Here is a 144,179-nt window from a genome sequence, read left to right on the forward strand (position 1 = left end):
GGGTGTCTCTGGAGAGGCAGGTTTGTCTGCCATCCCCGAGAAAACCTGGGGCATGGGGCCAGGCTCCTCTCCCTCTTCTCTGAAGGAGGAGTCTGATGTCTCTGGAGTGGTGGGTCTGTCTCTCTGAAACTCTTCTATCAAAAACCTCAAATGTTTTCGCAGGACCTATGTCTCGTCCAGCAGTTTTCAGACCTTGGATTCTTTTCTCAGCATACACTCTCGTAGAGCTGTGTGATGGGCACTATATCTGTTCAAGGTCTCTTCTATTCTACACAGGGCCCATTCCACTTGCCATGGGGATTCATCCACCTCTGCCATTGCTGAGGAGGTGCCCATTGGGTGAGGAGGTGGGCCACCATTTACCATATCCCGTGGCTGGCCACCCCTTAATCTTTCCCTGACTCTCAGTGGGCTCCATATCTGTGTCGAATTATTTTACTGGCCTCACCTACTGTTGTGCAACCATCCCAGGCCAGGTAGGTTCATTGTCAGTTCTTTCAGATGATAAGAAAATTTGGAGCCTTTGGTGGATTTTGCCGTCCTTAAATGCTGAGAGAGGGGACTGTACATACATACAGGCAGGCAGACAGAGCAAGAGAGACTCCAACACTGAGAGGCAGAATAGCAACTCACTAGCCCTCTTTACACTCTTAAGTGTCGGCAGCCACACAACTGATATATTAAAGGGTGGAAAACATAATTTTAAGGCATGGGCTCTCCGCTGTGTGGAAGGCAAAAAGTAGCCTGATTTACTTATTTTCCATACAACAACATCATACCAGATCAGCCTTCTATGGAAACTTTTTTTCAATGCCTGGACTTACTTTGTGCTTTAATATTATAGCATCTATCACATTGTCGTAAGACTTCTTGTCTGTCTCTTCTACCAAATGCAAATGCATTAAAAAAATAAGATAAGGGTTTTATATGTATATTACATCAGTTTGTAGATAATATAGGTACTAAGTTATAGGGACTTAATGATAGACTTGAATATAAGACCTGATGTCCTAAAACACATAGAAGAAAACATAGATGACATGGGGCCTTAGTGACATCTTTGTGGCTATGTATCCAATGGGTAGAAACAAAAGCAAAAGTAAACATATGGGACCAAATCAAATTAAAAAACTTCTTTATTCATTATCAAAGAAAGCAACATAAGGAATAGAAAGAGGTATTTGCAAATTATATATCAGACAAATGTTAATATCCAGAAGTCATGAAAAAACTCATAAAACTCAACAACAAAAAAACCAAAGAGCCTGAATTAAATAATAGAAGAGGATCTACATAGAGACTTCTCCAAAGAAGACATATAGATGACCAACAAGCACATGAAAAGGTTTTCAGCACCCCTTCTTATTATAAAAGTGCAAATCCAAGCCACATAAGAAATTAAGTCACTATTGCTAAAATGGTTATCATAAAAAAAAAAAAAAGACAAGTAACAACAACTATTGACAGGGACACAGAGAAAAGTCAATCATCATACACTATTAGTGAGACTGTAAATTGGTACAGCCATTATGGAAAACAGTATGGAGAGTCTTCAAAAACTAAGAATGTAAATACCATATGATCCTCTCCCACTTCTAGGTATTTATCAGAAGAATGAAAAAAAAACTAATTTTAAAAGTTATGTTCACTCTCCAACTGCATCACAACACCATTCACAATAGCCAAGAGTTGGAAACCACCTAGGTGCCCATTGATGGATTATTGGATAAAAATGTTACATGTACATAATGGCACAATTCTCAACTATAAAAGGAGATTAAATCTTCAGTTTGTGACAGTGTGAATAGACCTTGATGGTATTGTGCTATGTGAAATTAATCAGAGAAAAAGAAACACTATGACTTATTTATATGTGGGAGATACAGAAACAAAACAAAACAAAACAAGTTCCTAGATTACAAGAACAAAACAATGGTTACCAGAAGGAGGAGTAGATGTACAAGTTTGTACACAGATGCTGATGTACAAGTTTGTACACCGGAAACCTAAATAATGTGATACACCAATGTTGCTTCAATTAAAAAAAGTTTTGAATTAATGGATTCAAAAATAAAATAAAACACACAATAAAATTTCTTAAAAACACAAACCAGCCATCAATGAAAAAGTTTACATGGATTCATTATTCTTTCATAATTTTTTTTACAATATGAACTTTATTTACCAACCCATACCCTATTTATTAGTGTCAAGGAGTTATATACATGTAAAGTCTTGTTGATTGAACCAAATAGACTAAATAGGGAGCAAGTAAAAAGGAAATTTACCTTTCTTCAATACTACTTCTCTAAATGTTTCTGTGTGGACCCAGGTCTTCTTGCTCCTGGATAAAATGCCATTATTCCTCAAGCTTTCACCATTACTCTTAGATAGTAAGTCCTCTTTTAGATGGTAGACAAGTGCAAGACAATATGACATCAAAATGCAGTTTTCAACCCATTTGAAAATGCATTCTCCTTCCCAGGTTGGATATAACCAATTTAAAACTTCCTTCCCCTGTTGTGGTCTAATTGAGTCAGAGAACTGCAGCATGAGGAATTGTGTTGTCAGTTCCTTTTCATTTTCTCTTTACTTTCTCTCTCCTCCCTGCTGCTTGTGGCCTCTCTAGGATTGGTACCTGGAGAAGAAGGAGCAAGAAAGTTGTACTTTGCTAGTACTGCTATCATCAATGTTGGTAACTAATAGATTCCAAGTGCTGATTTCTTCTCTTCAGGGTTGTTCTTCGAAGTTTAGTATAGACTCCCACTCTCCCTTCCATCCCAACAATCTCTGAGGCTCAATCACCCACCATTCCTTAGCCTGAGTGATAGCTTTTTCAATTGTCTGCTTGTATGAGCCCCTTCCCACAGCTTCTCCATCTAATGATCCACTTCCAGACTCTTTAATGTTAACATTATCTTATCTCTGGCAAGACATTCTTTAAGGTAGAGTCTTTTTTAGAGATGACACATGGCATGGTCTTCTGCAAGTTTCACATCTGCCTGTGGGATACACTTGTACAGTCTTCTCTGTTTATCCAAGGCCTTGCAATGGTCCTCTGTGCACTGAGAGCCCAGTGCTTCCTCCCTAGTTTGGCCTTTTTCCTTGAGATATTTCCAGGCATAAGTCAAATATAAGCCTCTGATAATATGAAATTCCAGAAGAACATGCTCTTCATTTGGTTCTCTTTAGTGCCCTTACTAGGCTTTAGGTAAAGGAAAACATCTTTCTCTCATTACCCATTGGGAAGAGGGAAACAGATAACACTCTACCTTTCTCAAAAAAACAAAACAAAACAAAACAAAACAAAACAAAACAAAACAAAACACTCATTCTTAGTCTCTTCAACTAGAGAATGAATTCTTGGCCTCCTCTTATAGCCTGGAGGTGGTTGATGGGCTAATACTGGAAAAACCAGTTCCACAGTACCTTAATGTGCACATGGGATTTAGCACCTTGTTTTATTACATTTTGTTATGTTCTAACTTTGGGGTCTTTGTCTATTCTCCACATAGAAAGAATTACACTTAATATCTTGGTACATATACATGTCCCTTTGGATGCATGTTAGTATTTTTAGGACATCTACCCTTATGGATGATTATACAATCAGGTTACAAATACACATTTCAGCCTCATCCCATATAACTGATGTGGGCAGAAAGGTAAAATCAACAAGCAACTATAAACCAGAGACACACAATGGGTAGGATGGGAGAGGGAAGGGAGTAGGATCAAAACAAGGGTGGTGGGAATTGTATGGGGTATATAACCAAGGTGAAAATGCATACATTGTGCAAAAATGAAAAGTTATGTAAAAAATATATAACATTAAAAAATTTAAAAAAAGGAAAGGTAAAACAATGAGCAGATTTTAAATATTTTGCTTTTGCCTATATATCTGTTCAGCATGATTATACAAGTAAAACCATTTGGCTTAGTTATGGCTGAGAATATATGTGCATTTTCTGGTTTTTTAGGTAATGGAAATGTGTAGGGAAACAGATTCACTTTCTCAGAGGTAAAATCAGATAAAAACTCATATATAGCTATTTGATTTTGAAATAAAAGTGAAAATAACAGTACAGTAGAGATAGTAATGCTAGACACACATTAGATAGCTTTCTCTACCTTTCCCACCCTCTTTTGCAATTGGGTGGGGTTATATGACTAGTTCTGGCAAAGGGTCAGGAGGTGGTTAACTTAAGAGTGGTGGAATAAATCTGAAGAAGAAGAAATAAAAAAAACCATCCCTTTTATTATCAAAACAAAAAAAATCAAATATTTGGGAATAAATCTAACAGAAGAGGTAAAGGACCTATACAAAGAAAATTATAAAACACTGTTAAAAGAAATAGAAGAAGACACAAAGAAATGGAAAGACATCCCCTGCTCATGGATTGGAAGAATAAACATTATTAAAATGGCCATCCTACCAAAAGCAATATACCGATTCAATGCTGTTCCAATCAAAATTTCAATGTCATTCTTCAAAGAAATAGAACAATTATTGATGAAATTCATATGGAATCACCAAAAACCCCGAATAGCCAAAGCTCTTCTGAAAAAAAAAGAAGGAAATGGAGTCATCACACTCCCAGACTTCAAACTCTACTACAAAGCCATAATCATCAAAACTGCATGGTATTGGAACAAGAACAGACATACAGACCAATGGAAACGAATAGAAAATCCAGAAATAAACCCACAGATTTATGGTCAACTAATCTTTGACAAAGGAGCAAAGACTATGCATTGGAGCAAAGAAAGTTTGTTCAATAAATGGTGCTGGGAAAACTGGGTCGCTACATGCAAAAGAATGAAGCTTGACCACTACCTCACACCATACACAAAAATCAACTCAAAATGGATTAAAGAACTAGACATAAGACCTGAAACCATAAAATACATAGAAGGAAATATAGGTGAAACACTACGTGACTTGCATATCAAAGACATCTTTACAGACACATCACCCAAAGCAGTGATAGTGAAGGCAAAGATAAACAGCTGGGACTACATCAAATTAAAGAGCTTCTGCACAGCAAAAGAGACAATAACAAAAACAAAGAGAAACCCCACCAACTGGGAGAACATTTTTGCACACAACACTAATGATAAAGGACTGATCACAAAAATCTGCAAAGAGCTGATGAGACTCAACAACAACAAAGAAAATAACCCAGTCAAAAAATGGGCAGAAGAGCTAAAAAGAAACTTCTCTGAAGAGGAAATGCAAATGGCCAACAGACATATGAAAAAATGTTCAACATCACTTGTCATCAGGGAAATGCAAATCAAAACTACCATGAGATACCATCTTACACCAGTGAGAATGGCACATATTAAAAAAACTAGCAACAACAAATGTTGGCGAGGTTGTGGAGAAAAAGGAACTCTCCTGCACTGTTGGTGGGAATGCAAACTGGTCCAACCACTATGGTGAGCTGTGTGGAGATTTCTGGACCTACTAAACATAGAGCTTCCATATGATCCAGCAATTCCACTCCTAGGTATTTACCCAAAGGACACAGAAACATCAATTCCAAAGAACACCTGCACCCCTATGTTTATTGCAGCACTATTTACAATAGCTAAGCTTTGGAAACAGCCCAAATGCCCAAAAATAGATGACTAGATCAAGAAGATGTGGTACATATATACCATGGAATATTACTCAGTATTCAAAAAAGATAAACACATGCAATTTGCAGCTACATGGATGGCGCTGGAAGGGATCATGCTCAGCGAAATAAGCCAAAAAGAAAAAGAAAAATACCGGATGGTCTCACTCATAGCAGGAATCTAGAAAACTTAAATAAGGGATCAGGAAATGAATAACTATAAGAAAGTGAAAATCAAAATCAACAAAAAACTATGAACCAGAGACACTTTTTGGGGGGTGGGGGCCAGGAGGGGAGTGATTGGGGTCAGAATGGGGCATGTGCAGTTGTATGGGGGAATATAAAAATAAAATTTATTATTTAAAAAAAATAAAATAAAATAAAATAAATCTTAAAAATATATATAAAAAAAAAAGAGTGGTGGGAGTTGTTCCTGCCTCTTTCTTGTCCTCCTGCAGCTCCAAGTTGAGACAGCAATATTACATGATAGTGAAATACCCATTGTCCTTGACACCTTAATGGATTTGTGGAACAGAGTTGCCTTCCAGTAAGCACTGAATATGAGGCCTGAGCAAGAAATACATTTTTGTTGTGCTAAGTTATTGAAAGCTGAGGGTTTGTTTGTAACTGGGTATCTTATCCTATCTTGACTGATTCAAGTAGAATAAGGCTTACATTTTTCTCCCTCCTGGTTTTCTCTGCCTTAAAACTCCTGTTGTCAAGATTCATTAAAATTCTTAATAGCCATTGTTGATTCCCTAACTCTACCCATCACCCTTCCACAATCTTTACCATCTCTTTTTTGGGGAATGTAAACTGCTGTGATTCTTCCTCACTGATCCATTGCCTTATTTAGCTTGTGTACTAAACCACAAAGCTTCATTTGCTCAGAATCCTTATGCACATGAATGTAATCTGAACTCTTGAGCTGACAATCAAGGTCTTTTTTTATCAGTTTTGACCATTCTTTGTCTTTAGAACTCATGTTATTATCCTACAGGGCCTAGCTTCATCAAATCTGGATGATTCCCACTACCTCTCCTCCCCCCTGCCTACACACACATCATTAATGACAAAACTTTATGCCTTCGCCATCATATCAGATACTCTCTGGCCAGTTCATCCAAACCTTGGTCCCTCCTCAAGTCCAACTCAGGAAACTTTATCCTCCTGAGTTTGTAAGGGTACCCTTGGTAGCCCTTGGTTCTCCATCCTTCTAAACTCTCCATATGCACCATCTAAAGCACCAATTTTATGGTTCACCTGTATGTTGCTTTTTCAAATTTTAGGATTCTAAAATCCTGCCAGGGAAATTGTGATTTTTCTCTTTAATAAATTATTATAACTCTCTGCATTTAGACTGCAAGGAATAATCATTTCATCAATCTTGTACTTTAATAACAGTCTTAAGAAATAACTTAAGGTATGTAATCAGATCTAATTTTCTCACCTTACACATCAATCAATGATTTGGAGAAGGGAAGAGCTTGCACAATGATATTGAATTGTAAATGTTCATTATATTTCTATGTGTTAATTTAATTATGAGCATAGCTTTTTAAAATTGCTCTAATAGATATCTAAAATTTCAATCTTGTCAAGGGAATTGATGAATTGGCCTCTTGACTAAAGCTGAAGCCTATTAGCATTTTAAAATTCACTCATTGTTGATTTGCTAAATGAAACATGTTCTTTAAATAAACATGTGTTATGAAGTGTTATAGGTTGAATTGCATACCCCCAAAAGTATTTGTTGAAATCCTAATTTCTGGTACCTCAAAATGTAACTTAATTTGGGAATAGAGCTGTTATAGATTTATTTAAGTAAAGACAAGGCCATACTGTAGTAAGTTGGGCCCTTAATCCAATATGATTGGTCTTATAAAACAGAGGCAGATGCAGAGAGGATATCTATGTGAAGATTGGAGTCATGCATCTATAAACTAAGGAATGATGAGGATTTTGAGCAATAATCCATATCTAGGAGAGGGGCCTGGAATAGATTGTTCCTCAAAACCCTCATAAGGAATCAACCTTACCAAATCCTTGACTTTGACTTCTGGCAACCAGGACTGTGAGAGAAGAAATACATGTTTTAAGCCACCCAGTTTGTGGTGCTCTGTTAAATTAGCTGTAGAAGGACCAATACCAAGTATTCAACATAACTGTATTTAATAGTGGGCATTACATCTCAGGGGCAAATGAACAAATGAGCCAAACCCTGACAATTACCTGTTTTAATATATAAAGTATTATTGAAACATAGCATGCTCATGGTAGAATTGAGTAGTTGTGAAGAAATCATTTGGCTCACAAAGCTTAAAGTATTTTTTGCCTGGTCCTTTGCAGAAAGAGTTTATCAAATTTTGCCATATTCTACTGAGGCTTTAATTAAGAGACTGCAAATACGGGCCTACCCTGGTGGTGCAGCGGTTGAGCGCTGGGCTGCGAGGCTGCCCGCAGTCTCTGCAGCGCCAATTCATTCCCCTGCCACAGGCGAGGGTCCCACAAAAAAAAAAAAAAAAGAGACTGCAAATATGTTACAGTCTGACTATAGATTTTTATTTAGGTCTCAAGACTGAAATCCATTCTTTTCATCTATATTAGTCAGGCAAGGCTATGCTGAAGTAACAAACATCTTCAAGTCTCGATGATTTAACATGGTGAAAGTTTATTTTTCATTTCTGTAATGTCTATCATGGATGTGAGGTACTTCTGAATACTGTGACTTACAATACTGAGTTAAAGCTAAAGCTGCCACTACCTCATATGATTCTGATGACCCTGTAGATTTAGAGAGACTGGAGAATTACTTAAGGTGTGTGCCTCTGGCTAGAGATAACACAGTTCATTTCTTCTCACATCCATTATGTGACCTTGTCAAATTGGAAAAAGGAGGAGGACAAATATAATAGTTATGAGTACGACTATCTCTGCCATACGAATACTCTGATAGCATTATTGGTTTCATAAGATTAGCATTTTAGTGACTGGAACCAAATGTATATATATTCTCATAGTCAATGTTGTTGAAAAAGTCAGAGATAAGTTCTATTTATGATAAGGCAATTTGCTAGGAATCTCTCATAGTTATTCATAAATTTGTGATCTTTATTAATGACAGGATTTTGTGAAGCACCATAAATATTGTTTTTCTTTTTTTTTTTTTATTAGATGGAAGAGTTTTTTTTTTTTTTTTTTATAGAGGCATTTTTATTTATTTATTTATTTGTTTGTTTGTTTGTTTATACAAGCACTGGGTACAGTCAGAAGCGCGGGAGTGTGAGAGAATTCACCAGAGCCAGAGCGGGGAGCAGAGCAGGCAGAAGGACCGAAGTACACTGCTGAGGGGAGCAGCGGGCGGCAGGAGAAGTCTGCGCGCCATGTGGGACCCTCCTCCGGTGGCCGGGGAGCAGCCGGGGATCGAACCGGCGTCGCAGAGGCTGCGGGCAGCTTCGCAACCCAGCGCTCAACCGCTGCGCCACCTGAGAGGCCCAATATTGTTTTTCTTTAGCTGTTGCCAAAGAAATACCTTGCGTTACTTATGGTGTACTAAAATTAATAACTCCAATGAAGAAAATCTGAATATGCCCCTCACCCCCTTGCAGTAGGTGGCATGCTAGTTTAAGCACTATTATTAATCTGCCTTCATTATACATGTCAAAGGATCTTGCTTCAGAAGTCACACACTTAACTCATATAAATAGAGAGAGGGATTATATCTGCAGGCTTTTCCATATAGGTGTGTAGGTTTATTGCTGGTGGATTATCATGAAAGTTATCTTGGTAGATCAAGCAAGCAGATTAAAGAAAATTGATTACCACAAAACCAAATTTTTGTAATCCATTAGCTAGGAGAGATTCAGGGTGTTTCAATAGAATGTTGACCCATTTTCCCCCTGCCCTGAACAGAGTCATCAAGAAAAATGGTGAACAGGTGCGCTGGAGGGAAGAGCCTTGGACTGGGTTTGTAGCCCATGGTAGCCAGATACTACCACTGTTGTGTCTGTCCCTCCAAGGTGGCTGGGCCTTCTAAGATGTCAAAATGAAGTAAGTTCTTATTTCCCACCTTCCTACCATTGGTACTTTCAAGTCCGTTGTGCCCTGCTCCAGTTTTTGTCTCCACCACATTGGCAGCTGTTGCCTCGTTCTCTTTGAACACCAGTTGAGCAGTCCCTGAAAGGAAAATGTGGTTCTTCATGAGTATACTTCCCACTTTCCCTCAAGCTTTGTGATGAAGCCAAGTGAACGGATGAGCTGCCCTGTGATCTTTGCCTTCACTTAAGAGGTTTGTTTCTGTATGTCCACCGAAGCAGATCATTTCCTTCCTATCACCTTGGTGACATCTTAGCCTTGAAATTTGTCTGAAGTGTGTCAATTCCTGGTTTCTAGACATGATAACTACTTATAAAGTTAGTGAGAGTCAGGATTTTTGTTTTGTTTTAACCAAATATCTTTGACCATTTAGTCAAATCAGTTTACTTAAAAACAATTACATACTCCAATTTCCCTCATAAGACCTCATATATGTGGTGTGGTCCCTTGAACTAGTAAGCTATTTAAATATGCTTGTCCAGGCAAAGTGGAAAAAAAAAAGAACTTCATTACACATTACCTATCCTATATGAGGATTACACATAAATATGTATTAGATCTACGGATAGATTGCTGTGATTTTATGCTTCTCATAGAGGAGCCCTTAATATATAAAATCAGGTTCTGTAATAAGTATTGCAACAGGAATTTGTTCGAGTCATTGAGCTCAAAAGAAAGATTTCGAAATATTGCACACATTTATGGAGAAAAGATATTAATTGAATTCTAGCAGCAAATGACATTAATTACATTTACATGAATTTCATGAATTGAAATAATCACCCATATATCATTATAAGAAATCAACCACTGTCCAATTCACAAATTAACCAATGCCTATGCTGAAATCTATGGGACCAAAATTGCATCTTTATACTTTATAAAGTTTCTCCACAAACATAATCTCATCTATTTGTGTTGAGTCTAACAATAATCTCATGAGTTAGACATTGTGATCCTTATTTTGCAGATTTAGAAGTTGAGGCTTAATAAGATAAGTGAGCCTCTGGGATGACAAGACTGAGTGATGTTGAAGCCTAGGTCTCTGACTTCAGGAATGTGTTTAAGAGACTCAAAAAAATAGGATAAAATCATTTTCATTTCCTCATTAGCAATCAGAGCTCTTAATTCATTGAAATGTTTAAATATTTTCCGCATGAGTGTTCATAGATGGCTCTATTTAGTCAGGAATTACTCTGTGGCACTGTTTGGTGAAAAATTCTCATACATAAAAGCCATTTTTACTCTGGGGATCAGCCCACTGGAACATTCCAGGTATTTTTATCTTGTTTTTATGAATTCTTCATTGGTGGAGAATTGAAGTCTTTTGGTTTACTTTGAGCATATTTTATGTGTAATTTTTTTAATAGCAAGCAATAACAAATAATCTGACAATTCCTAAATGAAAAAATCTAAGGGAGTTTCACTTTGGAAAAGCTTAACTTTTCTCATGAAATTATTATATGTTTTCCATCTTTCTACAAATATTCAAAGTATGTAAAAAAAAAATGTAAGTTTTCTGTGGAATCAATATTATATCAAGAAAAATTTATAATTACAATTGGAAGTTTCCAGAAATGTATTAATAATAATAATAATAATAATAATAATTTATTCATAGTGAAATGTATGATTGTCTAGGACCCAATATCTCTGAATCTGTAATTTCTATTTTCTTTTTTTTCTTTTTTTTTTTAATTTTTTATTTATTTATTTATTTATTTATTTATTTATTTATTTTTATAGAGGCATGCTTTATTTGTTTATTTATTTGTTTGTTTGTTTTGTTTATACATGCACTGGGTACAGTCAGAAGCGCGGGAGGGTGAGAGAATTCACCAGAGCCAAAGCAGGGAGCAGAGCAGGCAGAAGGACCGAAGTACACTGCTGAGGGGAGCAGCGGGCGGCAGGAGAGGTCTGCGCGCCATGTGGGACCCTCCTCTGGTGGCCGGGGAGCAGCCGGGGATCGAACCGGCGCCGCAGAGGCCGCGGGCAGCTTCGCAACCCAGCGCTCAACCACTGCGCCACCAGGGAGGCCCGTGTAATTTCTATTTTCAATGTACCTTGGAAAATTTTTCTTTTACCTTGGCTATCAAGAAGCTTTGAGGCTAATTTTCAGGTTGATTTGAATTAACAATATCTTGATCTATTGATATTTCCTGTACAAGATTTTTTCTGATATTGAAGTTTATATTCATGAAGCTTTTGTTTTAATAATAATTTACCTCAATTCTATTACGGAAGTTGGTATTTGTTTAACAGCCTCATAACGTTTATTGAGGACTTATTATTACATCTGGAGTTCAAAGGTCAATAAAATATAGCTTCTGTCCTCAAGAAAATTACGAATTCACAAAATGGCAAATGAATAATTAAATAAATAAGGAAATAAACAACACGTGCATAGATATAAATATAAGGTCTAGAATCCCACAAAAATTAAATATACTCTTTAGTTGCTAAAAAAATGAACAGATTTCCCATCTCATAATAGAGTAGTACTCAATAGGTTTTAGTTGAATGGATGAATAAAGTAATACCTCGTTAGAAATATAATAAATTAGGTAAGTATAACTATATAATAAAAAATTAACAAAAATTTCTGAGAAAACAATGTTAGATGTTAAAAATGAGGAAAAAGATACAACTAATTCTAGAGTGATGTCAAGAGAGAAACTAGTTTTCAGACCCTCCTAGATGCCCTGGCCTTGACCCTCAGGACTCCCAGGTACCACAGCATCTATGGGACTGAGCACTGATGCAGTGTAGACCACCTACACTGCTCCAGACTTACAATGCTCCAGAGTTACAGTTCTTTCTCTTCAAGTTAGATGCAAGCTGGGGACCTCAGTTGACTTGAGCATGTGACATAAAATCTGGACAGAGGTCTCTAGAATAACTCAAAAGACTTCATTCTCAGGTTACTGTAAGAGAACATTGGAGAAATCCCTTCAACTTCTCTTCCATTCCATGAGGATGAGGATCTACCATATGAAAGCTCCTTTGATGTGGGGGTTAAAAAGGGACCAAATGTGACTCAGTCCAAAATGAGGGATTGATGGTTCTGACCAAGCATACCCGTATTGTATACTTGTTATAAGATGAATGATGCTTATGAGTACGTGAGGAATATCACAAATTGATTTGAAGAGGGAAAAGGACATTCGTAGGAGATGTCTCAGAATATTTTCAGAGCATGTACTCCTGAAAGCATAGGAAAATTCATTCATTAAAGATTCTGATGTAGTTGAAGTCATCTTATATCTTCCAAAAATGAGCAATAAGGTCTCCTCTTAGCAGCAAGTCAGAGAGAAAGTGTTGTATATCTCATCAGGCAGCCCATTTTCTAAAAGGCTTGTACCAGGTAATTTTTCTTTTCTTAGTGTATCTTGAGAATAGGAAGATTAAAGCATAGAATTCGGCAAGGACACTACAGATTGGGTTAAATTGAGTTCCTCTTACCTGTGCTTGTAAGCAAAGTTGCCCATTGTAGAGAAAGTACCCTTTGCCACACAGATTTCAACATGTAGATATGTTGCAAAACCTGTGTGACAGCTGCTAGAGCACTCCAATCTTGGTGTGTGCAATGAAAGTGAAAGTTGAAAGGATTCAGACAATCAAAAAATCATCCCAATAAATCAGATTTTACGCCATTTGTCATCTTTCCCAAATTCATTAGACCTTTGTTAAAAGAGTATGTTGAAATGTTAAGTCATTGATTTCATTGTCTTTGGGCCTGATGTCAGGAAAGGAGAGTGAGAGGGAGAAGGAGTGGAGTAAGGGGAGGTAGAGGGATTGGGAAGAGGAACAGGAGAAGCAGCAGGAGGAGGACCCGGAAAAACAGACAAAAGCTAGGGAAAGCAAGCAAGCTTAAGGAAGGCAGAGATAGTGAAAGGCACGCATTCAAGTGGAAAAAGACATTGTGACCATTTGTCTACAAATGGATATCCTGATAGGATCAACAGTTTACGGAATTTAGATTATAGTTAAGATGAAATTTAAATTCCTCTATTTGTCTTCTCTCATAAAATTCTTGTAGAAATTTGCGAAATTTAGTATTCTAATTGTAACAATGTTTTTCCCACTGAAAGCCAATTTTGTTTTGCTTACTAATAATATCCAGTGGAAAATGATGTTAAATAGAATATTAATAGTACCAGTTTATGTGCATACAACACTTTATAGTTTCTGAAGGATTTTCACATGCCTTCTTTTACTGGATCTCACAGTCACTCTGAGATCAGGCGAGGATGTGCTATCACCGGCTCATGCTCTCCTTTCAATGAGAAGGAAATGTTTTAGGGAAATCTATTTTAATGCTGCTCACTTAGGGGAGCAGGCTTTCTGAAAGAGATTTATGTTTTATTTTTCTTTATTCTGTGGGATTTTCTTTCCTTGGTATGTATTTGTTGTTGAAGGGGAAACATTTTCTTGAAACAAGCTAAGTGTTTGCATTAAATTCTCCATAAAGATGAAGTTTGGGTTTAAAAAGTAAGCATCATCAATACGTGAGTGACCTAAGGGCTCACAGGGCACTCAGATATCTAAGGAGCCAAGGAAAGGGGCACCAGGTCAAACTCTCTTGCAGGCAACTTGCAGTTGAGGACAAAGGAAAAGACCCAAGAAGGTTGGAATTTAGCTCCTGGCTCTATTTTAAACTATTTTGCTTTAAAGCTTCACTGACTCTGATTCATGGCACTAACAGTCAAAACAAGATTAATAAAGGTTATAAATATTTCTGTACAGGTGTTTTTATAATGTGCTCAACAATGGGTTGTGGTAAATAGCCAGGCCTAGAGCCTTCTTCCTTTACCTCCTGCTTCCTGCACCGCTATACTGGGAAAACAGCAGACACAGGGTCTCTTCACTACACATACTCTGTAGAGAAGATGGTAGCTGGCTTTAGGACTGCTTTTAGATTTTTTCCATACCCACTTAGATATTTCTTTGCATGATCTTTCTAGGCCTTATTCATGTGACCACTGATTCTTGCTTTTAAAATTCTTTCTTGCTTATGTTTTCTGAGTCTTCATCAGAGCTGGACTTTGGGGTACTATCAAGTTCTGCATTGGGTCTTGACAACACCAAGGTTTAGGACTGGCTCTGAGCAAAATTCTGAGTAAAAATGTTGAATAATTCAGCACTGTTGGACCCTCACTTTTGAAACCTTTTTAACCATGATATTTATCTGAACTCAGCTTTCTTTTCTATATTTTCTCTGTCAGTCACCATTATGAACCCAAATATTCTCCCCAAGGCCCTCTGGTCTCTGGCCCACCTGACTTGCCTAATCTTCTGTGGACACGGCTACCCTTCTCAGGCAGGCCGTCGCTAGGAGGTATGGGTGCCGCCTCATCCACAGACTTCTCTGAATGGCAGGTGTTGTCTACTTTGTATTCCCACATGGAGTAGATACACACCAGGCTGTCTGTTCTTGTCTGGGTGAACTACACCATAACCTTGGTCCTCTGGAGACAGTGCGCTTCAAGGATCTTGGGGAGAGCTTATCAAAGAGAGCAAGATATGTTCCTCTCAGCCCTGCACTGTTGGTTCTTCAGGTCTGGAATGGGCCCTGGAACCTGTAGGCCTCAGAAAGCAATCAGCTAGGAAAGCCACAATTTTTATTCAGAAACAAACAAACAAAACAGATGAAAGAGGGCAAAAGAGTACATTCATGGCGCAGCTGTGTGCATGGCAGGCGTCTCTCCCTGAACCCCTCAACTCTGTCCACCATGTGCCACTCTGTGTTCCACAGAAGAAGGAAACAGTGGGCGGGAGTGAGGTACTGTGGTTCTGTAGCTGGGTGATCTGCATGTGTGTGGAACTCCCTAACCTCCTAAACTCATTCAAATAAGATTCTGAGCATGAGTGTTGACAGCTTTATATTTAAAAAATGCCAAGACTAATCAATACAAAGTAAAAATCAAAATCAACAAGCAACTATAAACCAGAGACACACTACGGTGGGGGAGGGAGAGGTGGGAAGAGGAAGCACTAGAGTCGAAATAATGAGGGGGGTTGCAATTGTATGGGGAATATAACCATAATGAAAATTCATACATTGTGCAAAGAAGAAAAATGATGTAAGAATTATATAAAATAAAATATTAAAAAACAATGCCCCGGGTGGGCCTTCCTGGTGGCGCTGGCTGGCGGGGGAGATAACCACATGGCACAGCAGACTTCTCCTGTTCTTGCCTGCTGCTCCCCTCAGTAGTGTATTTCAGTCAGTCTGCCTGTTCTCTGGTGAATCAGTCAGTCTCCACTGTCTCTGGTGAATCCTCTCACCCTCCTGCACATCTGGCCTGTACCCCAGTTCTTGTATGCATGAATAAATAAATCTTTAAAAAAAAATTAAAAATGCCCCAGGTAATCTTATGCAGTCAGAAATCAGCTATGTACTTTGGATGGTTGCCTTGGCTTTTAGGAGAGCACAAATAGGATGAATTTTAGACAGGTGGGCAGCACTGGGCTTCTTTGGAGGCCTTTGCTTAAACTGCTAAAGTTTTGAGAAGGCCCAGGTTCCAGGACAAGCCTTCTCCAAGAATAATACAGTGTGGGATGTGAGCTACCTAAGCTCGCTCCACTTTGTTTGCCTAAAAAGATGGTGGCTACAGTAGCTGAGGCCTTCTCTGAACAAATCTGGGCATGTTGTGGATGCTAGGCCAGCTGGGGTCGCTAGGCCAGTGGGTGGGACCTCAGTGGGTGGGTCCTCAGTGGGTCCTCCAGGAGCACGTCCTGGAGTGGGTCCTCAGTGGGTCCTCCAGGTACACCACACTTTGCAAACCACTGGATAGCTTGTCTATCTCTTTACATTTTGTGTTTTGGTTCTCATATGGACAGGATGTTTTGTGCAGACATGTTGGAATGCCATATATGGATGAACGTCCCTTATAGAGTATGAACTGAAGACTAAGTACAAAAGGGTAAAAAAAAGCTGTCATTAACTTTGTGGGTAATGTAATGATTATGTGAAATTATGCATTGTGTGTGTGCATGTGTTGGGGAGATAGTGATATGGTGGTACACAGTATTGTGACATATATACTTTAATGTTGTATGCACAATGGTTCTAGAAAAAATATAGCTTTTTCTGTTAAAGTAACTTCAGTCTTAGTAATATGCCAATGGCAAGTTTACAGGCTCTGCTTTTGTTTACGGGATAACTTGTCTCTTTCCTCTATATATGTTTCAGATACAATAAAATTTTCTCTATGCAAGTGAGTGTTTTATTCTATTATCTGGCTTAATGGGGATCATGTAATTAAACATACAGCAGAAGTCTCTTGCAATCTATGGAGCCTGGGTCTTTGCACAGTGCACCACTCTCCTGGGTCACTATTGCTGACAAACATATTCCTGTTTGTGACTGTGTGTGTTTAAATATACGAGTACTAAGAGGTCACTCATTCTCCAGTTGTGTAGCTGGTTTTCTATGTAACTATTTAAAAACTAATTCACTTTCTCATAGAGAGAAACTAATTATAATGTGTATATTCTAATATATCAAATGAGAATTAAGATTTTTTTAGACTTTGAAAATCTTTAGATTTGAAATCCTTCGTGTATTTACAGTTTGTCCATTTCAATTTTAAAGTTTATGGAAAAAATCCTTTGATTTTTAAAAATTTACTTCCAGATATAAAAATCCTTTCAAATATAATTATATGTAGACTTATTATTTTACACAAGTATCACTATCAAATGTCACAACAATCTCCATAATAGTATATAAATATAAAATAATATATTATTCCATGGTAATATATAAACTAAATAATCTCAGACCTTCTTAAATAAGAACACTGACCTTGGAACTTCCCATAGGTAGAAAGAGTGGATGCAGGCAGAGAATTGTTTCTTATCCTGAATGGCTACAGCCTTCTCTGTCAACACTGCCCCTGGCACTGCTCTTCTCTTTTGGCAAACAAACAAACAAACAAACAAAAACAAACCACATCCAAATACAAAGCTCAAACATCTCTTTCCCCATGTGTCAAGTCCCCTTGGAAACCTTACGCGCCCCTTCATTTATACACTTCCTAATACTACTTCTGCTCACACACACAACAGATTCCTCCTCTGAAAGTCTTCTATTTCATTGCTAGTCTTATATCCTTTTTTTTTTTTAATTTGGATTTTTTTTAAAACTTATTTATTTATACATAGAAGCACTGGGTACAGTCAGAAGCGTGGGAGAGTGAGAGAATTCACCAGAGCCAGAGCGGGGAGCAGAGCAGGCAGGCTGACGAAGTACACTGCTGAGGGGAGCAGCGGGCGGCAGGAGAGGTCTGTGCGCCATGTGGGACCCTCGTTTGGAGGCTGGGGATTGAACCAGTGCTGCAGAGGCTGTAGGCAGCCTCGCAACCCACACTCAACCGCTGTGCCACCGGGAGGCCCCTAGTTCTTGTGTCCTTAATCTCTTGATTCTCATTTTAAATTCCCTTCAAAACTTCATGGGAAGAATGGCCATTGGATTGGGTTGCTGCCCACAGAGGGTGTGCATGTATGCCAGCGCATGTGTATTTCCTTGGGTTAGGGTGCATCATCTGGGAGTGCTGATATAATCTGCTCTTCCGTAACACACTCTCGTAGCACACTCCCATTATGTCCAAAGAGTTAGGCACTGGTGGCATTCTGTGGCCTGACTCCATATCTACCTTTCTATTTCCAAGGAGATTTCTTGGGAATAAAACAAACACTGGGACAGAGACCAAAATATACTCCACCAAAGGATTAAACCTTTTAATGTGGGACCTATAGGTTATCTCTCTCTACAATTTGCTGTTTACAGTTATGGAAAAATATATCTCCCCAAGTGTAACCCACTCATAAATGTCTGAAAAGGATTAAAGAACCAAAATCCGAGGTTCCTATAATGAAGGAATATATATCATATATTTGATGATATAGCCTTTTAGTAACATAAAGGGAGACAGTGATCTTTGTAAAGTAGAACAAACATTTTTGTTTTTTTCAATTACAACAAACATTTTTCAGAGTAAACATTGCAGACTAAGGAAGTTCCTTAAATTCCAATGTCATATATATTTGTGTAGTTGCAAATTAGAGCTAGCAGTATGTGGTGTATGGAAACCCAGCACAATATTTAGAGCCTACCCATTGAGTTAATTGCATGAAAGTCTCTGCAATTGTTTTATCAGTCCAGATATAAGAAAATGACTATTTAATTTAGAACAGTGTAGAGGGTGGACCAGAAGAAAAAGGAGAGAGAACAAAGGTAATCCCAGAAGATGATGGGGAGTCAAAGTAACAGGAAATGAGAATGAGGTTAGGATCTGGCTGGAGCCTTGGGTAGGGATTTTGTCAATGATATAGCACAATACACTTTTTAATTTGACAATTTGTACAAATAAGGGTTTTCAATTGTAACTCAGTTTAGTTTATTAAGCATCTACTACATAAGCCATATAATACATTAAACATGGGGCCAAAGATGCAGGAGTTGTCATTTTTGGCCTTCAGTGGATTCTGGTGCAGTAGAGAGAAGAGCTATGACCACTGACTACAGAGTGATAGAGCAAAAGAAGCTCAGGAGGGTCAGAAAGTAAAGGAGTCACTTGGTTCAACTTCAAAGTTAGATTGGCAGAAAAATGTTGAGGAGTCGGGGAAGGTTGCTCAGACTAAGGGACAGTCGATGCAGTGCCTGGATTTGAACCTCCTGGTGGCACTTGTACTCAAAGTAAGTTAATGCTGCTGGTGCCTGGGGTAGGAAATCATGGAAGAGAGGAGGCTGTAGGAGACAACATCAGCAGGATGATTGAGGCATGTGTTCAGGGGCAGGGTAAGGCACAGGGCTCTGGGGATTCTAATTTACATGCCTTGGTGCATACTGACCATGGACATGATGAGGTAGGGAAAAAGGAGAAAAAACAAGGGAGCGCGATCATTATTTTGTTGTATTTACTAAGATTTGGGAAAAAATAACTCTCCTGGCAATAGTCAGGTAGCTTGTTCCTTATGTAAAGTTACCTGAAAGTAGATCTAAAAATCACATCTGATAAAGTGAAACCACAAGATCCTATGTTCATGGGGAAATAGTATTCCCATAGAATAAAGGAAAAAAAGAGAGAGAGAGAGAATACCATACTACCTACCTTTGAGATTCTATGCTGGCTGATATTTTTCCAGAATGTTATTCTCTCCTTGTTGTTTTCCTTTCTTACAAGTGAATTCATTCAATTAAGATTAAATCTAGTGAATAGTCATCTTTACATCTATTGTGTTTGAGAATTAACTTACATCCTTATCAGTGACATACATTTTATCTATATTTTTAAGTGTTTAATATTTTTTCATTCATTTGCAGTAAGGAAACCACTTTACTCCCTTCAACCCCTACTACTGCCTTGCTCCATTATTCTTTTTTTTTTTTTTCTTTAAAGGGAATTATACAGACACAGGTTAACATAGCCTACATACTTACTTCCACTTGTCTCCTTTTTAATACAGGGGTAACCACAACCCTTACATTCATGTATCATCTCCTTTACACATTTTTATACTTTAATGACAAGTTTTAGTGTAAAACACTAACTTTTGTTTTTTCCTTTATAAATGCTACTGCATTGGGTCTACCTTCTATAACTTGCTTTTCTTCCTCAATATTGTATTCTGACATTGATCCATGTTAGCTCATAAAGTTTATTCATATATACTGTTGTATAATATTCCATTACACAATATACTAAAATGTCTTATACGTCTAATTTCAACATGCATTCTAATTTTTAGAATTTATTTATTTATTTATTTTTTTAAATAGAGGCATGTTTTTATTTTATTTATTTATTTGTTTGTTTGTTTGTTTTTGTTTATACATGCACTGGGTACAGTCAGAAATGCGGGAGGGTGAGAGAATTCACCAGAGCCAGAGCGGGGAACAAAGCAGGCAGAAGGACCGAAGTACACTGCTGAGGGGAACAGTGGGCGGCAGAAGAGGTCTGCGCGCCATGTGGGACCCTCCTCCCGTGGCCGGGGAGCAGCCGGGGATTGAACCGGCGCTGCAGAGGCCGCGGGCAACTTCGCAACCCAGCGCTCAACCGCTGCGCCACTGGGGAGGCCCTAATTTTTAGAATTTAAATGTAGTAAAAATAATAGCTATTTAAGCTTTACAAATTAGCTGCAATGAGCATTCTTTTATGTTCTCATGGTATTTTCTCTCTGTGCACATGGGTTAGAAATTCTCTAGGGCATATACATAGGGCTATTGTTGTTGGTTCTTAGGATATGAACATCCTCAACTTGACTTAGTATTGTTATATTATCACTACCATAATTGTTCCAGTTATGTTAGATCAGAAATGTGTGAGAAATGTATGGGAGTCATATAAGTTATCTAACACATAGAATGTTTACAGATGTTATCATCTTACCAATATGATGTTCATGAAAGCTGTCAGAGTCCTTTCCTATTCTTTCCTGTTCCTTCAAACAGCTTTCATACATTTAAATGATTTTCTTGCGTCTGAAAAAAAAAACCCACAAACTAACCAACAAAACCAGGCTTGCATGTTTTAAGACTTTCTCTTATTGCTAAATACAATGTCCATTTTAGTGTTCAAATGCTGTATAATATATTCTTTTTATGGGTGTAAATAGTTATATTCCAATTAGACATTTGCATCCTTGTAAAAGATGGAAATGTATTCTACAACCCCTGCTTTCAAATAAATATATGTATGAGCTTTTCTGTGAAGCATCATTTACTACAACTAATTTAAGCTAGGATATATTATACAGAATTGGAGAATAATAGGATATTCAATAATCCACTATGTGGAAAACTGAATAACTGTAATTAAGAAGAGTTTGAAAATCCAATGACCTACAACCACAATAAATGGCTACCAAATAATAACCAAACAAATGGAATGTCTACACTTAGAAAAAGAGCAAATACATCAGAAGCATAGCAAATAAAGGGAAAATACTCTTAAAAGAATGAGGAACCATTTTCAGTAATTTTGGGCTTCAGGATAATCTTTGTGTCTGGCTATAGGAAAAAGAAAAGACCTTTGGTGAGACAGTGTGTTTGTTATTTACTTCCTATTATCTAAAGCTGTATACATGGATAACAATTTATCAGTGTTTTCATATTCAGTTCCAAGAATAAAATCACAAGCTTTAAATATACATGTGTGGAAGATATCTGTATAATTCCCTGCACAAGAAATAAGCTGATTTAAAAGAAAAGGAAAAAAATGAAACTGTTGAAATAGTGTAAATAACTACTGGGCATTTAATTAATTATCTTTTCCAAAAGAAAGGCAGAATCAAAGATGACACAGTAATATAATTCTATTCCTTGTTAAATATTTCAGCAAAAGAAAGCCTTTGTGATTCTTAACTGTAATGATTGATTTAAGCACAATGAATATACTACTTCATTAACAGCAGATTGTGTGCTTTTCACCACCAGCCCTAACAATATCACACAATTCACACATATGCAAACACATACTTTCATATACTTCCCTCCACACACACACACACCTTCACACTCACATTCTAATGTACTGTCTCAAATATTTTAGAGGGAAAAAGCAAGCAAATGACTGTACAAATTAAAACATTACAAGACTGCTATAGCCAGAATGGTGAACTAGTTTATTCAACCATCTGTTCATCTATTAATACATGAGATAACTTATTTCCAGCAATTTTGCAAAAATTACTAATATATTTTATTTCTTGCTACCTCACCCATGTTTCACTGTTTATCTTGTTCCACATTCTTCCTACCCCATTGTTTGTATTATCCATCCTAAATTACTTTTATTTTCACTTATAACCATTTTTATTTTCATATTGGATTTTATGTCAATTTCTAGCCGTATTAGAGAGATTTAAGAATTTTCAAGGTCAAAAACAATATTTTTTATACTAACGTGAAATTTATGTAATAATATTCAAGAATATCTTCTTTCTTTCTTTTTTATATAATTTTTTTATTTTTATATTCCCCATACAATTACAACCCCCTTATTTTGATCCCAATCCCTCCCCTCCCCAGCCCCCACCCCCCCATAGAGTGTCTCTGGTTCATAGTTATTTGTTGATTTTGATTTTTACTTTCTTACAGTAATTCTTTTTCCTGGTCCCTTATTTAAGTTTTCTAGATTCCTGCTATGAGTGAGACAATCCAGTATTTTTCTTTTTCTTTCTGGCTTATTTCACTGAGCATGATCCCTTCCAGCGCCATCCATGTTGCTGCAAAGTGCATGTGTTTATCTTTTTTGAATGCTGAGTAATATTCTATGGTGTATATGTACCACATCTTCTTGATCCAATCATCTATTTTTGGGCAATTGGGTTGTTTCCAAAGCTTAGCCATTGTAAACAGTGCTGCTATAAACATAGGGGTGCAGGTGCTCTTTGGAATTGATGTTTCTGTGTCCTTTGGGTAAATACCTAGGTGGAATTGCTGGATCATATGGAAGCTCTATATTCAGTAGATCAAGAAATCTCCACACAGCTCTCCATAGTGGTTGGACCAGTTTGCACTCCCAACAACAGTGCAGAAGAGTTCCTTTTTCTCCACAACCTCGCCAACATTTGTTGTTGCTAGTTTTTTTAATACGTGCCATTCTTACTGGTATACGATGGCATCTCATGGTAGTTTTGATTTGTATTTCCCTGATTACAAGTGATGTTGAACATTTTTCACATGTCTGTTGGCCAATTGCATTTCCTCTTCAGAGAAGTTTCTTTTTAGCTCTTCTGCCCATTTTTTGACTGGATTATTTTCTTTGTTTTGGTTGAGTCTCATCAGCTCTTTGTAGATTTTTGTGATCAATCCTTTATCATTAGTATTGTGTGCAAAAATGTTCTCCCAGTCGGTGGGGTTTCTCTTTGTTTTTGTGATTGTCTCTTTTGCTGTGCAGAAGCTCTTTAATTTGATGTAGTCCTAGCTGTTTATCTTTGCCTTCACTATCACTGCTTTGGGTGATGTGTCTGTAAATATGTATTTGATGTGCATATCATGCAGTGTTTCACCTATATTTCCTTCTATGTATTTTATGGTTTCAGGTCTTATGTCTAGTTCTTTAATCCATTTTGAGTTAGTTTTTGTGTATGGTGTGAGGTAGTAGTCAAGCTTTATTCTTTTGCATGTAGTGACTCAGTTTTCCCAGCACCATTTATTGAACAAACTTTCTTTGCTTCAGTGCATATTCTTTGCTCCTTTGTCAAAGATTAGTTGACCATAAATCTGTGGGTTTATTTCTGGATTTTCTATTTGATTCCATTGGTCTGTGTGTCTGTTCTTGTTCCAATACCATGCAGTCTTGATGGTTATGGCTTTGTAGTATAGTTTGAAGTCCCCCATCCCTTATTTTTTTTTTTCAGGAGAGCTTTGGCTATTTGAGGTTTTTGGTGATTCCATATGAATTTCATCAATAATTGTTCTATTTCTTTGAAGAATGACATTGAAATTTTTATTGGAATAGCATTGAATCTGTATATTGCTTTTGGTAGGGTGGCCATTTTAATTATGTTTATTCTTCCAATCCATGAGCAGAGAATGTCTTTTCATTTCTTTGTGTCTTCTTCTATTTCTTTTAACAGTGTTTTATAATTTTCTTTGTATAGGTCCTTTACCTCTTTTGTTAGATTTTTTCCCAAGTATTTCATTTTTTTGTTTCGATATTAAAAGGGATGGTTTTTTTGATTTCTTCTTCTTCAGATTTATTGTTTGTGTATAGGAAGGCTACTGACATGTTGATTTTGTATCCTGCCACTTTACTGAACTGATTGATGAGTTGAATTAGTTTTTCTGTGTAGTTTTTGGGGTTCTCTATGTATATTATCATATCATCTGCAAATAGTGATAGTTTGACTTCTTCTTTTCCTATTTGGATTCCTTGTATGTCTTTCTCTTGTCTTATTGCTCTGGCTAGGACTTCCAGTATTATATTGAAAAGCAGTGGTAAGAGTGGATATCCTTGTCTTTTCCAGATCTTAATGGAAATGCTTTCAGCTTTTCACCATTGAGAATGATACTGGCTGTTGGCTTGTCATAGATGGCCTTTATGATGTGGAGGTATGTTCCTTGTATCCCAAGAATTTCAAGGGCTTTTATCATGAATGGGTGTTGCACTTATTCAAAAGCTTTCTCAGCATCTATTGATATTATCATATGGTTTTTATATTTCTTTTTGTTGATGTGTTGGATAACGTTGATTGATTTTCAGATGTTGAACCATCCTTGTGTCCCTGGAATGAATCCTACTTGGTCCTGATGAATTATCTTATGGATACATTGTTGGATTCTGATAGCTAAAATTTTATTGAGGATTTTTGCATCAGTGTTCATTAGGGATATTGGCCTGTAGTTTTCTTTTTTTGTGTTGTCCTTGTTCGGTTTTGGTATTAGTGTAATGTTGGCTTCATAGAACGTGTTTGGTATTGTCCCTTCCTTCCCATTTTTTTGGAAGAGTTTGTGAAGGATAGGCACTAATTCGTCTCTGAATGTTTGGTAGAATTCATTTGTAAATCCATCAGGTCCTGGGCTTTTGTTTTTGGGGAGGTTTTTGATTACCATTTCAATTTCGCTGCTTGTAATTGGTCTGTTTAGGTGTTCTATTTCTTCTTTATCTAGCTTTGGGTGATTGTAGAGTTGTAGGAATTTGTCCATCTCCTCTAGATTCTTGAACTTGTTTCCATATAACTGTTCATAGTAGTTACTGATTATTCTTTTGATTTCTGCTCTATCCGTTGTGATTTCTCCTCTTTCATTGATAATCCTGTTTATTTGTGCTTTCTCCCTTTTTTCCTGTGTGAGCCTGGCTAGGGGTTTGTCTATTTTATTGATTTTTTCAAAGAACCAGCTCTTGGTTTCATTGATCTTTTGGATTGTTCTTTTAGTTTCAATTTCATTTATTTCTGCTTTGGTTTTTATTATTTCTTCTACTGGTTTTGGGGATTTTTTGCTGTTCTTTTTCTAGATCTTTGAGCTTTGAGATTAGGTTGTTTCTTTGAGTTCTTTCTTGTTTCTTGATGTGAGCCTCTATTGCTATATATTTTCCTCTTATTAATGCTTTTGCTACATTCCATACATTTAAGAAATTGGTGTCCTCCTTGTCATTCAATTCAAAGAATTCTTTAATTTCTTCTTTGATCTCCTCATTAGTCCAGTGGCCTTCCAGAAGTGTGGTTTTCAATCTCCATGAGGTAGGAAAATTCCTTGCCTTCTTTTTATGGTTTACTTCTATTTTGATGCCTTCATGGTCAGAAAAGATGGTTGGTATGATTTCAATCTTGGTGTATCTGCTGATGTTTGTCTTGTGTCCCAGTATGTGATCGATCCTGGAGAATGATCCATGTGCACTTGAGAAAAATGTGTACTCCGTTTTTTGGGGGTTTAGTGTTCTATAAATGTCTGTTAAGCCCAAGCGCTCTAGATCCTTATTTAGAGCTTTAGTGTCTTTACTTATTTTTTGTCCTGTTGATCTATCCATTGTTGATAGTGGTGTGTTGAAGTCTCCCACTACGTATGTGTTTTCTCTGATGTCTGTTTTCAGAGATGACAATAGTTGTCTGATATATTTTGGTGCTCCTTCGTTTGGTGAATATTTGTTAATGAGTATTATTTCTTCTTGAAGTATTGTCCCCTTGATCATAATGTAGTGATCGTTGGGATCTCTTTTTATCTTTTTGAGTTTGAAATCTGTTTTATCTGATATAGGTATAGCTGTTCCTGCTTTCTTTTTTGGTCCATTTGCTTGTAGGATTGTTTTCCATCCCTTAACTTTGAGTCTATTTTTATCTTTTGTAGCTAGATGTGTTTCCTGGAGACAGCAAAAGGTTGGATTTTGTTTCTTAATCCAGCCTGCGACTCTGTGTCTTTTTATTGAAGAGTTTAGTCCATTTACATTTACAGTTAATATTGATATGTTAACATCTGTATTTGCCATTGTGTTTGTCTTTCCTTTGATTTTATTTATTTATTCTTTTAATAACTTTTTTTTTTGGCCTTCTTTTGTTGTTATTCGTCCCTCTGAAGTTCTGGCTTTAGGACTCCTTGTAGTATTTTTTGGAGTGGGGGTTTAGTTGTAATGAAATTCCAGAGTTTCTGTTTGTCTGGGAAGGTTCTTAATTTTTCTTCATAGAGGAAGGAGAGCTTTGCGGGATAGAGTATTCTTGGTTGGCATCTGTTTTCTTGGAGTCTGTTGACTATGTCCCTCCACTCTCTCCTTGTCCGCAGTGTTTCTTCAGAGAAGTCTGATGTCAGTCTGATTGGTTTTTCTTTGAATGTTATCTGTTTGTTCCCTCTTGCCAGCTTCATTATTTTTTCCTTGTCCTGGATTCTTGGGAGCTTTACTATTATGTGTCTTGCTGTATTTTTCCATTCGTCATGGAAGTTTGGTGTTCTTCTTGCTTCTTGTATATCAATTTTCAGCTCCTTCTTCACATTTGGGAAGTTCTCTTCAATTATCTCCTTGAATATTTTCTCTGTTCCTACATCTCTCTCCTCTCCTTCTGGTATTCCTATAACTCTTATATTTCCTTTCCTCATGGAGTCAGATAGTTCCCGAAGTCTTTCTTTGGTCTTTTTCCTTCTTACTTCTCTTTCCTTTTCTGTTTTTGTTCTTTTTATTTCTGTGTCGTCAAGAGTACTTATTCGTTCTTCCATTTCATCTATTCTGCTTTCATTGCTTTTTACAGAGTTCTTTAGTGCCTCCGTTAATTCTTTGATCTCCTGCATTTCTTTTACTTCCCTCTTTAGGGACTCAGTTTCATTCTTCTGATCATTGATTATTTTTCCCTTATCATTGTTTTCCTTTATGACTTCTGTCAGTTTTTTAATCACGGCAATTTTAAATTCTCTTTCTGGAAGGCTCAGAAGTTCTTCCAAGTTACTGTCGTTTCAATCTGTAGGGGTGGGTTTCTTTTTGTGATGAGCTTTTTTCCTGAGGAGTTGCTGGGTTGCAGTGTGGTTTTTCTACTCCCTACTGTCTGTTTTCTAATTTGCCGTATGCATTGGGACACGTGTTGCTGGTACTGGCCGACGGCATATTGGGCGAACTTCCCAGCTCACTTCTGGCTCTTCCAGGAGCCATCTGCCGGTTTCAAGCAGTCTTTACTGAAGAAATGTCCCTGCTCTAAAATGGCGATGCGGGACGCACTCCCTGCACGACCAGTCTGCCCCTGTGGTGGGTTCCCACTCCCCCTCTGGGCTCGGACTGCAGGTCAGAAGGGGCCTGGCATGGGTGAACTTCCCAGCTCACCTCTGGCTCCTCTGGGAGCCTTCTGCAGGTTTCAAGCAGTCTTTACTGAAGAAAGGTCCCTGTTCTAAAGTGGCGATGCAGGGATGCACTCTCTGCATGCCCGGTCAGCCCCCCTCCATATTAAGAATATCTTCTTTAAGAAGACACAAAGAAATGGAAAGACATCCCCTGCTCATGGAATGGAAGAATAAACATTATTAAAATGGCCATCCTACCAAAAGCAATCTACAGATTCAATGCTATTCCAATCAAAATTTCAATGTCATTCTTCAAAGAAATAGAACAATTAATGATGAAATTCATATGGAATCACAAAAAACCCTGAATAGCCAAAGCTCTCCTGAAAAAAAAAAGAAGGGAATGGAGGCATCATACTCCCAGACTTCAAACTCTACTACAAAGCCATAATCATCAAAACTGCATGGTATTGGAACAAGAACAGACACACAGACCAATGGAATCGAATAGAAAATCCAGAAATAAACCCACAGATTTATGGTCAACTAATCTTTGACAAAGGAGCAAAGACTATGCATTGGAGCAAAGAAAGTTTGTTCAATAAATGGTGCTGGGAAAACTGAGTCGCTACATGCAAAAGAATGAAGCTTGACCACTACCTCACAACATACACAAAAATCAACTCAAAATGGATTAAAGAACTAGACATAAGACCTGAAACCATAAAATACATAGAAGGAAATATAGGCGAAACACTACGTGATTTGCACATCAAAGACATCTTTACAGACACATCACCCAAAGCAGTGATAGTGAAGGCAAAGATAAACAGCTAGGACTACATCAAATTAAAGAGCTTCTGTACAGCAAAAGAGACAATAACAAAAACAAAGAGAAACCCCACCAACTGGGAGAACATTTTTGCACCCAACACTAATGATAAAGGACTGATCACAAAAATCTGCAAAGAGCTGATGAGACTCAACAACAACAAAGAAAATAATTCCGTCAAAAAATGGGCAGAAGAGCTAAAAAGAAACTTCTCTGAAGAGGAAATGCAAATGGCCAACATGCATATGAAAAATGTTCAACATCACTTGTAATCAGGGAAATGCAAATCAAAACTACCATGAGATACCATCTTACACCAGTGAGAATGGCACATATTAAAAAAATCTAGCAACAACAAGTGTTGGCGAGGTTGTGGAGAAAAAGGAACTCTTCTGCACTGTTGGTGGGAGTGCAAACTGGTCCAACCACTATGGAGAGCTGTGTGGAGATTTCTAGACCTACTAAACATAGAGCTTCCATATGATCCAGCAATTCCACTCCTAGGTATTTACCCAAAGGACACAGAAACATCAATTCCAAAGAGCACCTGCACCCCTATGTTTATAGCAGCACTATTTACAATGGCTAAGCTTTGGAAACAGCCCAAATGCCCAAAAATAGATGACTGGATCAAGAAGATGTGGTACATATATACCATGGAATATTACTCAGCATTCAAAAAAGATAAACACATGCAATTTGCAGCAACATGGATGGCGCTGGAAGGGATCATGCTCAGCGAAATAAGCCAAAAAGAAAAAGAAAACTACCGGATGGTCTCACTCATAGCAGGAATCTAGAAAACTTAAATAAGGGACCAGAAAAATGAATAACTATAAGAAAGCAAAAATCAAAATCAACAAAAAACTATGAACCAGAGACACTTTTTGGGGGGTGAGGGGCGGGAGGGGAGGGATTGGGGTCAGAATGGGGGGGTTGCAATTGTATAGGGAATATAAAAATAAAATTTATTATTTAAAAAAAAAAGAATATCTTCTTTCAATAAAAAATTGAACTTACTAGTTTACTTTCAAATAAAAAAGAATGTTATATATGGAAATTTTGTGTATCTTAAATAAACATACATTTTAGCCACAAAAATGTTATATCTGATTATTACAGGGTAATTCACTTAATTTAACTGATTTTTCTACTGGTCAATCAATTTGGCATAATTAGTGTGCTTCTAGGATAGTTCTGTGTAGTGTTCAGAAATACATTAAATATGTACATACATATTTATATTTATGTATGCATATATTTTTATAAATCCCAATGCTACCTCTAAAGCTAAATGCTTCTATGATTTCCCTATGTGAAGTAAAAATACATCATTCCTTGTTTTTCCTTTCAGACATCATGAAATGTAGAAAATAAAAAGTTGTTACCCATATAATTAAAATAATAATATGATGTTTCTAAAATAGATCTAATCTGAAGTGGTTATATTTTTAATTAATATTATTTTAAGATACATTTTTACATGGAGTTGAAGGGCTAAAGTATCTACTCCCCGGAAAAGAGACAAAAATAAAGATTGAAGAGACAGAATAATAAAAATTTCCAATTATATAACTTGAGAGCCTGCCATGAAAACCAAGTGAAACTAAGGAAATAAACAGAGAGGGCTTTAGAAAAGATGTAAACATTGAGCAAATTTAAAATGACTGTGTTACTAATAAAGCTTAGCTCTGAAAGCGTCTTATTTGTGGGGGTCCCTGTGAGTTTTAGCTGTGGGGTGTCCCAGTTGCCTAAATGGGTCTCTGAAGAAAATGATTCAAATCTTCAAGTCTCCAGTTATTTGTTGTGGTTTCTTTCCTCATTCTAATAAATCTTCACATTTGTTCTCAATATTCTGTATTCACAATTTTGTGTTCTTAGGAGTGCTCTCCAAATTTGGTTGCCAGACACATTAACTGGCTAAGCATGCCATAACAAATACCACAGACCGGATGGTTTAAACAGCAGAAATTTATTTTCTTATAGTTCTGGAGGCTGAAAGTCTGAGATCAAGGTGTTGACAGGGCCTTTCTACTTGACCTGTACATGGCCACCTTCTGCCTGTGTCCTCACATGGTCTGCCTTCTGTGTGCGCCTCAGCTCAGATGTCCTCTTCTTTTAAGGGCACCAGTCAGTCTACTGGATTAGGGCCCATCCCAATGACTTCATTTTAACTTAATTGTCTCTTTCTTTAAAGACCCTTTCTCCAAATATGGTCATGCTCTGAGGCACTGGGGGGGTTAGAATATCAACATATGAATTTTTGTTAAGCCAAGTTTAGTCCACTACATCAGATTTAGCAAATACAATTACAGGGACTCCAAGTTAAATGCAAATTTCATGTGAAGAGCAAATAATTTTATTATATATACGCATTTCCCATATAGTCAGTATATATGCACCTATATATCTATATCATCTATATCTATATATTTCATTTTTTAAATGAAATTTATATCTAACTAGAAGCCTTATATTTTGCTTGGCAACCCTAGCCCCAAATTATATAAACTTGAGAGAGGGAGAAGTATTCAATGAGAGAAAAATCCTCTATGAGGAAATCATAAAGAATCCAAAGAAATTTTAAGGAACCTTAAGTTTAGTGCCCTCACCTAGTGGCCTGTAGCCCCAGGGTTACACAGGCTTCAATCTTGTCCAGGCCAAATCCTTCCTTCCAGTGTTGAGGAAGTAACCAGAACCTTTGTCTGTTCGCTCTCTCTAGCACAGTTTCTAGAGGCAAAATGTGAGGCAGTGGGATTTAGGTTGACTATTACACTGTCTGCCCCTGCATGATACACCAGAGAACCCCATGTCCTTAGAGTTATTTGTGTCCACACTATCCCCAGCTAAATTGGCAGATACCCAAGATCTCTACAGGCCCCCAGATTATCCACAACACGTTAAGAAACTTTGAAGTGTTGGTTCTATTTGGGAAGCTGTCCCCTTTAATTATTCTTTAATTATAGAGCCTTTTAGGATCTATTAAAAAACTACGGATCATCTAGCTCTCAAAGCTTACAAATGCATCAAGACAATTTGTATCTAATTTCAGGTGACTCACAGAGCTCCTGACACACCAATTGTGGACCTGCAGGTTAAGCACCTCTGGGTTATACCATGCTCATCCAACTTCCCTATATAAACAGGGAATCCTGTTCCCTGTATAAACAGGGACTCCTTATCAGAATCATGACTACACTGGTAACCTGATAATCAAGTGTATGTTTCCCGAGGGCATTCAGCCTCGGGCAGGGTGTGCCTTGGAACACAACTATTCATGGGGTTGAAAATTTATTCCAAGATACTTCTGGAGCAGTTAATTTGCATTTTTCTTTATCATTGAAGACATCTTTAATTGATGTACCATTTGTTTACAATACTAGATAAGTTTCAATAGTACTTCTTCATACCTCAATAAATATATACTCTGTACAACACTCACCACCAAAGTCTTAGAATAGCTAGTGGGGGCCAATTGGCTAGTGGTGAATGGTTTATATGTTGCTTTTTAAATAAAGGACAATTTTTAAGAAACCAGTAGCATTCTCTACTAAGGGATTTCAGACATCAAATAGGAAAATCTTTGCATGTGGAGAATTTCTTGGTACTTTTGAAAGCACATCATGTTAGGAATCCCCCACACTGCCAGTGTAGGCTGCTAATAATAATGATAATGACACCATGCAACACTACCTCTGCAAGGCAGTTACTATTGTTATCCTCTATTCAGGTAAGAACATGGAGGCTGAGAGAGTTGAAATAACATGCTCAAAGTCAAGCAGGTTTGTCCCCAGAAAGGAGAAATTCAACTCACCAAGTGCTGACTGCCATTAGCCAAGTGCCTTTGTTCTGAGGTTCATTTAGAGTAGTCTGGGTTTAGAGATACCAGGCTGCTAATCAACTCTGCCTACTCGGCACCCTCCCGTTTTTTCTCATAGGCAAACATTTGGCAAGGGCGAAAAGCTGAGTAAATGCTTTAGGGCAGGATTGGGGGGCCACCCCAAGGCCTATTCAAAACAGAAATATTTGGGACCACTTTTTAAAAGGCATGTGGAATTTCATCCATTATTATAGTTTCTTTCTCTCCCTAGCTTTCTTAAAACAACAACAAAAATAGCTCTATGATGGGGTTACTGCCTCAGAGATAGAAGTGAATGAGCAAACCATTTAAGAGTATTTTAAACAAAATCACATACATCCCACCTGTTGGTTCAATGACTCAAACCATCTGTTTAGAAAATACTAAACTAACAGTGACTTGGCTTGGACATGACAAAGACGTGACCCAGAAGTGAGGACTTTCCAATCCAACCTCATTGAGTTAACCGTCTTTCATCGTTCCCTTTCCTCCCAGCATCTGGCCTCACAAATGAGGTTCTCTGCAAGAATTCCTCCCTTCTTGCCTTGTGCAAGTGCTAGAAAATCCAAGCTCTACTGAGTTTTCTCATCATTTTAAAAAACCAGGTCTTGAAATTTTCCTCTGCCCTTTGGGTAACTCTCTGGTTAAAGCTGTCCACTACGATCAGTCCAGTGTACACTTTGTGACTTTAACCCTATTGTGAATTTAATGTTGTCTAATGAGCTTTGCTAGGAAAAAACTGTTCTAGGTCACAGAACCACATTCATTGCTGTCACCAGCCAGCTTTTAATTACATGCTTTTGATAACCAGGGCAACAAGGGAAGAGACTGGCCCTCTGCATGACCTCATCATCCCCAAGGGAAAAAAAAAAAAAAAAAACACCAAGGAAAATAGCAGGCATTCCATCTTAGAATGGGCATTACTTTTATCTAATAAAACAGCACATATGTAGAATGACTTTATCTTGATAATGTTGCTGGATGGTTAACTATCCGCATTGGCTCTTGCCTCCTTTCAGGCTTAAAACTACTTGAGAAAAGAGATTATATTCCTTTCTTTGGAATTCTTTGCCAATAAACACACGTACAAACTCACTTGTGCACAATTCCACATAACTTAATATGCTACTTTATCTAAGTTAGGATTTATTCTTCACTAAATCAATAGGCAAGAAATATTAAATGCTTTGGGAAAGAAATGGGCAGCTTACAAGCTTCAAGGCCTGCGGAGTAAGGGGAGTACAGATTTTATTCTTTAGGAAGCAGGAATTTGTCTTGGAACACTGAGACTTCAGTTAGCCAAGTGGAAGGATAAGTTTTGACAACAGAAGTGGATTTGGAGGAAAGGTAAAAGTCAGCTTCTCAGCTGGTCTGTGATGCCTGGTAAGCAATGGTGCCCAGGTATGGAGAACTGCCTTTGCCCACTCACGTTCCTGTGCCATCACAACACACACTAGTCCGACATCCACAGGCCAGAGAAATGGCATTTCTTTTTCTTTTTTTAAATTTTAAAAATTTTATTAGTTTTTTACATCATTGTTCATTTTTAAACAACATTTGCTTCCCCCCGCCCCCGCCCAGGTGTAGTCCCCATAGAATTTCCTTCACCAGTACACCTGTGCACCATCATCACAGTCCCCTGTGCTCCTCCCTCCCTCCCTCTGATCCCTCTCCCTCCTCCTCCTCTGCAGAATGTCTCTGATTTATAATTGTCTGTTTTTGTTTTGTTGTGTTTTGTATTGTTATTATTTTTTCACAGCTGATGTCTTATCTGGTTCCCTTATATTCCTGCTATAAGTGAAACCATCCGATATTTTTCTTTTTCCTTCTGACGTATTTCACTGAGCATAATTCTTTCTAGCTCCATCCACGTTGCTGCAAATGGCATGAGTTTATCTCTTTTGATTGCTGAGTAGTATTCCATTGTGTATGTATACCACATCTTCTTGATCCAGTCATCTATTTTTGGGTATTTGGGTTGACATTTCTTTTTCTGATGAATTTTCTAAGCAATGGAGCTTGCCTGCCTACCTATGACACAGGCCAGAAGTGCCAAGAAACTGATTTCCTTGTGGGAGCAACTTTAACCCAATATGGACCAGAGCTGGTGTAGGCTGTAAGATATCCATGCTTCCTAAAAGAGCGCCAGAAAAACAATGAAAAACCATGAAAACAAAGAAAAAATGCAAAACAATGAAAAAATTAGTTAATGATCTCATGATTACATGCACACCTTGTCTTATTGTACTTTGCTTTTTTTGTGCTTCACAGATTTTGAATTTGGGACCAATTAAAGTATTTGGCAAATGATAGTGGTAACCCTGAATCAATCAAGTCTGCTGGCATCATTTCTCCAAATGTGCTCACTTTACATCCCTGTGTCACAGTTTTGTGATTCTCACAATATTTAAGATGTTTTCATTATGATTATATCTGTTATGGTGTTCTGTGATTGGTAATTACTATAATTTGACAATATTGACATTGCTACTATTTTTTATTTGAGGTGCATGAGCTATACCTATGTGAGACCGTGAACTTAATTGAATACGGTTGTGTGTGCTCTGACAACTCCATTGACCAGCTACCTCTCCATACTTCTTCCTTTCCTTAGGTCTCCCTGTTTCCTGAGATACAACATTGAAATTAAGTCAATGAATAACCCTACAATGGCCTGTAAGTGTTTGAGTGAAAGGGTCACATATCTCTCACTTTAAATCAAAAGCTAGAAATAATTAAACTTACTGAGGAAAGCATGTCAAAAAGCTGAGATAAGTTTAGATAAAGAGCTTTTGCACCAGTTAGTTAAACTGTGAATGCAAAGGAAAGGTTCCCATAGAAAATGAAAAGTGTTACTCCAGGGAACATATGCATGATAAAACAAAAAAGCAAAACAACCTTATTACTGATATGGAGAAAGTTTTAGTGATCTGGATAGGAGACCAAGCCAGCCATGACATTCCCTGAGTCTAATCCAGCATAACTCCCTTCAATTCTGTGAAGGCTGAGAGAGGTGAGGGAACTATAACAGAAAAGTTTGAAGGTAGCAGAGGTTGGTTCATATGGTTTAAGGGAAAATGAAGGGTGATACAGCAAATGCTGATACAGGAGTGGCAGCAGATTTTCCAGAAGATTAGTTAAGAAAATCAATGAGGGTGTCTTCATCAGTGGCAGATTTTTTTTCTTTTTTATGTAGGTGAAGTAACCCATCTACTGGAAGAAGATGCCACATTTTTCACAGCTGGAGAGACATCAAAGCCTGGCTTCAGAGCTTCAAAGGACTGACAGTCTCTTGTTAGGCGTTTAGGCAGCTAGTGACTTTAAGTTGAAACCCATATCTTTTTACCATTCTGAAAATTCTGAAGAATTGTGCTCAATCTACTCTGCCTGTGCTTTATGAACAGAATACAAAGTCCAAATGACAGCATATTTACTTACAACATGGGTTACTGAATATTTTAAGCCTACTGTTGAAAGATATTGCTCAGAACAAGCATCCTTTAGAAATGCTACTGCTTGTTGACAATGTACCTGGTCCCCCAAGAACTCTAGTGGAAATGTGTAAGGAAACTGATGTTTCCTTTTTCTTTCTTTATTTTTATTGAGGTTAACATTGGTTCACGAGATTAATGTTTTCATGCCTGCTAACCCAGTATCCATTCTGCAGTCCGTAGATCAATGGGTCATTTTCACTTCCAAGTCTTATTATTTAAAAACATATTTTGTAAGGCTATAACTGCCATAATGATCCCTCTGATGGATCTGAGCAAACTAAGTTTAAAACCTTCTGGAAAGGATATACTCTTTGAGATACCATTAATAATATTTATGATTCATGCTTCATGGGAGGAGGTCAAAATATCAACATTCACCGGAGTTTGGAATAAGTTAAATCTAACTCTAATGGATGACTTCAAGGGCTTGAGAATTCAGCAGAGGAAGTAGCTGTGGATGTGGAAATAGCAGGAGAACTAGAATGAGAGGAGCAGCCTGAAGATGTGACTGAATTGCTACAAACTCATGATAAAATATTAATGGATCAGGAGTTGCTTCTTACAGGTAGGCAAAGAAAAATGTTTCATAAGATGGGATCTACTCCTGGTGAAGATGCTGTGAACAGTGTTAAAACAACAACAGTGAGTACAGATTGTTACATAACCTTGGTTGATAAAAACAGTGGCAGGGTTTGAGAGGATTGACCCCACCTTTGAAATAAGTTCTATCTTTATTGTGGGTGTAGGGTAAGGAAAAATGTCAGGCTTTTCTGCTCTCCCTCCATCAGGATAGATGATGGATCCTTGCGGTCCTGAATGCATGCCTGATGGCGGGCACCTGGAGTAGGGTGTGGGCATAGGTAGATGGGATTCACCTGGGCTGAGACTGTGCTTTTAAGGGCGGCGTCACGGGGATGACAAGAGAAGCTGAGAGAGAAGAAAGAGAAGCAGAAGCCGAGAGAAGGCCGGGGAGCTCAGAGTGAAGACCTGCTGGGGGCTGGGAGGCCTGCCAGCCTACGGGCCCCCCAGCACCCCTGCCAGCCGTGTACCTGGTAATCCCAATAAAAACTTGCAGAACCACTGAGGATTCTGACTCCTCCTTTACCCAGCCTGCTAGATCAGAAAAACTGCTCAGTGTCCATTACTGCCTTTACAGTGGGTAAATGCTATAAAACAACACTGCACACTCAGAGATATCTTTCATGAAAGGAAGAGTCAATCAGTAGAGCAAACTGCACTGTTTTATTTTAAAAGTTGTCACAGTCACCCCAACCTTCAGCAACTATCACCCTGATCAGCAACCATCAACATGGAGACAAGCTCCTCCACCAGCAAAGAGACCATGACTCATTGAAAACTCAAGCCGCGGGCCTCCCCGGTGGCGCAGCGGTTGAGCGCTGGGTTGCGAAGCTGCCCGCGGCCTCTGAAGCGCCGGTTCGATCCCCGGCTGCTCCCCGGCCACCGGAGGAGGGTCCCACATGGCGCGCAGACCTCTCCTGCCGCCCGCTGCTCCCCTCAGCAGTGTCCTTCGGTCCTTCTGCCTGCTCTGCTCCCCGCTCTGGCTCTGGTGACTTCTCCCACCCTCCCGTGCTTCTGACTGTACCCAGTGCATGTATAAACAAAACAAACAAATAAATAAATAAAAGCATGCCTCTATTAAAAAAAAAATTGAAAAAAAAGAAAACTCAAGCTGCTATTATTTTTTAGCACTAAAGCATTTATAATTAAGGTATGCTCATTTTTTTCTTTAGACATTGAGACTGTTTCCACTTACTAGAATATAGCATACTACAGATATGATTTTTATGTGCACTATGATACCAAAGAATCCATGTGATGGGTTTTATTGCCACATTTGCATTTTGGCAGTAGTTTGGAACCAAGCCCACACTATCTCCAAGGTGTGCATATATGTAGGTCAGACATTTAGGTAGGGCTTACCTGGGCACTCTTCAATTCCATATGCCTGGGTTACTCACTCAATTGCCTTCAGCTGGCAGCCAGAGGGCTACAAGGGCCAAGAAGTCTCCCTTCACATTTCTATCACTTGGGTATGCCTCTCAGTGGTTTCTTTCTCTCCAGTGTGTCTCAGTAGATGAATCATATTTTTTATAGGATAATAGCTCCTGCCCCAGAGAGTGTAAACATTGCTACTTCTGGGTAACTTACTGGTGCTGCCTGGCCTCACTTCTCTTGGTCAAAGCAAGTCTTAAGTCATTTCCAGGTGGGAGGAGGAGAAATAGACCTCACCTCTGGCTATGAGGAAGGGTGAACCTGTGCCTACAGGCTGGGAGGCATCTTTCATCTTCCACAGACTATAAATATCCAGTCCCCTCACCTGTTGAGTGGGATAGTTCGGAGGTGACTCAGCAGCATGAATAAGATGAAAACTCACTGACTGCTCACTTGCCCTGTTTCCTGACATCCCCTTCCAAGTAACCCATTTGAATTCAGTGCCTTTTCTCAGGGTCTGCTGCTGGGAGAACTCAGACCTAGCCACCAAGGAGGGATATATTTAAGGTATAAAAGCAAAATACTACTTCGAGTCCCATTTTACAGTTGAAAATTGTACAGTTGAAAACTGGGGAGATGAGAGAAATTTAGAAGTAATTGTTCTTTACCAAGATAAACTGTGGCTGGGGTGAGGAATTTAAAATAAGGGGTGTTACCTGTGTCTCCTTTTCTTCCTTTGACAGCATCTAGGAGCTAGAAGTAGACAGCATCCTCTCTACAATTTGCTTTGGAGATAGGGCATCACGAGTCACTCTCTACAAGAGGCTGTGTAGATTTGGTGCAATTCCTGCTCTCCTTTGTCTTTGGGTTAAATAAGGTGTATCCAATTAAGAGTACCATAACCAATAACATGTGTCATGCTAATGACAGGGGATTGTTTTATTGCATTTGGGAAATGTAAATAAAAGCCAATTAAGCTCAGCATAAAAACCATCATTTTTCATATTTCAATAATCTTTTATATAAGAAATTGGTCACAATCCTTAGAAAACTAGCTTTGAGTGGATTGGGATATCCTCTCACAGGGGTTTTGTTTAGTTCCCAGAACCAAGAGTGGGGTCCCAGTACTTTGTAGTAACTAAAAAAACATTTGTCAAAAAATTGAATCTGTGTATTTTTGGATTTATACATGAATAATGACAAAGTTAATACTTCTGTAGTCCTTTTAATCACTTCCTGCTCCCATCTCCATGTCATTTTGTAGATAATATAGCAAAGACTAAAGATACTAAATAGGAATAGTTACTTTCTGTCATTGATTGAGTACTCAGAGTGTGGAAAAAGTTGATGTCCATATTGTTGGTATATATAGAAAGTAAACAGTTAATATATAATTAAATTATATATATAATGTAATAAAATAATATATAACGTAATAAAATTTGGAGGCAAAATTAGAAAAGAAAGGAAGAGCCTTGTTTTAAAAAAATATGTAGAGCTAATACAATTCTAAAAGGAAAGCTGAGCACCACCATTGTTGAGTAGACACAGATTTTCTTTGACTTTGACCTTTTAGGATTTTACTGTGTAAATTTAATTCTCTTAGCTTTTTGCATTTTTGTATGAGAAGGGTAATTGTCCTCTCAAAGTTGCATAGCAGGAAAAACTAGAAGTAATAAAGAGAAAATGACCATGGTCTTTAAAAGACCCAGATGGCATATAGTTCTATCAAGTAATTCAAGCTCAAGGTGAAACTATAAGTAGGTTATTCCATTCTAGGGCCCCTTTCCACCAAATTCCTTTCCTCAACTCTTTATTTTTTAAAAAAAGATTTATTTATTTATGTAAGAACTGGGGTGCAGGCCAGATGTGCGGGAGGGTGAGAGGATTCACCAGAGACAGAGTGGGGAACAGAACTGGAGACTGACTGAAATACACTGCTGAGGGGAGCAGCGGCCGAGGAGAGGTCTGCCATGCCATGTGGGTAGCTCCCCACCCGGGGCTCGAACCTGCTCTGCAGAGGCTGCGGACAGCTTAACAGTGCTGTGCTCAACCACCTGCACCACCAGGGAGGCCCTCTTAATTCTACTTGACTGTTTGGTTTTTGCATAGGACATTCATTCTACTGTGACTCCTTGAATATTATTGAACATTTACTATGTGCCAGGCATTGGGTCAAGTGCTATTGGGAGTGATTGTGTGAGTAGAATAGAAGTGACCCAGCCCTCATGGAACTTATTAAACTAGAAGGGAAGCAGAGAATAAATTGTCATAACTTTACTAAAAGATAGGAGTTACAAAAGAAAGAGTTACAATCTGTGAAAGTGCTGTGCCTGATTATGAGTGACTAAGGTAATTTGTCTATTTTCAACATTTAAACAAACTTGCATTATATATGTACTAAATTATAATTTGCTTTATATAGGGAACATGTATAGTTAAAAAAAAAAAACTATATGTGTTTAGTCCTATTTACCCTCAAACCTAACCAGGTAGCACCCAATCCCTTCAAAATATCTTTATGTCCCAATCTCCCATCCATGTGTATTCTATTTTCTAATCAAGGATCCTGTGATAAGTCATCACTGGCTGATAAAGAGCTATTTTGGTCACCCCTGTTCAGAGATGCAATAACATCAACAAAAAGAAACGAATATTGAAAGGCATTTAGGATTCTAGCTGAGAACTGGCCAGGGATTATTTTGGGGAGAACCATCTGACACCCTTGAAATAATGTCAGTCAAATCAATATGGACTTAGCCTACCTGTTCGATTATTACACAGAATGCAAAACATACCTTTAATGCTTCTTCATTTTGTAATATCTTTGCAGTCTGAAAAGAGGTAGTATGGGCTTCCCAAGAGATTTGCTTATGTGAATTTTTGAGGGAAATCTCTCTCCATGTAGTTTCTACACAGTGAACCTGCCAAAGTATCTCAAGGGAAGTATGACTGTCTGACAGAGCTCGACTGCAGACTTTGGCAGCAGCCACTGAAGAGAGACACATTTCACATTTATTCTTTGGAAGTCCTGAGGCAAAAATATTCTTCCTTCCTTTGGGTTCTATGAAATATTCTATTTGACTTTCTCTCCAACAAGCTGTCTACTTCATGCTTTTAAATTCACCTCTCATTCATTTCCTCTGGAAAACTGTTTCTAGGCCAAGGAACGCCAGAATTGTGTTGAACCATGCTCACTGCTCTGACTAGTAACTCTCAGGTATGGTGGATTGTCTCCCTCACAAAAATCTGCTGAATGTGATCTGCTTACAAGTGTTTTTCTGCTCTTTACTTAATTTCAGTTTCAAGTTCACTTATTACTATTGTTTCTGACAGTGCTGAGTGTGTATTGCTATTCCCAATAAATTGTAAATTAATGTTTTTGTTATTTTATATGATTATTATGCAATTCACCCATCATCATCATTATCATCATCTCTGAATGGAGGTTTAATCATAAGAACCTTTTCAAATTCTTCAGCCTCATTTGTACTCACATATAGTTTCTTACGTTCTTTTCTTTTTAAACAACTTTATTGTTTTTGCAAAATTGCTGAATGTTGTTATAAAAATCCATGCAATATGGAAGAGCAAAATGAATAAAACAAACATCACACTAGATTTTCCATTCAGAGAAAACTATTATTAAAACGTCAATGAATATTTTTCCAGACATTTCTGTTTACACACAAGCACACACACCTTACATAAATGTATTCTAATTATTTATACTGTTCCATAAGCTTTATTTGCAGTCATTATTGAATACATTTTCATGTCAATACATTCATAAATATTCAACGTCATTTCTAATCCTTTTGTATTATGATTATATACATCCTATACACAACCTTTTGCTATAAGCATTTAAGTTATTGTGTTAACATTTACTATCTAAACAATACTATAATGAAGATTCTTGTGAATGTACTTTTTGCATTTGTGGCATTATCCCCTTGAGTAAATTCCTAGAAGTGAAAATGACCCAGTAAAAGGGTATACAGAACACTACATCCCTTCTGCACACTGACAATTGGTTGTAATCAATTCACACCAAAATGATATGTGTGTTTTTAATATTCTCTTTTCTCACAACATCGTGACTGTGACAGAGAATATTTTGGGGGAGTGGAATGCTAATTATGGAGCTGAATGAACAATACATTAGTTGCAGTTTTTAGACACTGTTTCTCTTGTCAGCAATGTGGAGGTTATCACCTTCACTCTCTTGTCACTATTCTGCTCCTTTGTTTTCATCAGCTGAATGAGATGATTTCACTGAATTATCTCACACAAGGGTTTTATGACAGTCAATTTATATGAGCACCTGAACCCATTATACAGCATAATTCATACTTGATATAAAGTGACAGTTGCTAGCAGATTGTATTGGCATTCCCTTAGAGAAGACAATTGCTTAACAGGAATCATTCTGAATCAATTAATCAAGTCACAACTCAGCTATAATACTGTGAAATTCTGACACCAGGAAAAAAAAAAAAGAACTATTGTGCATTCTGTTCCATATCTTTGCCTACATAGTTTTACATTGATGAGCTCATTAAGGCCATTAGGTCCTTGACAGGAATCTTATCTAACCCCCTTGGCCTCCCTCAGTGGATTGGAAAAAAGGCAGCTCTATTCCTCTGATTTTTGTCTGCTAAAGTGGGTGTAGTGAATTTAAAACTATATATATTTCTGTGACATGAATATAATTGGATGAAGGTATAGTAATTCATGAAAAATATGAAATCTATTTCTGGTGTGATTATGACCCTGAGAAATTAGGGTACATTAATTAGCTATGAAATCTGCTTTACGAGTTGCAGAAAAATGTAATTTGAAAAGGTACATAGGAGTAAAGAGATATTTTAGACCTGATGGGAGAGATTACCATAAGATAGACCGGGTTCTCTAGTTTAATGTACTTTTTCTTTTTATGTTACTTTTGGATCTGATGTCTTCTTTATAATAAGCTTTTATGCTGCAATCTTAAAAATAATTTTTTCTATGGTGTTTGTCTAGCCAATTCATACCCACAGACCATCCGGAGTCCCCATACTAATGTCTGGATCCTATCCTCAGATTCTGAATTCACTATTCTGGGATATGGCCTAAGCAGTATCATTTTTAAAACTTGACTTAAAGCCAGGAGTAAGAACAATTGGGTAAGGTAAAGAAAATCAATGATTAAGAACAAAGTATTTTTTGGAATTCCTTCATTTTTCTTTATGTCTTATTCACATATGACCACTTAAAAACCTCTCATTGCTAAGGAGTAAATCTGGGGGAAGTGTGGATGACATGGTCCATGAGCTTAAGAATACAAGACAGGACTTAAGAGCAGATTTACATTGGAAGTGAGAAAAGGGTGAGCTCAGAGAGAAGAAAATGCATTGGCAAGCATGTGGCAGGATGGCATCTCTCCTACCAGCAGATAACATCAACAGAGCAGAGACTAGGGTGCAAGCAGAAGTCAAAAGAGTGGGAAACCTGTATATAGTCCTTTTAAGGCAACCTGTTGGCTCTATTCAACCCCTAGTTTCCAGCAGTCCCCATGCAGGCAATTAGAGGATGGAGTCCAGAAAGCTCCACTGTCCACTATCTGGTTGGCTATAAGTACCACCCATTGGCTCAGAGGTTGCTCCTCACTGTTGCTCTTACAATTTTCCCAATTTCAATTTTTGTCACTATTTATATGGTGATTAAAGTCAGATGTCTGGATGCTGGGTTATGGCCTCAGAAAACAGTTTCTTCCAGGACTGCAGTGTATTCAAAGAAAAGAGCAAAGGAAATAGCATTGGCCATGCTTAGTCAGGCAAAGTCTTTCATTTCTAGAAAATAGTCAGTTAGTCCAGGCCAAAAAATAAAAACAGAAACTAGAGACATTAGTCAAACAAATAGCAGATATCAGAAAAACTCACAGTAAAAAAAAAAAAAAAAAGACAAGAAAAAAACTCTCAAAAATGGTTGAGGCTAACAAAATAATTTTCTCTCCATCTTTACTCCAATTTTATTAAATTATATAATACAATGCATCCATAAACTACATTTAATTCCAAACCATTTAATCTATTTTTGATTAAACTCAGCACAACCAAGAAGAATCTCATTGATTTTGTTGTAACCTTCTATAAGGGAATTCAGATTGAGCCTCAGGAGCCAATACAGACTCACCAGACTCCACCTGCAACATTTGTTTCTTAGGGTAGACTTTCTCTTCTCAAGGTTCTCAAGTCTCTTCTCTCTGGGGTCTCTAAAACTGCCAATAGAGATTAAGTATCCCTGTTCTCCTGGAATGTCTCCAGAACACAACATGCAAAGGTGACAGACTCTTCTTGACTCTGTGTTCAATCTCAACTCCCAGAAGCAATGTTGTCTCAACCATGACAATCTAATCAACCACATGATACTTTAATGGAGTCTCTAACTCTCTAAGGAGGAAAAAAATCCTTATTGAAATTCTGCAAAAAAAAAAGAAAAAAAAAAGACACATTGTTATGAGTAGAAAGAATACTATTATCATTTTCCATATTAGGATGGTATCAGGGATAAAGAAAATGCAAACACAATTTAGTTCTCACAAAAATGCAATTTAACGTTACTGCATTAAAAGAAACATTGATGAGTAAAAAGGAAAAAATTTTGTTGAATTGAAAAAATTAGTGTCACTTCAAACAAAAATTTATTACAAGTATGTTCATTTTTAATAGTCCATTCAGTCCTGTGAGACAACTCTCAATCTTGAGTTCTATCAATCAGCACAGGTTTTTTTTTTTTTTAAGATTTTTTTTTTTTTTTATACAAGAGCTGGGGAATAGGCCAGAGGCGTGGGAGGGTGAGAGGATTCACCAGAGGAAAAGCAGGGAGCAGAACAGGCAGACGACAGAAATACACTGCTGAGGGGAGCAGCGGGCATGACACCATGTGGGATTCTCACCTGCAGGCCAGGATTGAACCCGAGCTGCAGAGGCTGTGGACAGCTTCACAGCACGTCGCTCAACACTCTGCGCCACAGTGGAGGCCCAGCACGGTTTTTTAAATGTTGTTGAGTTCTAGCAGAAACAATTTCTGCAAATGTTAAAACTTTGCAATACCAAAAATTAAATATCTGATAATACCATAACTGAAAAATTTGTTCAGCACTATCACTTAGAGCATTCCAGAATGACAACAATCGAATTGACAAGCAGTATTATAGAAGAACATAATTTTTAGAATACCAATATTAACATTCATATGTATGCTAAGGTTAGAGATTTCTCTCAAGTGACAATGCTTCTCATTAAGTCACAACTTACCAGATAAATACCCAATAGGTTGAATTCATCTAACGCCTTTCCCAAAAGGAAAGGGAGCAATTTATAGGATCTCTCAGGAGCTCTAGTGAAGTTCTGTAAAATTTCCTCTAATCAATGAAGCAAATGATTTTCAATTTTTCTTAATTTATATTTCTGGGAAGTTTCATTATAACTATAGAGGAAATACCATTTAATTACCAAACAGGGACAATTCAAGGTATAAAAGCTCTAACTAGACTCCTCCAGCAAAATACTACACCTCAACCCTTCCCATCTTCATATTATCTCATTCCAAAAGTAACCATTATCCCTCCACCAAATCTTAACTTATTATTCAAACTCCACAACTGAATTCTTAACCTTCAAAAAGCCTTAATTTTTTACATTTCATTTTGCCCAGCATTGAAAGACATAATCAAATTCACCTTAGGCTGCCACTTCTGTGCAGCATGTATACAACACAAATGGCACAGGTAGAAAAGAACAAAAATAATTACATACAATACCACACCTTTAAAAACATACATATCTCAAACCAAACCATTAAATTCCAATTTTTTTTCTCATTAACCAAAGTTCTTTCAAGACTACTCTTCCTAGAAGCACCTGATCCAGTTCCCATTATTTTTTCTGAACTCAAATTTTCTATAGTAGCTACCTACTGATACTTCAACTTTCATCCTCTGGAGGCCAGAATATAATTAGACACAAAGATGAAGACTTTAAATGTCTTTATAGACATATAACATATGGACACAGAAAATTCCCTAAGTTTTCATTTAACCCATGTTGAATATCTAATGAGATTGCAGTTTTATTCATATTTGCAAAGTCACAGAGCCTGTCTTTGCTTCCTTATGAGGACACACCCTAATTCTCTGAGGCTAAGTTCTTTGCACCATTGTTTGATGGAGGGTCAGTTTTACTCCCAATGAAGTAGCCAGCCAGCCTGTTGTTAATCTGAGCCATAAACGTACCTACAAAAACATTCTACAAAAATATGAAAGTGAAAAATATAACATAGGCTGATATATTGCCAAAAAAACTCACAAAACTCAAAACTGGAAAATCAAAAATTAAAACATCTTTCCATGTAGTTAAAATCAAATTTGCAAAGCCAGGGAGAGATGACAGCAGAGGTCATGTGGTTTCACATGCCATCCTGCATACTTCAGACTTTGGAAGGAGAAAGAGTTTAGCTAGAGAAATTACCAAGGAAGACTCATATCCTCATTCATCATCGCATGATGTCCAGTATCCATTAGGAATCAATCGTGGAGTATCCTGCCAAAGAAAATGGTAGAGAAAAAGAGAACATTTAAGTTTTTGCTTTATGCTTAAAGAAATTTCTCAGATCTTCAACAGGTTCACATGACTAATGGATTTTAGTCTGCAGGCCACCATCTTCTGGGCCTTTCTTCATTCTGGAGTGTTGCCTCCAGGGTTTTATGCCTGTGAGCTTCAAAGAAGTGTGAGGGTTAGCAAACATTCAAGGACTGGATCATTTTTCTGACAGTTGAGCTTTGACATCTCCACCATGCCAAGTTTTAAGTGGGACTTGATTCCCAGGTCTAAAAATATGTAAGGGTTTATCTGGGAGCAAGGAAACCCTAGAGAGAGCAGAGTTATGAGGTACAGCTAAGAATTCCTAGCTATTTTTTTTTACATGGTTTGAGTCTGCATGCATGTTCTACATCTGGGTGCAGTGTTCAAAACTGAAGCTTGTTATGGTTTTCCAAAGACAATTTCAAATAGGCTTAAACACAGCTCACTTCTAGGAAACACTCTTATCCAAAGGCCATTGATGGACAACATTTTATCTGAAGAGAGAGATTTTTTGGCATAGCTAGTCTAGGTCATTTTTAGGGTGTGATTCATTTTCCCAGTTTGTCCTGTATATTTCAGTCTCCAGGCAGTGTGGAGCTCTGAAGTAATCTATTAGGCATTACTTTCTGTGTGACTTATGAAACAAATGCATAGTCATTATTCTGAATAAAGTTGGGCAATCCAAAGCAAGGAATTATTTCCTTCAGCAATTGTTTGGCAACCTCTGGATCTTTTTATGTACTGTTGGAGAATGCTTTCACCCATACCAAGAAGGGATCCACAAAGACCAAGAGGTATTTGTAATTGCAATGGTTCTGGGCACTTGGGCAAAATCCATTTGCCAGTCTTCAAAAGGGCACAATTCCTGATATAGCTTTAGGGTGTGAGTTGGTCTTGGGGTTATTCTTGGTTCATAAATGACAACCTTGATCCACCTATTGAGTTATTCTGTGCAAGAAGAGCCCTTAAAATATGGGTCCATGGATCCAGCAAGTCACCGCTCCTTTACTGGGATCTCTCATATAGATGCAATAATGGCAGGAAGACTAAGGTTTCCAGGAGGTATCATTCCATATGAGTTCATTATCCAACTGGAACTGGGGTTGAGGTTACTTAATACCCATTCACAGACCCTTTCGTTACCTAGGCCAGGAGATTTGGGGACAAACTGAGATAAGTCTTCCTGGGATCTGGCATCAGGTGCTAAGGCTGTTGCTAACATTAGCTAAGACTGGTGTTCAGCCTTCCCTTTATTTCATCAAAGCCTGTTTGATAATCAGCAGCCCACAACAGGTTCAGTGTCTGGGTCTTCCTGTATAGATTTGACTATTAGCCCAAAGTTGGAGATACAAATTCTGCAAAACCCAGCCATTCCCCCAATCCACTTAATTTCCTTTAATTGCTGGGAACTTTGAGTATGAAATCACCAGTTTTCTCTGTCATGCGGATTCATTTGACTTTCTTAATTTCAAATCACAAGTGTGTCACTTTTATTTGCATATCTGAATCTTCTGAGGTGAAACTTTGTAGCTACATTTTGCCAAGTGGTTCAAAACTACAGTGGTATTCTCCAGACAAGGTTCACAGCTGGCACTTAGTAAATCATCCATTATTGTAGGGGATGCCCTGTTTTAGTTGAACCTCCCTGAGATCACTGGCTGGTATTTTCCTGAAAGTAGCTGGGGAATTCTTAAACCCTTGCAGAAGCACAGTCCACCAATATTACAGAGTGCTCTGGGATTTAGAGTCCTGCCATTCCAAAGCAAAGAGAAGTTGATCCCAGGCATCCACTGGGATGCAGAAAAGGACACCCTTCAAGGCCAGCACTGAAAACCAGTCAGAACCTCCAGGTTGGACAGTGAGCAGCGTATAAAGTTATGACACAGTTGAGTGTATGTCCTGGAAAATTTCATTAAAGCTGTAAATCCTGAACAATGTGCACTTACTTGTGTGGGGTTTCTTTACTGGTAAAATCAGAGGAGTGTTGTAGGGGGAGCAGTAGGGTTGAATGAGGCTAGATCAGAAACATTTGAAATAGTGACTGAATTGCCTATAAAGCTTCTGCTTTTAGAGGGTATTGCTTTGTCCTTGGGACTCTGCTCTCTTCCACCACTTCTGTTCTTACATGGTCTGCATTTTGTGTATGTCCTGGAGTTCCATCAGCCTAAAACAATTTCTCACACTTTCATAGGTTTCTGGGGCAGCACTTTGCCTTTTGGTGGCACTTCCTGAGTGAGCACTATCTGGAATCACAAGGCATGTTCTGAGGGAAACTGTACATTCACCCTCTAATCTTGGGGTCAGAAAATAATCCACACACTGATTTTACTTAAGAGATCACATCCAAGGAGAGAGATTGGACACTCTTCCATATACACCTTATTAGCATTGTAGAGGCGGTAGGGAGGCTTTCTGTTGTACCTTCTTATGACTCTAATGACTGATACAGCATAGTCATGTTGACTCAAGCAAATTTAGAATTCAAAACTAAATAGGTTGTTCCAGTGTCCACCAAAAAGTCGATCAAATGGTCCCTTATGTTGAGAGTTACCTGTGGGCCCAAAGGGTTATCATTATAGACTTTTTTCAGATAGAACCCCTATGCCCCCCTATTCCTCATCTGAGTCCCAACTCTGAACTATCATTTTTCTTCTTTCTCCTCTTGTTGCTTCTTTAGTTATTCTAATCTGACTGAATTCCAGCCTGTGACACTTGTATGAATGTCCATTCTGTGCTGTCATCTCCTTCCTCCTTCCTCTCCTTTCCTCTCACTTTCTTATTCCTTCCCTCCCTCCCACACACCTTTTTTTGGCTTCCAAGCTGGGATATTTGTCCTTCCAATGTCCCTTTTCTTGCAGTAACAGTTGCATAATTAAGCCTCTTCTGTTGCAAGGTAAACTATAAAGCCTACATACACCAATTGGGAAGGCTTCATATCTATGGCTCCTTCTGCATTGGTTAATTTCTTCTTTATAGCTGGAACACTCTGGCCAATTAGTATTATACTAATCATGTGAGCATTTTTTGGGAGTGTCTGGATTAAGTCTGTGTAAGTATGATAAATTAGCATAATTCTTTCAAGAACCTCAGAAGAATACACTTTGGCATTTTATTTAAGCTCCAGAATCTTACCCGAACTCCTTTGCTTAGATATTTCCCCCCTTCATCCTGCTATAAAGTACCTCTTACAGTGTTCTAGTCATTCCATCACTGGGGTCCCAGTTAGGCTCTACCATTGGGACAGCCCCTTCAGGTTCTAGGGTTTCTGGATCCTCCTAGTGAAAATGATGAACCTCTTCATTAGTCTTCCTTAAGAACATTCTATGTTCGCCTGACATCAGTAGAATATGTAACATTGATTTTATGCCCACCCAGGAAGCTCAAGGGGGTTGGGGAGGAAGCACAAACACAAGTAAACAAATGAGCCATCCTTTGAAAATATTGCCAGTATGCACTGAGAGAATTACACCAATTCAGGACATCTGTGATGGAAAAAGGACCTATGACCACTAGTATCCAGCAGGTTTCCCCAGTTCATTTAATCCACCCATCAGGAACTAGCAAAGAGGCAACTGTTGACCCCAGAGTGGCTCCTTTGGCCAAATTATATGCCGTTTGTCATGAGATGGAGAAGCCACTCCAGTCCTTTCCTGGGGAGGGAATAAAGCTCACAGGACATCTGCAGCCTCCCCAGGGGGGTTCTACCCCTTTGCAAGGGATTCTCCACGGATGGGTTCAAAGTCTCCACTAAGTGGTGGTCCTCCTCCTCCTGTGGCTCCCCTTTATAGCCACCAGGGCAAGGGGACAAGGGGAATCTGGCTTAACTCTTCTTTGTACAATCAAATGGACCTCTTGTTTCTTAATAGCTTTCTTGTGGAGGAGCGTAAAGACTTGTATATATGAGAGTTTGTCCCAGCTACCTGATCTTTTACAAATTTCTCTAATTGCAAAAATAACAGGACGGTTCACACAGCCATCAATAGGCCACTTTTCCTCTGATTCTAGGCAATGCTACAGTAATATATATATATATATATATATATATATATATATATATATATATATATATACATATACACACCTCCTAGCCAGTGACTTGCAACTGAACCAATTTCAGTCAGCCAGTTTTTTCCAAGTGCACTCTTGGCCAGAGTACAAGGTCTCATTCCTGTCGAAACAAAATTATAGAAAATGTTCATAAATATACCCAGGAACCTCCACCAAAAGAAAAATCCTGAGGTAGAATTTGAAAACAAGCCCCATGCAAATGCCCACAGGAGCTTCCCTAAGACCAAAATCAGCTTTAATACACCAGACTTTATCGGATAATTGAAACCTGAACTTAGAGAAGAAAAAGAAGGAGGAAGGAGGAGGAGGATGGAAGAATTGACTCAGCTGAAGGTTGAACTTATGTCTAAATCAGACTGTGTCAGAATAGACAGAACTCTATTGAAATAAAGCCAAACTCCTCTAAATTAGAGAAAGAAAAACTCAACTATGTGTCCAACAGTTACAACGTGCTTATGGTGACCAATACAAGGAATTTCACTTGGGCTGGCCAACCATGAGGGTCTGACCCCACACTGGGCAGTAAACCACTGTGGGACAAAACCTGTGGTGGTGGTGCAGGAGAAGACTCAGCTTTTGAGTCCATACCTGGGTGCTTAAGAATACAGGACAAGGGACCTCCTTGGCACAAGGGGTTAAGACACAGCACTATGAAGCTATCTGCAGCCACTGTAGCATGAGTTCGATCCCAGGCCAGGGAGGTAACACACATGACACAGCAGACCTCTCCTGTTTCACCTGCTGCTCCCCTCAGCAGTGTATTTCAGTATATCCGTGCATTCTGTTCCCCACTCTGTCTCTGGTGTCTCCTCTTACCTCCCACACCTCTGGCCTGTACTCCAGTTCTTGTATGCATAAATAAATAAATCTTAAAAAAAAAAAACTGGACAAGACCCCAAAGCAGATTTACATTGGAAGCTAGAAAAGGGAGAGCTAAGAGACTAAAAGAAAAGAAAATGTATTATCTGGCATGTGGCAGGATACCCAGCAGCTAGTGCCAGCTGAGACCAGGGTACAAGTTGAAGACAAAAATAGAGGCAGCCCATCTGTGTTGAGTCTTCTTAAGACCAGCATGGTGGGTCTGCTCCACCCCTCATTCCCAGCAGCCCTTTCAGGGGGGCAGGGGATGGAGCCAGAAAGCCCCACCTTTTATCATCAGTTGGCTTATGAGCACCACCCACTGGTGCCAGGTCGCTCCTCACTTTTCCTCTTACACCATAAATTGCATTATTTACATATTTAAAAGCAGTTACATGACTCATAAATGAAAAGAACAAATTTTTAAGTGATTGAAAGTTATTAAATAGTTGATTTACCTGTTGACCCTGCTGAGAAATCCAGGGTAGGGCCTCTCCAACTTTACTCTGGGGAGTTTATTAAAAGACTATCAGGTGAAGTTCTTACAGATTAGGATTTGAGGCTGGGAGGAAGCCCAGGAATCTGCTTTTGTAACATGTACCTTAGAGGGAAGGGATTTTGATGCTAAGGATCCTGAATCCCAATTTGCAAAGCCTGTTAGGGTCTATTCCTGCTGCACACTGGATCATGGTCTCCCATTTGTCACAGTTTGCAAAGACTTGGTAAGAGTTTTCAAAACTGTGAAAGGGATTTTAGTAAGTTTTTTCGAAATCACTGTTACTCAATGTTATCAGAACTTCAGGAAGAGAGATAATATTTACTGGAGTACTAATGCAATACATAATAGTACTGAAGTACTAATGCAATACATCCTGTCCTCTAAGTAGCCTAAACTTTCTTCAGAATTGAGCAGAATATTGCAAGTCTGAACTGCATTCTTCTCATCGTTCCCATCTAGCATCACAGAACTTCTTTTAATAGACTCTGTTTTGAAATTATGTCATTATCCTGCATATCTGCATTCTGGAGAATAAATCAATGATACTTGATATGGAACATGCTTTCTTGGGGGATCTAAATGAGACCCCCACCCACTATGTTACAGGGTCTTTTTGCTAAGGACCAATGGGAGGGAATTCTTTAACGATGTAGTACAAGGAAAAGTGGTATCTTGACCTTTTAAGTATTTTTATGAATCGGGTCAATAATCCTGTCTTGTCTCTGTGCTGGTGGCTAGAACGGGTAGGGTCACATCTGTAGTCTAAACGCTGTGCCAGTCTTTATAGCACACAAGTTGCAGACCTTCCCTTCTGAGATTTTACTTTAACTTACTGATGCTTATTTTTCATTAAATTATCTTCATTTATTTTTATCTTGCTGTGTTTTAATGTGTTAACAAAAATCACATATTCTGTCTAAATTGTTCTTGAAATAAGTGATAGACTTCAACAACTCAAACCAGAAAAAAGAAAAATTTTAAGCCACTGAGAACATAGACAAAAGTCTATCACAGAGGACCTGATATGACACCTAAAGTGGGGAATAAACCAATAAAAATGTGCTGACTTGGGCTTTAGTCACTTTTTAAAGTGATTCATTAAAAATAAGCTCAGAAGAGGCATTGTTTTGCTTTGTCTTCTGGAACCTTTTTCCAAGTTGTGAGGCTAAAGGAGGGAGAATATGTGGGAATTGTATAAACTTCTCTTATTTGACACAATAACCACTTATTATTCTATGCACTTCATGTTTCCAAATGCCAACAGAAATGTCAATTTATGTTTTCTGGGGTTTGAAGAACAGGAAACCTTTGGTTATTGTTTTATCCCTTGTTAAATTTAAATTAATTCCACATTTGCTCAGGAAGGTCAAAACCAAGTTAAGGCTATGAATTATCAGTCCATGATCCTTTGCTTCAGTCCTCATCCTTTTTATGCAGGAAAAACCTTGCGGTAGTTCCTGCTATTAAATTCTCGGAGGTGTTTCAATGTGTTTTAAAATGCACTTAGTGGTACAGCATAGAGGCAGGAAGGGGCACAGAGCAGGATCTGTATGATTTGAGCAGACCTGGGTAAAGGAGAGTCCTGGAGCCCTCAGTGGCTTTCTCAGGCTTTTATTGAGCTTTTACATGTAGTGCAGCAACCAGGCACATGGCAGGTAGGGGTGCCGGGGAGCCAGGAGGCTGGCAGGCTTCACAGTGGGTTCTCTGGCATGCTTTCTCCCCTCCTCTCTCCTGCCTCGCTTCTCCTGGCCAGTATCTCAGTACTGCAGGCCTGGCCCACAGAAGTAAATAACACAACTTATAACAATGTAACAAAATGCAGGTGCCCCCATCAAGCAGGGCAATCCTAATGGCGGAGGGCAGAAAAGCCTGAAAATCACTTGCCCTACATACAGGAAAAATGATTTTCAGAGATGTTGTGCAGCAATCCCAGGCCTGGCAGATTCACTGTCAGTTCTCACAGAAGAAAAGAGAATTTGGAGCCTTTGGCATATTTGCAGGCCTTTTTTTTTTTTAAGGTTGTTGAAGTTTGTAATTTTATTTATTTTTATTTTATTTTGTATATTTTTTACATCATTTTTCATTTTTGCACTATGTGTGCATTTTCATCTTGGTTATATTTCCCATACAATTCCCAGCCCCCTTATTTTGACCCTACTCCTTCCTCCCCTCCCCTTGTCCCTCCCTATAAAGGCAGGAACTGGACACAGTGCAGGTTTTCTGATCCCATGCAGACCAGGTAAAGGAGGAGTCAGAGTCCTCAGTAGTTTTGCAGGTTTTTTATTTGGGGTTCACCAGGCATATGGCAGGCAGGGATGCTGGCTGGGGGGCTGGGAGGTTGGCAGGCCTCCCAGCCCCCAGCAAGTCTTCACTCTTTCTGGGCTCTCTAGTGATCTCGGCTTCTCTTTCGGCTTCGGCTTCGGCTTCGGCTTCTACTGCTGCTACTGCTGCTGCTGCTGCTGCTTCTACTGCTGCTACTGGTGCTGCTAGCGTCCCCGTGACGCCGCCCTTAAAAAGCACAGTCTTAGCTCAGCTGAATCCCATCTACCTATGCCCACACCCTATTCCAGGTGCCCGCCATCAGGCATGCATTCAGGACAAGGATCCATCATCTATCCTGATGGCGGAAGGGGAGAAAAGCCTGATATTTTCTTTACCCTACACTCCCTCTTCCTCCACATGTCTCTGCTGGAAGGGATCATGCTCAGCGAAATAAGCCAGAAAGAAAAAGAAAAATACCGGATGGTCTCACTCATAGCAGGAATTTAGAAAACCTAAATAAGGGACCAGGAAAAAGACTAATTATAATAAAGGAAAATCAAAATCAACAAGCAACTATAAACCAGAGATTTGCAGGTCTTTAATGTTGAGACAGGGGACCATACAGACAGGCAGACCAACAGAGCAAGAGAGACTCCAACCCTGTGAGAGGCAGAGCAGCAGAGAGCTCTCTAGCCCCCTTTACACTGTTAAGTACCCGTAGTTACACAAAGGCAAGGCCTTTTGTTGTTTGCTAAATGTCCGAATGGTGGAAAACTTAGCCTTTCAGGGTCTAGACTATCTGTTTGCAGAAACTGAAAAATAGCCTGATTTTAACTCATTTTCCTTATAAGTGACCATTACTTCTAGGGGAGAGTTGAGATTTTGGGTCACTGAGTATACTATACACATTGCATGCTCTTTGCTAAAGAGACTTTTCTCTGAAAAATCACATCTTGTGCTCTCATATCCTTCCAAATGGCATCAACTCCAGTGATGGGATCTCTGGATCTCAAAGCCCCTGCCCCTGGCCATGGTGACTGACAAGTCTACTGGGAAATGAGAGAAGGTCTCATTTTCTCTGTTCTACAAGACTTAATTTTATGGGATTTTAACACCCTTACCTGCTTCAGTTATCTGGAGAAAGCCTGGATCTACTGATGGCAACACTCAGCCTGAATTAGGGCTGATTCACAGGAGAGAGAAGTGGGTGGGGAAACATACTATCTATCTATCTATCTATCTATCTATCTATTTATTTATTTATTTATTTATTTTTGGTGGGCCCCTCGCCGGTGGCCGCGGAAGGAACCGGTGCTGCAGAGGCTGTGGACAGCCCCACAGCCCAGTGCTCGACTGCTACGCCACCAGGGGAGGCCTGGGAGGGACATATTTAAAGTCTGAAGCAGGTAATGCCTGAAGCCATCCTTGTCTAACAGCCTTCCAGGTAACTGCATCAATACATTTCTGTTTGCGTACACAACTTTTCAAAGGGTGATTTATCAATTGTGTATTACCTGAAAATATCTCGAGTTATATTTAATTTTGCTTTTTGTTTGCCATTGGCTCTCCCCAAAACCCCAAAAGTTGATTTTTGGTTTCTCTCTGTCTTTTCTTTCTTTCCTTTTTTTTTTTAAAGATTTATTTATTTATTTATACAAGCACTGGGTACAGTCAGAAGCACGGGAGGGTGAGCAAATTCACCAGAGACAGAGTGGAGAGCAGAACAGGCAGACTAATGAGGTACACTGCTGAGGGGAGCAGCGGGTGGCAGGAGAGGTCTACGCGCCATGTGGGACCCTCACCTTGTGGCCGCGGCCGGGATTGAACCGGTGCTGCAGAGGCTGCCGGCAGCCTCAACCACTGCACCAGCGCTCAACCAGCGCTTAACCACTGCACCACTGGGGAGGCCCTCTCTCTGTCTTTTCTAATCAGTTTGTATGTACCATATTTATTTGCATTATTGTTATCTTCATTTTCATTTTCTACACTTACAAAATATGAAGTGTATGTAACTTTTTTTCTTTCTCTATGTAATTCTTCCTTGATAGCAAACTTCACAAGTTTTCTGAAGACTATTAAGAACAAGTGAAAATGTATATATGTGTCCATTTTGCTGGAAACAAAAATCCAAGAATATCTTAATATCTTGCTAATTATAGAACTGTGTACTTTATTTTTTTAAGATTTATTTTTATTTATTCATGCACACAAGGTCTGGGGTGTAGGCCCGAGGTACAGGGGGTAAGAGGATTCACCAGAGACAGAGTGGGGAGCAGAACAGGCAGATCTACTGAAATATACTGCTGAGGGGAGCAGCAGGCCAGACAGGAGAGGTCTGCTGCACCATGTGGGTAGCTCCCTTCCCCAGGATACAACTCATGCTAAGTGGCTGACAATGGCTTAATAGCATTGAGACTTTAACCCTTATGCCACCATGGAGGACTTAAATGTGTAACTATGTACTTTAAAAGTCAGCCTAGCTGAGGGCTTTTATGAATTTTGAGAAGTCTACTGGAAAGCTAACTACCTCCTGCCTACCTCTATGAACCAAAATACTCCTTGAAAAACATTTTAGGGTTCAAATTTCTTTCTCTTGATATGAAAAACTTAAAAAAAAGTTTTGTTTTTTTTTGTTTTTTTTTTTAATAATAAATTTTATTTTTATATTCCCCATACAATTGCAGCCCCCCCATTCTGACCCCAATCTCTCTCCTCCCACCCCCGCCCCCCTAAAAGTGTCTCTGGTTCATAGTTTTTTGTTGATTTTGATTTTCACTTTCTTATAGTTGCTCGTTTTCCTGGTCCCTTATTTAAGTTTTCTAGATTCCTGCTATGAGTGAGACCATCCGGTATTTTTCTTTTTCTTTTTGGCTTATTTCGCTGAGCATGATCCCTTCCAGTGCCATCCATGTTGCTGCAAATTGCATGTGTTTATCTTTTTTGAATGCTGAGTAATATTTTGAATGCTGAGTAATATTCCATGGTATATATGTACCACATCTTCATGATCCAGTCATCTATTTTTGGGCATTTGGGTTGTTTCCAAAGATTAGCTATTGTAAACAGAGCTGCTATAAACATAGGGGTGCAGGTGTTCTTTGGAATTGAAGTTTCTGTGTCCTTTGGGTAAATACCTAGGAGTGGAATTGCTGGATCATATGGAAGCTCTATGTTTAGTAGGTACAGAAATCTCCACACAGCTCTCCACAGTGGTTGGACCAGTTTGCACTCCCACCAACAGTGCAGAAGAGTTCCTTTTTCTCCACACCCTCGCCAACATTTGTTGTTGCTAGTTTTTTTAATATGTGCCATTCTCACTGGTGTAAGATGGTATCTCATGGTAGTTTTGATTTGCATTTCCCTGATGACAAGTGATGTTGAACATTTTTTCATATGCCTGTTGGCCATTTGCATTTCCTCTTCAGAGAAGTTTCTTTTTAGCTCTTCTGCCCATTTTTTGACTAGGTTATTTTCTTTGTTGTTGTTGAGTCTCATCAGCTCTTTGCAGATTTTTGTGATCAGTCCTTTATCATTAGTGTTGGGTGCAAAGATGTTCTCCCAGTTGGTGGGGTTTCTCTTTGTTTTTGTTATTGTCTCTTTTGCTGTGCAGAAACTCTTTAATTTGATGTAGTCCCAGCTGTTTATCTTTGCCTTCACTATCACTGCTTTGGGTGATGTGTCTGTAAAGATGTCTTTGATGTGCAAATCACGTAGTGTTTCGCCTATATTTCCTTCTATATATTTTATGGTTTCAGGTCTTATGTCTAGTTCTTTAATCCATTTTGAGTTGATTTTTGTGTATGGTGTGAGGTAGTGGTCAAGCTTCATTCTTTTTCATGTAGCGACCCAGTTTTCCCAGCACCATTTATTGAACAAACTTTCTTTGCTCCAATGCATAGTCTTTGCTCCTTTGTCAAAGATTAGTTGACCATAAATCTGTGGGTTTATTTCTGGATTTTCTATTCGATTCCATTGGTCTGTATGTCTGTTCTTGTTCCAATACCATGCAGTTTTGATGATTATGGCTTTGTAGTAGAGTTTGAAGTCTGGGAGTGTGATGCCTCCATTCCCTTCTTTTTTTTTCAGGAGAGCTTTGGCTATTCGGGGTTTTTTGTGATTCCATATGAATTTCATCAATAATTGTTCTATTTCTTTGAAGAATGACATTGAAATTTTGATTGGAATAGCATTGAATCTGTATATTGCTTTTGGGAGGATGGCCATTTTAATAATGTTTATTCTTCCAATCCATGAGCAGGGGATGTCTTTCTATTTCTTTGTGTCTTCTTCTATTTCTTTTAACAGTGTTTTATAGTTTTCTTTGTATAGGTCCTTTACCTCTTTTGTTAGATTTATTCCCAAATATTTGATTTTTTTTGTTTCAATAAAAAAGGGATGTTTTTTTTGATTTCTTCTTCTTCAGATTTATTGTTTGTGTATAGGAAGGCTACTGACTTTTGCGTGTTGATTTTGTATCCTGCCACTTTACTGAACTGATTGATGAGTTGAATTAGTTTTTCTGTGGACTTTTTGGGGTTCTCTATGTATATTATCATATCATCTGCAAATAGTGATAGTTTGACTTTTTCTTTTCATATTTGGATTCCTTGGATGTCTTTCTCTTGTCTTATTGCTCTGGCTAGGACTTCCAGTATTATATTGAAAAGCAGTGGTGAGAGTGGACATCCTTGTCTTGTTCCAGATCTTAGTGGAATTGCTTTCAGCTTTTCACCATTGAGAATGATACTGGCTGTTGGCTTGTCATAGATGGCCTTTATGATGTGGAGGTATGTTCCTTGTATCCCAAGAATTTCAAGGGCTTTTATCATGAATGGGTGTTGCACTTTGTCGAAAGCTTTCTCAGCATCTATTGATATTATCATATGGTTTTTATATTTCTTTTGTTGATGTGTTGGATAACGTTGATTGATTTTCGGATGTTAAACCATCCTTGTGTCCCTGGAATGAATCCTACTTGGTCGTGGTGAATTATCTTATGGATACATTGTTGGATTCTGATAGCTAAAATTTTATTGAGGATTTTGCATCAGTGTTCATTAGGGAGATTGGCCTGTAGTTTTCCTTTTTTGTTTGTCCTTGTTCGGTTTGGTATTAGTGTAATGTTGGCTTCATAGAATGTGTTTGGTATTGTCCCTTCCTTCTCAATTTTTTGGAAGAGTTTGTGAAGGATAGGCACTAATTCGTCTCTGAATGTTTGGTAGAATTCATTTGTAAATCCATCAGGTCCTGGGCTTTTGTTTTTGGGGAGGTTTTTGATTACCATTTCAATTTCGCTGCTTGTAATTGGTCTGTTTAGGTGTTCTATTTCTTCTTTATCTAGCTTTGGGTGATTGTAGAGTTGTAGGAATTTGTCCATCTCCTCTAGATTGTTAAACTTGTTTCCATATAACTGTTCATAGTAGTTACTGATTATTCTTTTGATTTCTGCTGTGTCCGTTGTGATTTCTCCTCTTTCATTGATGATCCTGTTTATTTGTGCTTTCTGCCTTTTTTCCTTTGTGAGCCTGGCTAGGGGTTTGTCTATTTTATTGATTTTTTCAAAGAACCAGCTCTTGGTTTCATTGATCTTTTGGATTGTTTTTTTAGTTTCAATTTCATTTATTTCTGCTTTTGTTTTTATTATTTCTTTTCTTCTACTGGTTTGGGGTTTTTTGTTGTTCTTTTTCTAGATCTTTGAGCTTCGAGATTGGTTGTTTCTTTGAGTTCTTTCTTGTTTCTTGAGGTGAGCTTCTATAGCTATATATTTTCCTCTTATTACTGCTTTTGCTGCATCCCATACATTTAGGATATTGGTGTCCTCCTTGTCGTTCAATTCAAAGAATTTTTTAATTTCTTCTTTGATCTCCTCATTAGTCCAGTGGTCTTCCATTAGTGTGGTTTTTAATCTCCATGAGGTAGGAAGGTTCCTTGCCTTCTTTTTATGGTTTATTTCTAGTTTGATGCCTTCATGGTCAGAAAAGATGGTTGATATGATTTCAATCTTGGTGTATCTGTTGATGTTTGCCTTGTGTCCCAGTATGTGATCGATCCTGGAGAATGATCCGTGTGCGCTTGAGAAAAATGTGTACTCCGTTTTTTGGGGGTTTAGTGTTCTATAGATGTCTGTTAAGCCCAATTGCTCTAGGTCCTTATTTAGAGCTTTGGTTTCTTTACTTATTTTTTGTCTTGTTGATCTATCCATTGTTGATAGTGATGTGTTGAAGTCTCCCACTACGTATGTGTTTTCTCTGATGTCTGTTTTCAGATAGGACAACAGTTGTCTGATATATTTTGGTGCTCCTTCGTTTGGTGAGTATATGTTAATGAGTGTTATTTCTTCTTCAAGTATTGTCCCCTTGATCATAATGTAGTGACCATTGGGGTCTCTTTTTATCTTTTTGAGTTTGAAATCTGTTTTATCTGATATAAGTATAGCTGTTCCTGCTTTCTTTTTTGGTCCATTTGCTTGTAGGATTGTTTTCCATCCTTTAACTTTGAGCCTATTTTTATCTTTTGTAGCTAAATGTGTTTCCTGGAGACAGCAAAAGGTTGGGTTTTGTTTCTTAATCCAGGCTGCAACTCTGTGTCTTTTTATTGAAGAGTTTAGTCCATTTACATTTAGAGTTAATATTGATATGTTAGCATCTGTATTTGCCATTGTGTTTGTCTTTCCTTTGATTTTATTTATTTATTCTTTGAATAACTTTTTTTTTTTTGGCCTTCTTTCATTGTTATTTGTCCCTCTGAGGTTCTGGCTTTAGGACTCCTTGTAGTATTTTTTGGAGTGGGGGTTTAGTTGTAATGAAATTCCGGAGTTTCTGTTTGTCTGGGAAGGTCCATATTCTTTCTTCAAAGAGGAAGGAGAGCTTTGCGGGATAGAGAATTCTTGGTTGGCATCTGTTTTCTTGGAGTCTGTTGACTATGTCCCTCCACTCTCTCCTTGCCCGTAGTGTTTCTTCGGAGAAGTCTGATGTCAGCCTGATTGGCTTTCCTTTGAATGTTATCTGTTTCTTCCCTCTTGCCAGCTTCATTATTTTTTCCTTGTCCTGGATTCTTGGGAGCTTTACTATTATGTGTCTTGCTGTATTTTTCCATTCGTTGTGGAAGTTTGGTGTTCTTCTTGCTTCTTGTATATCAATTTTCAGCTCCTTCTTCACATTTGGGAAGTTATCTTCAATTATCTCTTTGAATATTTTCTCTGTTCCTACATCTCTCTCCTCTCCTTCTGGTATTCCTATAACTCTTATATTTCCTTTCCTCATGGAGTCAGATAGTTCCCGAAGTCTTTCTTCGTTCTTTTTCCTTCGTACTTCTCTTTCCTTTTCTGTTTTGGTTCTTTTTATTTCTGTGTCTTCAAGAGTACTTATTCATTCTTCCATTTCATCTATTCTGCTTTCATTGCTTTTCCCAGAATTCTTTAGTTCTTCCATTAATTCTTTGATCTCCTGCATTTCTTTTACTTCCCTCTTTAGGGACTCAATTTCATTCTTCTGACCATTGTTTTCCCTCTCTAGGGACTCAATTGCATTCTTCTGATCGTTGATTATTTTTCCCTTATCATTGTTTTCCTTTATGACTTCTGTCAGTTTTTTAATCACGGCAATTTTAAATTCTCTTTCTGGAAGGCTCAGAAGTTCTTCCAAGTTACTGTCGTTGCAATCTGGGGGCTGCTTTTCTTTTTGTGGTGTGCTTTTTCCCTGGGGAGTTGCTAGGTTGCGTGTGGTTCTTCTCCTCCCTACTGTCTGTTTTCTAATTTGCCGTATGCGTTGGGACACTGTGTAGTTGGGACTGGCCGGCATCTTGGGTGAGCTTCTCTGCTCTCCTCTGGTTCCTCCAGGAGTCATCTGTCAGTTTCAAGCAGTCTTTACTGGAGAAAGGTCCCTGTTCTAAAATGCCGATGTGGGAACACACTCCCCTGTGCGCCTGGTCTGCCCCAGCGGTGGGTTCCTGCTCCCCCTCTGGGTTTGGACTGCAGGCCAGATGGGGTCTGGTGTGGGGTGTGGGCGAACTTCCCCTGCTCACCTCTGGCTCCTGAGGAAGCCTTCTGCAGGTAGTCTTTACTGAAGAAATGTCCCTGTTCTAAGATGGTGATGTGGGACACACTCCCTGCACGTCCGGTCTCAGGCACACTCTTCTGCGCGCCTGGTCTGCCCCGGCTGTGGGTGCTCGCTCCCCCTGTGGGCTCAGACTACTGGTCGGAAGGGGCCCTGCGTGGGCTAACTCCCCAGCTGGCCACTGGCTCCTCTAGCCGCCTCTGCTGGCTTCAAGTCGCTAGGTGGCGCCAGAGATCTCTCCTGGAGCCCTTGGGGAGCTGATTTTCCACCCCGTGGGACAGGGAATAGAGCGGGAATGGTAGGGTAAACCTCAATGGCTTTGGGGTGCTGTGTCTGCCTTGTGTCCCACCGTCGTGGGGAACCCACGCCCCTAATTTCGTGCCCCGGGTGTCAGTTCCAAAGCCCTCAGTTCCAGGACTTGGGCTGTAGCCCAGTTCAGTGGCGCGGGAATGGCGCCTTTTGAATCCCGCTCCCGTGCCTGGGCGCCTGGTTCCTGCTCACTCAGTGAGGGCCTCCGCGCGTCTCCCCGCAAGCCTAGGTCGCAGGCGCAGGGACCTGGGCAGCTGCGATCTGGATCCGCGTTTGCTTTTCAACTGCACTGCTTTTCCGCGCGCGATCCCGATTCCGATCCGCACTTGGTTTTCCAGCGCGCCGCTTTTCCGCGCAATCCTGACCGCGATCTGCGCCTGCTTTTCCAGTGCGCCGCTTTTCCGTGCAAGCTTAAGGGGGGGGGGGGCCGGGGCTGTGTGCTGGGCCTGGCCTCCTCCCCGGGGGCGGGGTCTCTCTGTAATGGCGCCCGGAGCTCACCTCCCTGGCGGATCCTGCAGGGTTCTCCACAGCTCCCGTTCACGGGGTGTGGTGGCTGAAATAGTTCCTTTCCACTCACAGTCCCGCTTGCTGCGTCATTTGTTCTTGTTGGTCGTTTTAGTGTGTTGTTTCCTCCTCTCCGCGGGTCGGAGAGTGCCGCCTCTGTGGGCGAGGTTGGGGAGCAGGGTTCTGCGCTTCCCTCCCTTCTGGTCCTCTTTTATGGCCACTTTCTTCTTCGGGCAGTTTGCTGGCGTCACCCGTTTATCTTCCGTGTCCCGGTTCTCACTGGGACCTGCTGCTTTTCCTCCCTATTAACTTTTTTTAATGGGAGATCTTACTCCAGCGTCTCCTCGCCGCCATGTTGCTCCGCCCCTTCCCTGTTTCCATTTTAAACTATTAAAAAAAGTTTTTAAACATAATTCTAGACTTTAAATCCAGTTTGTAAATCTGATTATATTTGCAAGTCTAGCAAATTTGATCAGTTACCTTGAGGAATTTTTCTAATTCAGTTTGGTTATATTTATAGATTTAAATTAGACATATGTATATTATATTTCCCTATTTGATTTCCTTTTAAAGTTTTTAATTGTCCCAACAACAATGAAAAATCTTTCTGAACACTTAGCTTTTATACATTACAGTATTTCCCATGCTAAATTAAACTTAGAGAGATTTTAGTTTAAAATAAGAAGTCTATATCAGTTATTTAACTACATATTTTAAGTTGTAATTGTAAGACTGTCATTCCATTAAGCCAGGTTCTCTTAAACTTTCATCAACATGAAGTACTAAATATGATGGAATTCCTTAGTCTGGAAATCTTAATGGTATGATTTTTATTGTTTAAATCTCTCTATACATTTTTTAGTCTTAAAAGATTAATATACTCTAAAAAATGCAAATATAATTCTGGTTAACTGAAGTTAATTTGGCTAAAAATTCTGGCCAGATGTTTACCTCAAAGCCACTCCCTTTCATTCATTTCTCCTCCCACTATAAGAATTTTCAAACACAAAATCTAAATACTTTTATAGTGACATTCACATATCCACCAAACTTCTACAGCTAACAAATGTTGGTGAGAATGTGGGAAAAAGAAACCCTCCTAAACTGCTGGTGGGAGTGCAAACTGGTCCAGGCAGTATAGAAAGCTGTGTGGAGGTTCCTCAGACTACTAAAAATGGAGCTTCCATACGATCCAGCAATTCCACTCCTAGGAATGTACCCAAAGGGCACAAAAACATTAATTCAAAAGGACACCTGCACTTTTTACAATAGGTAAGCTATAGAAACAACCGAAATGCCCAAAATTAGATGACTGGATCAAGATGTGGTGTATATACACAATGGAATATTACTCAGCAATCAAAAAAGTTAAACTCATGCCATTCGCAGCAACATGGATGGAGCTGGAAGGGATCATGCTCAGCGAAATAAGCCAGAAAGAAAAGGAAAAATATCAGATGGTTTCATTTATAGGAGGTAGAGGAAACAAATAAGGGATCAGAGGGGAAAAAGGTAATTACAAAAAATTAAAAATAAAAATCCACAGGCAACTATAAATCACAGACATTCTGCAGGGAAGCAGGAGGAAGAAGGATCAAAACAGGGGTGGGAAGAGCACAAGGGACTATGGTGATGGTACACGGGTGAATGGGTGGTGGGAATTTTATGGGGGTCATAACCAAGAAGAACATGCATACATTGTACAAAAATGAAAAATGATGAAAAAATATATAAAACAATTTTTTTTTTGCTATGTTTATAGCAGCACTATTTACAATAGCTAAGCTTTGGAAACAGCCCAAATGCCCAAAAATAGATGACTGGATCAAGAAGATGTGGTACATATATACCATGGAATATTACTCAGCATTCAAAAAAGATAAACACATGCAATTTGCAGCAACATGGATGGCGCTGGAAGGGATCATGCTCAGTGAAATAAGCCAAAAAGAAAAAGAAAAATACCGGATGGTCTCACTCATAGCAGGAATCTAGAATACTTAAATAAGGGACCAGGAAAATGAATAACTATAAGAAAGTGAAAATCAAAATCAACAAAAACTATGAACCAGAGACACTTTTTGGGGGTGGGGGCCGGGAGGGGAGGGATTGGGGTCAGAATGGGGGGATTGCAATTGTATGGGGAATATAAAAATAAAATTTATTAATTTAAAAAAAAATAATAATCTCTGAAATAATATTAACTTCAGCAATTTAAAAATTTTTTTGTCATTGGAGTAAGACTGTAACTTGAAGACTTGAAGCAATTTTTGAATATCCCAAATAGGATATTATTGACAATTTTGGAAGGTAAAGGTAGGTGATCAGATATGACAAAATTACAGGATGAATTGTGTAAAAGTTGTGAATAGTATGAAATATATTATGAAACTGTACAAGATAGTTCATGACCATACATGGTATGAGAGGGTATATAACAAGCATCAGCAAACCTGTTTTTGTCAATAAAGTTTTATTAAAACACACAAAAAAAATAAATAAATAAAACAATTTTTTTTCACCCAGCATCCCTTTTGCAAGTTGGGGTGTCACTCCCCATCAGAAGGATGCCACTGTCTCTGCCTGGAGATCCAGAGCAGAGGTGCAGAGGTTATGCTGGGGGCAGGGACGGGGCATAGGACAGGTAGCTCTCCAGCTCTCTGTAAGGGGACTCTATTTTATCAGAAATTATAAAAAAGAACAATGGCAACTCTGAGTTAAAAAGTACAATAGCCAAAATGAAAAGCAAATCCATGAATAAATATTAATGCCAAAAACGTGAGAAGAGGTTGTATAGCTTTATAGGAGTAAAATTTCCATATTTGTGTTTTTCATTAATTTTTTGGGCATTGATGTGGATTGCTTGAACATTTACTTCAAATTCATTTTTTATTTATTAGTAGTGTTTACGTGTATATCTTTTTTGCAAAGATGTTTTTAGAAGCCCCATAAGGTAAAACATTGTATACATATAACCCATCACAATCTGAGATCACCCATTTACCAGTTTGAGTGAAAATTTACCTCTATCTATCTATCTATCTATCTATCTATCTATCTATCTATCTATCTATCTAGATTTATTTATTTATTTATGCATACAAGAGCTAGGGTGTAAGCCAGAGGCATGGGGACTGAGAGGCTTCACCAGAGACAGAGTAGGGAGTAGAACAGGTTGATCTATTGAAATACAATGCTTTAGGGGGTAGCTGGGGAGACAGGAGAGGTCTGCAGTGTCACGTGGATCACCTCCCTAGCTGGCCTAGGACTCAAACTCATGCTGCAGTGACCAATGATAGTTTAACAGTGCTGTCTTTAACCCCTGAGCCACCAGGAAGGCCCCTGAAACCTTACCTTCCTTTATATCCCTCAACTTCCAGCATTAGTAGTATAATTGTCTTAAATATTTCCTCTCTATGCATTTAGAATCACATGAAAAAATGTGATACTTTTTGTTTTAATCCCCAATCGTGATTTGGAAGACATGTGTCTATTGTATTTTTGCTATGTATTTCCTTCTTCCTTGATGTTCCATGATTTTTGTTTGCTTTCTGTTGAGAACCTGCATCATTATTTTCGGCACTCTTTTAGGATAGGTTTGCTAAAAATAAAAAAAAAAAAAACAAACCTTAGTTTTGCTTCAACAGAGAATGTCTTAATTTCCCCTTCATTCCTTAAATGTATTTTTCCTGGGAATAGTATATTGGATTGATAGTTTTTTTTAATTAATTAATTAACATTAGGTTAAAGTTGGGCCTCCCTGGTGGCCTAGAGGTTAAGTCTTGGCACTATCACTGCTATGGTCTGAGTTTGATACTGGCCAGGGAGCTACCCACATGATGTAGCAGATCTCTCTTGTCTCGTCCACTGTTCCCTTCAGCAGTGTATTTCAGTGGATCCACCTGTTCTGCTCCCCACTCTTGTCTCTGGTGAATCCTCTCAATCCCACACATCTGGCCTATAACCCAGCTCTTATATGCATTAATAAATGAAACCAAACAAACAAAAAACACATTAGGTTAAAGTTGGTTCACATTGTAGTTCATTGTGTTTCATTATATTTCATTGTATTTCACAGCATAGGGACCCTCCCTTCCAGTGCTGTCACCATAGCACGCCTACCACTCAAGCACCCATACATAGTCCACTACCCAAGACCATTGTGCCCCCTCCCAGCTTAGTGCTCACCCCTTTCCCTCCCATTCTGAATGTCTCAGCTCTATAGTGGGCTTCCAGGGGCTAGTTTTTGGGTTTGGCTTTTTTTGACCCTTTGCCTGATTTCTCTGTAGTTCCTTCCTTTCAGCATTCATTCATTTTGCCCTCCTTGGTTTATGTTGAGATATCCACTGCCATTAAATTTTTTATCCTCCAAAGGTTTCTTTCCTGCTGCTTTCAACAGTTTTTTGTCTTTAGTTTTCACAAGTTTGATGCCTCTAGTCCTGGTGCAAAATATTTTGGTTTTAGCTTATTTAGGTTTAGCTCAACTTCTTAAATCTGTAGTTTTGTCTTTTGTTGAAGTTTGGAAGTTTTTAGCCATTATTTCTTTGAGTGCTTTTCAACTCCACCCTCTTTCTCCTTTCTTTTTTCTTTTTCTTTCCTTAAAAGATTTATTTATACATACAAGAACTGGGGTACAGGCTAGAGGTCCAGGAGGTGAGAGGATTCACCAGAGACAGAATGGGGAGCAGAATAGGCAGAGTTACTGAAATACACTGCTGAGGGGAGCAACGGGCGAGTCAGGAGAGGTCTGCTGTGCCATGTGGGCAGCTCCCTGGCCAGGGATCGAACTTGTGCTGCAGTGGCTGCGGAGAGCTTTATAAGCTGCGTCTTAACCCCTTGCGCCACCAGGGAGGCCCTTTCTCCTTTCTTTCTAGGACTCCAGTGACATCAAGTCACATAGATCCTTGAAGCTTTGTCCAATTTTTCAGTCTGTGTTCACTCTCTCTTTTTTTTTATTTTTATATTCCCCATACAATTGCAACCCCGATTTTGACCCCAATCCCTCCTTCCCCCCCACCCCAAAGAGTGTCTCTGGTTCATAGTTGTTTGTTGATTTTGATTTTTTTTTTGTTATAGTTATTCTTTTTCCTGGTCCATATTTAGGTTTTCTAGATTCCTGCTATGAGTGAGACCATCCAGTATTTTTCTTTTTCTTTCTGGCTTATTTCGCTGAGCATGATCCCTTCCAGCGCCATCCATGTTGCTGCAAATTACATGTGTTTATCTTTTTTGATTGCTGAGTAATATTCCATTGTGTATATGTACCACATCTTCTTGATCCAGTCATCTATTTTTGGGCATTTGGGTTATTTCCAAAGCTTAGCTATTGTAAATAGTGCTGCTATAAACATAGGAATGCACTCTCTTCTTATGACGGGGTAATGTTTATTTCTGTTTTCAAATTCATTTAGTCTTATTGCCCTTCCAGTCTTCATTAACTCCTTCTACTGGGTTTTATAAATTTCAGTTATTGTATTTTCATGTCTAAAGCCCACTGATTTTTATATTTCCTATTTTTTTAAAAGATTTATTTATTTATACAAGAACTGGGATACAGGCCTGAGGCATGGAAGGGTGAGAGAATTCACCAGAGACAGAGCGGGGAGCAGAACAGGTAGATGACGGAAAGCACTGCTGAGGGGAGCAGCGGGCAAGGCAGGAGAGGTCTGCCACGCCATGTGGGCATCTCCCTGGCTGGCCGGGAATCGACCCAGCGCTGCAAAGGCTGGGGACAGCTTCACAGTGCTGCGCTCAACCCACTGCACCACTGGGGAGGCCCCAAATTTCCTATTTCTTGCTGAGCTCTATTTTTCCATTTGTTCAAGCATGACTTTAATTGTTTTTTGAAGATTTTTAATGATGGGTACTTGATAATCTAAATTTTTGTTAAATAATTCTAATAAGTCTTATCTCAATATTAGCATGTAATGGTTGTATTTTTTTTTTTAATTCAGTATGCCATCTTTCTAATTTGGTATGAGTGACTTTTGATTGAAATTGGAAATTTTGAGCCATAGGAGATTTTGTATTAATCTATTAAGACTTTTATTTTAGCTGGCATTTTTTTTTAATATCACTTTGAAATGGGTAAGGGTGTCCTTTTTTACTGCAGATCGGCACAGAATTTCAAGTTCTTCACAGACTCTGTTGATACCCAGGGAGGGGAATCTCACTATTGCTGTCTTGAGGGGAGTTCTGTAAGTCCTCTCCACATACCAGACCTCCACTAATTGTAGCATGTGGCCTCATTACCACTGAGTGGCAGTAAAAATCCTGACTGTCCATTAGGCCTCCCCTTACACCACCCATCAGTGAGAAAGAGGAGTGTCTTGTTATTGCAGGATGAGAGTGGAAATCTAGACTTCCTGCATAGTCTATACTGATACCCCAAGGGGGACACTCATCACTGCCTTTTGTCATTGGCTTTCAGAATCCAGGTTCCTTACTCAACCTTGTCTGCCACTTCTCTTGCAGGGAGGTTGGGGAATTTTATCATGACTTGATCAAAATGGAAGTCTAGGTTCTTAGCCTTTACTTGTATGGATAGTGAATGTGGCCATGTTTTCTTTTTTGGCTATAGTAGAATGGGTTTTTCCTCAAAGTTTTTCAGCTTCTAGACTTCCCCTTTACTGGTCATTTGCTTTAAAAGAGTAGACTTGAAAAACAGCAACAACAACACTTTGTTTGCTGACATTTCTGGGTTGTCAACTTCTCTAACACCCCATTTGGGGTATACAGGACAAAAAGTAAAACTAAGGAACTTACCATCATGTCACTCTTTGGATTCTGAGATTCTTCAGTGGTATGCTTTCTTCTTTCTACATTTTTGAGTGTCTTTATGCTTGTTTCATATAATGTCCAGTATTTTGTGTTGTTCTTAGAGAAATTAAGAAAATTTTGTCTCTATCTTTCTGTAAGTGGAAGTGTCTTTTTCAGCCTTCCACCTAATTACAAGAGACCGCTGATTTTCATGAACATTGGGTTCTGCCTAACAATTCCCCAATTCTTTTTTTTTTTTTAAGATTTATTTATTTATTTATACAAGCACTGGGTATAGTCAGAAGCGCGGGAGGGTGAGAGAATTCACCAGAGCCAGAGCGGGGAACAGAACAGGCAGACTGACAAAATACACTGCTGAGGGGAGCAGCAGGCACGGCAGGAGAGGTCTGTCCCGCCTAAAGTAACATTGACTCAAAGAAATGCTATCAGCCTGACTGAATCTTACAACTTGGTTACATTTCAAGATTCTTCCTACTGAATCTGCCTTCCTCCCTCCTCTCCTCCACAGATGTCATAACTGCATTTTGGCCTCAGGCTTGGCTGTTGACTCTGGTTCTCTTCTGCTTTTTTCTTCACAGACATTTCCCTTGTGCACAGCTAATCTTACCATGGCACGTATTATTTGAAGGAACCAAGATAACACCATCATTAGGTGTGTTATATGTAGATCTAAATCTATAATCTAGATATGGGTAAAGGTATAGATATATGATTACAGATATATAGGATATAATATTATATAATACACAACATCATACATGTGTGTGTCTTGTGCAGGACAACTTAATAACAACAACCAAGTATCACTGACATGGCATTTCTGGAGGTGTCAGTAGAGGTAAATTATCTCAATAATAGCCAAATAACCATCTCCCATATATTAACCCACAATATGATTCAAATTCATACCCCAGCAACATTACAAATTCTCATGTCCTCAAACTTCACAGTTAATCATGATTTTTTAAATAACAGACTTAAGCAGTATTGACCAATAGAACTTTCTGCAAGTGTAGAAGTATCTTAAGAAGAGTGAAGTGTGACCAGTTAAAGTATGGCTATCAAAAACTTGAAATATGACGTGTGACTATGGAATTTTAAGTTATTTACATTTTAATGTTATTTAATTTTCATTAATTTAAGTTGCCATCGGCCCACTAGCAGGTACCATAGTGAACACCATAGGATTTAGAAAAATTCACAAATCCCATGCCTCCATCCCAACCATCATTGACTGAGGTCAAAGCTTTTATCCTGCAATGCCTAGACTTAGCTTTCTAAATCTTTTCTATTTTTCAGCAGTTAGCACTTAAGTTGCCACCAGGGCATTTGTTCTGAAACACAAATTCATATCACTTTCCTGCTAAAAAGACAGCCAGAGGGTAAGAATTGTGACATACTCAGATGCTGTATTCTCTCCCTTTCCCCTCCCCCTTGCACTCTATATACCTGGCAAATTTTAGACCAATAAATGTCTACTAGGAGAAAAGTAAACATTTTAAAAGCAGGGCATTCTGGAAATAGCTTGCCATAAATTAAGGTAATTTGAGAGATTTAGGGCCATGTTCAAGAAAATGAAGGAATATTTTGGGGAGGTGACCCAAACACCTATCCCACACCCTCACTTGTAAATACATAATCTTTATGAGACTGACTATATCCTGGTGAGCACATCATCTTCTCAAGCATCTCATAAATATTACTGACACAATGACCAAAGGAAAAAAATACATTTTTGGTCCTCTCCCAAAGTGACCCTGTGTGAAACATCAGCATAAAGATAGGGAAATAAGATTCTCAAGAAGGGAAAATCATGTTTTCAAAACATGAGATGTTATTTTCAGAGAAGAAACATCCAACCCAGTGTACCCATTGCTTTCCTTAGTCAAATGTTTTCCTTTCTTCACAAGACAGAACATGACTAGAAGGAGTACTGTCAATAGCATGGTTTATTTCATTTAAATGGGATCTTTGTCATAAAAATAAAATATTCTAAGTATTAGTAGTATTTTTGTGTTACACACAAACAAACACACACACTTACACACACAGCCAGCCTAGAATGTATGGTTTTTTTTTTTAAAGATTTATTTATTTATTTATACAAGCACTGGGTACAGTCAGAAGCGTGGGAGGGTGAGAGAATTCACCAGAGCCAGAGTGGGGAACAGAAAAGGGAGACCGACGAAATACACTGCTGAGGGGAGCAGCGGGCGCGGCAGGAGAGGTCTGCGTGCCATGTGGGACCCTCACTGGCCGCTGGGGATTGAACCAGCGCTGCAGAGGCTGTGGGCAGCTTCGCAGCCCAGCGCTCAACCGCTGCACCACTGGGGAGGCCCTAGAATGTATGTTTGAATACAGAAGTCCCTCAGATGAGCACATGCCTTTTGCCTTCCTCCTCCTCCCAATATCCTCCTATTTTCATCCCATCAGTGGGTCTTCCCACCTGACAACATTCCCTCCCTCCGATCACAGTCTTCTGTATGGGAGAGGCACTTGGTTTCTCAGCTCAGTGAACTCTCAGTGTTTCACGGAGGAAGATTTAATTGTAGGGTTTCACATTTTCAAAGAAAATGTTTAGACTAGAAGGGATCAGCCATAGTAGAGAAATGTTATTTGCTCAAAAAACGAGTAGCATGTATCTCTTGCCTTTCACTGGAAGGAGCTTGGGAAGAAAGTCTTTGGCTATTATTGAAATAATCCACATTTGATTATTTTTTCAAACAAGTGTTTGGTTTGCCTAGAATTCAGTTGTTAAGCATGAAGCATGGCCAAATAAATCTGCACTTGCATATGTGGTTCACGTGCATGTGATGGGATTAATCCCTAACTCACTTGCTATAAAGTTGGCTCCTAAATATTTTTGCACACAGCCATAACATTTAATTATTTTGCAAGTTGCAATTATGACTCTTACTATTCTAAATTATTTGCCTTACTTTATTAGTGACAATGTGGTGCTGTTTGAATTCCGTTAAGGCACAAGAGATCATTTTATTGCTGCCATTATTGTTGTTGTTGTTTTTGTTGTTGTTGTTATTGTTATGCTGGTCCTTTGTTGACCAGAAGTTAAGGAGGTCGCTTGTCTAACAGCCATCCACAAACTGCAGGGAGTAAGACATCACCCTCAGGGGGACTGTTTATTGGGAATGTACCAATACCAAGCGAAAGGAAAGAGCATGACCTGTAATTATACATCAGGCTCTCAGTTTCCATTCTGCTACACGCATGAATAAATCTCACTTTCTTGTACATGTCACTAGTGTTACATGTCACTAGTGACTAGTGCCTCAGTCAGAGCAGAATTCCCCCAAGTTGGACTCTACCACATTTTAACTTTTTATTGTGACTGGAGAACTCATGTTATCTTCCTCTTTTGGAAAGACCCAGTGGAGCCTCCTTACCCCTCTGTGAGAAACGGGATGTGTTTATTGGCAGCCTGAAGTATATCCATTTATGTTCAATCATGTATATATATTTTCTTGAATGTGAATATTTTTGCTAAGAGAACAAACTGTTGCTGGAGGACAGATTAATGATTTCCTTGTCAATGAGACAACGATGCAAAAGGTTTTTGGTAAGGACATATTCAAAAAAATCTCTGCAAACTTGAAAAAAGCCAGATACAAAAAGTAAATACTGTCATACTGTCTGATTCCATTTGTACAGAGTTAAAAAAAAAAAAAAAAAGCACAAAGAGAGATCTGCCTGGTGGTGCAAGGGGTTAAGTCTCAGCACTATCAAGCTATCAGCAGCCAGTGCAGCATGAGTTTGATCCCTGGCCAGGGAGGTGACCCACAGGCACAGCAGACCTCTCCTGTCTCGCCCACTGCTCCCCTCAGCAGTGTATTTCAGTTAGTCTGCCTGTTCTGCAGACTGCTCTTCACTCTGTCTCTGGTGAATCCTCACACACACACACACCCCTCCCTGCACCTCTGGCCTACACCCAGAGCTCTTGTATGCAGCTCTTGTATGCATAATTAAATAAATCTTTAAAAAAAAAAGAGGTACAAACTTCTAATAGCAAATAAGTCAAAGAGATATAATACAGCATGGCCTGATACTCGATATGATTTGCAAATTCGAAATTTGCTAAGAAAAGAAACCCAGGTACTAGAAGTCAGGGCAGTGGCTACTCCTGAGGTACTGGAATGATGGGAGAGGATATAAGAAGGACTTTTGGGTGCTGGCAGCCTCATGTTTCTTGATCAGAATTATGGCTGACTGGGTGAAGTCACTTTGAGAAGATGTATTGGGTTGTACTCATGATGTGTACACTTTCTGTTTTTGTGATTCAGGTCAACTAGAAACTCACATATGAACTAACCACACAAGAATATGCTGAAGAATGTTCTCCATACAGGTTATGAAAATGAGGTTTGGATCTCGGAGGGCTGCTTTAGCCCACAGGATGTTACCGTTGTTTTTCTTCTTTACCATGTCTCATGGCTATTAAATACCAAAGTGATCAGTCACAGTTTTTTTCTGAGAACTTCAGCTGATAGCTTACTTTTCTGGTACAGAAACATGAATCAAATACGATGGATTTTCAAACATGTGCCCAAGCCTCCGAGAGCTCCAGGAATCAACGTCGCATCAAGAGAGCCATTTAAAAAAGTAGTTCCAGCCTCCCCCAACCCAACTGCTACCAAACGTTTGAGCTAAAGGGGAAAAACCCACGCTTGCTGCGAAGCCCAAAAGCAGGAAGTCAGAAAGCCTGGGTAATGATATTTACTCAGAGCTGGATTCACATCCTACTTAACTCCACGGGAATTCTCAACAGTTGGTCTTGACAGCTCCAGCAATTCGGAGGCTCATTAACCTATTTGCAGGTGCTCTGCTTTCTGAGCCGTCTGTGTTCAGAGGAAAAACATTCTCAAAATTCTCTGACGCAGCCTGACACCTCAGTTCAGAGAGCATGACTTTCTCAAGGTTTTTAGGTAGGAAATAAAAGCTTTGGGTGATTCTGAAGAGGTGAGTTGTAACATTAGTAATTCAGTCAGACTTTTAATGTGAAACCTGCAATTATTGGAGAGACAAGGTAGGTAAATAGCTACCTGTCTTGAATGGTTGGGCAAACCTTCTTCAGCTGCTATTTATGAAATTAGGTTGTGCTAAAAACCCTAATATCTAAACCAGTTGGGATAGACAAAAGAGAACCAGAGCATTCCTTCATGTCCTTCCTTTGTTTCTTAGGACATATGTCAGTATTTTTCTGCAGAATCATAAAGTGGGATTCCTGAGTTAAATGGTTCTGCCCAATCAGGCTAAGCTCTGGGGAATAGGGCCACTCTTGCCCAGTGGATTCTATTATGGGCTGCCTTTGTAAATCACATCATTTCTAAAATGCAAAGACTGCAAAATATTTTGCTGGGTATACTCCTTTTTGAAACATTTTAGCTTTGCAAATTTTCCTTAACTTTTTTCTCTCTACAAGTAGTCTTAAGTTCATTCTTCATAGTGGGGTTTCTGCTATATGATTACTTTGTTATAACATGATCTTTCCCAGGATTCTAAGCATGGAGCCCCTTGGAGAGAGGCCAGGACCAGCTTGCTTTACATAACTCCTATGTTACTCAGAGAGGGATTGGAAACAGTCTCTAGGATGTCAGTAGCCATTGTGTTCTAGTTTCCAAATATGTTTTTTTGAGCATCTTCTTACAATTAATCTCTCTCTTTTGAAATATGCAAGAGCTAACTATTGATATCTTAAAGTCTACACTTGTCCTGAAAGTGTAAGAGGTTTAGAGTATTCACAGTAAATGATTAGACCATATTTATGTGGGTTTAAAGGAAGCTGGTCGATCATACCCTGTTTTCTAGGGGGAAAGACAGATACATTTTGTTTCTTAGCAGAATAGGACCTGGGCCACAGCTCTACTGATTCCAGTTCTGGAAATACTGCCACCACTCAGATTTCACTTTGTTGTGTACTTACTACTGCAAAACTAACCTCTATTGATCTTCTGCAAACTGGAATAAATGATCTACAAATCTTGGGCAGACACAGGATTACTATTGTGACACTTTCAAAGGTAGCATTTTATGAGATTTTGGCATTTTTCTGACAGCACCCTGCACAGATTCCTTTTTACATTAACAGAAACATTGAATACTAGGAGGGTATTCTTTGCTGAAGTGCCTTTATGTTGGTCTATTAAAGCTGCTCTATTCATATAACACTGACCATTCATATTGTACAAACTATTTGAAATACATTTAATAGTGCTAGTTAACACAAGGAAATGCTTGCCTCATCAAGAAAGATAACTTTGATTTTGTTCTAGAGGACAGTCTGATATAGATTTAATTAGTTTTGCATCTTAAGGGATATAATCTGACTTTGATGATACAGATGTATCTTTCATAAAGAAGCATAAAGTTCAGCATCTGTGCTGAGAGAAAAATAACTGTGTATATATGTAGGACTGTTTTTCCTAGAAAGGTGAAAGAGAAATGAAGAATGTTATGCTGTAATTGAAGATTACAAGCTTAGACTTTAAGATATTGAAAGATTACAGACTTCTGACCCAAGTTCCAAAAGACATTCATGATGATGAATCAGCTATTTCCATTCATAGGTGGCATAGACTAGAACTTACCACGGATACTTGACCCCTTGTAGACTGATTATTATCTAGCTATTAAACCCACTTAATCTTAAGATTATCTGAAATAACTTCACTCTGTTATATAACTTTGATAAAATTTGGTTTATTGCCTTAAGATGAAACAACTTTTGTTTGAAGCTAAAAAAACAACTTTTAACACTTTCGACAAAGTCCTTATAAAGTCCTACAAAATTTATTATAATCTATAATCCTATTACTCTCTTCCTTGCTCTCTTGGTTCTGGCAATCATAGCTTACTGTTGTCTTAGTTGCAGGATCCTGTTGTCTTAGTTGCTCCTTCTGTATGAAACATTCCCACTATTTTCCATACTTAGTTGGCTCATTTTTTTCACTTCTTCAGTTCTTTGCGAAATGTAGCTTCAGTGACGTTGCCTCTGCCCACATATGTAAAACTATAGAACCTCTTTCAACACTTCAGTGTCTCTTACTCCTACTGATATGGAACCAATGGCACTCATCTCTGTAATTTGTTTGAATTTTTCCTCAGAGCATTTTTTTTTTGGGTATTCTAAGAGGGCATAATACTTATTCATGATGTTTACTTTAATCTGCCTACTTTTTCTACACTAAAATGCAAGTTGTCAAAGAGTAGGAATTTTTGTTGTTTTTGTCCAGTGATGAATCTGCCCAGCACAAGGAAGTTATTTGGTAAATATCAGTTGAATTAATGAAAGAACATGTTACTGCACCAAGAATCCAGGTGGAAGAAGGAGAGAATGAAGAAGCTCTCTAAGAATTATCTAGCTCCATGAGGAAAAACAATATAAAAACAATGGGTATTCTAGAAGGGTAAGAGAGAGAACTTATCAAAGAACTAGGGTAGATCACGTATTTTGCAGCAAAACAAGTATCAATAAATTCATGAAGGCTAAAATCATATAAAATATCTTCTCTGATTAAATGTTACCAAACTAGAAATCAACCAATAAAAGAAAGCAGGAAATGCCACTAATAAGTGGAGACTAAACAACACAATGCTGAATAATTATTGGGTTAATGAGGAAATGAAAGAAGAAATTAAAAAATATTTTGAGACAAATGACAATGAGGACACAGCCTTCTAGAACTTATTTGACACAGCAAAAGTGATACAAAAGGGAATTATATAGTAATACAGGCCCACATAAAGAAATAATAAATAATTATATCTCTCACCTTAAGGAACTAGAAAAATATGAACAAACTAAATAAAAATCTCATATAAATAAGAGCAGAAATACATGAAATAGAAATCAAAATGACAGTCTAAAAGCTTGCCCTTTGAAAAAAAAAACAAAATAGATTTATAGTGAAATAAAGGGAGAAAACCCATATAGAAGCAGAAACAAAGAGTTACAGCAGACATAACAGAAATTCAGAAGATTATAAGAGACCACTGTGAACATGTGGATATCAAAAGTGGAATAATCTAGAAGAGATGGACAAATAATTGAAAAGTACAGCCATTAGAGACTGAATTGGGAAGAAATGGGAAATCGAAACAACCAATTACCAGGAAAAAAAATGAAACAGTAGTAAGAAGTTTCCCAAAATATAAAAACCCAGGACAGTGAATTCTATCAAACCTTCAAAGAAAAACTAATACCTATCCTTTCTCAAACTCTTCCAAATAATTGAGAAAGAGGGAGTCCTTCCAAATTCATTTACTGATGCCAACATTACCTGTATACAAAAACTGGACAGAGATACCACAAAAAAGAAAACTACAGAACAATTTCCTTGGTGAACATAGATGAAGAAATCTTCAGTGAAATCTTAGCAAACTAAATTCAATAATGCAATAAAAGGATCACACACCATGTTTTATTCCAGGTTAATAAGGATGGTTCAACATCTGAAAATCATTCAGTGTAATTCACCACATCAACAAAAGGAAAGATAAAAATCATATGATCATATAAACAGATGCCTAGAAAACATTTGATAAAATACAACATTAATTTTGTTTCTTAATCCAACCAGACACTCTGTGTTTTAACTGGTGAGCTCAGTCTGTTTACATTTAGAGGAATTATTGATATATGAAAGTTGGTTGCTGTCATTTTGTTCTTAATTTTGTCATTTAATTTCCATTTCCTTTTTCAGTTCCTTGTGTGCATTCTTCTCTTTGGTTTATATATAATAGATCTTTTCTTTTTTTTTAAAGATTTATTTATTTATTTATACAAGCACTGGGTACAGTCAGAAGCGCGGGAGAGTGAGAGAATTCATCAGAGCCAGAGGGGGGAACAGAACAGGCAGACTGTTGAAACACACTGCTGAGGGGAGCAGCGGGTGGCAGGAGAGGTCTGTGTGCCATGTGGCACCCTCACCCCTGCGGTAGGGGATCAAACCAGCACTGCAGAGGCTATGGGCAGCTTTGCAGCCCAGCACTCAACTGCTGCGCCACCAGGGGAGGCCCCTAGATCTTTTCTTATATTGGAGGGAGAGGTTTGTGTTTGCAAAATCCTTCAGCTCTTGTTTGTCTGAGAAGGCCTTTATTTCTCCCTCAAATCTGAAGGAGAGCCTTTTTTGATAAAAATCTTCATAATTAGATGTTGATGGAACATATCTCACTATAACAAAGGCCATATAAAAAAGACTACATCTAACTTCACTACCAATGGTGAAAAACTGAAAGACTTTCCACTAAGATCTGGTACAATACAAAGATGTCCACTTTTACTAGTACCATTTAAGAAAATATTGAAAGTCCTAGCTTGAGCAATTAGTCAACAGAAAGATATAAAAGGAATTCAAATTGAGAACATAGAAGTAAAACTATGGTTACTTGCAAGTGACATGATTATATACATAGAAATCTGAAAGAGTCCACTGAAAAACTAATTGAAACAATAAATCGGTTCAGCAAAGTGCCAGATTACACAGCAAGCTACAAAAATCAATTGCCTTTCCATATGCAAACAATGAGCTAGAAATGGTAGAAATCAATACCATTTACAATCACATCAAAAAGAATTGAATACCTAGGATAAGCTTAATGGAAGTAGTGAAGGACCTGCACAATGAAAACTATAAGACATTGTTAGAATAAATAGAAGAACACAAAAAAATGGAGAGATATTCTGCACATGAATTGGAAGATTTAATATTGTTAAAATGGCCATCCATTTAATGCAATTCCTATTAAAGTTTCAATGGCATTCTTCAAAGAAACAAACATGACTAAAATTCATATGGAAATACTCACACATGCACAGGCACACACATGAACACAAATGTGCACAAATTCAAATAGCCAAAACATTCCTGACAAAAAGAGGAAGAAAGGCAGCATCACACTTCCAGGTCTCAAACTATACTACAAGGCTATAATAATCAAGACAGCAATGTACTGGAACAAAAATAGACACACTGACCAATGGAATAGAATTGAGAGCCCAGAAATAAACCCATACCTATATGAATAATTAATCTATGATACAAAACACAAGAATATACATTGGAGAAAGGAAAGTCTCTTCAATGGTGTTGGGGAAACCAAAAAGCCTTATGCAAGAGAATGAAATAAACACTATCTCACACCATACACAAAAAAATCTCAAAATGGATAAAAGTCTTGGAAGTAAGACCTGATATCATAAAATACAGTTAAAAAGCACAGGGAAAGCTCTCTTTGATATAGTTTTTAGTGGTGTCTTTGTGGATTTTTTTTGCAATGGCAAGATAAACTAAAGAAAATATGAACAATTGGGACTACATCAAACCAAAAATCTACTGCACAGTGAAAGAAACTAAACACTAAAAACTAAAAAAAAAAAAAAAAAAAACTAAACACTAAAACAAAAAATACCCTATTTAATAGGAGAAACTATTTACCACCATATATCTGACAAGGTACTGGAATACTAGATCTACAAAGAACTCATACAACTCAAGAAGAAAATGAATAACCCAATAAAAAAATGGGCAGAAGAGCTAAGTAGGCACTTCTCCAAAAAGATATACAGATGGCCAACAGACACCAAAAAAAAAAAATGTTTATTATCATTTATCATCAAGAAAATGAAAATCAAAACCCCAAAGTGTTAGCACCTCACACATGTGAGAATGGTCCATATGAAAAAGGCCAAAAGAAACAACACAAATTTCTGAGAATGTGGAGAAGAAAGAATATTTTTACAGTGTTGGTGGGAATGTAGACTGGTCCAGCCCTTATGAAAAGCAGTATGAATATTTCTCAAAAAATTAAAAACAGATCACTTGATGCAGAATTTCCACTCCTAGGTATCTACCTGAAGAATGAAAAAATGCTGATTGTAAGAGATGTATACACTTCTATGTTCACTGCAGCACTATTTACAATAGCCAAGCTATGGAAATAACCTAAGTGTTCAAGGAAATTTGAGAGGCTTAGGATGATGTGGAGTGTGTATATATATATACAAGGGAATACTACTTAGCCTTAAAAGATACACTTTTGCCATTTATGACAACATGGTTGGAATTGGAGGTGATTATGCTAACTGATGTAAGTCAGGAATAGAAAGACAAATTATCAGATGGTGTTACTTACTTGTGGCATATAGAGAAATAAAACAACTACCCCTCGAAATCTGAGTGTAGAAATGAGGCTACTGGAAATGAAGAGAGGATGGGTGGAGCAAATTGGGGAGGGATCTTTATGGACTATTTTGGAGGTCTCTGGGTGCCTTGGTCTTCAGTGTGGGGTAATAACATATATCTCAATTGTGTGATCTATACTTCTAAACCATATACTATGTTGTAAACCAATGTTACCTCAATAAAAAAGAACAATATATAAATAAATCTATCTATTAAAAATGTCTAAAATTGATAAATACATCAGTGGAAGGTTTGTTATTTCAAATATGAATGTAAATACCAGAGTACTAGGAAAAAAAAAAACTGAAAGTGGCAGGAAGTATGAGGAAAAATGGAGTTAGGGACTGGTTTTTTTTTCCATTGTAAAACTTATTAATATTAAAGTGTGCATATATAATTTTAATAAAAATAAGATGAATAAAAGAAATTTAAGCACTGTTTTGTACATTTCTACATTTCTCTTTAAATTCTTTTTAACATTTCCCCTTGAAGAATACTTATAATATTAAATATATAATTAGGTATGAAATATTAATACTACTAGATAATTAAAATTATTTAAATTGTTTTTAACTACATTTCAGGGAGAATGGTTAAATATTTTTCAATGTGGCTGAACACTTAGCTTTTAAAAATAATGTATTTATGAGGAAAAGTGTTTAGAAAAACATTGCTGTTACCAGTGATGCAGCTTAGAAACCTAAAAAAGAGAAAAGCACATTGAAGAAAAATAAATGAATTCAGAAAATGTAAGTTTTTTTAAAAGATTTATTTATTCATGCATGCAAGAGCTGGGGTACAGGCCATAGTTGCGGTGGGGGGGCGGTGGTGGTGAGAGGATTCACCAGAGACAGAGTGGGGAACAGAACAGACAGACTGACTGAAGTTCACTGCTGAGGGGAGCAGCGAGTGAGACAGGAGAGGTCTGCTGCACCATGTGGGTTGCTCCCTGGCAGGCCAGGGATTGAACTCGCACTGCAGAGGCTGTGGACTGCCCCATAGTGCGGTGCCCAACCCCTTGGCCACCAGGGAGGCCCCCTGTAAGTTGTTTTTTTTTTTTTTAATTGGATGTTACAGTGTCATTTAGGCCAGTCAGTGACTCATTTTGGAAAAAACACTATACCTTATGAATGAACTTCATTTAAAAACAAAACAAATAATAACAGCAATAAAATAATCACTAAACACACATACACATAACCATAAATATAAATAAATTACATATGTACAAAAATTATTTTTCTAGAACATTTATTCCAAGCACAGAATTCTATGAACCAAATTTCATTATCTAGGAAATGTCTCCATCCATGAAAAGACCTTGAAAGCCTCATCCAGGGGCCTCCCCGGTGGCGCAGCGGTTGAGCGCTGGGTTGCGAAGCTGCGCGCGGCCTCTGCGGCGCCGGTTCGATCCCCGGCTGCTCCCCGGCCACCGGAGGAGGGTTCCACATGGCGCGCAGACCTCTCCTGCCGCCCGCTGCTCCCCTCAGCAGTGTCCTTCGGTCCTTCTGCCTGCTCTGCTCCCCGCTCTGGCTCTGGTGAATTCTCTCACCCTCCCGTGCTTCTGACTGTACCCAGTGCTTGTATAAACAAAACAAACAAACCAGCAAACAAATAAATAAAGCATGCCTCTATTAAAAAAAAAAAAAAAAAAAAGAAAGCCTCATCCAGAACTTCTAATCACCTACTACTACACTGTGGGTATGTTCTCAGATTCATGAGTCATCTAACAAATAACATACTATTTTGAACTAAATCCTTTAAATGATCACTGAGGACAATGTATGTTCAAAAATATGCTTATGTATATGTGTACATGTGTATGTATATATTATATGTGTATATTCACATGTACATATGCATGTGTATATCTATATATCTATAATCATCTCCATGTATATGTTGAAACTCTTGCTAAACATATAGACATGATGATATAAGTATTAGTATACATACACATATATAGATTTGTGCAAATGAGTATATTATTTTTGGTTGTTGCCTAGTAAGAGATTGGCATGCATATAAAGAACTTTTATAATCAGCTTGTTAACATAATTCATTGAAGTGCAACACAGAATATAAATTCAGATCATAAATAATTTATGATGATTTTATTAGGTAATTGTTCTTAATTTTGTTATAAAATTAGTATTTTTATTTTTTTACCTTAAAAGATATGATGAAGTACCTCAAATATAGCCATGTGTTTACTCCTAGCATAGCAGTAATTGCAGGGTATTATATATAATTAGATGCTTTCTCAGTACCTTACTCATAGTTATTCAATTTGTGGAAAGGGAGGAAGGAATGGACAAAGGACAGAGAAATTGAAGGAAAGAGGGAGGGAGAGAGGATGGGAGAAAAGAAGAAAGGAAAGGGAAGGAGAAAAAGTAAAAGAAACCAAGGAGATATCTCCAGAATGAACAGTTCTTGTTTAATAGATGATGTGAACTACACAGCTAATACAAACCATAAAACTATTACCTAACTTTGTCACTTTTGTGCTGCAAATACAAGTGAGAAATACATCAAATCTTCTAAAGACTTAGAGACTGACCTCTGCTGCAAACAGAGAGTACATGGAGCATCTAATTAGATGATCCAGCTTCTTAGAGACTGAGTTCAAGGGAACAGTCCAAAACATGACTTTAATTTAATGAGACACAAATTGGTGAGCACCATAGTATTAGGCAGACAGATTGTATAGACTGGGTGTCACACCTTTACAAGGTCCTGCTGAGCCAACTGCAGAGTTTTTAGATACAACCATGAATAGGTGGTTATTATTACTGTGTTAATGATATTCTGTGTAATTATAATTACTGAATATTATTGTGTTAAGTTGGACAGGATATACCAGGAGTGACCCAGCCTGGGACATCACACATATAAGATACTTTCCCTATAAATCAGATGAGTAAGAAAGTTTACCAAGGTTTTAAGAAATTGGAGAGATGAAGGCAGTTTCCACAGACTAAGGTAGGCTTATCATGGAGTCCAAAAGCCCATTTGGTATTGATGAAAGGTCCAGGCAAAAATCCCTGAGCAACAAGATGTCAGGTACCTAGCAGATGGTCTGTGTAGAGAGAGCAAAGGGAAGGAACAGCAGGATGTTCATGTGAGCCTGAGCCAAATCCTCCTGGTAGCTCCATGTATCTTCCTGTGGTCTCCATGGTGCATAAAATTGAGCCTTTCTGTGAAGGCAAAGAACACCACTTGGCCAGTACTGAGAACACCACGAAGGGGTCCTTCAGAAAACTGGATTGTCAGGTTCACTTCCAAAGTGGTGGGAGCTATGGAAACAATGGGAATTAAACTGCTTTTAATTTTAAGTTGGTAAATTTATTTGTTTCTTCTCCCAGGACAAATAGGATATAGACTCTTTCATAGTGTAGAAAAGCAGAACCAGATGCAGCCCAGACCCTAAATACTAATTCTTCATGACCACTCTTTCACTTTGCACTTCATCTGGACTTCTGGAAATTAGATCCTGCAGTTCTCTCTTCTGTTCGTAAAAAATCCTCTTTCTATTGTATTCCTTCAACTCTTTAAGAAGCATATCAGTGCCCAGTTAGATCACAGGCCCAGTATCACTGTAGTAAATTATTGGAGAATATCCTAGAATTTGATGCATTGAATATTGCTTAATATAAGAGGACCATAGGCTGAAGATAAAGAATCTTAAAATGATGGCATCTATCATAAAGTTATTTGACCTGTATTAATATTGGTTTAGGCAGAGAAAAAGCTTAAGGATGATTTTTATGCCGTAATTTATTGAAGTTGCCTAGATTCAACTTTACTCTTCCTGTGTCTTGCACTTTGGCTCCAGGTCAGATTTACTTCCCAGTTTCTTCAGAACTGGCTCCATATACCATAGTGTTTGTGTTGCAAATATTGCAAGGGAATGCTTAAACAAAACAAAATGTCTCACCGATTAAATGCCAGAGTGTGGTTTGCTTCCTGAAACTCACAGAGAGGAGCCAGAGGCCTGGGCGCTATGCCCAGTTCTTTCACTGACATTCTCAGTGACCTTGGGGAGAAGTAATTTAACTGTTTCCTGCCCTATGGGCTGTGACATCTGGGGACATTGCAAACATCCCTGAGTTTTCTGTAGATTTTGAAGTTTCTACATGGAGTTGCAGTGATGCTGTTTTCACTTTGTCCACTTTTCTATATGAGCACACAAATTTTTTTGAGGAAAAGTAGGAACAAAGGTTGCTGAATATAAGGCAATTCTGGTGTTAATGGAATCAGTGACAGCATTATTTTTCAGAAGGAGAAGCAATGAGTGCAAGTATGCCACACTTTTTATTTACCTACCATTTTCAACCAATAGGTAAGAAAATCTATTTTTCCTGTGAAATAAGCTGAGCTTGCCCAGGGCATGTGAAAAATAACATTTCTCCACCTCCTCTGGTATCACACAGAGAGGTGGTTAAGAACCTGGGCTGAAGTCAGTTAGTTCTCGGTGCCTCATCTTCCTTTTGGGTAAAACTGAACCATCTCCTGGACTTGCTGTGATGTCAAATTAGTTCATACATTTAAAGTGCTTAGAGCTATTCCTGGCACTTAGTAAACATTTAATGAATGTCAGCTCTTGTTGTTGTCATTAATACGATTCGCCCTAGGATGGAAGAACACTTGCTGCTAAATTTAGAGAACAATGAGGAATTGATTGTCCAAGGTGGAAGGAGTAAGAAAGTCAGTTGTGAAAAAGAAAACTGTTATTTTAAGTCAGGCAATTGGAAGAGGAGTAGATCTTGATTCATCTGTGGAGTAGGAATCAATCCACAGTTAGGTACTCTCCAGAAATCACATTCGCGGCAGTAAACATCTCACTACAGTGCCTGTTTCTGGACTCCAGGCAACCAGTGGCACCTGCTATAATGAATGCAAGAAACTTGATTTTGGGCCCTAGAGAAAAGGGCCCAAAGTCAATGCCTCAGATGCACGTGCACCTGACCTGCAGCCATCGAATGTCCCTGCAGTTGTGTCCAGCCAAAGACTTAATGGGCTCCACTTAGACCAGGAGTGGATGCACAGACCTCCCTCCTCAGCACCGATGTGCTTACTCTTCACGAGGACTAACCTGTCCATCATCTGACACACCACTCAGTAAGATCCATGCACAGATCACCACAGTGGGGCTTATGCCCCTAAACAATCCCTTTGTGACTGGCTCTTTTGTACCTCAGGGAAACACATTTCAAGAGCTTTGTTCTAGGTCCTTATAATAGCAGGTTAGCGCATCTAAATGCCGCAGAAATTTGGGGTTTGCATCCCTGCTGTCAATGGGACAAATGCTGCTTCAGAATAAAGGAAGAGGTCATTTGGGGGAGGAAAAAGTCTGATGAATTTGTCAAATTCTACTATTGCACAACAAAGCATTGTTGTCCAGGGTTGCCCAGAATTAATTTTCTTGCTTTTCTTCCTGCTCCAGTTAGCAGGGATTAGCAGGCTTTTCAATATTGCCTAAAGTGACTACAAGATATTTTGCTGTTAAGCAATTCATATTTTTTAATTTATATGTAGATTTAGATATGACATGGTGCTGTCAGTTTTTTATGTTGGCAACTAAATAAGAATGGAGTGCTAGAATTATGGATAGTTTTAGAAAAATAATAAATTTAAAATGGCAATTTTATTTAAATAACTTATTTAAAATTTCAATATTGGTTAATCAATTTCTACTTAAATAATTTTTATTACACTTTTCAGTTTCACAAATCATAATTTTGTAATTTTGAGAGGAGATTGTGATAGTGCAACACTGGGGTGAGCTTGGAGGCACAGCAGTGACAGAGTTCACTAGAGATGGAAGAGAGATAAGAAAAGGCAGATTTTTTAAAAATACCCTGCAAGAGAACAGGGGTTGAGACAGGAGATGTCTGTATGGGAAGAAGGATTTGAAGCTCCCTTTTATAACCTGTTTTCTTGGGGTTTTTCATGACTGGGGAATCTATCTTTGCAAATTGCTATCTTCTGGGATATCAGGTTTTGGTCCACCTTCTGCATAGGAGATATCCTGCCTGATGCTGTTTGCCCTGTTTCCCCATTTCCCAGAATTCTCCAGAGCATGTTATTGGTGTGGCCCATGACCAGATTCCCATGGCAACTCTATTGGTTTCCCTTTCTTATCTATTTTGTGTCTCTCAGCATTGTTCAGCTGAGCAAAGTGCAGAGACTAAGATTAAACTCTATTAAATGACACTTCACAATGATTTTAAATATTTCAGAATAAAAGTAGCTTAAAATACACGGGAATAATTTTAATATTTCAGTTTAAACATTTATTTCAATTTGCTTTCAGTTAAAAATATATTGCTATTTTGTATATGTTGCACACAAATACATTTTATACCTTTGGTTTATTCCTAACCATAGAGCAAATTTTATAAAAAGCTTCATTGCAACAACATTATTAGTAGCTTTGCTGAAATTAAGATATGAAATAGAAAATAAATGGAGTACATATAATGACATGAAACATGTTTATTTTTTCTCCAGACATTACTGGCTTGTCTAAAGGACATCAAATCACCCACAATAATTTTAACTCCACTTTCTTTTAGACTTGTTTAGATAATTTTTAGTCATCTAAAAATTATAGCTTTGCATATCTACTCTTATTTGTCATTATGAATGTATATTCATTAAGGCAGAAGCTACCTTGTCTTCTCTGTTTCTGTTTAAATACAACTTAATATATACAGTTGATTAATTAACATCTAACCCAGCCAACAGTATTATAGCTAATGCCTGAAAGAAACCTATTTAATACACATAGTGTTTAAGGTCCATCACCCGTGTCTTCTGCTTAGGAGCAATAGACAGTACTTCAGCACTATATTTGGGGATATTTTAAATAATGAAATCACTAACCAAAAATCCCCCACAAAAATAGAGTGCAAAAAGGACATGTGTTTGTATTATGAGAACTGAAACAAGGCAGAGTTCAACCTTAGCTGGGACTATATGTGTTGGGTGACTCAAAATTTTTATATGACTAAGGAAAAACTAAGTATTGATTTGGAAATACAAATAAATTTTAAACAGTGGACAAATTAGCAAATACAGAACCTGCAAATCACAGGGGTTGAATACCATATTTTATAAAATACTTTGCTAACAAGGTTATTATTTTAACTATTTAATCATAATACATATAAATTTGCATTTGTATTTTTAGGCCCCCAAAATGTGAGGAATGGGACTGAATTAAGAGAAAATTGATAATGTGGTTATAAAAAAGGGGGAGCAGGGATAGTTCAGTGTGGGTAAGTTGGGGGAAGGCATGTGTCTTAGGTAAATCCCTCTATGCTTGACTCAGTAAATCCCTCTATGCTTGACTATTCCATGATAACCAATGGCTAAATACGAGGATTCAGTCACTAGAATACATTTGTTGCCCAAGTTTCATATTTTGGTGTGTTTGAAAATTTAGATAAATATCATAAGAAAAATAATTCATTTTAGATGTTTTTAAAAAGAGATTAACTTAAATGCTAATGAAAATATGCTGTAGCCAATGTTCTATTAGAGAAAGTTTAAAAAGAAAGAAATTCACTGTGCTGTTATTCCAACTGCATTATAAATTTCACTATTAAATAATGTCTCTTGACATCAGTAAAATACAAAAGTATTACTCAGCAATCAAAAAAGATAACCACATGCAGTTTGCAGCAACATGGATGGAGCTAGAAGAGATCATGCTCAGCGAAATAAGTCAGAAAGAAAAAGAAAAATACCGGATGGTCTCACTCATAGCAGGAATTTAGAAAACCTAAATAAGAGACCAGGAAAAAGACTAATCAATACAAAGCAATAAATCAAAATCAACAAGCAACTATAAACCAGAGACACACTGGGGGGGGGGGTGGGAGGTGGTGGAAGAGGGAGGGCAGGGAGAGGAAGAACTAGAGTCAAAATAAGGGGGGAGGGTACAATTGTATGGGGGATATAACCAAAATGAAAATGCATACATTGTGCATAGATGAAAAATGATGTAAGAATTATATAAAATAAAATATTAAAAAATAAATACAAGAATTACAAAAGTGTTTTGTACTACAAGTGGGGGACATGTTAGTTGTTGCATTTCAGACCACTATAAGCACGTTGTGCCACTGTCTGGAGAAAATTATTCTGAATGCGTGGAATGGGCACAAGAGATTAGACAAATAACCAAACAATTATTAGGAACTGTCTCTAAAGCTGATGCCAGAGAATTCCAATTTTTCAGATGCAGTGAAGAAACAGCTAGCTGTTTAGAGCCTAGAAGGATGCTAGAACCATGGTAACCAAGGATGATGGTGTCTGTGAGTGTGTGTGTATAAGTGCCTGTGTATGTGTGGATATGGGAGGGAGTAGAGAATGCACAAGGTGCATAAGGTAATGTGATGATTGAAGACACTATTTAAGAGAAATATCCCCAAAGTCATATTTTATGCCTTCTCACATCTGTATAATATTCCATTAAGTATTCCACAATTTCTTTATCCCTTTTGTTGAAGAGCACTTAGAATACTCTGTAAACAGTGCTGCTATGTACATAGGCATACATAAATCTTTTAGTATTAGAGTTTTCATATTTTTAAGTAATAGAGATATTGCTGGTTCAAACAGGGTTTTCATCTCCACTTTCTTGGTGAAGGGTGAGTGGAACATGTGTACATATGGAAGAGCAAAAATGTAACCTCCAAATTAAAATAAAATAAAAACTTAAATAAAAACTGGGCAAAAGTTCTGAACAGACACCTCACAAAAAAAGGAAGAAAAAAGTCATCTCTGCAGATGCCTGTGCTTTTGATGTCATATCCAAGAATTCATCTACATATAAAAGGAAATAACTAACAGTGTGAAAAGGCAATGTATGGAATAGGAGAAAATATTTGCAAATTTTCAAATATCTAGTAAATAGTAAATATCAAGAATATATAAATAAAAATCTATACCTCAACAGCAAAAATAACCTGATTAAAAAGTGGACAAAAAGACATGAATAGGAATTTCTTCAAAGAATATATTCAAATAGAAAACAAGTACATACAAAGATCTTCAACATCATTAATGATTACAGAAAGGCAACTCAAAACCATGATGGGCTATCATCTTACACCCACCAGGAAGGCTACCATCAAAAACAAGATTTGGGGAGAGAGTTGGTGAGAACCCTTGTGCACTGTCTCTGGAAATGCATAAAATGCAACTGCTGTGGAAAACAGCATGGAAGTTCCTTTTAAAAATTAAACATAGAATTGACAAATGTCTCAGTTATCCCAACTTTGGGCATATTACCAAAATAATTGAAAGCAGATTCTCAAAGAGCTATTCACTCCTATTTTCATTTGTAGTACTTTTCAAAAAATGTGGAAACTTGAATGTACTTGAAAGTACAATGACAGATAAATAGATTTTTTTAAATGTGGTATATATACACAACAGACTATTATTTAACCTTAAAAAAGAAGGAAATTCTATTACGTATTATAACATGGATGAAACCTGAGGACATCAAATTAATTAAAATGAATCAGTTACAAAAGAAAAATAATGTTTTTCCACTTACTTGAGTATTAACAGTAGTCAAACTCAGAAAACAAACAAAAACACCCAGTGTGGTGGTTGGTGGAGGGCGGGGTTTTGGGGAGGAGATGGAGAGTTGTTTAATGGGTACAGAACTTCAGCTTTACAAGATGAAGAAGTTCTGGCAAGCTGTTGTATAACAATGTGATTATGCACTTAAACGTGATTAGGATTAGTGCCTCCCTGGTGGCACAGGTGGTTGAGCGCCGCACTGTGAAGCTGCAGCCTCTGCAGCGCGGGTTAGATGCCGGCCAGTGAGAATCCCTCATGGCAAAGCAGACCTCTCCTGTGTCGCCCGCTGCTCCCCTCAGCAGTGTATTTCTTCAGTCTGCCTGTTCTGTTCCCCCCTCTGTCTTCGGTGAGTCCTCTCACCCTCCCGTGCATCTGGTCTGTACCCTGGTTCTTGTATAAAAATAAATATTAAAAAAAATTATTAGGATAAGAACTTATATGTAATGTGATTTTTACCACACTTAAAAATAAAGATACTATATAAAAACATAAAATTTATCTGTAAAAGACTAGATAGTATTTGTCCATCTTCCACTCTAGTATTAATGAAATGAAAGACAGCTACAGAAATCTCATTGACTCTTAGAAACATTTTTCTTATATGAAGAAAAAAAATAGTTTGATTCTATATAAAGAAATGAATTATTTACAGGAGATGGTAAAAAAAACAACAACAAAAACTCAAAAAACAAAGCAGAAAATAGAACAGTTGGTAGGAAATCTGTAGAAAGTCATGAATGAATGAAATATGTTGGCTGTAAGATCATTATCTATAGTGATTCTTTCAAAGAAAAGCTTTTCCTTCATTTATTGTGTAGGGTTCAGAAATTATCTTAACCCCAACTTATTTTTCACAATGATACCTAAGCAATGACAATTTATTTAAAAGTACTTTAAAGGTGCTACACCTTATCTCAGTCTGCCATGTCACACTACAAATACAATATGTGTTTTTCAGAGAAAACCACCACGTACTTAGATCATAGTTACTTGGGAAAATTTAAAAGCAATATCAATAATTACAATTATTGTCTTAGTTTAAAATAGGGACATTAAATTTTCTAAAGTAAGATCATTCTTAGAATAAATTATATGTGACATGAAAATACAACCCTAATGAAAGAATCAGGTAAGTTTCATTACTACCTGTGAGGAGGATGGGGACAGGATTAAAGGACCAGGAAAAAGACTAATTGCAGTAAAGTAAAAATCAAGGTCAACAAGCAACTATAGATCAGAGACACACTACAGTGGGGATTGGGGGCTGTGGAGAAGAGGGATTAGGGTCATAAAAAGGGGGGGTGGGAATTGCATGGGGAATAGAACCAAAAATGAAAATGCATATATTATGCAAAAATGATGTCAGAATTATATAAAATAAAATTTTATATATATATAAAGTCGTTCTTCTGATTGACTGTGCTTAGGAATCTAACAGCACATTGGTCATAGTTTGCTCTCCTAACTACCTAATTGGCTTTAGTTACCAATTGTGTCATCGAATGAACCAGAAATCTAGAGGCTTAAGACAATACTTATCATCTCAAAGTTTCTGTGGGTCCTGGAAGTCATGGTGGTGGCTTAGCTCCAGTCTCTGCTTCTGATTGCCTGCAAGGCGGCAATCAAGGTATCAACTGGGACTATTGTCTGAAGGCTTGACTGGGAGAGGATTTGCTTTCAAGGTTGCTGTGAGATTGGTTCCTTGCAGCCTATTGGCTGGAGGTGCCTCAGTTCTCATGTGAGGGTCTCCATTAGGGCAGTTCACTTCAAAGCTGGACTCATCAGAGTGATGGAAAATAGCCCAAAAGGGAAAGCCAGAGAGATGAAAGTCATAGTCTTTCATAACCTAATCTGAGAACTGCATCCTGCCACTCCTGGTGTATGCTATTCATTAGAAGCAGGTCACCAGGTTCAGCCCATATTGAAGGGGAAGCGGTTACCCAGGGCAGAAGGACCACCGGGAGCCATTTTGAAACCGCCTGCCATACCAGCTTTTTTACACAGATATGTTTCATTTGGGGTTACATTTTATTTGATTTCTAAAAGTGGAAAAATATATTTGTAAGAGGTAGGTGGAAAGGTAGGAATAGAATCAAAGGTATACCCATGGAAATAGGCTGTGGAACCAGGACATGCTGAGAGAGGAGAGCTTAGGGATGCAGGGAGATACAGCTCCACAGAGAAGGTTCTAGAGAATATGGCCTAGAGAAGAGGTTCATTGTTGGGAGGAATATATAGTGAAGTAATAGCATAGACACAGAAGAGGAATTAGTTTTATACTTGCTGATACCAGACAATAAAAACAGAACCAATGGGTGGAAATTAAGTGTCAAATTTCTACTCTACATGAGGAAACACTTTCGAGCCAATGGAGCTGTGGAATGGGTTTGCCTCACTGCAATGGAATTGCTCAGGTTGAAGCTGTTTAGCTACCGAAAGAGACCAGGGTAGAGGTGAAATTTAGAACTTACTCCTCCTGCTAGTTGTTCTGCACCTTAGCTTACCTGTGAGGGGAGGCACCAACACACAGGAAAATAGCCAGAGTCTTATTAGTGACTGAGCAAAGACCTCATCCTGCCTAAGGAGGGCTACTCAGACAGGTAATCTGGAAGCCTGTGGCATACAAAAGCAAAGAAGTAGCCCTCCTCTTCCTCACCTTGCTCCAGGCAGATAAAGACTGCAGAGCAGTTGCAGTGCCTTTAACATCAGAGTGACAGACTGCTCTAGAGGTCAGAACTTGTGAATCTATAAAGCAAAATGAGGGAATACAGATCTACCTTATCTTTACTATTGCTGGTATAGTATTCTGTTGTGTGGATGTTTAATCAATCCACTATAGATGAAGTTTATTTTAAAATATGGAAACAAAATAAGATAATATTTACATACAGTAAAAACTCAAATTACAAAAGTGAGTGTAGGAAATTCCAAGTTTTTCATGAGAATGTATTTGTTGATCTTTTTAGATAATCAGGTGGTATTCGCACAGTTCAAAAGCCATACTTTGAGTACTGTCACTCCTTCATCTGCATATTTTACCTTATCACCCAGAATCTATAAGAAGTCAGTTTTTTTTTATTGTGGTAAATTACCATTTTAATCATTTACTTGTGTGTGTGTGTATAGCTCTGGAGTATTAAGTACATTCACATTGTTGTGAACCACCATTATCATCCACTTCCAGAATATTTTCATCACCCCAAACTGCAATTCTAGTCATTAAGCAGTAATTCCCCATTCCCCCCACACACTCAGGTTCTAGCAACATCTATTTTACCATCTGTCTCTATGAACTTGACTACTCTAGGTACTTCATGTCAGTGAAATCATTCCATATTATCATTTTGTGTCTGGCTTTTTAACTTACTGTAATGTTTTCGAAGTTCATTCACGCTGAACCATGTGTCAGAATTTTAGTCCTGTTTAAGGCTGAATAATATTCCATTGTATGCATATATCATGATTGTTTATCCATTTATCTGTCAGTCAACATTTGGGTTGTTTTCACCTTTTGGCTATCATAAATAGTGATATTGTGTACCTTGGTCTACAAATATCTGTCCAAGTTCTTGTTTGTAGTTCTTTTGGGTATATACCTAGAAGTGGAATTGCCTGATAATGTAATTCTATGCTTAATTTTTTTGAGGAAACTAGTTGAGCACTTTTATTAATTTTTTATTTCTGTTGATAGAGCAAAAGCAAAAATATATTCTCATATCTCTCTTATACAAAAGGAAGCATATCTGACTGACATGCTGTTAACAATATTTTCTGAAGATATTTCCAAGAAATATCTTTTTTTCCAAGAAAACATCTTCATTTCTTCATTTCTGTTCTTTCTTTTTTGGTGTCGCATAATATTTCATAAAATGCTTGTACTGTAGTTTATTTAACCAGTCTTTTGCTTAATTACAATGTCTTAATCTTTTGTTATAACAAATGTCATAGTGAAAAATCTTGTAGTTATTTAATTAAGTAAATATGAGGTATATGTTCACTGATAATTATGTAAATATGGGGCTATATTCCTAGAATTCCTAGTTATTACTAGAAGTACTCCAAAGCATAATTGTAGTTCTGATTTAGATAAATATTGTCAAATTGTTTCCCATAGGGGATGTGCAAATTTGCACTCCTCATTGGCAATAAGTGAGTTTCTGTTATTTCATATATTTATGTACTTTAGATTTTTGATAATCTGCTAGAAGATATCTTATTACTCAGTATAGTTTTAATTTGCAATTCTATTACTAGTGAAGCTAAGAAACTTTTAATATGCTTAAAGGACATCTATTTTTATTTTTTCTGTGAACTTTCTTTTAATATCCTCTGCCCATTTTCTACTGATTACTGACCATTTTCTTCTACAAGAGCTCCTTTTACACTTGGGGAATTGTCTGTGAAATGAGATACAAATATTTGTCATGCTTAGTTATTTCTCTCTTTACTTTGCTTGTGTTTTGCCTTGAATGGGAGTGCAAACTGGTCCAACCACTGTGAAAAGGTGTGTGGAGATTCCTCAACCTGCTAAAGATGGAGCTTCCATAGAATCCAGCAATTCCACTCCTGGGTATTTACCCAAAGGACACAGAATCATTAATTCAAAAGGGCACCTGCACCCCTATATTTATAGCAGCACTATGTACAATAGCTAAGCAATGGAAACAAGCCAAATGCCCAAAAATAGAAGACTGGATCAAGCAGATGTGGTATATACACATAAAGGAATTATTACTCAGCAATCAAAAAAGATAAACTCATGCAATTTGCAGCAACATGGATGGAGCTGGAAGGGATCACACTAAGCAAAATTAGCCAGAAAGAAAAAGAAAAATATCGGATGGTCTCACTCATAGCAGGAATTTAGAAAACCTAAATAAGGGACCAGGAAAAAGATTAATTATAATCAAATAAAATCAAAATCAACAAGCAACTATAAACCAGAGACACACTAGGGCTGGGGAGTGAGGGAAGAGAGGAGGGATTAGGGTCTAAACAAGGGGGTGGAGATTGTATGGGGACTATAACCAAGATGAAAATGCATACATTGTGCAAAAATGAAAAATGATGTAAAAAATATACAAAATAAAAATTTAAAAAATATTGACTTCCATTTAGTTTAAATTATTGCTCTTTTTTTTTTTTTTATAGAGTATGGAGTTCTAGTTAGAAAGGGCTTCTGAGTTCCAAGAACATAAAGATATCATCTATGTTTTCATTAATACTTTATTTTTTTTTAAGATTTATTTATTTATTTATACAAGCACTGGGTACAGTCAGAAGCGTGGGAGGGTGAGAGAATTCACCAGAGCCAGAGCGGGGAACAGAACAGGCAGACTGACGAAATACACTGCTGAGAGGAGCAGCGGGCGTGGCAGGAGAGTTCTGCGTGCCATGTAGGACCCTTGCCTGGCTGCCGGGGATTGAACCAGTGCTGCAGAGGCTGCGGGCAGCTTTGCAGCCCAGTGCCACCAGGGAAGCCCTCATTAGTAATTTAATAATTTTTAACAAATTCTCACCCATAAATGTTTTTGGAGTTTGTATCTGTAATACAGAGAGAGTGCAGATTCTTTTTTAAAAAAAAAAAAATTTAAAACATTTATTATCTCTTAATTTCTTTAAAAAATCTTCTTTGAATGTTTTGGGTTACCTTTTTGCTCTTCTATATGTGTACATGTTCTACTCACCCTGCACCAAACCACATATGCCAATACCCCCTTTACTCCCTCCCCCATCACCTTCTCCTTTTCCCTGTTCCCTCCGGTAACCATTGTGTTCTTTCACTGAGCTCGTTTTATTCATACTGTATTTTGTCTGTGTACGATTTTTGGTTATTTACATTCCACAGTGAGTGAAACCATCTGATATCTTTCAGTTCTTTACTTATTTTTTTTCTAAAAAAAAAAACCTAAAAAATTTCTAAAATAAATCTAAAAGATTTATTTATTTATGCATACAAGAGCTGGGGTGTAGGCCAGAATTGCAGAAGGGGGAGGGGATTCACCAGAGACAAATTGGGGAGCTGAACAGGTGGATCTATTGAAATACACTGATGAGGGGTGCAGAGGGCAAGACAGGAAAAGTCTGCCTTACCATGTGGGTCAGCTTCCTGGCTGGGATTCGAACTTTTGCTTCAGTGGCTGCTGACAGCTCAATAGTGCTGAGACATAACTCCTTGCACCACCAGGGAGTCCCTCTTTTTCACTTATTTCACTTAATATCATTGCTTTGAGGTTCATCCATTTTGTTCCAAATGCCACTATTTCATATTTTTCACAGCTATGTAGTATTCTGTTGAATATATATTTCACAATTTCTTCATCCATTCATCTGCTGAAGGGCACATAGGTTGATTCCATGACTTGCAATGTGGACACTGCTGCTATGTGCATAGGCCTAGATAAATCTTTTTGTATTAGGGGTTTCAAATTATTTGAATAAATACTTAATAAAGGATCATATGGCATTTTCATTTCTATTTTCTTAAGAAATTGCCATGCCATTTTTCACAGGGGCTGCACCCACTTGCAGTCCCACCAATAGTAGATGAGTTCCCTTTTCACTACAAACTCACAAATTTTTGTCAATTCTCTTCCTTTTTATATGGGTCATGCTCACAGGGGTGAACTGGTATCTCAATGTGGTTTTGATTTTCATTTCTCCTAAACTAAGTGAAGTTTAACACTTTTTCATATATCTGTAGGCCATTTGGATATCTTCTGTTAAAAAGTGTCTATTTAAGTTCTTTGCTCTTTTTTTGATTTGATTTTCTTTGTTGTTATTGCTATTGAAATGTATAAGAATTTCATAAATTTTGGAGATTAGCCCTTTGTCAGATGTGTGATATGCAAATAAATATAATTTTTCCCACTCTGTAGGTTGCCTTTTTGTTTTTGTGATGGTTTCATTTAAATGTCATGGTTTCTCTTTTGTTACAAAATCTTTTTAGTTTATTTTTGCTTTTGTTTCCCTTGCCATTGGAATTGAGTTCTCAAATACATCTTTATGTTAGATGTCTTGTGTGGGGTCCCCTGTATTTTCTTTCAAGTACTTTTATGGTTTCAGTACTTATTTCAAGATCTCTAATCCACTTTGAATTAACTCTTGTGTATTGAGTAAAGTATGGATCTTGTTTCTTATTTTCTAGGTGGCTATCCATGCTTCCTGACAGTGTTTTTTAGGGAGGTTGTTTTCTCCTTTGTGTGGCCATAGAAAGATTATATGTCAGTATTTGTGTGGATTTATCATTGGGCTTTCTATTCAATCCCACATGTCTGAATTTCTGCTTTTGTTCCAGTACCACATTTTTTATTCCTTTTGCTGCGTAATAGTTTGAAGTCAAGAAGTACAACACCTCCATTTTTTTTCTTTTTTCTCAGAATTGCTCTCGCTATTTGAAGCCTTTGGAGGTGCCATATAAATTTTATAATTTCTTGTTCTATTTCATTGGAAACAGTCACTGGTATTTTGATAGGTATTACATTGAATCTGTAAATTGTTTTAGGTGATATGGTCATTTAAATGATGTGAATTCCTCCAATCCATGAGCAGGGACATCTTTCCATTTCTTTGTGCCTTTTTTGTTTCCTTAACAGTTTTATAGTTTTCAATATATAGAATTTTTGCCTCCTTTATTACATTTTCTCCCAGGTATTTCATTCTTTTTGGTGTGATTGTAAATGGGATTGTTTTCCTAATTTCCCTTCATTCTGATACATTGTTTGCATATAGAAATGCAATTGATTTTTAGTATTAATTTTGTATCCTGGCACTTTACAGTATTCCTCTGTTATTTCAAGTAATTTTTTGGTAGAGTCTTTTGATTTCTTTTAACTATATTAACATGTCATCTGCAAATAGTACAGCTTCACTTCTTCTTTTCCAATTGGCACTGCTCTTATATTTTTCTCTTGCATTAGCTGGTACTTCCACTACTATTGAATAATAGTGATGATAGTAGACATCCTCATCATGTTCCTGATCTAAGCAGGAATGCTTTCAGTTTTTCACCATTGAGTATTATATTGGCTTTGGGTTTGTCATTTATGGCTTTTATAATGTTTATGTAAGTTCTATTTATTCCCATTTTATTGAGTGGTTTTTTTTTATCATAAATGGGTATTTGTGTTTTGTTGAATGCTTCTTGTTATCTATTGAGATGATAACATGGTTTTTAATCTTTCTTTTTGTTGATCTGGTGAATGACATTGATTGATTTGCATATGTTGAACCAGGCTTGCATCCCTGAGATGAAACTTACTTGAACATCGTGGATGATTCTTTTGATATTTTGCTGTATTCAGTTTGTTAGAATTTTGTTGAGGATTTTTGCTTCTGTGTTCATTAGAAATATTGTTCTATAATTTTTTTTATTTGTACTGTATTTGGTTTTGGGATTAGGGTAATGTTGGCCTCATAAAATGTGTAGGGGAGTTTTCCTCTGTATTTTTTATTTTTTTGAAGAGTTTGAGTAGGATAGGTATTAGATCTTCTTTGAAGGTTTGATAGAATTCACTGGAGAAGCCATCTGGTCTGTATGTCTGTTCTTAGAGAGACTTGCTCTTTCAATTTTAAGAACTTGTGTTGGATTTCTCATGCTTTCTATTTCATTCAGAGTCTATCTCGGACTAAAAATTTGCCCATTTCTTCTTGCTTATCTAGTTTATTTTCATTTTTAAATGGGTTCTTATGATCCTGTGTATTTCTGCCATATCTGTTGTAATTTTATCTCTTTCATTTCTGATTATGATTTGGGTTTTCTCTCTTTTTTTTTTTTTTTGGTAAGTCTAGACAGTTTGCCATTTCGTTACTTTTTTTTCAAAGAACCAACTCCTGGTTTCACTGATCTTTTAGACTGTCTTTTTGTTTCCTATTTCATTTATTTATTTCCTTCTACCATTTTGGATGCTTTTATTCTTCTTTTTCTAGTTTCTTCAACTGCTGAGTAATGCTGTTAATTTGAGATTTTTCTTGTTTAATGTGTGCCTATAGTGCTATAAACTTCCCATATAGGACTGCTTTTTGAACATATCAAAGGGTCTGGTGCTTTGTCTCTCCATTTTAATTGGTCTTTAAACACTTTGATCTCTTCTTTCATTTCTTCATTGACCCAGGAATTGTTTAGAAGCACTTTATTCTCTGCATGTTTTGGTTTCTTCTGGGATTCTTTTTATGGTTAACTTCTAGTTTATAGCTTTGTGGTCTGTGAAGATGTTTGATATAATTTCTATTTTCACATCTTTTCTGAAACATGTTTTATGCTCTAGTATATGACCAATTCTTGAGACTATTCCATATGCACTAGAGAAGAAAGTATACTCTTTTGGCGGGGTGGGGGGGGGAATGGAAAACTCTACAAATGTCCAATAAATCCATTTATTCTAAAACTGCACTTAATGCCTTTATTTTCCTTGCTAATTTTCTGTCTGGATGATCTAGTCCTTCATGTCAGTGGTATGTGGAGTTCTCTGACAATAACTGTATTTTTGTTGATATGTTGTTTTATATTAACAGTTGCTTTATGTAATGAGGTACTCCTGTATTAGATGCATAGATATTAATAACAGTTTTATCTTTTTGGTGAATTTGGTCCCTCAATCATTATATAGTGTCCATCTTTGTCCCTGTTACTTTTGTTAGTTGAGAGTCTAATTTATCTGATATGAGAAGAGAGTACCTCTTTTTCTCTGTGAATTATTGGCATGTATGACCTTATTCCAACCTTTTGTTTTGATTTTATTTTTTTAAAGATTGATTTATTTATGCATACAAGAATAGGGGTACAGGCCAGTGGTGTGGGAGGGTGAGAGAATTCACCAGAGACAGAGTGGGGAACAGAACAGGCAGACTGTCTGAAATACACTGCTGAGGGGAACAGCGGGTGAGACAGGAGAGGCTTGCTGAGCCATTTGGGTAGCTCCTTGGCCAGGGTTGCATCTTAACCCCTTGTGTACTAGCAAGGCCCCAATATTTTATTTTTAGTTTGTTTTTGTCTTTTGGCTATAAATGGGTGTCTTGTAAGCAAAGTATCAGTAGCTGAAACTTTTTTATTAAAGATTTATTTATTTATGCAAGAACCGGGGTATAGACCAGATGAGAGAGGCCAGATGAGAGGATTCACCAGAGACAGAGTGGGGAGCAGAACCCCACTGCAGACTGATGAAATACACTGCTGAGGGGAGCAGTGGGTAAGACAGGAGAGGTCTGCCACGCCATGTGGAATTCTAGCTGGCCAACGGGGATTGAACCTGCACTGCAGAGGCTTCGGACAGCTTCACAGTGCAGCGCTCAATTGCCTGCACCACCAGGGAGGCCCAGTAGCTGAAACTTTTTTACCCACATTGTTAGTCTATATATTTTTATTGATTAATTCAAATTATTAGTGTTTAGAGTGATTATTAATATAAATGAGTTATCATCAGTCACTTTACTTTTTATTTCTGATTGTTTTATTTTTCTGTTCTTTCTTTTTCCATTTGCTTCCCTCTATTCTTTCTGGATGGCTTTCCTAAGTATTAGAGTATTAGAAGATGCCTGCTTGCTAACATTTAACCTTACAAGTTCTGTCCATTTCTTCCTCTCCCTTAGCACATTGTTGTTGACTTATAATGTTCTTGCTCATGTTTTTGGTTTTATGTTCCTATTGTTATTTTGCCCTGGAATTTTGTGTAACTTGTAATATTTCTTGAAGGGCAGGTCTGGGGGTGATCAACTCCATTAGCTTCTGTTTGTCTGAAAATAACTTTATTTCACCTTTATATTTGAATGGAAAATATTGCAGTATAGAGAATTCTTGGCTGGCAGTTTTGTCTCTTAGGGTTGTGGATAGTTCCTTATACTTTCTATTTGCCTGAAGAGTATCTGGGCTAAAGTGTGGGGAAAGCCTAATTTGGAAGCCTTTGTAACTTATTTATTTTCCTTGTTGCTGCAAATTTTTTTCTTTCCCTTTAATTTTTTGATAATTTGACAATGATGTATCGACATTTTTGGTTTTTTTCTTTTTTTGCTTTTTTTTAAAAAAAGATTTATTTATTTATGATTACAAGAACTGGGGTATAAGCCAGAGGTGTGGGAGGTGAGAGGATTCACCAGAGACAGAGTAGGGAACAGAACAGGCAGATAGACCGAAGTACACTGCTGAGGGGAACAGTGGGCGAGTCAGGAGAGGTCTGCTGTGCCATGTGGGTAGCTCCCTGGCTGCAGATCGAACTCTAGTTCTAGAGGCTGCGGACAGTTTCTTAGCACTGTGCTCCACCCCTTGCGCCACCAGGGAGGCCCTGTAAATTTTTTTGTATTTAAAAATTTGGGAGTTCTCTGCTTCCTGGACATCCATATTTAATTCATTCTTTAGTTTGGGAAACTTCAGTTACTATTTCTTTGAATAACTTTTCTTCTCCATTTCTCTCTTCACCACCTGGGATCCCAATTATTATCACGCTTTTTCTTCTAATAGAATGTAACAATTTCTAATGAATTTTTCATTTTTCCATTGTGATGATTCTTTAAGTGGGTAATTTTTTTTCATTTCAGTTTTCTACTTCTGGAATTCTTTCTTCTACCAGTTCAGTTCTATTTAAAGAGCTTTCTAAATTGGTCTGCATTTCATTCAGAGTCTCCTTTTGTGATTTTATATATTCAGCTTCTTTGGTGAAGAACTCTTTTTTGCTCCTAGATCCCTGTTCAAAGTTCTTACACTTGCCTGGCTGCCTTTGACTGACTTTCCAGTAGCTTATTTGGCATTTTTAGTATTGTTTTGAGTCTTTGTCAATTGGTCCTCTATTTTTATATCTTTTATGTTTGTCACAGGACTTCTGTCCTTTTCATATTTATTTTCCATGTTTTGTTCAGATGTTCCGTGTTTCCTAGACTTGTGTATTGCTTCATGTGCTACTGTGTGTCTGAGAGTAGGGGTTGGGGAGCTGGGAAGATAGTTTTGCTTGTTTATCTTCCTAGTGTACTTTGGTGTAAGGTGGGGCATCTGAAGGAAGTCTGAGGTATTAATACTTGATCTCAGTTTGAGGAGTGAAGTTGTTAACCTTTACCTCTTCTTTAGTTCCACAGCAAACTGTAGTCTGTGTCTCACCTTCCTGCTTCTATTTTTCTGCTGTGAGTCATGAGCTATAGTGCTTGAGTTGCTCTGTGAGGAGCCAGGTCTGGGTTGCCAGGCTCACTCTCTTGGACTAAGCTATGGTTGGTGGGCAGGCAGTGCTGTGCCTGAGTATGGCCAGTGGTCATGTCCCATCTAGTCATTATGGTCGCCAATAATGGCCATTGCCACTCTGCTTCTACTTCTGATGCTGCTTCTGAAGGGCTGTAATATCTGTGTGCCTTTTGGTTTACTCTCCCAAGGGATTTGTGAGTCATCTCACAAGTCCTGATGTCTGCTATTCGACTTTTTTCTTTTGGAAGTTGACCTGGCTCAACCTGGCATCTCTTTGATCTCTTGCAGGAAGCGGGTGGGGAAGTTTTCAGTGCCCACACTGATGAAGAGTGCCCAATTTCCCAGGTCTGCACCTGCAGAGTTTCCACTGCCCTAGGTCAGGTCTGTGCCCACACATGAATCAATAAGTTTCCTCCAAAGAATTTCACAATGCCTGGTGTTGTCCCTATGGGGCTCCGATATTCAACCCTCGGCTCATTTTGCCAGCTGGAGTATTTAATCAATCATTCATGCTCTGCCTCACTTCCTCCTTCCTCTATCCCCCAGAGGCCATCAACCTTAGTTAGAGGTCACTGTGGGAAAGTTTGGGAACTTTCTACATGGGACAGAGTGTCTGGATCTTCCTGTGAAGAAATATTATTTTTTATAGTTGTTTTCAAGAGAGGGTGATCCCAACCTCTCTATTCTGCCATGTTGTGGGCAGAGTCTCCCAGACACTTTTTTCAATCTCATTTAAGATGGCTACTTAGTCATCCCCAAAATATTTGTTTAAAGCCCATCCTATCCTATTCATTGAAATGTCATCTTTTCTATGTACAAATTTCAAGATACATTTTGAACTATGTGTCTCTACTTCCATTTTGTCTATCTGTGTTCATAACACATTACCAAAATGTTCCAGTTATTGAAGTTTTATAATATATTTAATTCTCAGCATGAATAATAACTGCTGTTCTTTATTAGAGTTTTTTTTAAAGATTTATTTATTTATGCATACAAGAGCTGGGGTACAGGCCAGAGATGTGGGGGGTGAGAGGATTCACCAGAGACAGAGCAGGGAGCAGAACAGATTGACTGAAATACACTGCTGAGGGGAGCAGCAGGCAAGTCAGAAGAGTCTGCTGCGTCATTAAGGTTGCTCCCTGGCCAGCCAGGGATCAAACTCATGCTGCAGAGGCTGCGGATTGCTTCATAGGCAGCGCTTAACCCCTTGTGCCACCAGGGAGGACCTCTTTATTAGAGTTTTTCCTGACTAGCTGGTATATTTATTTATATCATTTCACATTTGTAAATTAACTTTGGCAGAACTGACATTTTTGTGATATTAAGTCAGCTAACATAATACACTGTCTTTCCATTTTTTTTGTTTTTACTTTGCATTCATCAGTAATTGAAAACTTTTTCATAAAGTTTATATGCATTTCAAGCTAAGCTTTTCTTGGTAACTTATCTCCTGTTATTTTTGTAAAGATTGCCATTTTATGTTATGTTAAAGCTATTGAATTCAGATATGTTCTACTAACTTAATGTTCTAAATTATTGTTTCCATATTTTTCCAGAAAATTCTCCAGGGTTTTACAATTACATAAAGATGATACATAATGGGGATATCTCATTATGGTTTTGATTTTCATTTCCCTAATAAGAAGTGATGATGAACAGTTTTTTTTCATATGCTTGTGGGCCATTTCATTTCTTCTTTGGACAAATGTCTATTTAGCTCTTTTGCCTATTTTTTGATTGGATTATTTCACTTCTTTTAGTTGATGTGGGAGCTCTTTGTAGATCTCAGATATCAGCCCTTTTTCAGATATATGGAGTGCAAATATTATCTCCCAATAAGTGGGGTCCCCATTTTGGTTACTGTCTCTTTTGCTATGCAGATGCTTTTTAGTTTAATATAGTCTCAGCCATTTATATTCTTTGTTTTTCTTGCTTCCTGAGATGAGTCCTCAAAGATATTTTTGAAGTTTATGTCATGGAATATTTTGCTTATGTTTTCCTCTATATATTTTATGGTTTAAGATCTTACACAGAAATCTTTTATCCATTTTGAGTTGATTATTGTTTATGGCGTGAGATAGTAGTCTATTTTCATTCTTTTGCATCTAGCAGTCCAATTTTTTTCAGCACCGCTTATTGTAGAGGCTTTTCTTATTCCAGTGTATATTCTTTGCTCCTCTGTCATCGATTAATCAAACCTATATGTGTGGCTTTATTTCTGGACATTCAATTCTATTCCATTGGTCTCTGTTTCTTTTTTTTTACAGCACCATGTTGTTTTAATTATTATGGCTTTCTAGTTTAGTTTGGAGTCTGGAAGTGTAATAACTCCATTCTTCACCTTTATAGTCAGGAGAGCTTTGGCTATTGGGTTTTTCTTTTTCTTTTTTCTTTTTGGTGATTCCATATGAATTTCAGCAGTATTTGTTCCACTTCTTTGAAAACATCATTGAGATTTTTACCGAAATTGCATGAAATCTGTAATTTGCTTTGGGTATGATGGCCATTTTGATAATGTTGACTCTTCCAGCCCATGAGCAGGGAATAGCTTTCCATTTATTTGTCTTTTTTATTCCTCTTAACAGCATTTTATAATTGTCTTTGTATATGTCCTTTATGTTCTTGTTAAATTCATTTCCAGGTATTTAATATTTTTGGTACTACTGTAAATAGGATGGTTTTCTTATTACCTCTTCTTCAGGCTGATTGTTTGCATATGGGAAGGCAACGGATTTTTTGTGTTTTGACTTTGTAACCTGCTACTTTACTGAACTGGTTTATTGTTTCAATTAATTTTAAGTGGCTTTTTAGGGTCCCCTATCTTTATTATCATATCATCTGTAAATTATGATAGCTTTTCTTCTTCTTTCCCAATTTGGATTCCTTTTATGTCTTTCTCTTACCTAATTGCTCTAGCTAGGACTTAACAATACCATGTTAAACAGTAGTGTTGAGAGTGGACATCCTTGTCTTTTACCAGATGTTAGTGGAAAGGCTTTTCGTTTTTCACATTGAGAATTATGCTAGCTGTATATCAGCCTACCTTTCCCTCCAACAGCACAGAGAGTTTGAGTAGAGGACAAACTCCAAATTCCATTATTGCTTCCTCCAATCCTATTTCTGCATATCTACTTCTTCCTTATCTCAAGATAAGGAAGGGCACCCCCACTTTGCACCTAATGGATACACTCTGGATCCAAAATAATCTTAGTTTTATTTATTTATAAATTACCACAGGTATATTTCAAGTCACTACAAATAACACAATAGAGAAACTACATATTACTTTATCTCTCTAAATATTATAGTAAATTGGGAATAATAATTGTACTTTACAGAGTTATTGTGCATTAAAGAAGGTTAGAAGTGTTCACATTGTAAATATCTACTGATATCTAAGCTGGTGGATGAATAAAAAAAATCATCCTGACCCAAACTGATAAAATATTAGGATACTAGAAAATAAATAGAAAACCCTAAAAATTTTCCAGGAGATGAGGAAAAACTGGCCACATGTTAATACATGAAAACAAGTGGGTTATCAGACTTTCTATTACCAATAGTAGACACTAGAAGGCAAGTTGCAAAGCTTTAATTCTGATAGAATCTTACTTTGGTCTTTGAATTCTATACCCACCCAAATAATCAGTAAAGCAGAAGGGCAAAATAAAACATTTCCTGATAGGCAAAAATATACATCCCATTTGAAATTATTATCTTAAGGGTTATTCTAGAAGTGAAGGAATTTCCTAAAGAGAACAATATGACACATAAAGAATAACAATGAAGTGTGAACTAGAAGAAGTAGACAAGGTTGAAACAAATTATAGTCAAATCAGTGTTAATTGGAAAATAGCTTTAGAACACAAAAGATTTGTTGCTGGAGAATCGTATTACTCTGTTATGGATTCCCCTTAAGAATGACACTTATATAATCATGATAAATACTCTTTCAGAATAAACATCTAAGAACAAAGCATGTACATTCTAATTAAAGGTTACTGTAAGTTAAATCTTTTAAACTTAAGCAACAAAAGAGAACATTGCTAATCAAAATAGAGTCATACAATAGTCATATAATATTTAAGGAATATAATGAATTTAAGCAAAAATTTTCATAATAGGAATCAATAGGTACTGTCTAAAGAAGACATCTCAAGAAGTATGAACTACACATTTTGATATAGATCCCATGCATAACTATTACTTTAATATTTTCTTGGAGGTATTAAGCAATGTGATTTCATGAAACAAATCAGAGATATGAATTATAAGTGAGATAGAGGTGAATTAGAAATGAGGTGACCCATATTAAAAAAAAAACAAACAAACAATAAGTGCTGGTGAGGATGTGGAGACCAAGGAACCCTCTTACACTGCTGGTGAGAATGTAAACTAGTCTAACAGTTTGGAAAGCTATGTGGAATTTCCTCAGAATGCTCAAAATGGATCTACCACACAACTCAGTTATTCTACTTTCAAAGAACACAAAACCACTAATTTGACAGGAAACCTGCTCTCTTATGTTTGTTGCAGGACTATTTAAAATAGCCATGATATGGAAACAACCTAAATGCCACCAAATAGATGACTGGATCAAGAAGATGTGCTCCATATACACAATGGAACACTACACAATGATCACAGAAGATAAAATCATACCATTTGTGGCAACATGGATGGAACTGGAAAGGGACATACTCAGTGCAGTAAGTCGAAGGAAAATGATAAATATAGGATGGTTTCACTTATATGTGGAATATGAAAAAAACAAACAAAGGGTCAGACAAAGGCAAACCTCTAAAGCTGACCATAGATTAGAGGCATCCAGGAGGGGATGGTTGGGTGTGAGGAGGGGTAACTATAGGGTTAGGAAGAGCACGAAGGTATACGGTGATGGACTGTGAGTATACTTTGGTGGTTAGAGATCTTTTGTGAGCATACTTGAGGGGAGAAAATGTATGTTGTCCGAAAATTGAATATATATATACATTCTTAAAAATTATATATATATATATCTCCATAGATTCTTTTTTTTAATATTTATTTTATTTTATTTATACAAGCACTGGGTACTGTCAGAAGTGCGGGAGGGTGAGAGGATTTATCAGAGCCAGAGCCGGAACACAGGCAGACTGAGGAGGTACACTGCTGAGGGGAGCAGCGGGCGGCAGGAGAGGTCTGTTGCACCAGATGGAACCCTCGCCCTGTGGCCGGGGATCAAACCAGTGCTGCAGAGGCTGCGGGCAGCTTCGCAAGCCAGCGCTCAACTGCTGTGCCACCGGGGAGGCCCTCTCCATAGATTCTTAAAAACATTAGAATAATAAACTGATAGAAGCAAGATGAGGTATTCTTAACATGTGAGAGATTACCAAGAATTTATGAATCATAATGTTTTCAAGACAGGAGTTCCATAAGGCCTGAAATCAGTGGTAGAGTAAATAATGAATATTTTTAAAGAAAATATCAAATTCCTTTCTCATCATATCTGCTGAAGACATATTTCCTTGCCTCTTTTCTCTGTAGGCAATCAGTAAAGTTGCCACAATTAACAAGAAAAACAACCATAGTCCCTTAATAAACTAAGATAAGTTGTAAGTAATAGGAACTAGAGTCTCCCACTCTAATTGATGGTCATCCCCTGAATATACACAGAAAAAGGGGATGTTGTACACTCAGGGCAAAATGGTTATAATTCCAAAAGCCATTGGTGGCCATTCTGGCATGTTCTCCACCCAACATAACATTGGGTGGAGGAGAATGCTGTGATACTGTACCAGGCTCTCTTAGCTTTGGCAATATTTATATTTTGGAGTCATTCTTTGCTCTTTGGGGGTTGTTGTGTGTGTTGAAGGATATTTTCTGAGACCCTGACCTCTCTCCAGAGATACTGACTGTGAGAACAACAAATGTCTCCAGACATTGCCAATGTCCCCTGAGGGGAACGTAGTCCCCAGTTAAGAACTGCTGGTCTACACAGATCTGATAGAAAAAGTTTTTAAATAAATAAGTGGAAGACATATAATATCTTTTTTCAAATACATTCTGCTTTTCACACTGGAATCTTTGAAGGTTGTGTGTTAAAACTTAAACATTTCAGGGTCTGAAAAGAGGCAAAGGCTCCTTCCATAAATACAGCCAAACCATCAAACAGCAATACTGAGTTATACAGAATAAAATTCTGTGTGTGGCATGAGAAATAATTTTCTGAGTGGATTATTAATCTCAGTCTTTTGTTACTAAGCACACAAACATGGGAATTAATCTCTCTGTGCATGCCTTTATGCTACATAATGTCTAAACATGATCAAAAATATATTCTTACTTGAAAATAGAACAACTATTTGTAAGGATGATTCAGTCAGCAAGATGCTCTTGTTGGCGCTCCTTAAATTCTATTTTTGCTGAGAGGAGCGGCTGCCTTAAAAGAGAGAAAATGAACCTTAGAATATGTTAAACCACTTTTGCTGCATATTTTTGCTTGGATAAATTTGCTGAATGGTCATAACCTGTGTCTGAGAGATAATCTTGTGCCAAATATTTGGAAGGTGAATGAAGGAATTACTCAGTCTAAGAAGGGCACTGAAATAGAACAATTTCCAGAAAAACATTTGAATTTTTTGAGTGTTGCCTAATGCTGACATTTTTCACTTCTGTTTACTGTATTGACAATGGAATGTTGCCTAAGTTGCCTATAAAAGGAATTTTCTGTTAACTTTAACATTGACTCAATCTAACTTTCCTATGTGGGGGATGGAAGTGAGGATGGCAAGGGGTGAGGCAATAGAAGGAATAGCAAAATATAGAAAGTTTTTAGTGAAAGGAAATATTTAGGTAAAAATGGTTCATTTATAAGTTCAAATTATTATTCTACACTGAGCTTTTTAAGAGCATTAGATCCTTAGACATATATAAATGAGTATATGTGAGTATGGACATGTGCAAATATACGCAAGTAGAGTATGTATATACATAACATGTGCACATGACACACATACATATATGTGAATACATGCATATATTTGTGTGTTTTGAATGATACCTAATCCCAAAATCCACCATTATAGAGCTCAAGGAGGATGAATGTTGTTTAATTTGTGGGGTGATGGGATTAGAAATAAAATAGTTCTCCATAATGTTTACTGTTTCCATAATACTTCATTAAGGCTAAATCCATCTGCCAGTCAGTTAATCAGTCAGGTTACTCTCAAGGAACTGGAAGATATGTAATAGGATGGGGCTTCTGCGATTTCTGAAACGACAGGTGTTCAAAGCTTTAGTTAGGGAAAAAAGATCCCCCAAACCCAGCAATCATGATGAAAATCTCTTTTTTGGCCTGCATGTCTGAATATTTAGAGGTAGAATAAACAAGTCTCATGTATATTCTCAAGCAAATGGAGAAAGACAAAAACACCTTTATAATAGCAGGGCGAAGAAGATAGAAGCAAAGCAAGGAAGAAAGCCAATCCTGCACAAAATGAAAGGAGGGTGTACCTGATAGAAGTCCACTGCTTTGATAAAATCCAAAGAACCCATTTTCAGGTCTCTGCCCAGCCTAACCTGTTAGAAAGAGAAAAAAAAAAATTTCTATTCCTTTCTCCTGGCTCAGGAAATAGAAAATTCAAAAGGAAACTTAAAATGAAGAAGCAGCAAAGGTTATGTTGCTTCTTTCATAATAGATATAGTAGCTTCAAATGAGACTTTGTGAAGAAAATCCAGAAATGTTCCTAAAAATAAATAACATTTCCTTGAGATGTTATTGCACCAAAGGAAAAAATGAAAGAAAAGTTGTGTTAGATAGTGGCCTTTCAAATCAGAGCAGCTTACACACTCCTCAAGCTACGGTCTGCCCACCATGGAGGGGCAATGGTTTATTTCCCCAGATGGGAGGCATGCAGCATGATGGAAGGGGGCTTTTGCTTCATCTTTTAACCTTGTTTCCTCTCCCCTAACCCTGTTCTGCACCATTGCAGCAAATAAAAGGGACTAGATTCTCTCTATAAACCTCAACTGAAGTGCATCTGCTTTACATACCTTAATAGTCTCAGTGTGAAATACTAACTATAAATACATGAAAGAGTGATGTGAAGTGTTTTTTTTTTTTTTAAAGCAAAATGTGCTATATAAAGTGGAGTTATTCATATCAGGAATAATAACCCACCTAAATACCAGAATAACAAAAGTTTAAATCTGCCACTATACTATGTGGGAAATTTTTCTAAAAAAAACCCCAAAGCCCACAGTGCAGTACAGAACATTGTACTGGTTGCTCATGTCTTTGGTGATTGCTTTATTTTTTTTTTTTCATGCAGCTATTTGGCTAGTCAACGATAGAATCAATTGCCCATATCTATAAATAACTTTCGAAAATCTTTAGGACAATGGCACGGCAGACCTCTCCTGTCTCACCCGCTGCTCCCCTCAGCAGTGTATTTCAGTAGATCTGCCTGTTCTGTTCCCCACTCTGTCTCTGGTGAATCCTCTCAGCCCTTACACCTCTGGCCCACACCCCAGTTCTATGCAAAAAAAAAAAAAAATAAATAATTTTTAAAAATCTTTAGGACAAAGAAATTCTCTCTGGGCTTCCCTAAGTTCATTACTTCTGCCCTATCTGAACACACCACTTCTCTGTAGTCTATCAGTTGAGTAGATTATATATTGGACTAAGAAAAGAATTTTGGTGTAGTGTTCGTACATGTTGATTCTCAGTGATGCATACCTAACACTTACATAATATTGTAATGCAATGTCACTTCAATAAAACACACAAAAAATAAAAACATAAGCATGCTTGAATTGTGTTCATGTAACTTCTACCTATTAGTGTCAGTTCTTTCTTTGAAATCAGATACACAGACCAGTAAGACCTTACTTCCCAGTGACTGTCCTTCAGATTTGTAGTCTTGGGCCATCCATTCTGTAGCCTGTTCATCCCTGGTCCTTCTGCTGTTGTTATCAGATATGGTGACAATGTCTTAAATATTCCATCTGCTCTTCTCCAACTCTGCCCCAACTTGAAAATCTGATGCCAGCCTTTAACAGGGTAATCCCCAGAGAAAGGGGAGGCTCCAGTTTCCCTGCTCCACCCAAGGAAGGGTGGGGCTGAGGAGGGAGGAGAGGACAGAAGACTGGGAAAGGAAGGAAGGAGATCAAGAAAAGGACCCGGAGACACATGGAGCAGAGACATGTGAAGAAGCTGCACTTGCTTCTCAGCCTTGGACTTGTACCAGGGATTGGGGGACATGGAAGGAGACACTTGAGACAGACGTAGGTGAGGGACCCATGTGGATATTAACAATGGCAGCCTTTATCTTGGTTTTTATTTTGCTCTTTTCCTTCCAGACTTGTCTGGCCTCTTCTGTCTCTTCCTTATGGGTCCCCACCAGAAAGTTCCTTAGACTTGTAGCAGGCTTTCGGGCCTCAGTGGCTATGCTTTGGTCCAACTTTGTTGGACTGGGCAATTGCCCACAAGAAGATGGGTAACTTTGAGCACTTAATTGGAAACTATTTTAACTGTATTCATTCTCTTTTCTTCTCTTTCACACACTAATTGTATTAAAAGTTTTCTTTCCATTGAAGGACTTACACACTAGAGTATGTTTTATCTTGATGCAACAGATGGCAGAATCCATTTAGAGTGGGCAGATTTGGGGGGTCTTGGGTTGTCCCTCACCCTGCCGTGTAACAGGCCTGAGCTGAAAACATTATTTCAGATCTGATCTCTCCGTGTGAAAAAATGTGGACTATTCTTCACTTCATTCTATAGTCTTTCCATCCTTTAAGGAAGTTTTACATCATACTGTTAATTTAGACTGCATAGGGGGACTCAGTTTCCCCCAATCTAGCTATACAAAGTATATTCAAGTGTCGATCAACTACTGAGTAGGAGTGTGCTGAGGACAAATTCTAGGTCAGACCACTAGGAAACTACTTTTTTTTTTTTTTTTTTAAAGATTTATTTTATCTGTGCATATTCATCTATGCATATAAGAGCTGGGATGCAGGCTAGAGGTTTAGGGGGTGAGAGGATTCACCAGAGACAGAGTGGGAAACACAGCAGGCAGATCCACTGAAACACACTGCTGAGGGGAGCAGTGGGCAAGACAGGAGAGGTCTGCTATGCCAGGTGAATTAGCTCCCTGGCTGGGGATCTTACTCATGCTGCAGTGGCTGCAGATTACGTCATAGTGCTGAGACACAACCTCCCACACCACCAGGGAGGCCCCATAAGAAACTACTTTCATTCCCATTTCCCATTTTCTTTATTCATCCATCAATGGACACTTTCTATATATTGGCTATTGTGAATAATGTTGCAATGAATATATTTCAAGTTAGTGTTTTTGTATTCTTTGTACAGATTTTCAGGAATGGAACTGTTGGACTACATGGTAGTTCTATTTAAATTTTCTTCAATTTCTTTCTTTCTTTCTTTCTTTCTTTCTTTCTTTCTTTCTTTCTTTTTCTTTCCTTTCCTTTCCTTTCCTTTCCTTTCCTTTCCTTTCCTTTCCTTTCCTTTCCTTTCCTTTCCTTTCCTTTCCTTTCCTTTCCTTTCCTTTCCTTTCCTTTTTCCTTTCCTTTCCTTTCCTTTCCTTTCCTTTCCTTTCCTTTCCTTTCCTTTCCTTTCCTTTCCTTTCCTTTCCTTTCCTTTCCTTTCCTTTCTTTCTTCCTTCCTTCCTTCCTTCCTTCCTTCCTTTCCTTCCTTTCTTTATGGGGTGCAGGCCAGAGTCACGGAGGGTGGGGCGATTTACCAGAGAGAGCGGATAGCAGAACAGGCAGATGTACCAAAACACACTGCTGAGGGGAGCAGCGGGCGGGACAGGAGAGGTCTGCCGCACCATGTAGTTAGCTCCCTGGCTGGGCAGGGATCGAACTTGTGCTGTAGAGCCTGCAGATTGCTTCATAGTGCTGTGCTTAACCCCTTGTGCCACCACAGAGGCACTGTTTCCTGTCTTTTTGATCGTAGCTGCCAAACAATTGTAAGATGACATCTCATTGTGATTTTAATTTGCAGTTCCCTGAGGATTAGTGAGGTTAAGTAGCTTTTCATGTATCTGTTCAGTAGCAAGCCTGAAAGAAAGTGCCATTGAATCAAGTTCAAGTTGTTATTCTTGTTTCAATAAATATGAAGCAGTCTTTTGTTGACCAGTCTATCTCAGGTGGACTCCAGAAAATCCCCTTTTGACAACTTTTCCTGGAACAGGTTACCAATTATATCTAGTGAAAGAAAAAACATGAAATAAAATACAGAAAAGCAGCTCTCACAGAGAGAATGGAACATTGTTCCCAAGGGGTCACCTAGATCCCATGCCTGGCGCGGATCTATGCTAACCTCAAGCAGATGGGAGTGACACCTGAGTTGATCTCTGAGCCGTGTTCTGGTCTGTCATTGGTCGCCTTGTGGGGACCGACAAACAACTCTTGATCCTCATTAAACTGTGAGGGTGGTTCCAGCAAGTATTCCTGAGAAGAAAGAGCCCCATGTAGACGATGCCAGCCCACCTGTCTGAGGAGAGAGCTGTGAGTTGACCAAGGCGCTGGAGAAGATCATGGTCCCTGGAGGTCCATGAAACAATGTGGGAGTGAAGCACCAGAGTGTGGTGCCAGGAACTTAGAGAATGCCTTCTGTGGACTCCTTCCCTCTGAGACATGGGAGCATTCTTGTGAAACCAGGAAGCGATAAAGAAGTGATGGCATTTCCATATGTTCTCTGCAGAACCGACAGCAACTGCTGAGCTTCCATCCTATGATCTTATTCCATTAGGACAACCGAAATGAAATAAGCTTGGCTCTCTAAAATGAAGAATAATCCAGATTTAGTCAGGGAGGAATATGACCCCTTCACCACTGTCAAAGCCCCACCCTCACTCTAATTACTAACCTATGTATGGTGTCCCTGCTATAGGTGATCTGAGCTTTGAGCCAATATCAGAAAGTGAGGGTAAAGTTAGGATCCTCACATTTTATTTCCTGCATTTAAGGCTTATTGTTTCACCAAAGGTTCTTTGAAAAGGACAACCACAGAGCTGGGTTCAGATGTCAGAAGTCACGAGCCACACTTTAAAGGGTTGCAATGCAATATCATATTTTTAAAGGTGATTATGTCATCTTTTTAATGTTGAAGAGAGGAGAAAAATAGTATTAACTGTTTTTCTGCTTCATCAGAGCATTTTAATTCTTTCAAAGGATATAATATTATAATATCATACAGACTTATAATTTATTTCTTTAAAGTTTCATTAATCTCTGAAAAGCTAGGGGTCAGCCCACATTTACCAGTAGGGTGCTATAATTTAAACCTGCGAAAAGGTTGTATTTTTTAGTTCTTTCTCAATAGAATCAGTTCTGTTAGTCAAATTCTTTGGGGTTGTAAGGAAAATGCACCATAGATCACATCATTATAGAACAAAAATTAAAGTACAACATGGGAGTTAGATGGGTAATTTTCCTTCTTGTCATTAACTTGGGTTTTAGATTTTTTCTTCCTGAAGTCTGAAACATAGTTTAGATTCTACCGAGGTTCTATCAGAGTTCCTTGTGAAATGAACATGAACTCAAATAATCAGACCTTCCATTATTCACCTTGCACTGGCCCAAAGGCGTATTCTTTCAGAGATAAATTCTTCTATTGCCTTGCTGATGCGCACTACCTTACATATCTGCAGACGTCTCTCAAGCTTAGTGGCACTGTCCAGAAAACCAGTTCTTATCCTATTCCAAGTATCTAGTCCAGAGTAAACAGTGACAGTTGATTTTATTTCCCAAGTCAAACAGGACAAAAGATTGAGGACCATTATTTCTTGGGATGTGTCACTACAGGAACATCAGCCTTCATGACCACTTTTGCAGTTTGTCCATTGTTCCTGCACCCTTGTGACCACCCTAAGTCCAACCACTTTTTAAAATCACCTAGACCTGGACTCCAAAAGTTATTTCTGTTATTACAAATTCTGCTTTAGCTACACTTTTGAAAAGAATGTCATCAAAAGAAATACCTGTGAGAGCACCCTCTGAAGTTCATCAGAAAAAGTTTCAGATGCCCTTGTGATTTTCCAGATGAAAGCAATGACATAAGTGTGTATTATTGGCATTAAATGGGAAAGAAGAACATTCAAAGCTGGAGTATAGTTTAGGGGAAATTAAAATTAAGAACAAAAGAGAGGAAATTAAATTCAGGGCTATTTCTTAAAAGGTTGGGGTCTGATTTTGATCTTGACTTTTTTTTTGAGGAACGGCTGTTTCCAACTCTGTCCATCTTCAAACCTTTTATAATGTCGTCTATCTATTCCATGATCTGGGGGGAAGGAGGAAGCTGACGGTGGTAATATGACCGTTAGACTTAATATTTAAAGATAACAGCTAGTTTATATATAATTACGGTAGTTCTACAAAGCTGTTACAGATATTTAGGTCAGTGCAGAGTAGAAGAAATATAATTTGCAGAAAAACAAAACAGCATTTACAAGTTTATCATTATCATTCTATTATTACTCTTTGGCTATTTATCTCCCTGGTAAATATGTACTATTTCACTTCAGGTGAAAATATAAACTGTGTAGGCATGGGAAGGAGAGGTATTGTCATAACTGAATTCTTTCAAGAATGAATGCATGGCACTCTCTCTTTTCCTCCTCTCTTTAACCTCCCTGGGGAATTCCAGGGGGGATGTTGTTAGTCAAATTGACAGTTACGTGTAAGGCAGTGACAGGTTAGACTGCAAGATGGTTTTGCAAGATTGTTATAATCAATGCATCCTGGATAAAAATTGAGACCATTTTTCCAAATACACTTGATTAGAATAATTAAAACATTTTTAAAAATCAGCATTAATCTTAACAAATGGAAGAAAACAACCATTTGCCCTAGTAGTTATGCACAGGATTGTGAGACTGAATGCCAGGTCCTCTGCCTCAATTTTCTCAAAATTAATGATGATAATATCATTTGCCCACATCTCTCAAAGGTGCAAGAAATTAAATAAGTTAAAAGATGTGTGGACCCTCTGGAAAGTTTGGATTGATGTATAGTTAGAAGGAATGCACAGTGATGCTTTCGGGGCTTCAGTCAATAATGGAGAAGCATTTTGGGGGGGTGGATGGGTACAAGGAGCTCTAGTCTTAGGCAAAGTGGGAAGTTTGAGGTAGTTTGGGTCCCACTTCCTGCAGGCTTCCTAGTGAGAACCACTTTTCTCCACTCTCTCACTAAGCACAAATATAGCCGAGTTCCCCTCATTTGCCACCTTAACTTCCTGTCCCTGTATCCCTGTAAAGTTTTCTAGTCTCATGACTCTTCAAAGCAATGTGATAATGGTTCTTTATGTTATTCTTGTCCAGGATTTTTTGCATTTTAACGTAGAGGGATGTCTTAAACCTAGGAATGACTCTAATGGCAGAGATCTTTGATTTTGTTCATTTCTATACAAATGTGTTTTGCAACAGGTTGATTATTTTTTTAAATTTTATTTTGATATTCCCCATACAATTGCAACCCCCTTATTTTGACCCCATCCCTCCTTTCCTCGTCCTCCCCCCATAGTGTGTCACTGGTTCATAGTTGTTTGTTGATTTTGATTTTTTCTTTCTTATAATAAGATGTTGATTATTAATTAAACAAATATTTATTGACTATTGACTATGTGTGAGGATATGTAGTAAAACTGGAAATGCAAATAAGAATGAGAGGAACACGGCCTGTGTCTGCAAGAAGGTGCCTGGGAAATAGACATTGAGATAAAACAGGGCAGTCCTCGTGGCAAGGCTTTGAGGGCAGCCTGGGATGCGGTAGAAATCTCCTAAGTCTTGGGACAGGCTGCTTGAGAGACTCTGAGGCAGCATTTAGATTTTGATCCCTACCACTTAGCACGCAGTTGTTTCGTCTGCAAATAGGACTGGTTCTATTTAGAAGAAACTAATTGGAAAAGGAGGAAAACTATTGGATTAGGAGTCAGATGCCTTCAATTGTGCCTCAGTTCTGCTGAACAAGTTATGGTTCTCTGGATAAATCACTCAACTTTTCTGGGTCTTTGCTTTCTCCTCTATAAAAAAAAAATAAAAATTTAAAAAACAGAGAATAGGTGACTTTTGTGGTCTTTATCAACTTAAACTTTTATATCAAAAGTCTTTCTAATACCTAAATTAACACTTTTAAGTATAAAGTCCAAAATGCAGTTTTCCTCGGATATTTCCAAAGGGTGAATTCCATTGTCAACCTACTTTTTTTTTTTAAAGATTTATTTATTCATGCATACAAGAACCAGGGTACAGGCCAGATGTGCGGGAGGGTGAGAGGATTCACCACAGACAGAACGGGGAACAGAACAGGCAGACTGATGGAAACACACTGCTGAGGGGAGCAGTGGGTGAAACAGGAGAGGTCTGCAGCGCCATGTGGGTATCTCCCTGGTGGCTGGGATCGAACCCACACTGCAGAGGCTGCGGACAGCTTCACAGCACTGTGCTCAACCGCCTGCACCACCAGGGAGGCCCCCTACTTTTTATTTAAATGAAAATGTTTCTTGACCCTCATCATTGCTGCCTCTGTAATTTCTTTGGAAATCTGATGCAAGGGGCCTTACTCAAATGAATGATAACCATGTGTTCCCCTTTGCCGTCCCCCAGCACTAAAGAATGGGCTGATAAGCAACGTGGGATGTTCAACAAAGTCCAGGCCTGTCTCTTAAGACTTTTTATCATATCAGATCAGAATGCACAGGTCCGTTGCACTTGGCAAATTAAATGAACCTAGCCAAGGGAGGTAATGGGAAACATTAAAGGAAATAATAATTCTAAAATAGATAAGCACACTTTGTCATGCAAACTTTCCTTGTTATCCAGTTTTTAAAAATATGAACTTGATAGAGTAAATCAAAATGACAACTTCTCTCAGGCATATAATTATAAAAATTGAAAGATACTTTAGAAGTCATTGGATCCAATAGCTATATTTCAGAGATGAGGAAAATGAGACTTAGATAGGAGGAAATGTTTTAGCTAAGAACCCACAGCTGGTTGGAAGCAGGCCAAGACCAGAATTCAGATTTATGGATTCCCAGACTCCTGGGCTCTCTCTCCTTCACCTTGCTACTGACCCCAGATGTACCATTTGTCTTTAAACTACACATATTCTAAGTGATTCCAGTGTTTCCTAAAATCTGTTCCGGGTCTTCACCTCTGGAGAGGAAAGGAGATTTTCTTACATATCCTTAAATTTACATCTTCAGACACTCAAAACCTTGTGTTGCTGCCCTGGCTAAATGCTCTCTGTTTCTTGCAGCTGGACGCCTATTTCCTTTGCTGTCTGCTGTCTTCATGATCTGTTACTGTCCCTACTTTCAAACAAAAGCATCCAAGTATAACACAAATTCAGATCACAGAACTGCTTAGGGGAGTTGCTTCCTCACCATGCCTGCTACTTGAACGTCATCTCTGGGGAACAAATGCTAAAGCCATCAGTGGAGCCAGGAAGGACAGAGACAGCGCTGTGCCAAGTCAGCAACACCTTGGGTTGAATTGGGGCCTGGACTAAATCCTTTTGACTGTTTCTCTGCTCATTTGAGGGCACAGACAGGAGTAGAAAGTGACCAGGAGCCCTGGGCTCCAGCACCAGCCTTGTGCTTGAACAGGTCAGACCACAAGAAGGAAAATGAATGCAGTTCCATCCTTGTTTTCCTGAACAAGGGAAATAGATTTTTACTAAAATGATTTTTTGGAAATTAATTCTCAGTGCTTCGGAGAGAGGGGCAATTTGTTCATGTTTTGCATTTTTCTTAAGAAGATAAAGCAACAAATACCTGGTTATACATTACAGAACTCAATAAACAGAAATAAGAACATGATGAATGGATGATCATTTAGATTTAAATAGAAAAACGGTTTCAAGTCCATTATCTCCACACACACATGCACACGCATATCCGTTGTGCATGCAAACCTGCTTATAGAAATTTTCAACCAATCAGTATGCAAACATCTATTAAATACCTGTGTGAAAAGCACTATACTGGTGTTTTTTCCTAATCTCTAAATTCCAAATTGGAAGTGGGTTTACAAGTAGAAAAATGTACCATCTAAGCAAGAAGACTGTGGGACTCTGACATAAATAACTTGCATAATGATGTCTAACACTGAACCTTTTTGGCACCTTTCTAAGGGACCTGGATTTGGAGGTATCTCAGGTGATCTTTCTTTTTGGAGTTATAGAAAATGACAAACACATGCTTCCCGTTGCTATTTTCTTCTCATCAACGCTTTCTCCTCACAACCAGCTTTCCACTGTTGGACAGTTTAACACCACCAGAATAATCAGTTACCATCAAAGATCATTTATGTCAATTCCATTAAAGAATTGAACTACCCACATTTCAAAGTCTTCCAATAGCTCTCATCACCATTAATTTTAACCCCCAAATTCCAATCTTGGCATTCAAACTCTGAAAAGCTCACAACTCTGCCCCATGATTAAGCTCCCACCCACTGCATCTGGATCAGCTCCATGTTGTATCTGACTCTTTAGTCCATCATGCTCATTACCCTTAGACCAATGACTTTCCTATTACTAAGAAGAGCTCAGCACCCATCCTCCCCCTGAAGTGACTCACATGCAAACTGGAAGAACTTATCCTGGACCCTGAATGAGCATTAACGCCCATACGTTAGCAGAGCATATATGTACACCTTTTTTTTTTTTTTTTAAGATTTATTTATTTATAAATAAATAACAAGAACAGGGGCACAGGCCAGGAGTGTGGGGCGTGATAGGATTCACCAGAGACAGAGTGGGGAACAGAACAGGCAGAGTGACTGAAATACACTGCTGAGGGGAGCAGCAGGCAAGTCAGGAGAGGTCTGTTATGCCAAGTGGGTAGCTCCCTGGCCAGGCCAGGGATCAAACTTGTGCTGCAGTGACTGCGATAGCTTCATAGACTGCGTCTTAACTCCTTGCACCACCAGAGAGGCCCTGCATGTGTTTTCTGTGACAGGAATTTGCAGGTAGGCTCACCTGCCCCATGCTACAACAATCCCATCATTCAAAGTGATAGCAGAAATGAATTTACCCCTAGAGGTTGGCAGTAAAACAGCAAACACCCTTATTTAAAGTGACAACTTGAGCTGTTGCCTTAATGGGATTTTCAAATGTCAGCAAAATAGTTTTTTTGAGAAGGTGATTGAACTACGTTTTCTTAAATTTTTTCTTTATATTTTGATTGGAGTTGCAAAATTTTTGTGGCTAGTGCTCCTTTTTGAAAAGATGAGTTTGTTTTTTTTTTTAAAGATGGTACACGTGTGAATTGGTGTGGGAATTTCATGAGGACTATACCTGAGACCAGAGATGAGAAAGCATACATTGTATAAAAATGAAGAAAATATATAAAATAATAAAAAATATAAAAACTAACAAAAAATAAAATAAAACTGAGTCCTCAATACATTTTTTTGTAATTAAAAAAAAAAAGATGTTTCACTATTACATGTGGGACACAGAGGAACCAAACAAAATGTCAGTCAAAACCAAACCAATACTAAACCCTGACAACTGACTGCAAAACTGAGGGAACCACAAAGGTGGGTGGCAGGTGGGAGTGGGGAGGGAGGAGCCCAATGGAGCTGGTGAAGGATCATGGGGATTTTGGGGGTGGGCATGGTGTGAAAACAGACATTTGTAGAGGTTTGAATCTATAACCCCTAAAGCAAATACAGTGATATAAACCAACTTTACTGCAACAAACATCATTGACGGAAAAAGAACCAATTTTGCATGGAATTTATGTGAATGCCTCGTGATTAATAAAACAGTGGTTGGCTGCTGCTACATCTTCCCTACAGAAGCAGCACACAGTGGGGAAGCTTTCAAGTGCCAGGGTGTGCAGTCTTTTATCTTATCCTCCATTTTAGCATCAGGAGGGAAAAAAAAAAAAAGAAAGAGAAGAAATGATTTCCAAGCAAATTTTTTTTTTTTAAAGATTTATGTATTTATTATTTATACAAGCACTGGGTACAGTCAGAAGCGTGGGAGGGTGAGAGAATTCACCAGAGCCAGAGCGGGAGCAGAGCAGGCAGAAGGAGCGAAGTACATTGCTGAGGGGAGCAGCGGGCAGCAGGAGAGGTCTGCGCGCCATGTGGAACCCTCACCTGGTGGCCGGGGATCGAACCAGCGCTGCAGAGGCGGCAGGCAGCTTCGCAACCCAGCGCTCAACCGCTGCGCCACCGGGGAGACCCTTCCAAGCAAATTTTAGGTGTAAACTTCTGGTAACACTTAGCTCAAGGGCATCTGTTGGGGGGTGTGGGGTACTAGGAATACTCAGCGGTGGACTTTGAAGTAATTCTCACCCCCCATTCCCTGCTCATATTGTACCCCAAAGGTGTTTCTTTTAATACGCTTCCGATCAGGCAAATAAGAAAACAGAGCCAGTATATAATAATGTACATCACTTTGATTGTCATTATTTTTTCCAATGTGAACTCTTATGCAGATAAAAGAACCAAATCACAAAAACAGCTTTATATATAAACTCAAACACTATTTACACCCCACTTCTGTGAATAACATTTAATCAAGATGTACCAAATTTTTAACAAGAACTATATCATCTGGAAAATATCTTAGCACTTGATCTTGGCCTTAAAAAGTAACTCAATAAATGTTTGTTGATACAGTCATAGAGAAATGTAGCTCACAAGAAATCACCATGATTAATTATCAAGACAGCAGAACTTACCAATAACTTTTATTTGTTATTTGATTACCCAATAGAAAATACAAATCCAACCCCACTTTATTTTGTTCTTCTTTCACAGATTTCAAGTTCTAAATGGTTTTGGAGTTTCAGGTACAACTTTATTTAAATTGCATTTCTTTTTTGCATTCATGGTTCTAAAAATGTTAAGTTTATTCTAACTATCATTCTATTTGACTTTAGGAGAGTAATGTTCACCACGATTTGCCTACTAACAGGGTGTAAGGGAAGAACTGCTTAGTTGTCCAGGGGGTCAGTTAAACTGTGCCATTGACTTCTCAGATCGTACATACACATATACTTCTGGACTGGTGTCTTGTGTCTTTCCTTTCTAGGAGCAAGAAACTAACTTCCAAAGCTGGTTTTAATTAGCATTTAGCAATGACTCATTACTTTTAGCATAATTTTTATGTTGTTTTGCCTTCAGTTAGTATAAATTAAGTGGACCTCCTTGAGTGAAAGATGAAAATCTGTGAGTCAAAAAGAGTGATTAGTATCACTTTACTTTGAGAATTTGTAGGCTAATGACAAGAAATGACCTGAAACTACATATTATGGAAAACAGGACATCAATCCTTGAGCGTTATGCTCCTGTTCTTTTTTCTAAATATCTCCCCCAAATACACTTGGCTTTCTACATGCTGCTTGCAGAAGGGGGTGGCTTCCAAGGATGTTTGATCTTGAGCAATGAAACTGACTGTTTGACTGTACTCATTTAAAAGTTCTGAGTAGTTGTTCAGAGTAATAAAGACCCACCAAGTATAGTGAAGGCTCTGGGGACACCAATCACATTCCTCTGTGATGTCCTACCATTTTCAGAACTCTGCATAGACAGGGACCTTCACAAAATTTCTCCTTTCTTCAGCTACACCAGAACTTCATGGAGTAGAGGGTCTTGTCCTTGTGTCTGCCAGGACCACAGAGATCTTCAAGGGACCAAGATAAGGGCCCCTCAACTCAATTAAAAAGTCAGTTTGCTGAAATGCAGATCACCAACTCATACTTCCACAATGTCAATTCTACTGAACCAGACAAGGATAGTGTCTTTTTCATCCAGGACTATTGTCTTAGCACAAAGAACAATGCCTGCTGCAGAACAGGTTTTCAGCAAAAAGATAGCTGTTGTGGTAGGGGTAAAGAAAATGTGCTAAATTTACAGCTGTCAGGCCCGCAAGCTCCAAGGTCAACCTTGGAAGGGCAGCTGGTGGAGGCTCCCAAATTTGCCCAGGCTTATACTGAACATTTGACCATTCTCCCTAAGCTTATTGTTCAATGGAACTCCTAATATCTTCTGTAGACATCACTGCAGCTACAATTGCCCAGTGCTCTCTGCTAAAGTTAGCATTCCGGGCCTCCCTGGTGGCGCAGTGGTCGAGCGCTGGGTTGCGAGGCTGCCCGCAGCCTCTGCAGCGCCGGTTCAATCCCTGGCCACCGGGCGAGGGTCCCACATGGTGCTCAGACCTCTCCTGCTGCCCGCTGCTCCCCTCAGCAGTGTACTTCGTCAGTCTGCCTGTTCTGCTCCCCGCTCTGGTTCTGGTGAATTCTCTCACCTTCCCACGCTTCTGACTGTACCTAGTGCTTGTATAAATAAATAAATAAATCTTTTAAAAAAAAAATCTCTTTTAAAAAAAATAAATAAAGTTAACATTCCTAGACTAATGCTGGAATGTGCCCTGGTATGAGTTGATGTAGTGCCTAGTGGGATAACGTAGTGAAATGTTGGCTCATATTTTCTTTTCATCTTAACATTACCCAGGACTCTCTTGAGAGTTTATTAGTCTGTAATTTTGCTAAAGTTAGTTGATTCCCCTCCCTTCCCTACTATATTAGTGGCAAATAGGAGATATTTGCACATTCACATCACTCAATCCAAGCTAAATTTATATTATGTGAAAGCATAAGCAAGGAATTTATATGCAAAATACTACCAAGCATTTATCTAGAGGTTAAATTAGGGAATAGAAATCAGAGGACTATTCAGTATATCTGTACATACTGAAATTGCTGGCTATCTTTTGCAAATTAGTTGGCTTTTCTATAATTTGGATTTTTACAAAGATGACTGACCATTTAGTGATTCTCCTGGATTGTATACCACCCTCTGCCCACCTGAGGACTTTGCTCTGAAGAGATGCCATTGTTCTGGGTTCCAACCTATAAGGCTCTAGAAGGAAAAGGACACTTCTCTCCTGTGTGGAACACAGTGCCTTGCACAATGCCTGGCCCATAGTAGATGCTCAAAGAAAATCCTCTGTGTTCAGTTTATTAATGAATGCTTAAGGTACTCAATATGTAGGACAAATCTTTCCTTGTTCTAGACAGAACTACAGAGTGTGCACTACTCAAACAAATAAGCTTATAAGGGATTCTGCAGGAAGAAAAAAAATGTCAGCTCAACATTTTTTCCTTGTGAAGAAGAAAAAAAAATTTGTAGTATAAATGGGCAAATATCGACACAAAACACTATTAAACAAAATTTAATTATTTTTAATTGAGTTCAGTCAAATTTTTCTCACTTTGAAAATCAGAGAACACTTTTTACTCACTTGACAGTCACTTTCAACACTTCAGAAGAAATTATTAGATTGACAAAAATAATCTTGGAGAAACACATGGAAATTAAGTAATTGAACACCGTCATATCAAATTGACTTAAAGAAATTAAGTGCTTATTTTTCCCTGCACTGTGCTAATTTACTATTCTAATTGACTAGAGTGTGGTGTTCAGCAAATATCAAATAACTGTGTGTCACATGCTTCGTTTTTCCCCTCAATGACCTTGAATTAACTCTTCACCCTTCACTTTCCAGCTAATTAAATTCAGCAACAGTTCAGGGAGACATTCTCTTCACTGAAATATTTAGTGAGGGTCTTAAATACCTTCATACTTGGCCTAATCCTATGCTTACCCCCCCACTATAGTACATCTGCTTTATGTAACAATATTTTGTCAATAACTACAGTACTGCCATGGTAACATCATAATCCCACCCCTTGCCCAACTTTTCAAGGAGTTTATAAAAATCCAGCTGTAAAAATTGGCCATAAGCTGTATGAGCTGGTTGTTTTATGTGTGGTATTAACCTCATTTTTCCCTTTCTTTCTTCACCACTCCCACTCTAAAACCACTCATTAAAAAATATTTGCAAAGTAATTTGGCATTTATTTAGCCAATAAAGAAGAAATTCAAATTGATTTTCTCACTATTACACTGTTTCCTGATGTCAAAATTGTCACTTTTGTTCCCTTTTGCCTTGTAGATAAGTTTAACTGAAACCAGGAGTGCCTTTTTCATACACCTCTCATTTCCTCCTGCTTGGAAATCCTTGAGGCGCTTTTGAATTCAGTGAGAGCCCATGTACAGGGAAAATTCACAGGCATTCTTGGGAACAAGACAGGCAAGGGGAAACAGATTACTCCAGCACAGCTCATCTCCTCTTCACTGGAACTCATTTAACCCCTCTTAAAATGGGGTGAAGTAGTTCTTTTATTTTTTCTTTCAAGGTAAGTTATATAAGGTATCTATTTCTCCATTCTTCCTAATGGCTAAAGGTTTCTATTTTCACTGGACACTGGTGTTGAATTTCCATTTACTCTTATCCTAGAATTTTAGATAACGTTGGGTGAGGTCTCATCATTTATAGTGGAAGATGGAGTTGACGCAGGGAAATCTGCAGCACCGAAGGCAGAAGAGAATTAAAGTTTTACTTTTTGAAAAGTATAATATTGTTAGACAATAAGAGAAACAAAAAAATGCCAAGAAATAGTTAACTAATATTATTGGAACTATTTAGAGTTTAGTGCTTTTGAAAGAACATAAATATGCAAATATACATATATTAATTATAAGACCTTGATAAATTAGGTACCCTTGATTAAAATTCAGTTGGAGGTTTTGATAAAATTATCACTTAGGCTTATTCTCTGGACAAACATGGAATGCAAGTAATTAAATAGTTCCTGGTGAAAGGAAATTGAATGGTCAGAATTGCATGTTTATGAGACCGAGACCACTCAGGGCAATTGTCAAGGGGTTGTTCTGAAGGTACAGAGTTAAGGTTCAGGTGTGCCTGACCAAGAGACCGGGCAGTGATCCTGAGGAATGTGCACTTCCCAGCACAACTGTGACAATGATGAGGTCAGGGAGCTTGTTTGTGAGTGACTTGCCTATCCTATGTTTTACTGCCTTCTCCCCCAGCTTATTAGCACAATACCTGATTCCTGCTAATACAGATACTTAGTGTATGTGTTCTTTGTAAATGATTTGATATTTTCCCTTTAATTTCTAATTAGTAATAATTAGTAATGTATTGTCTTTGAGACTATATAATTACAAAACTAAAAGCTAGAGCATTATAGTATTTTGAAATAGTTTAACATAACCCAGCAAATGAACAGTTCAGTTCAGACTCAAGAAATCCCCTCTTCCACACTGGCAGTGTGGCAACAGCATCAGAGGCCTTAATTACAAAATAACAGAGTCATAATGCATGCTATGTAGTGATTATCAGTCAACTTTGAAAAATTATGTTCATGCACTCTGCTGTTTGGAGTTCCCCTCTCCTCTGCCACCTTCATGTGGAGAGAAGACAGACATGTGAGTCAGCTCTGCAAACAGCTTCATGAGTTCATCTGAGATTATCCTGGAAAGTCCCTCCTACAGCTATGATGAGAGGTGATTTTATAGGGTAAATGTATGTCAGTACAACCACCATTCTGAACAGGAAAAAATAGCACTGTGCTTTTCTTGATGTCTGTTACTTACAGGCAGAGGCAAATGCATGGAGAGGCCAAGTTGACAGTTCTGGTCCACAGATTAAAAAAATGGAGTGTTTTCTGTGTGGGATAAAACAATAGGGATGGAGGAGACCATACAGAAAGAGAATATAGAATGAGAAGGAAAAGAGTCAAAGTAAAGGTTTAAGGAACTCCAAAATTTAATTGTTAGAGGGTAGAAGAAAAACTTGAACATAGGAATCTAAAGAACTTTCAGAGGAACAGGAGAAAAAGTAGGAGTGTGTCAGGGTTGTAGAAACCCAGAGATGAGAGGGTTTCCAGAAGGTAAGTGTAGAAAATATGCTCTTGAATTTTCATGTGAGGTCAAATAAAACAAGCAAAGGAAAAATTTATTTAGCATATTATGGGCTAAATTATGTGACTCGGAATTCATACGTGGAAACCTTAATGTCCTATGTAAGTGATTTTGGAGATGGGGCCTTTAAAGAAGCAATCAGGGAAAAATGAGGTCTTAAGAGCCCTAATCCAAAAAGAGGAAGCTACTGAGGATGTGTCCGCAGGCAGAGAAGGCCCTGGGAGGACACAGGGAGCAGTGGCCAAGAACAGAGGCCTCAGGAGAAGCCAATCCTCCAGCACTTGACCTTGGACTTCCAACTTCCAGAACTGTAGGAAACACAAATTCTGTTGTTTAAGTCAGTTAGTCTGTGATATTTTGTTATGACAGTCTGAGCAGATTAATACAAGGAACAAGATGCCATAGATGACCTATGATAAAGTTGTTTGGAGAATGAAAAACTGGATTGTAGCATATTAAAGAATAACTGGGAAATGAGTAAAAATACGGAGACAGGGAGTATAACTAATTCTTGCAAGAATTTGAATATGGAAAGAAAAAGAACAGTAGGGTAATAATATGGGAGAAGCATGCAGCTTCAGGATTGTAAAGAACACACCTAAAAACTAGCAAATAGTAAATGAGATATCTGCAAAAAACCCTTAAGAAGACAAAATAACTCTCAGATTAAAGAAAAGAATTAGATTTTGATCATAGCATCATAATCATAAAAAACAAATCCATGCTCCAGCCTAGGCCATACAGGGTATCACTCTATATCAGAGATCTTCAACTATCTCCTCTCCTCCCTGGTAAGCATTCCTGACTCTAGGCCAGCCACCAGTGCCTTGGGAGCAGATACATGCACAACAATTCCCAGTCCAGGATGTGCAGGGTCTAGCCCTTCACTTTGGGTTCCCCAGCCATACCTGAGAAGTATATCCCACTCAGCACTCATCACCTGCACCTCTGCAGAAGATTCATGACAAAATCTGGGCAGTGCAGGGCCCAGTCCTTCATTACAGGACCCCAGCTGCTCCCAGGAACTACATCCCACTCAGACTCAACCAGCTGCACCTTGCAAGCAGTTGCATGCCCTAGCCAGGGCCACATCGGCCTTGTTTTAATCAGGGATGATCAAAAGACCCCTGGAAAGTACCACTGATTCCAGACCCACCTGCCATCACCTCAGGAACAGACACACACCACAGTCTAGGCCCTTTAGGGCTGAACCTTAAACTAAAGCCCACAGCAGCAACCAGGAAGTGTTGAGCATTTAATGCTCAGCCCCATACCTCAAGAGTAGATTCAAGACTCACTCCAGGCCTCAAAGCATCTCATGCTGTATCAGGGATCTTCAGCAACCTCTACTCTCCTGGTAAGCAGAAACAAGCCCAGAGCCACCACTCCTGGAGGAGGTGAGTGAGGTGAGTTCCCCAAAACCAGGCCTCTCAACCCAACCTTGCACCAGTCCTCACAGCCACCAGAATTAAGCCTAAAAGTGCCTCAGGGGAGGCTCTAGTACCACCCCATATCCTACAAGACCCCATTAGCTGTGTACACCATCAATAAACCTCTAGAACAATGGGAGACAGGGACTCACACACACACACACAAAAGTCATAAATGCAGCAGAGCAAATGCAAAGCAAACAATGGGAAGAAAGTAAAAACACAAGCAGGCAAGCAAGTCCTCAGGGGTAAAGTATGACAGCCAAAGAGGAAAAAACAAAACCTCAGAACCAAACCACAAAGACAAGGAGGAGCTTTTTTATCTATCAGACATAGAATTCAAGAGGGCCATGATTAAGAAAATTAAAGAACTGGAGAAACCAGAGATATCCTGCAGGGGAGGGGGAGGAGCACAAGGGACTGTGGTGATGGTGCAGGGTTGCATTGGTGGAGGAAATTCTATGGGGACTACACCTGAGGTGGGGGGAACACAAACACTGTTTAAAAAAGAACAATGATGTAAAATATATATATAAATAAATAATTTTTAATATTAAAAAAAACTTCAAATAAGAAAGTGAGGTAATTGCAGGATGGCAAAAATTCAGGAGAAAGACATGAAAGTAAAATAAATCCAATGATAGAACAGATCAGTATTCTTAAAAGTGAAAAAGAATTAAGAAGCAAGACAGAAGAAGAAAGAGAGGTGCAAAGGAAAAAGAATGGAGAAATGTTTTCAAAAATATCTTATACCATGAGAAAAGGAAATATGAGAATCACAGTAATCTGAGAAAAGAGAGAGAAGGGAACTGGAAAATTATTTAAAGAAATGATGGGGGAAAACTTCCCAAATATTAAGAAGGGAATGAACGTAGAAATACAAGAAGTGAAAAGAATACCAAATTACCTAGATGAGAGGAGAACAATATCAAGAAAGGTAACAGTGAAACTTCCAGGACTCCAATACAAAGAAAAAATAATGAATCTGACAAAGGGGAAGGAAATGATAATCTATAAAGGAACACTGATTAAACTACATCAACATCTCTGAAGAAACACTATGGGCAAGAAGAGAATAGAGTGACATTAAAATACTCCAAGAAAAAGTATGCCAAGCAAGAATACTCTATCCTGAAAAACTCTCCTTCCTGTATGAGAGAGAAATGGGGACAAAGAAAATCTTAGGGAGTTTGCATCTAAACACCTCCCTCTCCCAAGATATATTAAAAGGAGTATTAGGATTTAGAACAAAGAGAGAAACAAACACACACACACACACACAAAAAAAAAAAAACTGAATAAGGAATTAAACAGAACCACAAAGTTAGGAACAAAATGGCATTACCTGACCTCTACATATGAATAATCACTCTAAACATCAATGTCCTGAACTCAACAATAAAAAGACACAGAGTATCTAGTTGGATTAGGAAACAGAATCCAACCTTCTTGCTATCTCCAGGAAACATACCTAAGTACCAAGGATAAAGATAGACTGAAAGTAAAGGGATGGAAAACAATTTTACAAGCAAAATGCACCCAAACAGGAGCAGGAATAACCATATGTAAATGAAACAAAATAGATTGGAATTGAGAGCGAGAGTGAGGTGCTATGTAATGATCAAGGGAGCAATACCAGAAGAACACATAATACTCATCAATATACACTCACCAAATGCAGGAGCACCAAAATATCTCAGACAACTATTATCAAATCTGAAACTAGACACTGGAGAAAATTCATATATGGTTAGAAACTGTTACATCAAGCTCTCATATATGGACCCATCCATGAGACAGAAAATAAGGATATAATCACCTTAAACAAAGAACTAGACCACATGGGTCTAATAGACATTTACAGGGCACTACACACCCCAAAAGCTGAATGCACATTTTTCTCAAGTGCACATACTGGGTCATAAGACAGGTATCAACAAATTCATGAAGACTGAAACTATATCAAGTATCTTCTCTGACCATAAAAGTACTTAACTACCAATCAGCTAAAAAAGAAAAGAAGGAGGGCCTCCCCGGTGGCGCAGCGGTTGAGCACTGGGTTGCAAAGCTGCCCACAGCCTCTGCAACACCGGTTCGATCCCCGACCACTGGGCGAGGGTCCAACGTGGCGCGCAGACCTCTCTTGCCGCCCAGACCTCTCCTGCCACCCGCTGCTCCCCTCAGCAATGTATTTCATCGGTATGCCTGTTCTGCTCTCCGCTCTGGCTCTGGGGAATTCTCTCACCCTCCCGCACTAAATAAATAAATAAATCTTTAAAAAAAAAAAAAGGAAAGAAAAGAAAACAAGGATATATTTTAATACATGGAGACTGAACAATACACCACTGAATGACCACTGGGTTAATGAAGAAATCAATGGTGAGATGAAAAAAAGCCCCTGGAGACAAGTGAAATAAGGATACAACCTTTCAGGACATATGGAACACAGCAAAAACAGCTATAAGAGGGAAATATATAACAATATAGGCCTGCCTTAAGAAACTAAAAAGAGCCTAAACAACCCAAAGACTCCATCAAAAACCTAATTGAAACAATAAACCAGTTCAACAAAATGACAGGATATGAAATCAACACACAAAATCATTTACTTTCTGATATATAAACCATGAAATACAAGGAGACAAATTAAGGAAACTATCCGATTTATAATCTCACCAAAAAATGAATGAAGAAAATACCTGGGAATAAAACTAACAAAGGAGGTGAAGGACCTACACAAGCAAAATTATCCTTAAAAGAAATAGAAGAAGGGACAAAGAAATAAAAGATATTCTTGACTCATGTATAGGAAGAATCAACATTGTCAAACTGGGCATCCTACCCAAAGAAATTTATAAATTCATTATAATACCACTGAAAATCCCAATGTTATTCTTCAAAGAAATAGAACAAAGGGCCTCCCCGCTGGCGCAGCGGTTGAGCACTGGGTTGCGAAGCTGCCTGCAGCCTCTGCAGCACCGGTTCGATCCCCAGGTGCTCCCCGGCCACCGGAGGAGGGTCCCACATGGCGCGCAGAACCCTTCTGCCACCCGCTGCTCCCCTCAGCAGTGTACATCAGCTCTTCTGCCTGCTCTGCTCCCCTCTCTGGCTCTGGTGAATTCTCTCACCCTCCTGCGCTTCTGACTGTACCCAGGGCTTGTATAAATAAATAAATAAATCTTTAAAAAAAAAATAGAACAAAGATTACTGAAATTCATATGGATCCACAAAAAACCCTGAATAACCAAAGATCTCTTGAATATAAAGTATAAAGAAGAAGAGTAGGGGTATCACACTTGCACATTTCAAACTGTTCTATAACATCATAATAATTAAAACAGCATGGTACTAGAACAAAACAGACAGGCCAATAGAGTAGAATTGAGAGCTCAGAAAAAAAGAAAAAAAATCCACTTTTTTATGGACAACAAATATATGACAAAAGAGCAAACAAAATACACTGAAATAAGGAAAGACTCTTTAATAAATGGTTCTAGGAAAATTGGACTGCTACATGCAAAAGGATGAAACTAAATTGCTATCTAACACAATACATGAAAATCAACTCAATATGGATAAACTATTTGGATGTAAGACCTGAAATTATTAAGTACATAGAAGAAAACATAGGCAATACATTTCATGACATAAATTTCAGTAAAATCTTTCTGGACTCATCTTCCAAGTTAAATAAATGAAAAAATAAACAACTGGGAGTATATCAATCTAAAATGTTTCTGTACAGTGAAAGAGACAGTGACCAAAACAGAGTCACTCTACTGAATGGAAGAAAGTATTTTTGCACCATTCATCTGGTAAGGGATCGATAGCAGAGATTGACAAAGAGGTAATACAACTCAACAAAAAGAAAACATATAACCCAATTATGAAATGGGTAGAAGAGCTAAGTAGACACTTCTCCAAAGAAGACCTGCAGATAGCGAACAATTATAAGAATGAATGTTCATCATCACTTGTCATCAGGGAAAGGCAAATCAAAACCAAAATGAGGGCCTCCCCGGTGGCGCAGCGGTTGAGCACTGGGTTGCGAAGCTGCCCGCGGCCTCTGCAGCGCCGGTTCGATCCCCGGCTGCTCCCCGGCCACCAGAGGAGGGTCCCACATGGCGCGCAGACCTCTCCTGCCGCCCGCTGCTCCCCTCAGCAGTGTACTTCGGTCCTTCTGCCTGCTCTGCTCCCCGCTCTGGCTCTGGTGAATTCTCTCACCCTCCCGCGCTTCTGACTGTACCCAGTGCATGTATAAACAAAACAAACAACAAACAAATAAATAAATAAAACATGCCTCTATTAATAAAAAAAAAAAAACCCAAAATGAGATAAAACCTCACACCTTTGAGAATAGCCTATAACAAAAAAAACTAGAAGCAATAATTGCTGGTGAGGATGTGGAGAAAAGGGAACCTATTCCATTGTTGGTGAGAATGTAGATGGTCCAGACCCTGTAGAAAGAAGTGTGGAGATTCCTCAAAAGACTAAAAATGGATCTATCACATGACCCAGCAATTCCACTCCGAGGTATCTATACCAAGAGCACAAAAACCACTAATTTGAAGGGAAACCTGCACTCCTATGTTTACTGCAGCACTATTTACAACAATCAAGATATAGAAGCAACCTAAATGCCCCAGAGCAGATGAGTGTATCAAGGAAATGAAGTATATACACACAATGGAATACTACTCAGTGGTCGAAAAAGATAAACTCATGCCATATGTGGCAACATGGATGGAATTGGAAGGGCTTATTCTAAGTGAAGTGAGCCAGAAAAAGAAAAGAAACTAATGGATGATTTCACTTATATGTGGGATCTAAAGAAAGTAAACAAAGGATCAAACAAAGACAAACTGTAAGAATGACCCTTGACAGCTGACCATAGGTCCAAGAGATGGGCGGGTGGAGAGGTCAGAGGGAGAGGGAGAGTGCAGAAAACAAATTGCAAAGGAGAGCACAGCAGAATATGGTGGAGGACTGCAGGTGCTTTATTGTGGAAAAGTGTGACCATACCTGGCAGGAGAAATCCTATAAGGGGAATAAATAAACAGGGATTAAAAAAAAAAGTAACTAAAAATAAGGCTGTAGGTTTGAGTTTTCCAGAGGGTACGGGTGGGGATTAGGGATTTGAAGGAGGGCAAGTCTCAGTGGACAATGGTGCAAGACTGTGGGTGCTTTGGTGGTGGGTGTAATGTGGGAGCACATATCTGAAGAGGTGAGACCCTATTGGCTCTTTGAATCATATACAGCACTGTAAACTAATATTACTTCAATGAAAAACAATACAGTAAAAATTTTAAAGTAAAAAGCCAATCTATAATCATATAATTTATTGAACAACTAAGATAAGGTTAATTGTATTATATTTTATATATTTTTAAGAATTTTATGTGCACACCATAGTCCCTGGAACCTAAATATCATCTAAATCAGGGATGGGTGAGACTCAGAGTATGATTCAGCCTGAGGCAAAGTTCTCTTCATCTGTGAACCTGTGAAACCAGACAAGTTATCTGCTTTTAAAATGTAAACATGTGACAAGGATAAGATACACATTCTCATTCATAAAAGAAGAAATTGGAAAGAATGAAAGGCTTGACTAATTTCAAGCAAGTCCATTGCCTAGCAAGGAGAATTCCATTAGGCTGTAAGGGCTCAAGAATAATCCTTTATGACTCCATTCATTGTTCTTTGGGCCCAATGGGGTGGCAGCCCCACCTTCTGGCCCGATGGTAGAAGTAGGTGATGCTGTGCGTGTGACCCCAAACCACAGCAGAATGATCTGCTGGAATGAAGGAAGTGGCCCTTGCTCTCTGAAACTGAGGAGGAGACAATCTCAGCCCTGGGCCTGTGCTCTCCGAGCCTGTGTTGGCAGAGGCAGCCTTGCCAATCATTGAATCACCTCAGGTCATCCTTCCCCTCTCTTGAAGAATAATGCATGTTCGCAGCTGGATGACAAAACTACCCCATGCTGCTGAATCCCAGAAGTCCAATAAACTGCCTCATTTTCTCTTGTCTCTGTTCACTTCAGTCCCATATGGTGGTATTTCTACTGAGATAATTGATTGGATCCATGAGTCACACCCATAATCTCTATCAAATGTTTGTCCAGACACACCTTTGGTGTTCTCCAAAGAATATGCTTTCTCATTTTTTGCAACATAGCTAGGCTGAGAATTTTTCAAATCTTCAAGTTCTAGTTCCCTTTTGCTTCACAACTTCTTCGATTTATCTCCTTCTCACAAAAGTAATATGAAGAAACTGGGCTGCATCCTTCCATGCTTTACTTAGGAATATCCTCACCTGAATATCCATGTACACCATTCACAAGTGCTACTTTCTATGAAATACTGGAACACGAGGGGGCCAGGTTCTCTGCCACTTTATAATAAGGCTCACCTTCCCTCCACTGCTCTATAACATGTCCCTCATTTCCATCAGAAGTCTCACCAGAATCATCTCTAACATTCATATTTCTATCAACAATCTCTTTAAAGTAACCTAGTATTTTCCTAAAATGCTTATCAAAACTCTTCCAGTGGGCCTCCCTGGTGGTGCTGGAGTTAAGTCTCATACTATCAAGCTATCACCAGCCACTGTGACAACAGTTCGATCCCCAGCAAGGGAGCTATCCCACATGGCACATTCTGCCTGTCTCCTGTCTCACCCACTGCTCCCCTCATCAGTGTATTTAAGTAGATCTGCCTGCTCCCCACGATGTCCCTGGAAAATCCTCTTATCCCCCTCACATCTGGCCTCCACCCCAGTTCTTATATGCATAAACAAATAAAATAAATCTTAAAAACAAATACTCTTCCAGCTTCTAGCCACTTACAAAGTGACTTCCACATTATAAGCAGCACTCACTTCCCAGTACCAAAATCAACATTCATTGGCTGGGACTGCCATAACAAAACATCACAGACTTAAGCTTAAAACGTGCAAATTTATTTTCTCACAAGTCTGGAGACCAGAATTCCAAGTTCAAGGGGTTAGATGGTTTGGTTTTCTCTGAGGTCTCTTTCCTTGCTTGTAGATGGCCATCTTCTCCCTGTGTCCTCACATGGTCTTCCCACTATAATGTTTAGGGCCCATTCTACTGACCTCATTTTTTTTAAAGATTTATTTATTTATGCATACAAGAACTGGGGTGTAAGCCAGAGGTGCAGGGGGTTGGGGAGGGCGAGAGGATTCACCAGAGACCAGAGACAGAGTGGGGAGCAGAACAGGCAGATCTACTGAAATACACTGCTAAGGGGAGCAGCAGGCGAGACAGGAGAGGTCTGCTGCACCATGTGGGTCAGCTCCCTGGCCGGGGATTGAACTCGATCTGCAGTGGCTGGTGGTGTACGTTGTCTTTAACCCTTGCGCCACCAAGGAGGGCCTCTACTGACCTCATTTTAATTTATGTCTCTCAAGACCCTATCTCCAAATATAGCCACTTTCTGGAGTATGGGAGATGAGGCCTTAAAAATACAAATTTTGAGGTGATACAATTTAGCTCATGACACCTCATTTAGATATTTAACATGATCACTTGGATGCTGTTTGAAAATAGGTTGCAGGGCAGTAGGGAGACAACAGTGTTAGAAAGGAGAATCCTAATTGGGAGGATTTTTCAACAATTCAGGTGACTCAGTGCAGTTACAGATGGTTGATATGGTAATAGAGTTTGCACTTGGGAAATATTATAGAAGTTGAGTTGAAAGAAGTCTCTTTTTATCAGGTTCAGGTTACAAAAGACAGTAGCTCAAGAATAACTGCAGGGTTTTTGCCCTGAAAAGCTGAAAGATGGTATTGCCATTAACACCAATAGGCAGATCATGAGACACACACTGGGACAGGAGCGTAAGGAATTCTTTTAAGGACATGTTAAGCTTGACATGCCTGTTAAACATGTAAACAGAGTTGCCAGGCCGCCATTTGCACATGTGCCTGGAATTAGGGTTAGAGGTATGGGTTGGAGATGTACATTTTAAAGTCATTATTAGATGGGTGGTACTGGGAGCCAAGGGGCTTCATAAAATCTCTGAGGGGAAGGTAATAGAAAAAGAAGTCCAAGTGTTCACTTCTGGAACACAGTCTGATAAGAGGGCAAAAGACACAAAGAATAAGTGGCAAGGGAGGTAAGAAAAAATCCAGGAGAGTGTGGTGCTGGGAAGCCAGGCATTGACATTGATTCCAGAGAAAAGAGAATGATCAATTATATTTGCCAAATGCTACCTACGTTCAATAAGATGAGGGTTGAGAACTGACCATTTGATTTAGCATTCTGGAGGTCACAGAAACCTTGAATATGTGTTTACTTAATGTGAGTCAATTCTTAAAAGCCTAATCAACTCTGGGATGCTGGAAGTTGAATTTGTGGGTCAAACTGTTGAGGGAACAATGCCAAAGAAAAATATATCCTATCTGGCCTAAGTGTACAACTGCCCACTCTGGATAATCTGCTAGTTCTTTGCTTATCAAACTAGGACAATCTCTCTGACTCTCTGTGATATGGTTGGACATGCAGTCAACACAACTTGGTCTCTGAAGATCTCTGAAGTCTCTATAGATCTCAAGTTTTGTCTCCGTTGTTATTAAATAGTACCACAGATATTGGCAGCTAGTATCCAGCCAAGAAATATCTAATGGATGGATTGAAAAATGTACACTGTTGGGTAAGTATTAGGCAACAAATAATTGGTTCTTTTCCTCTGCCCTGTGTAAATTAGGGTCTTCCAAAACAAGAAGCTAAGATGAGGTTAATTGTGCAAGAGACTTATTAAGGGCAATGTCTTTGGGGAAGAAAAGATAAGAAGCCAAGCAGAAGAGTTTGGAAGAGCCATCAGAATGTGGAACAGTGAGAGAAGGAAGAAAGAATAGTTGAGTGAAGCATCTTAGATAGCAGTGCAGCTCTAAGAAAGCCTGGGCAAAGCTGATGGGGAGTCCTTGTCTTTTAGGAAGAGCCTTTGTCACTCACTGGGGCCAGCCTGTGGGAAACATGGCCTTGGTGTCAAAGCACGGGTGTGCAGCAGCTGGCACTGCTGGCCAGTCATGACACCAACAGCCAAGACCTGAGGCAATTTTAATATTCAATTCACATCCCATGTCTTTTCATAGCTTCTTACTAAATGTTTTATATAAATGAGTGACTATAAATAAAACAAAGAAAATTTCAAAAATTGTCGTAGTCTACTCATCTGTCAAACATCCACAATATTACTCTGTTAAATAAGTCAAGCAATAACAAGCAAAATCAGAGAACTTAAAATTGATAGATTAACCTTTGTCATCAATGTCTTAAACATGATCACTGTCTCATAAAATGATTTAATACCTTTTAATAGTCAAGAACAGATAACCAAAAGAGACAAACACCAGTCCCTCTGTTCTGCTTCCCATTTAGCCTGTTAGTTATTACCTTTGAATCAACCCAGACTCCAGCTTGCCTCATCCTCTTCACTCTAGTCCTCTCTCCACAGAAGTTCTTGTCAAAGTTACTCCTTAAGTTGCTGCTTAATAGCTATTCCAAAAAGTCAAAGCCACTCGCTTTCCATCTCTTTTTCCAAAGAAGCCTCCCATCTATGAACACATATCTGTATTTTTATTAAAATGTGATTCAACAACCATGTACTGGGAATACACTTTTTGCAGGATGGGTATTGATGAGTCAGAAGTTAATGATTTTTCAAAAGAGGAAAGTCTGAAGTAAAGCATCTGTTTCAACAGTGTGCATTAAGATTTTTGCAACATAATGTGTCCATTTTCAAAAGAAGTAGACTGAGTCATGGGATAAAGAATGGTTGTATTTTTATACTTCCTCCTCAGTTGATACCAAAGACGAAAGTCTTGTATTAAATCTTCAAATCCTTCTGAAAACTCAATCACCATCTTGAGATTGCACTACCTCTGCACACTGAATGCATCAGATCCTGAAAATAATGCATTGTGTGTCAATGAGGAGACAGATAACTGCACTTTTGAAACTGAATATTGATACTTCAGTCATCTGCCCTTTCAGACATACCATTTCATATGAATGAAGAAATTTCTTTTCTCAGTGTTAAAGAACAAAAAATTATAGCTACCGGAAAGCTTATGTGGTCTACTAATATATTAGATACTAAATGAGATCTGTTTTTAATTTACCAATAACCATGTTATTTCCTGTTTCTGTCACTCTCCCTCATATTATCAAAGCACTTACAACTGAAAGTGTGTGTATGGAAAGAGATTCACAGAGGAGTAGAAAACTGAGTTTTTCTTCTTTCCCAGAGTGAAACAAATTATAAATTTTGTAATTATCCCCTTTCTCCTAAGCTTTAAAACTTCAACTGCCTCTACCCATGTGGCACCGACACCAACATATTCTATTGTTTCTAAAAACAAAATGAAAACTCTTTAAAGCCTCATTCACCATAAGCAGACATTCACTTATTGGGAGTTTTAATTATTCCGTGTTAAGAAGTAGAGATATTCAGGAGTTAAAACAATTTTCTCAGCTCCCCCAAAGATCAGTCCTGTTTTAGAGGCTCAAAGTCATAGACTCAGCATCCTAGGAAGGTTTCAAAAAGGTGTCATCTACTATTTTGTTCATTACATAAATGGTGACAATGTAGTTAAGAGATCGCAATCTGGCTTTATGTGCAAACCTCTGCAGCATCAGGAAAAGTATTACTCTAAACTGTGATGACTAAATATGCCACTGTATTCACTAAAAGATATAAGGACTGGCCACATCTGTCAATTATATTTCACATAATCAATTGCTATTTTTTAAGTGTGGTCTTTGGTCAGTAAAACAAGTGAATTCTGATTCCCATCCTTATTTACTTGGCCACATTTACTGGAATTCTATGGACAAAAATAAATCTAGAGACCCTGTACAAAAGAAAGTCTATATAATTTTTAGTTCAGTTTGTAAGAGATTCAAATTTTCTATCAGACAGTGATTTCCCTAGTCTTTCTCCTTTTTTTTTTTAAAGATTTATTTATTTATTTATACAAGCACTGGGTACAGTCAGAAGCGCGAGAGGGTGAGAGAATTCACCACAGCCAGAGAGGCGAACAGAACAGGCAGACCGACGAAATACACTGCTGAGGGGAGCAGCGGGCGGCAGGAGAGGTCTGTGCACCATGTGGGACCCTCGCCGGCTGCCAGGGATCGAACCGGCGCTGCAGAGGCTGCGGGCAGCTTCGCAGCCCAGTGCTCAACCGCTGCGCTACCAGAGAGACCCAAACTAGAAAAATTTTTAAAGATCCAAACAGAAGTTACAGAGCTGAAAAATACAATAATAATACTGAAAGATAAAATAAAGGGGTCCGACAGCTGACTGAATGAAGCAGAGGAACACATAAGTAAATTGGAAGACAAAGCAGTAGAATTCAACCAGATGGAACAGCATAAGGAAGAATTAAAAAAAAAAAAATAGACGATACCCGAAGAGACCCCTGGAAAAACATCAAGAGGAATAATATTAACATTACAAAGTTCCCAACAGGAGAAAAAGGGTCAGAAAAATTATTTGTGGAAATAACTGAACTTCCTCAATCTGGGGAAGGAAACAGAGATTTCCAAATCAGAGGAGCTCAGCAGATCCACATCAAGACACCCCTTTCAGTGATGATTGTAATGGAATGTGTCAGATGTAAAACTGTACATCTGATACTTAAAAAAATGAACAGACCAAATAAAAACAAATTCTCAGTTTCAGATGAAAACAAAATAGCGGTCAACACGGGAGAGGGGAGTTAAGGGCGGGATAGAGGTAAAGGAGGTCAATTAGGTGGCGATGGATAGATGCTAGACGTTTGATGTCATCATGTGCCAAATATGGATTTGTCACGCTATACAACTGAAGCCTATATAATGTTTGCCACAGTTACTTAATAAAAATGTTGAAAAGAAGTAAAAAAAAATGTAGTAATAGGCACATTTTTTAAGTTACATTTGGGTGAGATAGAAAGTTCTGTGAAGGCAGATCAGCTGGCTTTTGCTGTGATAACAACGATTGTCTTGGCCACAGATCTCACAGGTATCTGAAGCCCTGTGTGGCACTACTTCAGGTGTCTTCTTCTTCTTGATAGGAGGATCATTATGCAGATCTTTCAGATTGGAATGAATTACTATGGCCTCTTCTGCAAACTAATGCTATTCTTCTTGTGTGAAACAGCTCCCACTTGCTACTGGTTGAGAATGAATGTTTGACAATTGTAAGGAACACGGAGTAATTCAGGCTCTTTTCCATCTTTCAGACATCCAGCAAACAACAGATAGCCCATAACTTTGAAAGTGCTTAGCTTGCACAAAAATGTTTCAGTTATGTGACCGTGAGCACATAACTGACCCTGGGCTGGCTTTGTTCTCATACAGTATAAAAGGGAGTAGAACCCCTTGAGGTAGGTAGGGCTAAGAAGCTGGGTTGCTGCCTGCCTACCTCCCTGCCTTCTGATCTGTCTGTGTATCCCGTCCCCTGCTTCAGCATTAGAGGCATGTCAGATACACTTAAGGCTTTGAGATTCTTTATCCGTTTGCCCAAATCAACAGTGAATCTGCTCAGCCTGGAAGGGTTGCACAACTATGGAAACCAAATTGCCATTGGTTAGATTGCAACTGCTTTGGCAAAGAAATGGTTTCTTTTTCTCCTTTTCGAATATTGTGCAAATAGCCCAAGTCAGGAAATCCTAACGTGTAACAACACTGAGTAAGAGATTGGGGAAATAATAAAACTATTTCATGGCTTCTCTGCCATGCAGAGGTCTTGCAGTACATAGAGCCAAGTTGGCAAAGGAAAATGAGATTGGAACGAGAGGTAGAGCAATAGCAGAGGACATTAAATACTGAACCAAGAAAAAAGGCAACAGAGAATCACTAAAGATTTTAGGTAGAAAGAAGAGTGACATGATCACAGATTTTTCTCTGAAGCTCTTTCTTTTTTTAATCAAATTATATTGACTTGCCATTTGTTTATATAACAGTATATATTTGGGTAGTACAACTTTACACCTCAACATATGCCCATGCTTCATTTACCTTACACCAAAGCTCAGTGCTTTGTTATCACCTTACTTGCTCACCCCTTCCTTCTTCTCCCTCCTTGTCCCAAGTATTTTTCACAGTCTAAGAGTTATTTTTGTTGTGTTTTGCCAGTTTGTTTGCTTTAGTTATTTATATTCTACAAATTAGTGAAACTATCTGGTAATTATCTTTCACTTTCTGACTTATTTCACGTAGCATATTCACCTCAAGACCCAAACATTTTGTCACCAAAGGCACTATTTCCCCCGTTTAAATAGCTGAGTACTATACCATTGAGTATATGTCATGTTTCTTTACACAATCATCTGCTGACGGGCATTTAGGTTGATTTCACCTTTTGGCCACTGCTATGAATATCAGGATGCATAAGTCTGTTCCTATTAGTGTGTTCATAATCTTTGTATAAACACCTAAGAATGATATTACTGGATCACATGGTATTTCCAGTTTTGGTTCTTGAAAGATTTTCCATATCATCTTCAATATATGCTGTCTTAGTTTACATTCTTACCAATAATCAATGAATGTTCCCTTTTTCCCCCATATCCTTGTCAACATTTGTTTTTTCCAGTTTTTTGAAATAGGAGTGCCATAGTATTTCATTGTGATTTTAATTTGCATTTCTCTTATAATAGTATTGCTGCACATTTTTTCATGTACCTGTGGGCTATCAGTATGTCTATTAAAGTCTTTGACCTCGTGTTGATTGAACTGTTTTTGTTGCTGAGTTATATGAGTTCTTTGTGTATTTTGGAAATTAACCCTTTGTCAGATTTATGATGCATAACTATCATCTTCCATCTCCCAGTCTGCAGGTTGCCTCTTTTTTTTTTAATTTAATTTTATTTTTTTAAATAATAAATTTTATTTTTATATTCCCCATACAATTGCAAACCCCCCATTCTGACCCCAATCCCTCCCCTCCCGCCCCTCACCCCCCAAAAAGTGTCTCTGGTTCATAGTTTTTTGTTGATTTTGATTTTCACTTTCTTATAGTTATTCATTTTCTTGGTCCCTTATTTAAGTTTTCTAGATTCTGCAGGTTGCCTCTTTATTCTTGTAGTAGTTTCTTTCTTGGTACAAAAGCTTGTTAGTTTAATGTAGTCCCATTTGTTTATCTTGGCTTTTGTTTCTCTTGCCATTGGAATTGAGTATTTATGTTTGGTCTGTTCAAGTTCTCTATTTCATCCTGATTCAGTCTTGGGAGGTTGTATGATTTTAAACATTTGTTAATGTTCTTTTAAGTTCTCCATAGGTGCCTAACATTGAAATGTATATTTTTATTTAATCTTTACACTTAAATATGCTTAAGTATATTATCCTTGCAAGGTAGATTTTATCACTCATCTCTTTTTTAAGATACAGAAACAGAGCTTAAGGAGGTGAAGGAACCTGCCCAATTCACCCAATGAAGAAGGTATAGAAACTCCTATCCAAGTAGGTTTTCCTGATTCCGGTATCTACACTCTTTCTCCTATGTTAGTTGCTGTCTGTGAACTAAAATACAGATGTGGGGACCATATAATAAGTGATGGCTCAGTGGACAGAGAATTTTGAGAAGCTGAGATAGCCTCTTGGCTTTCATTCATTTATTTATTTCTCCATTCCACAAATAATTATGGATTTGAAGTTAGACAATTCAGAGGACACTTGCAGGTCAGTCTTTTAGCATTTTTTAAATTGTGAATATATAGATGTTGTATTTAACTTGGGTCCAAGGGAATAAGCCCAATTATAATTGCTTATTTAATTGTCATCTCTAGAAATATGTTTTCTATCTTCATTGTTTAATATATAGTAATTGCTCAATAAAGGTTTGGTACATAAAGGTTGAAATGACTAAGTGGCTGGCTGAAGAGAAAAGAGCCAGAGAGAATTTAGTTCTCTGGTGGCTGTAAGAAT

The sequence above is a fragment of the Talpa occidentalis genome, unplaced genomic scaffold (assembly GCF_014898055.3).
Source record: "Talpa occidentalis isolate TD23 unplaced genomic scaffold, MPIMG_talOcc4v2.1 talOcc4.2, whole genome shotgun sequence".
In the NCBI taxonomy this organism is placed as follows: Eukaryota; Metazoa; Chordata; class Mammalia; order Eulipotyphla; family Talpidae; genus Talpa; species Talpa occidentalis.